This window comes from Archocentrus centrarchus, chromosome 10, assembly GCF_007364275.1.
Source record: "Archocentrus centrarchus isolate MPI-CPG fArcCen1 chromosome 10, fArcCen1, whole genome shotgun sequence".
Lineage (NCBI taxonomy): Eukaryota > Metazoa > Chordata > Actinopteri > Cichliformes > Cichlidae > Archocentrus > Archocentrus centrarchus.
In genome coordinates this window covers 13164256-13308434 of record NC_044355.1, presented here as the reverse complement: position 1 = coordinate 13308434, position 144179 = coordinate 13164256, and the positions used below count along the sequence as shown (strand labels likewise).

The window sequence follows — 144179 nt, the reverse complement described above, 5'->3', positions numbered from 1 at the left end:
TATATTTGAGCCTGTATGTAAAGCAGCTATGTGATTCCTTAACACGAAAACACACGCTCATGTTTTCATGTATAGATGATTTTTGTCATATCAGAAAATATTCAGACGTTTTGTCTCAGGATTCTTGAGCCTGTCTTTCATCTTTAACAGTCCTGCCAGTCAGCTTAATAGGCACATGACGCCTTTTTCTTAACGAAAACCAAAATACTACTATGCTTTTATTTTGAAGGGCACGGAGCAACAATCAGCTGATCGCTCACGGCTGAGCTTTTGGTGAGGTGACGTCTCTTATTTAAAAAACTAAACGAGTTGAGGACGCTGTCGTTTAAGGTAAGCCTTCGACTCGACCAAACACTTGTCGTAGCTGAGCCGAAACAGTGAATAAAAGGTGAAGGTCGTTTTAGTTATGCTGGACTTTAACGGCTAGTGTTCGCTGAAGGCATCTGGATGATGTAAACACGGACCAATTTTAGCTAACCTTCGTGCGTGATGTTTGAGCGCTCCTTATTTTTGGTTTCCAAATCTTTAAAATTCTGAACTCGTCTCGAACAGGCACTTCCTTGGCGTTTATTTCCCGGACTGCGCGGACATGTGTCCAGATAGTAAGATGCCAGTTTATTAGGAACATCAATAGTCCTGCAGTGAATCCTACCGGATTTTTGTTTGTTTGTTTGTTTGTTTTTAGGAGGGGCGTTTTTTTAGCTCTGTCTCCACCTCGAACTGCAATGCACTGCACTCAGCGACGTTTCTGTTATTTTGTCTAGCTTGGTTATATCCCCCAGTGCTGACAGACGAATAGATAGGCAAGAAATGCAGGCATATCGAGGAAATATGCAAAAACACAAATAATTTAAGTAGTACATTTCTCTGTCCGTCGCCTTTGTTTATATATCGTGTGACGTGCTTAAATTCGGTGTGTAATTTTATTTATTTTTTAATACTTGCAGCTCTGAAGGTCATCAGAAAGTCCAACAAATCTGAGGTTCACAGACCAAAGCTACGCTGACATGGCTCCAACACTGGTTAGTACAGTAACTATGTGCTGTTGCATTTAACTGATATCTTTTTAAAGTGTCTCAGGGTATCTGCTCAGATTGAACATGCTGCATTTTTGCCAAACTCTGTCTGTTGCAAATTCAAACACTTGTTTTTTTTTTTTTTTTTCTGTTTTGTAATCCAAGTATGACGAGAAGCCAGAGCTTGGGGATTTAATTGAGGTTTTCCGTGGCAATTATCAGCACTGGGCTGTGTACATTGGTGATGGCTTTGTTGTTCACTTGGCACCCCCCTGTGAGTACACACACACACACACACACACAACACACACACACCACACACACAAACACACACACACAAACACACACACACACACACAAAACACTGTGTGGACTTCTATTTCCAAATCCCAGCCTGTCTTACTGAAAACAAAAAGCAGCTTGTCTGAAAGGCCACATTTAGATTCTGTAATGTGGGTTTTCAGAACAGAGCATAATGTGAATTATTTTTTTTTTTTTTTTTTTTTTTTTTTTGTGTGTGTTGGTTACAGATCACTCAGAACAAAGCAGCTCAGAGCTGTTGCAATATTTATCACATAAACTGAGTTCATTCTGTCCTCAGCTGAGGTCCCGGGTGCTGGCTCCAGCAGCATGATGTCTGTCCTAACTGAGAAGGCCTTAGTGAAGAAAGAGGAGCTGTGGGACATGGTGGGAACTGATGAGTGGAAAATCAGCAACAGTCTGGATGGGAAGTACCAGCCGCGCGAGCCTCACATCATTGTGAGGGAGGCCTGTAAGATGGTGGGCCAGGAGCTTCCATACTGTGTCTTCAGGGGCAACTGTGAGCACTTTGTCAATGAGCTGCGCTACGGCAAGGCGGAGTCCCGTCAGGTAGGTCCAACCACGTCAGTCCCTTTGTGACTTTTTTCAGTGGCACACAGAGTGACATAAGGAGTCAAAAAGGGTGCAGCTAGTGGAGGCTGGGTGGTAATAGTGTCAGGAATGTGAATTTTTCAGTGAAGAAAGAATCGAATAGCAAAACAAGCTGGAACGACTTCAAATGCTAATCTCTTAAGCGTTTTGAGGGTGCTTTAGATTAATTAACAATTAATACAGGTGCTTATAACTGTGTAAATCCCACCCGTGTCTACACCATTGAACCCTGTCACTCCACTGTGATACCAGTTGGCAATTATCTCCAGTATCAGACATTGTGTCAACAGTTCTGTTTACACACACTTTTAAGAGCTGTAAAGTAATCAGCTGGCACCACCCTTTCTCTCTAGAGGGTCGCCATCGTCTGTTAGCTGTGTGTAGCTGGAAGATATGTTGGGGAAACTGATGTAATCTATGGTGGTACTTAATCCACCGCCTGGAGATTCTGTGTCTTATAGAGAATCAATCTAAGAACAGGTGAATGAAGTTTCAGGAGTGAAGTACCAATAATTCTGAAACATCCAATTGTCTAAAGAAAAGCACCTTCAATGCATTTAATTTGTAAATATCAGTGAATGTGTGTTAAAAAGGTGGATTTTTTTTTTTTTTTTTTTTTTTTTTGGGTCAGTGATTTAAAGCAGAGACATTAACAATGAAAAATATGGATCCCCTGGTTTTTCATCATGGTTGTTATTATACGACCTTTAGTTAAGAGTTAAATGCAAGCGTCAAGTAGCAGTGAGTAAACATAAAATCATGGCTTGTGTCTGCAGGCTGGAACATTTGGTTAATTTGCTTCAAGTGCACTGAACTCCACCCATAGGCTTTTCTGAAAGAGACTCTGACTCAAAATGAAAGGCAATTAAAGTGAAACTTAAAACACTCCCAGGCTAACAGTGTCCAAGTTTAAACTCAGTAGGAATTGTTAGTTCCACATCATTGGATTTCTCCTGATCCAGGCTTTGTCCTTTTTAAGCATAAACATGTGTTTTATGTTTTTTTGTTTTTTTTTAACTCTCCAACTTTATAAATGCAGATTTGACAGCTGTGGAGGTTCACCTTTATTCTTATTTACTGAAAAACCTTTAATTCATAATGTAAATTTAACTTCAGGGATACCTAAGTTGTGTTCACACACACCAAATACACTCATCAGTATTAACAGTTGTCAGGCTGCTGGTGGTGGTTGTGTAATAATGGTGTGGAGGATATATTCTTGGCTCAATCTGGGTCAGTACCAACTGAGCATCGTTTAAACACCACAGCCTGCCTGAGTATTGCTGCTGACTATGTCATCCCTTATATAACCACAGTGTACCCATCTTCTGATGGCTGCTTCCAGCAAGATAACACCATGTCAAAAAGCTCACATCCTCTCAAACTGGTTTTATGAACATGACAGTGTACTCAAATGGTTTCCACAGTCACCAGATCTCAATCCAATAGAGCACCTTTAAGACATGGACCAAAATCTGAGAAATGTTTCCACCACTTCTTTGAATCTATGCCACAAAAAGTTAAAGACAGCCCTGAAGGCCAACGCAGGTCTAACCAGTACTAGTGCCATGTACCTAATAAAGTGTCCAATGAGCTTATTTAATAAAATTGAGACATGGATTCTGTTTAAGATATTACCAAAAAAAAATAAAATTCAAATCTAAAATTAAAAAAAATAAATAAATCATACAAATAAACATTTTTCTTATGGAGACAAGCAAAGAGTAACCTCTTTGGTTTGCTGATTTTTAATATATATTATTATAAACAAAACAACAATGCTAGTTGTAGACAAAGATAAGAGAATTTGTTAATGCATGCATTTGAATTCAGTCAGGAATGTCACCGTTCTCCCTGCTCATGAACTGAAAGATGTACATTTTCCCTGCAGGTGCGTAAGGCAGGAGAGGCTGTCATGGTTGCAGGTGTGGCTGCAGCTGTGGGTCTGGGTATTGTGGCTCTGGCAGGAGCTCTGTTTGGAGGCAGCAAAAAGGAAAACAAGAACACACAGTGATGGATCTTTGTTCTCTTTTGTTCAGGGTCTGGATTAGCAGAGCCTAACCAGCAAAGTTAACTGGTGGCTAATCAGTCACAGATAACACTGCCTAACTTACATGCAGTTACCTGTGATTTAGCAGGAAATTGGGTTGATTTCACCTTCATGTCCTTCATGCTTTTTGACAACAGTGTAAGGCTGGTTGGTTTGTATTTTCCAGGCTGTTAAGAGATTTTGTACAGACAGCACATTTAGCAGTTTTTCCTCAAAGATGAAGTACATTTTAAATATTTTCATGTGAAATTCAGAAGATGACTATGGATCGCTTGTGAAGGAGGGTGGTGGGAGGATGTATAGTTATATTTAAAAAACACACAAAAAAACCAAAAAGAAAAACTTTATATCAGTCATAATTTAAAATGACTCCTGATAGTCAAACATCTGAAGTGAAAATATGAAGTTCTATTTATGAATAACTGATAAGCTAAAAATGATCTGTCATAATATGAAGAATTTAAAAAACTTACAAAAAAAAAGCTTGATTTGATTATGTTTCTACATTTCACAGATGTTATTACTGTTCCTGTGATGTTTAACTGTTTGAAAAATTTTTAAATAAATTGACTCTTGATGGTAGTCTGGTTTTTCTCAAGAAGTACAGATATAACATTAAAAATACTTGTCATTGCACCCAGGAATGTACCCTATTGCCTTAAAGCCTTTGCAGGGACATCCTGCACCCTTCTTGCATTACTGTTACCTTAAATGACCTAATGTAGTTTAATGTTTTTGCATCTGATGGGAAATGAAGCAGTGGCATTTTCTGAGAAAGGATTTTTTGATTTTGATACTCATTTTTCAGTTTTGCACAAGAGGAAAATATGGTGTGAAATGACAGTGTTTCATAATTGGATAAAAAAATAGCTGAAATTGTGAAATATGGATCAAAAAGCATGTAATTTAGATGCATTCCCACCAAAACTGGAAGACTGTTACCAGACAGAGCAGCTGAAGTAACAGTGAAAAAAGTACTCAAGTATATTAAGACTTAAGAATAAACTCAAGCTTCTTTTTATCCTTCTTGTATTTACTTAGCAAGACACGTACATTTTGCCTGTACATGCTAAACAACAATTGATACCATATATAATTTATTGGATTTTTAAGTTGAACATGAAAATTTCAGACTGTGTTCGCCCCACATTTAGCTTGGTAGGGTGACCAGAACAAACCTGACCTAACAAATGGTCAGATTTGAGTCAAATGTTGTAAATGATCTGTTATTTAGTTCTTGCTCTGAATTCTGGTTTAAAGATTGACTAGGTACAATAAGGTCACTCCATATGAAGTCGGTCAAATCTGGGAAAAAGCTCCTACCTGACCCCACTAATCTTCAAACAGAGGAAGACAAGCATACAAGAAGAAACTTTATTTTTTTTTAATTAATACATCAGAATAGCTCACATGCTACATGATTTGGATTCTTTGTAAAACATCCGGGCTTCTCCAGACTAATGCAGTGTCGTTCCCTTCATAACTGGACCCGGCCAACCCAAACCTGGACTTCAGATCCAGTGGGGATCCAGTCGATTGTGTCAGCAGGCTCATCCATTAAACATTTTGTCTGGCTTGTAACACCAAATCTGGCAATACCATATCCAACTCAGACCGGCCACACAGGGTCACACTAAGTTTTGGTCAAATCACAAAGTCTGAAGCTTTGACACACATCAGGTACACTTTTCAAAGTGTGTAAATGTGGCATTCTTGGATGTGATTCAATCAATTAAATAAAGGCACAAATTAAAAAAAAAAAAAAGTATAAAAGGGTTCTCCTTCACCCATACGGACTAAAATTATTTGTTAGTAAGCTTCCACTTCCTTGTATGATTTCAAAAGGTGCCCATGAGCTCTACAGGGTTAATTTTGATTTCACACATCCACCACAAGACTACACCTCAACTGATTTTTGCCCTGAAACCACCAGATTCCCATATTTTCATGTTGCAGCTGCTCCATTGTGTGTCCAAAGTGCATGTTTGTCATTTAAAGATCTCTCAGCAGTCACCAGTGTTACCCTGTCGGGCCAGTTCTGTAAAATACAGTGCTGCATGTGCAAAGTCAGCACGTTTGTAATGTCTTGCCATGAAGCCTTTTGTTAGGAGGCCACACAATACACAGTGCATGCATGGACTTATTTTTAGTCTGTAACTTAACTAAAACATTCGTAACCACAGAGAGTGTGTGTGTGAGTGTGTATTCACATGTACTGAAAAACATTCAGCGTAATAATAAATGTGTGATTCAGAAATTCTATTATATATTTTGTTTTTTCCTTCTAAAAAGTAATTTCTTGTAATGAGATGCACCAGTTATATACATATACTTTACAACAGCAACTGTATGAGTTATGAATAAAAAATAAAAAGGGAGTCATTTTGTGAAACCTGGTCAGGCCTCTGCTGCAGGGGGTGCTGCTTTGTGGTGCTTCATGCCTCTCCAGATTTTCTTTCTGTCTTCCTCTATCATCTGTAAACTTTTTGTTTTTCCAGGAAAAAAGACAGAAAATCCCAAACCTAAGAGTCAACCGGCAGAAACATTTTCCTTTGCTTCCTCCACTATAGCAACTGTTCAGTTTTCTTTTTTTTTAATGCTGCCACTTCTTTCTGGTCCTTAAATTGTGGAATGTGGAACCTCCATCCACTGCTTTGGGCCAGTCAGTGAGGTCCATGTACCCCAGCTCCACCCTCATCAGTCCAGCTTGCGTGCGCCCAGTTTGAGAGGACCTTTAGCAGCTTTTCGTTCCGCCCGTTTTGCCTCCAGTTCCTTCCTCCTCTCCTCACGTTTCTTTTTGGACAGCTCTGCCTTGCTGAGGCCTGAGTGACAATGAAACCAGGATGTCAGTGACATAGTAGCTCATCCAACACACGATCTATCACAATTCACGTTATTGCCCATAAAATGACAAATGTGACCTTCACCTTGAGAACAGTTTGAGTGAAGCCCCATTAGGTGATCACTGTGAGCAATTTTTTTTTAAAACTAAAAATCTGACCAATACTCTAGGAGGAGTGGTTTTTGTGAATGCCTCACCTTTCCTCTAGATGGATGAGCTAAAAATAAAGAAGCAATGCAGTGATTTATTACTGAAGCGCTGCATTTTTAGGAGCCTCACAGGAGACATTAAAATGTCCAACTGAAAGGACATGCAAAGGAGAACATAAGTGACTTGGTGGCTACAGAAGACTTGCAAAAGGACTGAAATTTTTAAATGGGCAGAGATGCAAAATGTCCCGAAAGTGCTGGATTTGTTAGCTTTTATTAGAAGCCCATACAATCAGGTCAATCCAGGGTCTAACTTCTGATAAGCCTAACCCTTTTGTGGGACTTACCCTGGCTTCCATCTACCGACTCCCAGCTCTCCTCAGCTCCCCAGTCTCCTGTAGTCTCTGCACCCCAGCCATCTCCAGACTATCATTGAGAAAACAGAACATAAACATCAGTTTCCCTTCTTCAAACCTGAAAATCGATTGATTTGTTAATCCTTATCTTGAATTTGGATTTGTTAAAACTTATCTTGAAGCTATTTTATTCTGAAGGTTAAAAAAAAAGGCCAATCATGATTCCTATCCATGCTGAGGGTTGATCATGTGACTGCAGCTATACGGTGTTTCCAGCGTGCTTCATTAAACTGTCATTTATGTTGCCAATGAAAGTGGGTGAAGTATGAGAAATGTGGTGTTCTCTCAATGACTCACATAAGGCATTAGAGAAAAGGCAAACAGAGCTGCCAGTGATGTGCTACTAGTGAATTGTTTCCTGTGCTTCAGTTGCTAAATTTTTCAGCAGTTTTAGTGACTCCTCAGTTTCAGTGTGCTCTCACCGTGGCCGCAGACGTGCTGGCTGTGTTTCTTTGGGACACGCTGGCGAACAGATCGTTCTGACCGGCCCCCTTTGCTGTGGTGTCCCAGTTGTATTCGCTGGCTAACCGCACACCTTCAGGCAGGGCCACCGTCTTATTGGTCGAGCTTGTGTCAGTCTCCTCCTCCGCCCAGTCATTGCCCCAGCCTTCCTCGCCTGCAGAACTCTGACCCTGGCCTTCTTTCTCATTGGACCAGCTGTCATCAGCATCCCAGCCTGAGCTCCAGTCAGAGCTCTGCTTTTTCACCGCCACAGAGGTGGACGCGCGGCCCACCTACATCACCGAGAGGAAAACTGAAATGAGTCCAGCTGCATTAACTGCACTGTTAAGTTGGTACTGTTTTTTTTTTTGTTTTTTTTTTTTTTCTTCTATGTCTACATAAAAAAATTAGATCCCTTGTTTTAAAGTGCAGAAAATTACCACCTTGTTTTTTTCTTTGTTTTTTTGTTTTTTTTACATTTGCTGTCAATACCATACATAGGTTAAGATATAATGGGAACATTTCAAGCTACAGTACACACTAAGGAGTAATAGAAGAAGTAGACTGAACACAAAAGGAAGCACTGTCAAATAAATGCTATGCTTAGTATCCTCTGTCTGACCTTCTTTTTAGATGATCCCATTCCTGACCAGTCAGTGCTCCAGTCATCGGGCTCAGTCTGAGCTTTCTCTGGCTCCTTTGAGGGAAAGCACAGTCAATTTATGAGATCTCAGATTATAATTATGTAAGACCATAATCTTGCATTTATGTATAGTACATATCTGAGTAAATATTTCCCTACCTCCAAACTCCCCCAGTCTTCCTCATCATCCCAGCGGTCTCCTACAGGCTCATCATTGTCATCTCTTACTTCAAGGGTCTGTGATTGGTTGGCACGACTAGAGGCAGCATGGTGACTCAGGGAGGTTTGCTGAGTTTTCTCTTCAGAACCTGAGATCGAAAGAATGCAAATACATATAAACAGAAATGAAGCCAGGGCCTGGTTTCAATTTGAGACACTGATTTCAGGGACTGTGTGGGAAGACTTTAAAAATTAAAAAGATGTTGCAATAAAGATTTAATTTGGGATACAGAGACTGCTTTTCTGCTGCTACACAGAGGTGTTAAATAGCTAAGCAGGAATAAGATTCACTGAGTTGCCTGAAACAAAAAATTTTAACAGGCTTTCAAAACTCGGTTAACTATGGACACATCTTCCTGAGTGAGTTTAAATAGCTGAGGTGATAACTTCTGTATTTTGTATATATTCATTTTGTCTTCTTTGTTCATTTTAAACATGCGTTAAGATGTTTGTAGTGGAGTAAAAATCAGACGCTTACTTTGATTACACAAACATTATGTAGGAGTACGTAATGGATAACAGGTATTGATTTGTAAATAACTGGACATGAATAATTTGAGCTTATATATTACAGTATATTTCGAACAAACTAGGCAGCTCATTCTCTTTCTCTTGACAATACTTTACTTAAAGATATAACATTTTGGGGTCAAGTTGAAAGAAAGGCCGAAATGTTGACCTTTAAGACCTTGGTGGATGTAAGCTAAATTTGAATGGATTGTTAACAACTCCACTCTACATCCTTACCAAGTTTTAACTTTTTTAGCTATCATGTTTACAGACAGACCCCCCCCCCCCCCCCCCCAAAAAAATAAAAAAAATAAAATAAGGTAAATAAATATTCATTGAAAAAAATAAATAAATAAATAAAATGACGGGGTACCCTGGTTCCACCCTACCTGGTGCAGGTGCTCCATCATTCACACTAGTGGGGCTGGTGGCATTGGCGGCAGGTATGCTGCCCTCAGCGGCTGCACCCCCTTCTGTTCCTGGAGCATTGCGGATCAGCTTAGAAGTTAGCGAGGTCATGCCGGTCACAGCCCAGCCAGCCCAACTGGATGAGGCACCTGCAGGCTGAGCGCATGATCCTACATCCTTTTCTGCAGGACACACAGAAGAGAGTGCTGTAAGCGTTAGATTTTCATTCTTAAAAAGTGTGTTGTGTTATAAATATTTGAGGTAATTTGTTTCTATTTCTCAAAATCTAATCATGGTATAGAAACAAATACACAATGTGGAGTCATTAGTCTGAGGACAGACTTTGGAGCTCAGTGTAGTTTACAGTTACTTACCAATCTCAGCCAGCTTGCTGGGATCTTCTGACACAGTCTCTAGTTTGGAAAGGAAGCTCTTGATGGCTTTGAACGTCTGACAGGAATAAAAGGACAGGAAGGTACATTCTGATCAGAGATAAAATGGCAACTTCTGGTGAACACATAATGTGATTAAACTTTGCCAAGCAGCCAAAATCATAATTCAGTAATAACCCAGTTCCTTTTGCTTGAAAAGAAACGGTTTTCTTCTTAAATTAGTTTATTTACAGATTCACTAGTTCTTTTTTGGCCATTTTATTTGACAGTATTGGCAGTGGGAGAGAGACAGGAAGGCAGGGGAGGAAAACGGGGAGGACACGCAGCAAATGACGACAGGTCGGGACTCGAACCTGCGCCAGCCGCACTGCCATGCGGCATATATGGTCACCTGCGCAACACCCTGAGCCACCCTGGTGCCCCACTAGTTCTATTTTTAACTAATCCAGAAATAGGCACTAAGCAGTGCTAACATCTTATATTACTACAATATGGCACTAACGTCACCATTCCTGTATTTAGTGCCACCAGAGTTATTATAGTTATGCATTTTCATTATTTATTTTTAAATTTCCTTTAATTTTTAGTGTTTTAGTTTAGTTTGTATCATTAAAAAATGTTGTGTCTCAATTTATCCATCCATCCACATTCGGACATTTGTACGGGTTTCGGGTCACAGGGGCAGAAGCAGAAATACCCCAGACCCCTCCGATTTCTCTGGCACCTCCTTCACCTCTTCCGAGGGGACATGGACACGTTTCCACAGCATGTCCTACCTCTACCACATGGCCGGCCTCCCTGTTGAAACATTCCCAAAACACTTCACACATGACGTGTTCAAGAAGGAATTCTGCACAAACCACCTAAACTGGCTCCGTGACTCAACACCTTACTGTGGAGAGGGGTTTGTGTGCCCACATGATCCCAAAGTTATGTCAGTTTTGCCCCTTGTAGGGTCTCCCAAGGCAAAATGGTCCTGGTCATTGATGCACAAAACCCCTAGTCAGGGGCAGAGGCCCTGGTGGTCTGAAGCCACATTGCCAAAACTAGCTATATGGAGTAACGGTTTTAATTTTTTTTTTTTTTTCCATTTTTGGCCACAGCGGCTTTTATCGACAGCGGAGAGAGACAAGAAATGGGGGAAAGATACGGGGGAAGACACGCGGGTAATTGGCGACGGGCCGGGACGCGAACCCGCGCCACCAGCACCGCAGCGCGGCATATGTATGTGGTCACCAGCTTCACCACTAAGCCACCCAGGCAACCCACAGTTTTAATTTTTTAATAATACTTTATTTTATTATATTTTTTTGGGGGGGGGGTTTGTCAGTGGCAAGATATAAGAGGTTCAGAATGGGTACAAAAGACCTGACTTACTGTAATGTAGACATCTGAGTCACAAAAAACACTGCCTTCTGAATGTTTTTACACACTTTAGTTTTAGTTAAATATGAGATTGATAAGTCTGCTACCATTCCCAGTACATGTTCCTCAGTAGTTGTAATGTAAGGAAAATTGTTTTCTGATAACATAATATGACTGCAATGATTTTGGGTTAGCTGTGAAGTCACATATTTCCAGTAGTCGTATACCTGGTCCCTGACGCTTTTATCAGGGTCAACAGCAAGGACACAAAGGGTGGGCAGGATTCGGGCAGCGATCTCCGTCACGCTGTAGTAGTTGTGTGTAGCGGCAAAGCCTAGCACACCAGCAGAACGTGATGCAGGGAACGGGTCTTTTGTGGCTCGAGAGAAGGCAGAAAATCAGAACACGCTGTCGAGTCTGTGAAGAGAGGGGTAATCAAATTCTTTACTGAACACTGATTTCAGTGTTTTGTTTTTTTAAGTTCAAGTTTTATACAGTGGTGCAGGTTTGCTTTACCCCAGCGTTGAGGTAGGAGGCAATTTTTCCCAGACAGACAGTGGGGTTGGCAACCGGATAGGGCCTTGTTCGTCTCTAGCCTGCAGCCGGGCCAGAGTGGCGCATGAGTTCCTGGTTCAGGTTGGTCTCATTTAGCTTGGGGAGCCAGCAAGCAGCATAGACTGGAGGGGGGAAAGCATAATAATAAGGATCTTATGTCATCTGCTGTAATGCCCAAAGTAATATAGAAAAACACCCGTTAGATTGGTCTTGTGTTAAGTGTGAAACTACCTTCACAGTCTGTTCCCTGATGGCAGGGTTGTGTCTGTGAAGCCATGAACAACATGAGGGAAAATCTGGGAATTTACTGCTGCCTCATTCAGATACTGAATGAACTGCTCCATCTGAGAAAGGAGACACAAAGCCAGGTTGATTAAATGATAAAAGGGTTTATCCTTTAAGACAAAGATAAAAACAGGCAGGAGGGGAATGTGATTAAATAACTGTGTATTATATTTCATTGTATTTATAACCGATGTTTCTCTTAAAGGAAATTTAACTAAAATCCTGAATGTTATATAAAGATTACCTCAGCAACCAAAAGAATATGACACACCTGCTGCAGAAGTCGTATCCTCATAGCTCGGGTCTGTGGAGGAGAACATCTTCACGATGACAGGAATGATCTTCTGCTGGTATTCTTCCGCTGACAAAAATTTTCCCACCTAGCAAAAGAGGATGCAGAGAGAGTGGAGAAAAAAAAAATCATGTAGAGATGTGCACTTATAGTGGGGTAAATAATTATATAATGATCCTCTACAACTCACCCAGAATTCTGGCTCCCACAATTCTATGTGTCCATGTGGCACACAGATTACAATCAGATTACAATCAATCAATTACAGATACTCCTGATTTCAACTCATTGAAAGCACATCTGTCCAGAGAATCCATTTCTTCATTCAAACCTTTCCACCACCATGGGGAAGACCAAAGAGCTATCAAACGACATCAGGAACAAGATTGTAGACCTGCACGAGCCTGGAATGGGCTACAAGCTGTCAGCAAGAAGCTTTGTGAGAAGGTGACATACTGAAGAGAAATGCTGAGTATGACTCTCTGTATTATTGTAGGGTCTTTACCCACAATACAAAGCGCCTTGAGGCGACTGTTTGTTGTGATTTGGCGCTATATAAATAAAATTGAATTGAATTGAATTGAACAACATCCCCACAGAGGTGGAAACATTATGCTTTGGGGCTGTTGTACTAATAAGAATACAGGACAACTTCATCACACTGAGGGGCCAATGAACAGGGCCATGTACTGTAAAATCTTGGACGAGAACCTCCTTCCCTCAGCCAGAACCCTGAAGATGGGTCATGGATGGGTTTTCCAGCATGACAATGATCCACAACATACCACCAAGGCAACAAAGGAGTGGCTAAAGAACATTAAGGCACATTAAGGTCATGGAGTGACCTAGCCAGTCTCCAGACTTCAATCCTAAAGAAAATCTGTGAAGGGAGCTGAAGTTTTGACTTGCTAAGCAGCAGCCAAGAAACCTAAAGGATTTGGAGCGCTTCTGCAACGAGGAGTGGGCCAAAATCCCTCCTGGGACGTGTGCAACCCTGGTGACCAACCACAAGAAACATCTTACCGCTGTTTTGCTTGGGGATCAAATTCACTTGATGACATGCACATCAATTTATAACTTATGTAATATGTTTTTTTTCTGGATTTTTTGTTGATATTCTGTCTCTCTCCATTAAAATGAACTACCATTGAAAATTAGAGGTTGTTAATTTCTTTGTAAGTGAGCAAAGTTACAAATTCAGCAGGGGATCAAACAATTATTTCACCTGCTGTAAATATTAGCAGCAGTATAATCATGTCTTACTTTTACCTTATCTAGAGAATGTTTTTACTCTTGATTATTGCCTGTAGACTGTCTGTTCCATTATCTGTTATTTATTAAGGTGTAAAAACTGCCCTAGGAAGTGGGATTTACCTTGAAGAGCGGTGTGAGGACAACAGCGCCTGCATTGCCAAATTCAAAGGCGGTGAGTAGTTGAGGCAGGACTTTGTGTTTACAGAAATCTTCAGGGAAGGAATCGAGATTGTCACTCAGATCCTGGAAGAACTGCTGCTTCTCGGCTGGCTCCTTGATCTAGAAAGGACCATTTTAAGAAGATAGGTCTAATTTCTGTTTTTTGCTGTAAACACAGAAACACACTTTTCAAATAAAATGCATGGACTGAAGGAAGGCATAGAGTCCCGTACAGGCTTGTTTAGCTCAAGTCCATTCAGCTAAAACTAAACAAGAGTTGATAAGTTTTAAAAACCTTGGTTTTAATACTTAAGGTTGCTGACTTTACTAGAATGATTTAATTCTAGGTCTATCACAAACAACTCTTTATTGCAAGTATGCAGACCTGGAATCTCCTCCAGAAAAAAGGTTGCTCTCCACAAAGCTGTTACTTAGGAATCCCCCCGGGGCTCTACAGTTCTGGAGAAAGCGGGCTGGGTTTGGTCGAGCCCGGGGGTTAGCTCCAACCAGTTCACAGTAATGGGTGACCAGGGCCTTGGGGAGCTGTGAAAACAGAAAGGACAAGCGAATGAACTTGACTGTATCCATTTTTTCATATGACAAAGAAAGAATCTGTTCAGCTGTCAATTAACCCATGAAGCAACAGGACACTGAATTCCTTGCAGGAAGGCACTTAGAATAGAGGTTAGAAACAGAGATCATATTTCTCCCACTTCTACTTGCATACAGAGTCCTGAATAATCAGAAACCATCATATCTATAGGACCTCATAGTAACATACTATTCTGACAGAGCACTCAGAGTGCACATTTACTTGACTTTCCAAAAGTAGAATGGGAGGCAGAGCCTTCAGCTATCAGGCCCTTCTCCTGTAGAAGATCCTCTCTACTTCCAGACTGGACTTAAAACTTCTATTTTTCATAAAGCCTACAGTTAGAATTGGATCAGAAGACTCTGAACCATCACTTCATTATACTATACAGGTTCAGACTGCTGGGAGCTTTCCGTGATGCACTGAGCACTTCTCCTCAACATTTGCACACCATTAACTTTTGTTTCCTCTTTCTGTGGTTTGTGTTTTGTTCTGTTCCCACAGTTCTTCCTCCCTGCTGTCACTAAATGTTGGCTCATATTAGATCACCACATTGTTGGGGTTCGCTTCATGATACTATTGGGTCTTTATGATATAAAACTTCTTGTGATATTGTTAATTGGTGCTATATAAGTAGACTGAACTAAACAAAATAGATCTTTGGAATGATATATGTATCTACTCAAGGCCTCTGCTAACCTCCCTATGTTCAGTCTAATGTTGCTTGTTCTTTAAATAAACTGTATCATTTAATTTCCTTTAAACAAATTAATAATAGAATAATCTAGATATTTCTAATAAACAGTATTTTCTTGAATAATAGAATGTTCTCTAACTGGCACGGATAACATTTAATAATAAGGTTTTGGGATAACAAAGCAGCGATCGAGGTTACAAACCTTTCCCAGTGAACGAAGGGAAGAAGTTCGCGGCAGTGGCCCGTTGAACACCTCCCAAATCAGGCAACCTAGTCGCCACACCTCCCCTGCCCTGCATGAAAAATACACACAGTTCAATGCAAAAGGTTCCAGGCAGAGAACACCAGAGAGTTGTTCTCTAAATGCCCTTCTCTCACCATTTCTCTCCACTGTTGTTGGACATCTCCGGTGGGTCATATTTCTCCATGTCTGGGTAAACAGCCTTTGGAGCAGGGAGTGAGACCCCACTTGGGTCTCCCTGCTCAGGGGCCACATGGTCGAGGGCCCCTAGCTTCCACTCTCCAGCTCGATCCACAAAAAACAGCCCATATGCCCAGGTTGATATGGAGCAGGTGGCAGTCATTGATGAGAAAACTCAGAGCTTTCTGTAGGCAAACAGAGGTAGAGACAGTGAGAAAGAACTGATAGACATCTGCCAAAAACTGCTCACCTGTGCTGTCCTTACCACTATCTGGTGGAGTCCCCACGAGATCTCCAGTTCCCCAACACCCCCCTTTCTCTGCCTGTGCCTTCAGGTGGACCGCGAGGGGTGTAACCTTGCTCAGTAACCAGGTACAGGCTCTTGTCTGTCTGTAACAATGACAACCAAGATCAAAATCAACTAAGAAATTAAAAAAAACAAAACAAAAACAAAGCTATACTTCAAAACTACTGTATGTCACAGCATTATGGAGACAGTAAACAGTAACGTGACACAGTAAAACAGCTTTCCATGCTTATTTTTGCATTTACACATAATACACACACAACACAACACATTTTTACAACATAACAGTATTGTTCATCAGATTTCTATTAAAATACACTAAGTTTGAATTGAATTTACTGAACATTTAAAATTAAGATTAAGAATTTTTGTATCTGAAGAGCTGAATGACTTTCTACTTTTGCATTTCTAATTATTTTTGTCTCCCTTGGAGAGCTCAGAGCACAGATAATTTTTGAAGAAAGCAACTGCTATTCCTGTGCTGGATTTTAATTATGTACCAGTTCTTCCATGTTTCTTTAAATGTGCTCTATTTTTGTCTATTGTCTGGTTGATTATATATCTTTTCAACCTTATAATTGTGTGCTTTCATTGCCAGGTGTCCTTGTAAAAGATATTTTTTTCCATCACAAAGGATAACCTGGTTAAATAAATGAGGGGTAGCTAAACGCAATAGGATTTGCTGGTCATATTCCTTTGATAGCTTTCTTTTTTCAAACTCATTCTTTTGATGTACCATGTTACAAATGCTCCACATGAAAAGGTCAAATCATATCCTTAGTTGAGCTATTCACACAATGTAGCATGCAATCTAATTATACTCTTATTACAAACAAAAGAGAAAGCAGCATAATTATCTGCTACATTATTCACTATAGCTACTGTAAAACTATTACAACCCTAAAGGAACCTAATCACACTCACCTCTATCTTAATGTTTAACATGAAGAGAAGAACAAATGATGGAAATGAGACACAGCTAATTATAAAACAGTTACAGCAAAACATGCAAGTCTCAGCTCAAAATATAAAAAACAATGTCAGTGTGTGTAAAGCAAAGTGCTTTGTGAGAAATTTAAGTCACATTAAAACACATACCTCCAATCCATCAACATAGGCCAATATGTTAGGGGTGACGCAGAGTCTTCATACGCTTGAAAGCAGCCTTGGCAAGCTGGGTCTGTTGGTCTGTGCCCTGAGCCACCTCGTATACAAACACAGACACTGGCTCTCCAGTGGTCTGCCGGGAAAGATTGGAGTAACAGCAGCAAGTTATAATTACTCCATGACGCTTAATTAAGTCATTATTTGTGGGTGTAGTGGTACTTTTATAAGTGCTTTTTCCAAGCCTTAATTTTAAACTTAAGTATGAATTTTACTATATAAATGACTTCACTGCTTTAAAAAAAAAAAAAAAAAAAAAAGTTCAATCCTCATTTCAATGACATCCAGACCTTTCATTTTCATTTGTCTTCAACAACCTGGCTTACTTGTGGTTCCTAGAGTTTCTATAAGCAGAATAGGAGGCAGAGCCTCAGACTCCTCACCTGTAGAACCAGTTCATAGTCTGGATTCGGGAGACCCTCTCAACTTTTAAGATTAGGCTTGAAATTTTCCCTTTTGAAAAAGCTTACAGCAAGGGCTGGATCAGGTGACCCTGAACTGTCCCTTAGTTAAGGTGCTATAGCTCAGGATACTGGGAGACTGTAACACACTGAGCATTTCTGCTCCAGTCCCCTCTTTTTACTCCCCATGTTTTACTACTGCATGTCAATCCTTTTTGTGTGTCTCTCTCTCTCCAATAGTTTGTGTTTTGTCCTCATTTTTCTATGCTTTCCTTTTTCTCTTATCTTTCCCCTCACCCCCAAACAGTTGTGACAAATGGCTGCCCCACCCTGAGCCTGGTTCTGGTAGTTTTCTTCCTTTCCACCATCACCAAGTCCAGCTAATATGGGATCATTGTTGTGGTTTTCTCCTTGAGCCCACTGTTGTTGTCATTTGGTGCTATAGAAATAAAACTAACTGAACTGAAATGAAGCCATCCTCTGCAAACAGAATACTCCAATTTTCCTTTATTTTAAGATCTCATTGGTGTTATAAACCTTGAAGCAATATGTTTATAACTATACTTAAGCAGTTATAAATTAACTAAATTCTGCTTTCATTTTCAATCAAAATTCTTCAAGTCAAAGTAAATAATTTACTGGATTGATAATTTGAGACTAATATTCCCATTTTATCAGAATGTCAAACAATCTGGTGGCTCTACATCTTTGCTGTGTTTTTATATAAATAAACATCTAGCTAATGTGTATTAAACATCAACGACAAAAAGTAACTATTACTCTAAATACTGTTTACATCTTTCTGTGTGCAGAAATGACATTTAATGTGAATGAGGATGATGAAGTAGGAAGCTGGGGGGATCCTGCGGTGAAGACGATGACACTGAGATTATAGCTTTCCGCTTCTCAGGGATAATACTCAGACAGTGGGTTATATGCGGTGCCGTCAGCAGTTTAGCTGGAACATTTTATTATTGTATTAAAGCATTAGCATTAAAACGATTCAAATAAGAACCGTTTACTCGGCTAAAACGGGTGACGTGGCGAGAAATACGTGTCTGCCTCTGGGGGTAAACAAAGAGCCCGAGCGACGATCATTAGCGACAACTAACAGACACAGACGAGGCAGGAAATTTAAATTACTACTGAGACTGAATTAATGAAAAACATCCAAAAGACACTAACAGAGCTGACATTGTAACCTCAAGGCTAAATCAAGCTCTAACGCTGACCTGTCAGCTTCCTGGCAGGCCCCATAACCAAGCCAGCTAACGCTGACCGCTAGCGCAGCATCAGCAGCGGTCTACCTCTTTTACCTTTCGCTTTCCCCGATGTAGAGTCCATATTCCGGACTTTTCTTGGCTGTCTGGGAGAATTTCATACGCAAAGTCTTTCACGGGATCCCTGGCGAAAAAGGACCACATCTCCCCTTAGCTCTGCACTTCATCAAACACACAGCGACAGGTGAACTACACAGAGTGCTAGCTTGCAACTGGCACGGATGTAAAATGGTTCCGTGGAAACGTTGTTTCTGCCCATTGGTTCCACAAGAAGTTGAGCCTTCCCCGGCAGATGTAGCACACTATAAAATCCTTAATTTACTCGGGTTTCATTAAAATTGAACTTTGGCTAGTAACAAAACAATCTCTATGAGAATGCTTCACCTGCCCTAGCAACAGAGAATTTTAAAATAAATAAATAAATAATTAAAGATGTGTTCCTGTCCAGCCAACAGAAATGTTAACTAACTAGTCTCTGGAGCTTGAAAAAGGCGACTGGACTTCTTTTTGTTTCTTGAAGACGTTTCACCTCTCATCCGAAAGGCTTCTTCAGTTCTCAACCAAAAGGTGGAGAGACCCAGGTATTTAAACCCCTGTGGGCGTAGTCCCCTGGAGGTGGTTATGACCCTCTATTGATCTGGTACAGATATGTAGATGACACCTGGGTCAAAATCAAAACCCAAGAAGTAGAAGCCTTCACTCGTCACATTAACTCATGGATAAATACATACGTTTTACCAGGGAGGACACCAGAGATAACAAGTTACCATTCCTGGACTGTGCGGTGCTTATCGAGGAAGATGGAAGCCTCAACATTGAAGTTTACCGGAAGCCCACACACACAGACCAGTATCTCCTCTTTGACTCCCACCACCCTCTGGAACACAAACTTGGGGTGATCAGGACCCTACAACACAGTGCGGGAAAGTGTTCCCTCTAAGGCAGAAGGGAAGCATAAGGAACACACACACATTGAGAAAGCCTCAAAACATGCGGTTACCCCAACTGGGCCTTCATCAAATCAGCTAAGATGCACAGGAATGAAGGCCAAACACAAACTACAGAGAATAGGAAGGACAAGAGGAACAACATTGTCATCCCATATGTGTCAGGCTTGTCAGAGAAAATTTTCTCCAAGCATGACATCCCAGTATACTTCAAACCAAGTCACACCCTAAGACAAAAACTGGTTCATCCCAAGGACAAACCCGCCAAACACAAGATCAGCGATGTAGTGTATGCTGTTCAGTGCAGTGAAGAGTGCTCGGACCTCTACATTGGTGAAACCAAACAGCCTCTTCACAAACGAATGGCACAACATAGAAGAGCCACCTCGACAGGACAAGATTCAGCAGTACATCTGCATCTGAAGGAAAAAGGGCACTCTTTTGAGGATGCCAATGTTCACATTTTGGACAGGGAAAACAGATGGTTTGAAAGAGGAGTGAAAGAAGCCATCTATGTCCACTGTGAACAACCATCATTGAACAGAGGAGGTGGATTACGTCACCAACTTTCCCCGCTTACAGTGCTGTCCTGAGCTCCCTTCCCAGACGTCTCAACCCCCATTCACACCTTTGTTCCAGTGACCTCAATAGGCCACAGGAAACAATGGAGCGGAGTTCTAAATTGGTTTCAACTGAAACCACTGATTAAATATGACCCACGCCCCCTTCACACCTGGGCACATGTGTTCACGCACATGATCAATAGAGGGTCATAACCACCTCCAGGGGACTACGCCCACAGGGGTTTAAATACCTGGGTCTCTCCACCTTTTGGTTGAGAACTGAAGAAGCCTTTCAGATGAGAGGTGAAACGTCTTCAAGAAACAAAAAGAAGTCCAGTCGCCTTTTCAAGCTCCAGAGACTACTATGACCTGGATGACTGAGAACCTACACAGACGTTAACTAACTAGTTTATGTGATAAAATTGGGCTTCACGGGGGCAAGCAAATAAAACAACTATTTTATATGTCTTAAAGGAAGTGATTGACCATGCCAACCTGATTTCACTGGCCTCAATCAGAGCACCAACCTCCCTGTCCCTTATAGTTTCTGGTCACTAGTCTTTTGCCTCTTTCAGGTTCCTGGAAAGTATGTCTCTGCACACGTGGTTCTAAGAGGTGCTTGATGTAGCTAATAGTAAGCAATAAAGTCTTGAAATTGTATTTTTTAACCTAGTGGCTTTAAGTAGGTTCATCCAGCAGTACTTTGTATATCAACCACCCCTGTCTTCCCCACTGTATAAATGAGGAATAATTTTTATAGCCTTAATTTATTACTTTGAAGTATACATATTTTATCAGTTGGATTTTTAAGATACATGTTTTAAGCATGAAAAAAGAATCAGAAATCAAAGCAAGCATCCTTACTCACCATGGATCTCTGATATATTTTATAAAAATTTTATTAGATGTAATATGGATATGATGAGAGCAGGTAAATGAAGTACACATTAGTGAGACCAGACAGGACTCAAACCCAGAAACCTCAGGTGTTAAAAACAGAACAAATAGGTGGCTGTAGCTCAGTAGGTAGAGCAGGTCACCTACTGATCGGAAGGTCAGCGGTTCGATTCCTGGCTACTCCAGGCTACATGCCAATGTATCCTTGGGCAAGATACTTAACCCCAAGTTGCTCTCCGACCATTCTGTCGGAGTATGAATGTGTGTGAATGCTAGTTAATTAAAAGCACTTAGCTTAGTATAAACATGGAAGTGCTTGTATGAATGTGAGTGCATGGGTAAATGTAAACATGTTGTGTAAGCGCTTTGAGTGCTCTGACTGAGTAGAAAAGCGCTATGTAAGAGCTAGTCCATTTACCATAGGTCAGTAATTGCAGCACTGTGTATATACAGAAAAAAATACAGTGCAGTGCAAAAGTCTTGAGCTATCCCCCTTTTTGTTATATTTTACTTCAAAAATAGGAACATTTTATAAGATTAGCATATTACAAAATGGGAAATAGTTACAGCAATTTATTGAAAATTTATTGACGGACATTCAAAGCTCTTCTTTGGATGTTGGCTGTCTTTTGTTCTGTTCTCTGTCATGAGAGAGTGATCCCACACTGCTTCAATAATGTTGAGGTCTGGGCTCTGGGGAGGCCAATCCATTGTGTTGATTTATAAGAGGTATGCTTTTTACCACATTGGCAGTGTGTTTGTGATCACGGTCATGGTGAAAAATAAAGCTGTTGCCAATCAGATGTTTTCTAGATGGTGAATCAAACTCCAATGGCATTTTTCTGCATTCATAATTCCATCAATTTTGACAAGCTCTCCAACACCACTGGCTGAAATGCAGCCCCAAACCATGACAGAGCCTCCACCGTGTTTCACAGATGGATGTAGAAGAAGAACTTCTACAGACATAGAGGAAGTAGTACACATACATGCAGTGAATTTCAGTCTCTCCGTTTAACCCAACACACATACAATATGTAGCGCACACACACAACATGTGTCCACATGTTGTACTGTGTGTGTCCCAACTTGGGTGTGTGTGTATAAGGGCCTTGCTGCCTTGCTCAAGGGCCCACAGTGATGCCAGTCCAAGGATTCAAACCAGGGTCCGCTTGGTGATAAACCCTCTTCTTTTCTTCTAGGCAACCACTCCTCCATGGTAGACACTCATTGTTGTACCCGAGTATCTCTGTTTTTACTGAGACCATTTCTGATGAGGCTTCACTGAATAGTAGATGGGTCAGATAGTTTTTTTTCTGTTTTTATGACTGCCACTTCTTTGTCCACCACTTGTTTCCTCAAAGTTTTTAAGGGGACACTGCACACCATGCTGAGTTTTCTGCTAATAGTTCTTTAAAATTCAATTTATATAGTGCCAATTCACAATAACAATTGCCTAAAGTGAAGACCAAACAATCAGGTGATCCCATATGAGCGAGCACTTGGCATCTGTGGGAAGGAAAAACTCCCTTTTAACAAGACAAAACCTCTGGCAGAACCAGGGTCAGGGAGGGGCAGTCATCTGCCGTGACCAGTTGGGGGTGAGGAGAGGAAGACAGGACAAAAGGCAAATTATAGGAGAGAGAGCCAGAGTATAATAATTATTAATGATTGAATGCAGTAGTGGTGCATAAGCACACAGGGAGTGAAAAGAGATGAATGAATGAGAAACACTCAGTGCATCATGGGATGTCCCCCAGCAGCCTAGACCTATTGCTGCGTAACTAAGGGAGGGTTTAAGGTCACCTGCTCCAGCCCTAACTATAAACTTTATCAAAAAGGAAAGCTTTAAGCCTAATTTTAAAGGTAGAGTCACCTTTTTTCATGCAAAAATACTATTTTATGTATGTCAAACTAATTTTTGTCATTTTTTATGGATTAACTAAAGAATAATGTTTTTGTGAAAGGCTGTAACAAAGTGTGTCCAAATACAATATCAAATTGGTTCTTTATATTTGTGTGTAGTGTATTTCCATGTATCTAACTAAATAAACATACAATGTGTGCTTAAAGGTTTGACACTGATCATATGAAGGACAAATACACTGCTTTTTCCAGTGATATTTGTCTTGCTTCTGGTGAGCATAAATTGAAGCTTGAGCATGTTTTCGTGGTCATGGTATTCTTTGTAGACTCCCTTATTTCCCTTTTTTATTGCAGTAATTGTTGAAAAGGCTACTGATAATGTGCAAAAGTACATGCATGTGGGCAGGCCCTCTTGTGGAAAAACAGTAAAATAGTGGATTTAGTTTACAAGGGTGGGCTGAAAAGATCATAGGCTGACTAAGGAGCAGTTATCATACAGTTAAATTTGGCATGCCTTAAATTCAACCTTTACTGATGCCAACTGCATGTTTTCTTTCCAGATAAACCCACATTGGATACAGAATTGAGGACTTGAAAAGTACCAGAGACATTTTGTGAAAAGGGATAAAATCTGGCACTGTGATTTTTTTAAATGATCTGCAGAAAAAGGGGTTACCCCCTAAGGATATTCATACTGACATGGTTGCTACATTAAGCCATGATGCTCCAGCTTTATCAACTGTGCAAAAGTGGGCAGCTGAATTCAAGAGGGGTAGGGAGAGACTTGAAGATGACCCAAGGTCCAGACGTCCTGCCACAGTCACCACAGTCAAAATATTGACTGTGTTCACCACATGGTGATGGATGACAGGCGTTTAACTGTTAATCAGATAGCTAATGCTGTAGCCATCTGCTGTGAATGAGTTGAGAACATTCTGCATAACGAACTTGGCATGTCAAAGGTTTCTGCTCAGTGGGTGCCACGACTTTTGACGCCTGATCAAAAGTGCACCAGGCTGGTCATGCCACAGGTGAACTTGGCACTTTTTGAAGCAAATCCAGATGGTTTTATTGAACATTTCCTCACCCAAGTTGAATGTTGGGTTCACCACTTTGAGCCAGAGACCATACGGCAGACCATGCAGTGGAAACACACGTCTTCTCCCCCACCAAAGGAGGCCAAGGTGGTGTCATCGGTAGGGAAGGTGATGGGCTCCATCTTCTGGGATGCAATGGGCATCGTGTTCATTGACGACCTTCAATAAGGCCATAATATCAATGGAGAATACTATGCCAACTTGCTGAGGGCAGCTGCAAAAGGCAATCAAGTCAAAATGGCCTGGAAAACTGACGAAAGGGGTCCTGTTTCACCAGGACAACGCTCCTGCGCTTGCAATGGCTGCTGTGGGTTTGAGCTGGTTGATCACTCTCCATATTCTCCTGCTTTGGCACCATCTGACTATTTTCTGTTCCCCAACATGAAATAACACTTGGCTGGGAAGCAGTATTGGACCAATGATGAGGTCATCTCTGAACGCAAAGACATTTTTTGTGGGTCAGGATGAGAGCTTCAATAACACGGGAATCCAAGCGCTGCAACACTGATGGTAGAAGTGTGTGGACTACAGGGGAGACTATGTTGAATAATAAAACACATTTGGTCAAGTTTGACCATTGCACCGTGGTCAGCCTATGAACTTTTCAGCCCACTGTCGTATATAGGGAAAATAAGTTAACTGTTAATTGTGCTTTTTGTTACCATCTGAAACCCAGAAATCACAGTCAGTAAGCCACATTGAAGGACATCTCACTTCCTAAAACATCTGTACAGCAGAGGGGAGACTTTCCAGAGGAGGCATAATTAAGGATACACTTGTATGCTTGCAAAAGTGTTGATCATAGGTAATCAAGTGTAGCATACACCTGAAGTCTACACGTTTTCCTTTATATTTATTCAACACTAAATACTACACATGAACATTTCACTCAGGACAGCTAAAATTATAAATTCCAGAAGTAACTGGACTGTTTATGATGCTATGCTAACAGATCCAGAGCAGGAATGACTCATTTTGTTGAATGCTGCTTCAGCTCTTCCCTCATTGCTCATCTTTACATCTTCCATTCGGCCATCTTGTAGGAGGGCCCAAAGTGAGGCTCCAGGATGCAGACTTGAAAATAAGGCTAATGAAGCTGTAGTTCATAGTACATCTTAGACAAGGTACAGTATAATTAAAAACAAAACAACCCAGAAAACTAGAGCCATGGTATCAATTATTTTTATTGATCATTTATGCCACCCAAACATTTTGAGCTATTGTATACTTAGAAAATTCAATTCAATTTTATTTATATAGCGCCAAATCACAACAAACTGTCGCCTCAAGGCGCTTTGTATTGTGGGTAAAGACCCTAAATCCATATTCGAACAAGTGTTACTAATACACTTCCAGCCCCATAAAACGTATTTAAAACAAAAAATAGCAAGACACCGCAGGGAGTTGAACCCCATCCCGACAAAGTCAGGAGTGCCACCACCGGAGTCTTTTGCTTTTTTGTTTTTGCTATGGTTAGGGCAAAAGCAAAACCTGGAGGAACAAATCAATTTGTTCTTCCAGGAAAAGAAAAACCTGACACCTGGCTGCTATATTACGCTGTCACCACATGGGGATTCTCTTGGTCACGAAGCTGAAACTAGAACAGAGAGATATCCGTTTCCCCCAAAATTCCCCACGACACTTATTGGTTTATTACTCCACGAAATCCACTTATCCATAATAAAGCCATGATACCAGCATCCCTGGCCAAAGCCGCTTTCCCCTTTGCAATTCAGCAGGACTTGCGGGTCAACTGACAGTGAAGGCTTTCTTGCCAATTTTATGGCTGTAATGGGAAAAAGACAGACAATTTAAGGCCCACCCCCCCTCCCTCACAAACCCCACACTTGTACCAAGACTCATCCAGTATGATGGGAGAATTTATCAATATGGTTGCAGTTTACCGCAGCTGATGCAGCATTTACCACAGCTATTCTTCCGCTGATGCTCAGCTCTTCAACGCATTAAATGAACCCTAGAGGCTGCCAGTGCCAAGTCATCCAATGACTCCCTGCAGACCTTTAAAGTTGTCTGGCTCAGTAGCAAGTTAAGCTGAATGAGAAATCTGAAAAAAGGGAGAGAGAAAAGTGTTTGCCCCCCCCTCAAACCCCCCTAACCAAAACACTACTGCAATGTTTGACAACGACTTCATGAACATTGTTCAAGGATAAAATGTTATGCAGAGCTGATGTGCATGCAACATGTTGAGTTACACATTAAAGCCATGGTGTGTTAAAGAGGAAAACAAAAACCAAGGGAACCGAAATTACTTAACTTAGCACCCACGAGACTGAAGTGATGCAGTATTAGCGAAAACAAGCTTGCAGCTCTTGATCTTAATGTGACTGGATTCTCAGTGTTCCATCACAGGTTAGGCCATCCCAGATGACAAATAAAGAATTTTGGGCAATTTGACCTGAGAAACCAAAGGGAAAGAAAAAAGGCACACAAACACAGAGAGCGGGGCTTCTGCGAAGGACGTCAGGGGTTCAGATTTAAGCTCAAGCGCACAGGGGATTGGTACTTCATTCAGGGGCCACACTCATATCGCTGACAGCTTCCACAGATGGCTTTGCATTCAGAGGCAGGCGAGATCGAAGTGGACAGACGAGAATGATCTGAAACAAAGAGTGATCTACACAACACACCCACCACACAATACTCAAAGATTCGAGTTCTACTCATCTTATGGTTTTAAGATGCAAAGCAATAGGGCCCCAAGGCCAAAGAGGAATACGCTAGTAAAGCATTGTTACTGATGATTTGAGGTTAACATAAAGCCAGTTCCAAGATGTCATTTTGTCAACTACAACATTGCAGAAGTTTTGACAAGTAAAGCCAACATCTTACATCTACATGCTCCAGGTTAGGACTTGACTCGTGCTTGAACCAGTCTTGCACTGTGAGTTCTGTGAAGAGAAGTGTAGGGATACGCCCAACCACAACCAATGCACAATAGAAACTAAGGCAGCACATTTGCGCTGCATTTCAGACCAAATCAAGCTACACCATGCGCAGCTTTCCTCAGCCGCTTAAATTTAGAAACTCCGCACAGTTGCGCGGTCGCTAAGGTGACCAACCTGCCACTTGCACATTTGCGCAAGGGTAAGCAGCTGAGGGCTAAATGTTCCAATCTATGAAAACACATCAAAACCTGACTCCTTTTGTTCATACTGCATGTTGGTTGAGTTCAAAGGGCAGCGTGATTCCTGTGTTCTCCTAGGTACACTGCTTTCTTCCTTTGGTCTGTTCTGCAAGATCAAAGAGGCAGAAAAGAAACACCCCTATACCCCTCCCCACAGTATCGTAGAACTGACTATTGTTATCCTTACCCAAATGCTTTACTGCAGATAATGTTAGAATCAATGAAGGTCCATCAAATGTTCCCATTATCACAAGTGACTTTTTAAGAAAGCACAGCAGTGCTATTTCTACTCTCAAGTATAGCAAGTTGCTTTCATTTCAAGAATGAGGACACTCAGGTCCAGTCAAGATAAGTGACCCCTATAGGGCTGACAATTTTCTGTTTTGTAACATCAATATTTGATGGATTCAACTTATCTGCCTTCAATTTCCACTTTGAAATAGATGTCATTCGAGCTCAGGTCACATCCGTGCTCTACAAAGCTCCAAGCTTTAGTCATACCTGAAAAAGCACAAGAAAAGCTCCCCCACACAAGCCCCCCCAAAAAGAACAAATGCATACCAAAACTGTATTCAATCACAACAAGCTATGCATTTATTATGCAATAAGAAAATCCTTTACAGATAGTTCACTCATTGTATTGGCGATACAAAGCAAAGTAACTAATTGCAAAGGAATTGCAATGGAGGCAATTAGCCAAATGATGAATGTTAAAGTAAATGAACACATTTAGCCACCTTACGTGATGCTCGATGCGCAAGGAAACTTGTACATACAATGAGTTAGGAGAGTTCCTGATGGTCTTGGGTATTGAAAGCACACAGGACACAGCACACTGAAAAAATGCAAAGAAAAGCCTCTCCCCACAAAACCCCTACCCCTAATACAATATGGTAGAGAACTACAATATTGGCATTACAGCAATATAGTAGAGAACTACTAGACAATACTGGCATTACAAGTACAACTGCCTTAATATGGCCAACTGTAAGACTAGGAATACAATTCATAAAATGATTAAAGCCATTTTCCATAAGAAACTTTTAAATACCACAGGCCTGAGTATGAGGGATTCCTTCCTTAACTGTAGGCATGGACTTGGATGTAGCTTTTTGAAGGATGGGCCTTACAAGTTAATCTGCAAGAGTCAAAAATACACAGCCCCCTCCCAACCCCACAAAGCAACGTAAGCCCTGTACAGAATACAATGACTTCTAGTAAGGAGAAGTATTACCGCACTCTCCCTGGGGAAAAGGAGCTTCACTACTTCAGAAGACTAGTTTTGAGGTTGCTATCCTGCGTGGTAAAGTGTCCACTTGAATCTTGGTGCTTGCGCCTGGGATGTTTCCTATTCAAGCCATGTGCACTGGGCAATGTGGAGCTGTGAAGTCTAGGAAGAGACTGATTAACGCCCCACAACCCACCCTCCCACCCCAAAATTCATGGAAAAGTGAAATGAAAACTAATTGATTCACTGAATACAAAATACCTTTCTACATCTCGTTTTAAGCACAGTGGATGCACATGATCTCGATCCATAGCACTACTGTAAAAAAAAGGATGAGTTCAACTTGTACCAAGCAGCTAGAAAGGGGGATTCTGTCGATGATCAGCTTTAGGGGACCAGGCCTGTAAAAAGAAAAACTCCAAACAAATTTTAACACCCCCAGCCCCCCCTCCCCTTAAGCCAAAAATATTTACCCACTAGGATCAACCACCATTTCAAAACAAATTTCCTTTTGAGTGCAAATATTATTGTATACTTATCAAATGTAATTAGTTAATGTACAGGATAGTTACACCCACATGTACATTTCATGCATTAACTCACTGCTTGGATTTAAGAGGTAGATGTAGCTGATCTGTACCAATGAGGCGTAGCTGAAGTACCGAAGGGTTGCCGAATACACAAATGGCTGTACGGGAGATCATCCACTTTCACACTCCAATGCCGAAAACTTCTCTCGGGGGGAAGACCTATCGAACAACAAAAGGACTGCCTCTCCCTCCGCCTGTGGGAACTACTTGTGATCGCAGGGGGTAGAGAAGTCCAATAAGACGCTCCTCGACAGCACACTACCAAGGCATTCATCACAGCAGACACCACCACACATGTCAGCGCACAACAGGAGGGGTGACCACGGTACAAAACACTTTACACGGCTGGCCTGAAAAGAGGAAGAGAGAGCTGTGCGAGAAATTGTTCTACAACAGATGTTGCTGGAAAATACAAAAACTAAATACTGAGTGTTACAGAGATACCTCTACCCAGTATACAAACCAAAGCCCCTCTTTTAACTTGTGAAGCTAGAAGACTGCACCGCCCTTGTCCCACCCTCAGCACTGGATCTGCATCGGGAATGGCCACTGTGCTTCTACACTGCCCTGCGCCTCTGGCTCCCTCTGGTGTACACTGGCCGACAGCTCCTGATGCTTCCTGCTCTTTTGGCCCCCTCTGCTCCTCCCGCCATGCCCCTCTGGTCCTGTCCTGCCTGGCTCCACTCTGGTCCTCCCACGCCCTCTGGTCCTGTCCTGCCTGGCTCCACTCTGGTCCTCCCACGCCCTCTGGTCCTGTCCTGCCTGGCTCGCTGGCGCCACTCTGGTCCTCCCCGTGTCCTGTGACCTCGCTCCAAGTCGTCTTGTGATCTTCATCTAATAACTAAGTCCATTCCTCCCCTTGATAACTCAGTCCATTTCCCCCCACCCAAGGGAAAAAAAAAATAAAAAATCTTCTGTCTTCTCTAAGAGATTTTTAAAAATAAATCTCAAGTTGTCCATACATCTGAACGTGCAATTGCTTGAGCTACAACTAGAGCTCTAGGATAACCTTTGATTCTTCAGCACTGCTTTAAAAACTGATGGTTCTTGTTTCTTTGAAGGCAAAAGCTGTCAATCGGCACTATAACTTCAAGTCTACTGACTGATGCAAACAGTGAAACTCAAAGATTTAAAAAAAAAAAATAAAAAAAATACTGAATTGCAAAATGGTTGCCTGATCAATGGCAGAGTGTAGCAACAGATCAAGACCTCACCAAAAAACAACAGCTATTGAATTAAAAAAAAAAAAATCTTTTCAGTATCTCTTAAAATTGGGCTGATTTTTTTTTTTTTTTTTTAAAAACAGGCTTTCTTCTATCATACTGCAATCACATAGGTACAACACCGCCTCCTATGTTAGGTATGAGGCCTCCATTTTAAAATGGAGTGACTTGCATGTTTTAAAAAAATGAGCAATCTCACATCTTAGCCAAATCATTCCTCATTTTTCTGTAACTTTAGAAAAACCAAGCCTGCTTACGGTTAATGCCCTCAGCTGACTAGTCGCATTGTGCGGCATTCTGAAAGGCCTTATTACAAAGTCAGTACTCTTCAGAAACTGAATTAGGCACTTCACAGCCTTATCAATAAAAGAAAAAAATAGTTAACATTAAAATAGCGCAACTGCTATTTTTGTCGCTAAAAGCTTTTTTTTTTTTTTTTTTTTTTTAAATACCTTACGTTAAAGAACGAAGGCTGACGATGGCCGTTGGCCTGACCACACCTTTTCCAGTGCTGTCTAGTTACGTCATGACGTTTATTTGAACTAACCAATAGACAACATCTACAAGCTTTTACGTTACGGCTCCTATTTCGAGCCAACTGCCGTTAGTATCGCCAAAAATGGCCACTTGGAATCTATTTTTAAAAACCATTAGTACTGCCTGATAACTTAACCCAGCTAAACAGTAAAGACAACCGTTGAAGAATAACTGAATATGCTGGCACAAAGAAATCGATATTTGGCTAGATTAGCCTAGGGTTAGTTCAGTAACTGTCGACAAAAAATAAATAAATAAATAAATAGCACGATCTTTTGTTTTGTCTCAATGGAATTTTCCCTGCCCATCGACAATTTCAAAGGTAGTAATAAAAAAGCCGTTTAACGGAAGAAGAAAAAAAAAAAAAAATCACAGATAACGTAGAAGCTACGTATCTAAAAACTTAAGGTAATTGCGTTAAAAAACAAGGCCCAATTCGCACTGACGTCAAGAAAATAGACTAAACTTGTCACAAACATCAAGCTAGATAGAATGAAGCTACATATCTTTGTAAATAAATCTGAAAGCTCAAAGTACAAATAGAGAAGAAGGAAAAAGAAGAGGAGAGAAGAAGGAAAAAAAAAAAAAAAAAGATAAATTTAACCTGCACCGCCAAACAGCAAGACGAAAGCTACCCAGCGCAGTGTGAGTTGCGATAGCGTCACCAGCTCTATTTATATGGTTGCCGTGAGACAAAAATGCGGTATTCATCCGCCAAAATAGTCCCTCTTTTAGATGAAACAAAGCCATAGATTTGCTTATTTCAGCTTTAGAATCGCACTCAAAACATGAAAATAATAATAATAAAAAAAACACCGCGAGTGAATAAACGCAGTACTCTTGAATTCGGTAATAATGTACAAAGGATTCAGACTTCCAAAACCTCCTCTAACAGAGGTCGTAAATAACATGTAGTTTGGATGTTTTCGGTTAATTTCACCATATCATAATATATGAGGGACAACAGCGAGGTATAATGTAAAAGAAGAAACATTTTCAACCTATAATCACAGTATAGGATTTAAAGCTAACGGTCAAAACAGCTGACGTCACGGCTGCGCGGATTAATATTTGCTTGTCTGTAACAACGTGCTACAAACCGGATCAAACTAGAATGTAATGGAGTTGCCGGATCTACTTCCTTTTTACTGCAGCCTAATGCTGTTTTTTGATTGAATAACAAAGAAAACAGCAAGCTCATCTCCTTTAACTTAGATGGCCTGTGTTCAGTAACGTTTTCCTTTTACGGCAGATTTAGAAGTTACTGTAGTCTTTTTAAAATCAAATTCATATCAAATGTGTAGCATGGTTCCACGTTTTATGGTTCCATGTAGTAGTTTGGACCTCAATAAGATTTTTAACTTGATTTTAAGTGATATATTAATACAAAATTGATGTAGGCTGAAAGGTGTACGCGATAAATGCAGAAACTTCGAGAAACAACCAGAACCTGAACGGGTGCTGCTGGGAGAAAGGTGGAAAATTACCAGACGCAAACAAGAGTTCCCGGTGTTCACCAGTAGAGGGCGCGTGCAGTTTGTCACGTACCTCACACAACAATGAGATCTCCATATTCCTCCCTTGTGTTTACAACAGAACTGCTTTTTAGAATTGATTACATCAACCTGGACAAGTCTGGGCAACTTCCCTTAATCAGTTATGTTTATTATGACGGTAAACCATTGATCGTCAACAGTCCAATGTGGGGAGTTGTCCTCTGGCTGAGTTTCAGCCCCACTCCCCAATTCCAATAAATTGATCTCTTTCAGAGTTGGTAAAAAGGGTGCAGTCAATGCCATGCAGACTGAAAAAAAAATCCCATTATCATTCATGTGATAACCAAGGAAAAATAGAGCGTTTCTGTAGGGCAATCAAGACCTTGGTGTGATTAACTTGACTTTCTCTCCCAGAAGAATAAACAAGCTGTAAAAATAATCAGGAAGCTCATGAAAATAGAGGTGAAAGTGGCATCAGAAGACAAGCTGTGCAATTTCATGATTTAGTCCCAAATAACAGTGTCATTTTAAATCACAGTATTGATCTTGATGCAATATATTTTGTATAACATCAATTAACAAGCTTTTTTGCAAAGAAAAGGAACACAAAGAGAAAAGTGCTGACCAAATTGCCAACAGTAACCTGCCATATTAAAAAATAATGTAATACAATTTCTGATTTCTGTTATCCCATATATTGTAATATTACACATCCCTAGAGAATGTAATTACTTAGGCATCAGCTGAAAGGTTGCAGGAAACCTCTGAAAATCAATGAGGTAACACTGGGCAGTTCAATAGCTTTGATTTGTCCTTACATGTACTTTTTATATAGTTATAAAAATAGTTGTGAAAACAAAGCAACTGTGACAAAAAAAAAAAAATATCACATGATAGTATAGGGACAGAGGCCTGAAACTGGCCCACACGGCAGCGGACAAGCCTATGCTGTAAGATAAATCGGTGGGTTAAATGAGCCTAGTTATAGATCCCACTTCCGAGGGATTGACTCATTTGTCTCCTGAATGAGGACAAAGGTCTTGCTCTTCCAGTTGGTTCAATGAGCACCCAACTGTTAGTACATTAGAAGTGATCCAAAGTCAAACCATCATTCAGGAATTCATACAATCCTGCCCATGAGCTGTGGTTCCATTAGTCTGCAGCCAGACACAGAGGAATCGGTACTCCAGCAGGAGATGTGATTACTAAAGAGACTACTTTTAAGGGCTGAACTTCTTATTAGCTATATTAGATCTCTAATTACATGCTTTGGTTAATTTTTCATGTTCAGAATGGTTGTAAAAAGCAGTATGTTCTTTGCGACTAATATTGAGTGACAAGTTGTAGCTTTACACAGGAAAAAGCTCAAAACAGAGCAGAGTACCGACACGGATTACCTTCAGTGCCACCAGTGTATTCATCCCAACCAGGACCCCATCAACAGTCTACCACCAGGAAAGAGAGAGGTCATGGAGAAGTATTTTAAACCGGTTCAGTGCCCAGCTGAGTTGGATGAGATCAAGCCACGGAAAAACCGCCATCATCACAAACATCACCTTCAACATAACCAAGACACTCAGTCACACAGGTATGAGGGTTTTATCCACACATATTTAATGCAGTTTTAGTTAAAAGTTATTTATATTCTGAAATGTGTCAGTTTGGTGAGACTGAAATCAACCATCTGCAGCGTTCAACATACAAATATAGTGTGCACAGTCCCTTTTTTTCATGGTTAGTTTACATAATTTCCCTTTGTTGAAGGTACGCAAAGTTTGACGACACTGACAGAAACACAGATGACAGCCAAGGTCAGCCTCGCCGCCATCAACACAGCCACTATCTCCGTGAAAACCCTCACCACAATGCTCATTATCCTCGTCAGTATCGCCACAGTGAAGAGGACGAGATACTTTATGACCACCACACTCCTGTAACTCTCTCTAGGGCCTCCTCTTCTTCTCTCTCCTCCTCATCCTCTTCCTCTTGGTACACAGAGTCAAGCGCAAATGATCCCTTCACTCTTCGCCATGCTGAGCGCCCACAGCATTCTCTATCCTGCTCTAATCTCCAAGATGTGCGCATAGGTTTCCAGGAAGATGACAACAGCGAGCCCATTGTCTTTGCCACTATCAAACATAGCAAAAAAGGCAGTGCATTCCATGAAAGCTCACAGCAAAGGGGGAACAGTGGGTTTTCTGCTCTTGACAGAGGTCACAGTTGGAGTGATGAAGCTTTTCTCCAGAGTAATGCTGGTGGTGGAAGAGAACAATCCAAACACAATGACTATGGGCCTTTGTATAAGTCAGCTAGTTTGAACCGATGCTTGGCTTTCAGTGAGGAAAACATTCTTTTAGGGGTCTCCAGTGCCCCAAAGAGAGCAGTATCTTCAAACATGCTACCCAGCAAAGGGATCCTCAAGAACAAGGAGAATCATACTGACATTCGTAAGACTAAGTCGATGGAGGTACTGTCCCCAAGAGTTGATAAAGGACAAGGTCCTGGGCAGAAGGGTAAAGAGATCACTCAAGCTGACATAGAGCAAGCCAGGGCAAATGTTCTGCAGGAAAAATTGCAGTTCTCTGCCTTTCTAGATGAGATTACAAAGAGTGTTATAAGTCCAACGGATCTCACCATCTTGGGTATGAATAATAGTAAAACTCCTGGGAAAACATCTGCCTCAGCACCAACATCTAACCCAGTTAAGCCCCAGCTCCCACCAAAAAAGCACAGAAAGGGCCCAGTGGAGGAAACAGGCCATCATCCCAAACTGCCCAGCAGGCAGGAGAGAGGACCTTTCAGTAGTTCTCAAAAAAACTCTGACTGCTCCAATCCTGACAAACTGATTTCATATGCCACAAGGAACCACCACGGCAGCCCGCCACCTCGTTGCTACACACACTCTGCCAGCCAAAGCCCCCACCATGGAAGCAGCCATAAGGACAAGAGACCTATGTCCAGGGACAGATTTGGGAGAGGTGGCCGTCACTTAACCGATGAAACCAGCACCAGCCCTGAAACCAGTCAGTCCAAACAACACCACCACCACCACCACCACCACAAACAGCACCACAGCCAACATCCACATAACCAGCACTTCCACCAACAGGTTCATCCAAGCTCTGGTCACCAAGAACCAAGCAACTCTCCTTCCTCTCCAGGCCAGGGTGCAGGACCAGGTGTCGGATCTGAGTCTTCATCCACAAAATCTGATTCACCAAGGGCCAGGGACACAGCCTCCACAGCTACCAGCCACAGCTCTGACCAGAGTAGTCAACACCAGTCGCAGCATGTCGGACACGCTCAGCAGGACCGGGTAAGTTCACTTTAAGCCAGTACACTAAAATGACAATAAAAACAGGAGCAAAGAGAGATTTCACGCCAAGTCAGTCATTAGCTGTTATGCACCACCTTTAAAATATTATACCCTGCTAATATCATTGCTATATGTATCTGTTTTCATTTAAAGTCAAACTACTTCAAATCAGTGTGAACACTGTGTTGGAGACACCTATGGTCTTCAGTGGTGGGATTTGTGAATCAAATGAAAGATATGTGGGTGCTAATGAACCAAAGCTATGATTAAACAAATGTCAACACCTTTCTATGGAACATCATATAAATATATAATGACAATATTCTTTCTTTATTAATATCAATCATGTCTTTTTGTGATGGGCAGCTGAAAAACAAAGTGTGGTAGACAAGATGGATAGGGATGATAACTGTAAAAAAAATCATGAAGGCATTGCAGTGCAATGAATCAGTAATAACTCTATAAAAAGAACAAAGTGAGCCTAATAAATGTAAATGTTGCTCCTCTCTTGCAGAGGCACTGTAGCTGAGTCACAGGGTGTGTGGGATGGTGTCAAGCACTACGCAGTAGAATCTGAGTCATTCTTCAGCAATGCAGCCAGCTGATGACGTCCAGAGTGTTTAGGGGACAATTCATTTGAAACTACCTGATATATCAGTTTTGATTCTCTGTTTGCTCAGTGACCTGAAAATACGCAACTACATACAAATCTGCATAGTTCCCTCCTAGCACTATGGGAAAAGGTGTGAGTGCTGCGAGCCAGTCATTCTTACGTAATATTCTGCTCAGGCTCACACTCTTATGTACTAATAAAGACACACACACACACACACACACACAGAGCCTTACATAACCTTGCCTTTTTTTCCTGCTGTAGCAGCATAGATTCTGGTCTCACTTGGTTTGTTTGTTTTATTGAATTTACATATACCTATGTGTACAAAGGGGAATATCCTGACCATAGTTTAGCCTCACAGAACTAATCAATCATGTTTCTGGCACGGGTCTACCACAACTCAATAATTTATTCAATCTGCCATGTCCTTGGAAATGAAATGGCAACCCAGCCTGGGTATATAATGCCTGCTGTGCTGGGCTCCTGTGCCTGTGAAAGTAAATAGTAATAAATAATCATAGAAATTATGTTGTATTTAGTGATATGACCTCATTCAGCCAACTGGAATTCAGATGAAACAGTGACTGAGAGGGTGAAGTTCTGGCTTTCCGGCAGGGTGTTTAGGGAGTTTTCATATTTGCAAACTGAAGCTGAAAGTCGTTGCACACTGTGAAGTTTCATTTTAAATTCAATGTGTTGGAGTACAAAAACTTGGGTCACCTAATCCAACCCCGACTATAAGCTTTATCAAAAAGGAAAGTTTTAAGCCTAACCTTAGAAGTAGCAAGTGTTTGTCTCCTGAGTCCAAACTGGGAGCTGGTTTCATAGAATAGGGGCCCATAAGCTAAAGGCTCTGCCTCCCATTCTACTTTTAAACACCCCAGGAACCACAAGTAAGCCAGCAGTCTGAGAGCAAAGTGCTCTCTTAGGATAATCAGGCACTATGAGGTCTTTAAGATATGAGGGATGAAAGATTTGTATGTGAGGAGAAAGATTTTAAATTCAGTTCTGAATTTCACAGGGATTACAAGAATAACTAACACTGAAACTCTACCATACAAAACAATAATACCTCTGTCTACAATGAAACTATAGCCTAAATCAGCTCATATTTCCCACCTCCTCCTTAAACTTGTTCTATTCCTTTTTTAGGACATGCTGTGTGATGCTGACCATCTTCAGTAAGTGTCTATATTTATATAACCTCTCTCTGCCCACGTCACGTTTGACTGCAGATTTTCTCCCTGACTCATTCTGTACTTGCTCTTTTTATCCGGTTATGGATCAGTGCTTATTGATCACACTAATGAGCTTCCCTTTCTCCCACACTCCTGTTAAAACAGGATGAAGTGTCATTATGAAACTTTTTTATATAACCTTGACGTTTTGTTTAAAAATCATTTATGTTGATGTAGCCTACTGATTACCATACAAGCAGAGATGTCTGTGCTCATTGCTGACAAATAACTGACTTTGCTAATTCTGGCCTTAATTCCAGACATGCTTTTTTTTTTTTATATATATATACTATGTAAATAGCACATTTTTGAAACTCAAAATAACCTTTGTTATTAACATTCTTCCTCTGTGTTCAGGGCACTGCAGGAGGAGAATGCAGATCTCCATCAGAACTTGCTGCAGACGGTGGTTTGCATTGAGAGCCTGGAGGCGGAGCTGCAGAGGACCAGAGATGAGCTCAGCCATGTTAGGGAGAAATACAAAAGGTTAGGCTGAACAAAATGGGTGTATGTTGCTCATACTCTCTGACTCCTGCGCACAAATAAATACTGAGGGGAAAGAGGAGATTTTTTCCATATGTAGTATGCTGACACAATAGAGCATGAATAGCATGCCTCCATAAGAGGGCATGGGCACACATATTGATTCCAGAGCCATTGTTAAATCAACTCAATCTATGGCTTTACATAACACTTCCTATAGATGAATTGATCCATGGAACATTCTGGATGAACATTATAGGCCACACATTTCCCCCTATGAACTGCATCTTCACACTTACTTGGATTCTGTTAGGGGCATTTATAGTGAAACAACTGCTGCTGACCATCAGGCACATACCAAACATTCTTCAGCAGACTGCAGCAGCTGGAGTGAATGGTCACTTCATGCTGTACTCAAGTTGGGAGTCAGTTGTATATTTATTAGGAGAGTTCGTTGTTGCCACTTGCCCTGACAAACAGCTGCCACTGACCTTACTTAAGGATTTCAATGAGGCTATGTGTAGGAATAAGTTTAACAATGGGTCTTAATGTACTGAATTAAAAATAAATATAAAGATTTTAAATGAACCAAGACCCTGAAAAGTGCAGAAAATAGATGAATGGATTTTGAATGACAACTTTTCCTCCTTGCTTTGTAGCCTTCTGCAAACACATACTGGGACCAAGCAGGCCAATAACCTCCTGGGGGAGCACCTGCACATAGCAGTGAGAAAACCAGAGATTTATAAGCCATAAGCAAAATGAAAAAAAAAAGGAAAAACATCTTGTGACTTTCATGCATGTTATCCCATGTTTTTGTGTGTGTAGTCGGAGAGCTTGAGCAGCGAAAGGAAGTATCTGCTTAATCGTGTGTCCCTGCTGAGCTCAGAGCTGGAAGATGCTCACAGGACCATTACAGCCCTGGAGAACATTAATGTAATCACACCGCCATCTACTGGACATCAATGCACACTCCCCTCTCCAGAAGCCCCCCCCCCCCCCCCCCCCCCCCCCCACACACACACACACACACAGAGCAGACCTTAAAAATAGCAAACAAGTTGGACTGATTACTCAGTTAGGCAGGCCATTTCAGGATTTGAGATTCAACGTTATGAAAAAAGAGCATCTTTCTAGTTTCACAGAAAGGTATGGTTCAAATACATGTATGCTTGCAACTCTCACGATTTTCAGCCTGATCTCACCAAGTAGTCACCAAGAAATATATATATTTATATGGCCTAACTCACTGCTAATGTGGATACTATCATGGATAATTATAGAATGTGACTACTGGACCCAAGAGAACAGAGAGCCCCAAAGTCAGAACATACAAACCAGAAATAATACAAAATGTTAGAGATCTTGAGCTTTGGAATCTCAAAACTAATTTATGAACTCAGGCAAAAGTATGCCTGGCATTCTTAGATTTTATACGCTTAAGATTGTCATTAATTTGAAGAACTGCTGATACTGAGTCTGATCTATATATTGTATACACACAGTGCCATGTGTATACCACTGAATACTAATATGCCTATATTTACACAGAAAAATAATTTAAATGGTTTGTCAGCAGAAAGATCTTCTTCAAAGTAATAAAATCTGCACGTTTCCCCGTAGTGTTTTGTACAATATTAGGGGACATTACTGCCATTCCTTTTTTTTTTTTTTTTTTTTTAAAGGAGACTGAGTTACAGCTCTGATGATCTGCAGTGTGAACAAAATACTGAAGTGCACACACACTAAAAAATCCATCTCTTTGGACATGGATAATCAGCAAAATCTTGTTTAAAACATGCTAAATAACACAAAGCATCTAAGTGAAATATACAGTGTTGCAGCAGTGCTCAGTGCTGGCTTGTAACACCAACTCCCTGTGGTACAAGCAAACACTGAGCTGACATTATAGGTCAAATTATTCAAAACAGGTGAAAGCAAATGAATTAGATTTGAAAGCAAATGCATTTCAGCAAATTTTGAAATGTAAAAAGTAATGTTTTCTTCTGTATTTTTTAAAATACAGGTACCATGCTTGATAAAGGAACTACTGGAGAAGCACTTTGATTCAGCTGAGGCTATACAGAAGTTTCTCACAACCTCTGCTACAAACAGCCATTGTGCTGCCTCTCAACAAACAGATGGCCAGTCCCGCTCTCCTAAAGCAGATGAAGGGGCACGTGATTGGCTAACAAAATCAGAGGCAGGCCCACAGAGGGTCACAGCTTTCACACCCTTTAAACAGAGTGTACCACCAACAGGAAATGAAGGCAATCTCTCGGGTCAGCATGAGCTGAGCCACAGCCCGCCTTTCTCTGTGGCTGAAATCAGCTCTGCTATCTATAAGAAAATGGCTGCCAGTTATGCTGCCAGGCCATGGCCTATCTACCCCCAAAGCCAACAGCAGCCTTCCTTGCCCACTAATCATGCTGACACCCTTCCAGACCTCAGGCAGGGCCATGTAGATAGTGATAACTGGGGTGGGAAAGGAGAGCTTAAGGTAACTCTTTTGGAGCAGGACATTGAGGATGTGAACTCTATGTCAGCCCAGCAGATTCTGGATGATTTCATGCAGCACTTGCAGCTACACAAGGAGGTTGGTGGAAGGAAGGAGCAACAGAGTGGGCAGAAGTGTAGGGCAGAGGTAACGGAGTGAAAATGCCGTGGGCATAATGAATATTCATCTTAATGCCTTGAAATGTGCGTTTATTCATGTGTCTCATGAATATCTGTCAGATGGAAATACTGTATTTGCAAAATGCTGTGGTTAAGAAAACTTGTACATTATGTTCATTTAGAAATAAAACTGAAAACTCCAATCATTTGATACACATTAGAAGATTTACACACACACTGTTAAATAACTAACTCAATGATTTCATTAAAAACATGCTTTATGCATACATTTCTGTAGTAGTAATTTGCTGTTTGTTATTTATCTTTTAGTTTTCTTGCAAACTGACAGAGAGGGCAAAGTTGCAATGGGGATCTCAGACTATGTCTTCTGTATTTAACAGTACTGAGATGAGATGAAATGCACATTCGAAATTGTGCATGATAATAGATAATTGACACTGATGGGATAAAATGTGATTAAAATATTATTATTGAACAAATTAACATTAAGAAAAAGCATAACTTTGGATAAAAAGAGACCTTTTTTTCAGCTGTAAGGTCAGCTGTTATAGCTGATCTTTTAAACTTACAAGGAAAGAGAAGGATTTTAATAACAGAATACATCAAGGCCTGCTGTGAAAAGTGAAAAATGACACTGAATGCAGCGAATGCCTTTGAGTGATAGAGAAAATTACATGAGAAAGGAAGCTAACAACCTTTTGGAACCCACTTAATTCTTGAGTAAAGACATCTCTTTCATGCAACAGCAGCCTACCATCAGTGCTACTGGAGACTGTTTTAATCTACATTTATTCATAATAATTCAACCAGACTCAGTTGTTAGTTTTTCTATATTTGTGAATAGTAAATCTTCAGACACTGCACTGGTAACTGATATTTTATAACAGTCCAAATAGCCCACATGTGAAAACTTTTTAAAATGAATAACTGTGCAATGACTTTGAGTTTACTGTTCACTGATTGGTTTGTGTAAATATCCAGAAACTCTGTGTAAATGTCTGTGATGCATAAAAGGAACCGGTCCTTCCCATGTCAAATATTATGATGACAGGTTAGATGCTTTGTAGCTGATGTAACTGACAAAAGCATACAGTTAAAATACAATAGTGTAATTATGTGCAGGTATTGTGATGCTCTAGATAAGATAAAGTTCAGCAGTAATGTGTACACCTGGGATGTAGGTATTCCTTTAATTTAGGGGTTAGCCTGTTGTTTTAATCTTTAAAGCTCTCATCACTCTCTACATTTTGTCATTATGAATACTTCTAGTCTGTGTCATTGCATCTATTGTACTAATAAAGATAGTTATGTTGATGTATTATCTCAGATTATAGAAATTTGTTCATTACTGGTGATTTCTTCCTCATTTTCTTCTTATCAACTTTGAATAATATACAGTAAGTTTTTAGATAAGCAAAAAACTCAGGTTGTCTACTAATTGGAAAGTTGTGGTTTAATCCCCGGCTCCTCCAGCCTGCATGCTGAAGTATCCTTGGGCAAGATACTGAACCCTATGGTGAATTCACTGAAGTGTGAGTGTGCACATGAATGTTAGACTTAGGCATAGAATAAAGCACTATATGAATGTATGTGTGAATGATGCTTGTAATAAAAAGCTCTTTGAGAGTTCAATTAGAGTAGAAAAGCACTAGATGTGTGTAAGTACCAGTCCATTTACAAAAAACATAAAGAAAGTGTTGCCATTCTCAAAGTCAGGCTGGTAACTGTATCTTACAGTCTCTGTTGCTAGAGAGCTAAACAGGTTTGCTTATATGTGTTTGAATGATCAGATCTTTCAATAAGTCTCATGGTTCGAAAATGCCACAGCAAATGTTAATAATGGTGGTGTGGTAGAGCATTATTTGTGTTGAAAGAACTGATAACGTGAGACTGGCCTCAACCCAACTATAACTCTGATTCAGGCCATCATAAATACTTATAATAACAGTTTAATCCTATTGATCTGGCCCCACCTCCCTCCCTATCGCACTGTAGTCATAATCCCCTGCAAGTATAACTCTGGTCTCACTTTCACTGTACGTGAACCAGCTTCTTCCTAACGAACCTCAACAAAGAACATTGGCTCATTCTGGGAACTGTACTCACTTTATTTTAGTCGGTACATTATCAGTAGATACCATCTAGCCTGCCTTAGATCTAATCGTCACATGCAGTACATATAGTTCTTTTAAAAATAACACCATACAGTGGTTTTCTGGGACAGTGTAATATAACATCATACGTGACTGCAGGTTTCTTTTATTATAACACAAACCAGTTTGAAGGGAGTTGGTTTGCATGAAAAGTGTTAGCTGGAGTTAGGTTCAAATTAGTTATGGGAATACTGTTTTAGTGCATTTAAAGCCAAATAAAAAGTCAGATAAAGCATTTGCTAGAGTGGTTTTTCAAGTAAAAGCTGATGTGTGTGGGACTATTCCAAATATCTTAGACTTTTCTCCTCTAACTGCATGATATGCCTGGGCCCAGTGATACAGTGAAAACTCTGAGTGATGCTGATAAACTGGATTTTTTTCCATACTCCTGGACCCCACTGTATTCTTGCTATTAGCTAAACAGTAATATATGTTTCTTCTGTTTATGAGACTTCCAAGCCTTCAGGTAAATGGGCTTCAGGTAAATCCACCTGTCATAATAGTCCAATAGACCCTCCCATACTATGAGTCCATCAGAACAAGTTTGCTGATCAGACACTGGCCTGCTTTCCCATTGGTTCCTGGGCTCTAATAGGATCCCAGGGACTCTGCTGTCAGGATTACGGTTCCAAACTCTCGAATTTGGCCAGTTGTCTGTGTCCTCCAACCATGGGTACTGCGGTTTAAGGGGGCGCCGCATATGCACAGACCCGGAGGGCCGCCATCAAAAGACAGCATCACATCAAGAGGAACAAATCATTGATTTCAACTTGAAGGGGAGACTGTGGCGGTGTCATCAATTGCTTGAGGGAAACAACTGTAATATTTGTGAAAAGGATTATCTCTTTCTTTTCTACCATACTTTAATAATAATCACACTTCTCACTTGGACAGATCTGGATCATAAAAAAAAAAAAATCTTTTTGGGACATTTCAGCAACCAAGTGAACGTTTCTGGATTATCCTCTACGGTCGACTTTGTCCTTTACCATCTCAGGGATCTACCTGCTTATCCCCTCCACCTGGAACAACTTAGATGAGCTCAACTCACTAATAACTAATCAAACGACAAGGCCTGGACTGACCACTGACCAATCCAACAATACTGTAGCCACCGTCTTTTGAAGTCTCTTGGGTTTGTCTCCATAAATGTAGTTGGCCACCTCTGGAAAGACTCATTTTTTGACCACAATAGACTCGCTCAGCTCCATCCAGCTCCCACTCTCTTTCTTTTTTCTCTTTTCTCTGTGCTGATCGGTGCATAATAGTGAACCATGCTGTTGAAAATGAAGTTCACCCAGCAGAGGCGGGTGCGTCTGGCCCAGGGCCTGTGGCTGATGTCATGGCTGGCAGTGATGTGCGGGGCCTTCATCTTTTGTCTGGGTGTTTACCTTAAGACAGAGCTGCTTCGTAGGGCTGAGGTAGAGAGAGAGAGAGACACTCACATGGATGCAAGCACACGCATAAAGCAATGTCAGCCAGAAGGCCAGGTGGAGCTGAAATCTAATGCATGAATGTGTTAAAGGTTGAACAAATATGGGATTATATACTCAAACATCTGCCTTTGCTCAGGGGTGTTTACTCAGCCTGCTGTGTCGCTCTTTTTTTTAAACTTAGCTTGAGTTTAATCCACAAATACAAACACACAGCACCCAAGTGTAAACATGCACATTCATGTATGTTAAGTCACTTATGTGGAGTCTGCTGAAAGGCTTCATTGCAATGTCAGCGCTTTACCACAAAAATTATTAGTGTGCAGTGTATATTGTAGGTGCTTGACCAGCAGGTAACTGCCATGACTCCTACAACAGTGGTGCATTTGTTTAATCATTGTAGCCATTTGATTGAATTGATCAGCTATTAATTGGACAGGCTTAAAGAATTTATATCCATAGGAAAGCATCAGGCCATGCATGCATGCTTTCAAATATTTATTGATCTAAAGTGAGACGCTTAGTTGCATGGTAACCATTGTTTTTCAAGATGGTGAAGATGTTGTTACACTGAGTGAAAAAAAAAGAAGAAATGTTTACTCTGTGACCAAGGAAATGGAATCAGGAAACTAAGGATCTAAAAAAAGATTCTTAGAGTATAATCCTCATTTATAGTCTGTAGACAAATCCATCATTTGTACAGTTGTTTTGCTCTCTGTTGCACTTTGTCAGCAGCAAAACTGAGTATTCCATATGTAGCATAAAATATTTTTTTGAAATATCATCTAGAGAGCTTATTTGTCATAAAACCCTGGTGGCTGTACAGATTTTACAGGCTCATATTAGATGGGGGCTCCACTGAACTCTAATTGAACATTTTTTTAATGGTAATTTTAAAACAACAATTGTGCAAAGGTGCTTTGTGGCTGGTAGGCTTTTGCAAACTCAGCCAATGATAAACTCAGTCCATAATTGACTTCTGCAGTAACGTGGGCAATTGATTAAATTTATCATCATATTTCCATGTAGACTTTGCAGCTAATTGAATCTTTTGGCCACCAAGGTCATTTTAGACTAGATAAGGATAATTGAACGGAGGATTATTACCTTATAAAGTGAGTGAAGGAAATGACAAAGAGACCTGCAGCTGACTGCTGCTGCTGTGCCAACTATTATCTTTGACTGTGCTCTTCTTCTCTTGAGGTGATGGATAACACAGAGATCCATGTGGTGCCCAACATCCTGATGATGGTGGGCCTGGCATCCATTGGCACCAACTGGGTTGCCACTCGTGTGTGTCAGGACTCCCTGGATGCAAGCCGCTTCCCCCGTTGGAAGGTGCTTCTGCTGGTCTGGTTTGCTGTAGCTGCACTACTCTGTTGTCTGCTCATTTCTGTGGTGGTGCTCAGCTATGCCCTGCAGGGACGCCTGGAGGAGTCCCTGAAGGTGGGTTCACTAGGATGGGTAAGGATTTAAAGGAGGGTATAAGTAGGTGGCCTCTAAAGAGGATGTGCTTATCAAAGGGACAAGTGTCAAGCAAAACTCAAGAGCAAACCTGCTCCCCCCTAGGTTGCTGTGGCTGCAGTTAAAATGCTTCTCACTAGCCTCATTCAAAGATAATAAGAACTGTCAATTAATTCATATATGGCGGAAAGGAATTGGACCAACAATCCCAACATTATTTGTAAAACCAGCTCAAAGTGCACTGAAACTCAAACATCTTTTAAAGACAATCCAACAAAACACCTTCTTCTTCATTGTCTTCAATGTCAGGTGGGACTGAGGAATGGGATCCGGTTCTACAAGGACACGGACGTGCCCGGTCGCTGCTTTCAAAAGGAGACCATTGATCATTTGCAGATGGAGTTCCGCTGCTGTGGAAACAACAACTTCAAGGACTGGTTTGAGGTTCAATGGGTCAGCACTAGATATCTGGACTTCACCTCCAAGGATGTCAAGGAGTGAGTGAATGATGATGTACAGATAGAAAGAGAAGAAACTGGACTGATGAGGGGTATACAGCACAGAGAAGCGAAGAAAATAGAGGTCTATATGATAAGCAGACTTCACATCCAGAAAGGTCAAACAATATGTCAGAGAGAGCGAGAGAGTGAGATAGAGAAAAATGATATTAAGTGTAAAGGAAGAGTATATTAAAAATAGTTCTGGCCTTTACTTTCGAAGAGAATGATAGACATCGATGAAAAGGTTGGTCGTACAGCAAGCAGAGAAAGGTTGGTCAAAGATAGGAAAGTGAAAAGGAATGAACAAACAGAAAGGTTGTGACATGATGACACTTGTATAGAGGCACTGCTCAAGCGTGCATTGAGCTAGCAGTTGGCCTTTAACTGGTTTTAAGATGAATTTACCTCCTAACCTTTCTTCCACTTCCTCTTCTCTCAGTTCTCTCTGTTTTTAAATCTGTCTCCCTTCCTGGTTTTCATGCTTTATTTCTTTCATCCGCCTACAGTCGTATCCGGAGTAACGTGGATGGCCGTTACCTGTTGGATGGAGTTCCTTTCAGCTGCTGCAACCCTGCCTCCCCACGCCCCTGCCTGCAGTATCACCTGACAGATAACAATGCTCACTACAACTATGACTACCAATCAGAGGAGCTCAATCTGTACAGCCGCGGCTGTAGGCAGGCTCTGACCGACTACTACATGGAGCTGATGAACTCAACTGGCCCTGGTGTGTTGTCAGTCATCTTAATACAGGTGAAGAATCTAAAATAACATGTTATTATATAATATTGCTTTGAGTATCTTGTGTGCATAGAGAAGTGCTTAAATTATTCTGTCTTTTCCTTCTTCAAGCACTTGTCACAGTGTGGGAGTACACACGCACACACACACACACACACACACACACACACACACACACACACACACACACACACACACACACACACACACACACACACACACACACACACACACACACACACACACAAAAGAAGAAGCAAAAAACAGAATTTTAAATGATGGTTGTCTACTGACGCACAGACTGCCATGACAACCGACAGAAAGAAAAACCTCACTGGTTTACATTGATTTCCAGCTTTTAATCAAACATGCACTTTCATTCCTTTGCAAAATGCCAGCATTGACAGCACATTCTGTTTAAATAGCCTAACTAAGTCTGGAACAGGACGTGCTTTCAAATGTTGAATAAGCACTATCATTCCCCACAGCCAATCAGACAAGCTATACATCTAAGTTCAACAGATCAGTGTTGTGACTGATGAGCGAAATAATGTCTCTTTTTCAAGTACAGTTACAGTGCTTTACCAAAATCTGAATTTTGCTACCCAGCATCAGACAAAACAGGGAAGAGGAAGCATGAGATAATACTAAAAATATTTTGTACAGCGCTGACTGCACCACCACTGCTTTGTTGTCCTGAAGACTGCAGTAAAGTTTCAGTCAAAATTGTATCTCACAGTTGTGGGAAACTCATTGGAAGCACATTCTAAGAGACTGTATGGAAATGATCCGTTAGAGATTTAGTTTAGCTGAAAATATTAACTATTATAGTCACTTGATTTAGAAACTTCAGATTGCAAAAGGTGTACTCAAACCCAATATGACAATTTTCTTACTTTATACGTGAAGTAAGAAATTCTTAAAAGAATTTCACCAGTTTAAAAACAGAAAAACAAAAACAAAACAAAACACAGCACCCCTATATGATAATAACTGCCTTCTTAACATGTTTTATATTATACATCACCACTGCAAGATAAGTGTTAATATTTTAAATAAATTCATGTTCATGGTTGTTATCTTAAAGTCCATCCATCCATCCATCCATCCATCCATCCATCCATCCATCCATCCATCCATCTTCTTCCACTTATCCAATTCAAGGTTGCAGGGATGGAGCCAATCCCAGCTGCCATATTTGTAATAATCTTGATAATATTTGCACAATGAAAATTCAAAATCAGAAAAAAATGTCTCTCATATGGCTAAGACAGTACAAGCTAACAAAAAAAAGGTCTCACACACACACACACACACACACACACACACACACACACACACACACACACACACACACACACACACACACACACACAAACACACACACACACACACATATATATATATATATATATATATATATATATATATATATATATATATATATATATATATATATATATATATATATATGTAGAAGGCTAAGCTGTACAGAAAATGCTTCTGTGAAAGTTTGTGTATCTGTCTTTGAATAAAAAGTCCTTCATAGTGTGGTTATCATCAGCAGCTTTGAAACTACATGTTTTTATCAAAGTTGATGCTTCTCTTCTTTTATGTGAGCACACGAAACCTTTTGACCATCTCATTTTGTGATAAAATCTGTCTGCTAACACGGATCTTGCACCCAGATTTCACAGTATCTTTATTGCCTCTTTCTGTGCAGATGTCAGTGCTGGTGAGCCTGAGGTACTTGCAGACGGCTGTGGAGGCAGCCACGGCTCTAGAGAACCCCGAGGGTGAAAGTGAGGGTTATCTCTTGGAGAAGGGCGTGAAGGAAACCTTTCAGGATGTTAAAGCAAAGGTCCTCGACATTGTGAAGTTTGCGCAGGTTGACCCCTCGGCCACCGAAGAATCCCCTGGGGCTGCAGATGCAGTGAAGCCAGCTGATAACACCACGGAGAAGGCTGTCTCCCCTACTCCCTCCCCTGCCAGCTAGAGGGAGAAATGTTAAAAAAAAAAAAAAAAAGAGAGCTCAGGAGGAAGGGATGCAGGGGGATGGGGGAGATGAGTCTGTGTTTATTTTTTTGGTTGTGAGTTGGGTGGTGGCAAGTAGGGCACCTTTTTGGTTTTGACACATTAGGCTTGATTTATGTTCCACCAAAAGCAGCACCTGCAGCTCCCTCGCACATGGCCAAAACAGGGCAACACACAGGGAATCTTATCGAGTCCTGCACAGACACCAAAACAAACATCTCCTCTGTGCAGGACATCACGAATGTGTCACCATCAAAGAATCTGTTCAGGAGATGTGTAGTACATCTTGTTGTATCTAGAACAGTCAGTTTAAACAGGTTTAGCTTGAACACAAAAACATATTTGACCATTTTTTTTGACATTTTTGGCTCAAATTCAGTCACGATCACATGATGCTAAAGTTCATCCTGTGTGCGCTGTAATATTCAACTCACAGCTGTAGTTTGTACTAATCTGCAATGAAATGCTTAGAAACCTGTTAAACTGGCAATGCACAAAAATTATATATTAAAAGTAGAAGTTTTTAAACTGCTTTGTAGTGTCGGCTTCCTTTTGTATATGTCATATAACAGAGGCGCGTATGAAAATGACAATGGGTTATCTGAGTTCAGCAAGGAGAGTTGGATTAAGTGTGCATGTTTGCGTGTATATGTGTGTGTGGTGCCCTATATGAAGCTGTCATCGTGTCTTTCCTGGCAGCTCTGAAACAATCTGATAATCCTGGTGTAGTTAATCCCAGAACTGCTGCACAAGCAGTATCAACGCACCCTGACAGCACACAGGAACGCACTCTGTCATAAACAGCACACTGATACAACATGTTGGAAACTATTTTACAAAGAAGAACAGTCTATAAATAATTATTGTGGCAAAAAAAGAGAAAAAACAATTATTTTCATGGTAATCTGTCCAAGCTGCAGGTATATCCAATGTGTGCTCAATCTTCTTAAATAAAACTATATCACAGAATATTTTTCATGAATGTCTTATTTGATTTCAAACATATAAGCATCCAATCAATGTTGGAAGAAAACATGATTTAAAAAAAAAAAACCCAAACTCAAACATGAAGCAGAGATTGACAAAGGAGTGAAGGTAAAAGTTAGTGCACACACATGACTTTAGATCAGGGCCATTACTGATAACTAAGATTTTCGATGGTGGCAATTGGTATCTTTTTTTTGCAGCCTGTGAGCAAAAACAGGAAAGAATCTACTATTATGCACATACACTATCCATGTCATACTTTGATAAAGCATTGCAGAACATGACTAAGGAATCATTACTCTTCTTTGCAGCAGGTTAAACCTTCCATCATTGACAAATACAGCTTGAGTTAGAAAATGTAACAGCCACTTGAGGAATAATGAAAAACAAACAAAGAAACAAACAAAAAAACAGAAAAAATGTCAACAACCATCATTTTAACAGATACATTATAAAAAAGAACTGAAAGTGTGCTGGAGTACTATTAATCTTACAGTGCCCGACACATCAGATGAGAGGATGGATAGGATCAGTAAGAACGTACTTTACTGAAGTGCAGATTTAATGTGCTTGTAATTTATTTAAGTATTTCTATCTTATGGTACTTTCTGCTTCTACTCTATTTTGGATGCAGTTATTGTAATTTGTAGCTACTCCATGATATTTATTTTAAACTTTTAGCTACTTAATATTTTGCTAATGAATTGCATTTTTATTGATAAAGCTGCACAGCAATACACAAGCAATTAAAATTAATGCACACGGGTCTAAAAATTATGCCCAACGTTTTCTGCGCCATTGATTTTCATTTCTCATTAAATATTCAGATTTTCTGTGGCCCCGCCCTGCTTTGTGTTTGACCTGTGCCACCCCATCTAAAAAAAAAAAAACTGAGACGCGCCCCTGTCCGTTTACATGCACTCTGCCGTCAAAACGTTGACACATAAAAGTTTAAAATCACAGTTTTACCCAGCAATATAAGGAAAAACACTGCACTGCATTATGCACAGCACCTAGTTAAAAGCAAGGTACCTTGCTTCCCGCTTGGTTTTGTTTAGAAATTAATGATGTAATTTATCGTCTTTTGAAGCACCAGAGGTCGCTATTGCACAGTGCTTGAAACGCAGCTGAACACACGGTGAACATTGGAAACACGACACTTCTAACTTTAAAGTGGAAACCTTCACCTCATTTTCACACACATTAGATCAATATATCACATCCAGAGACCAAACGTGGCGATATTGAGGTAAATAGCGTAAAAAAAAAAAAATAAAAAATTTAAGGACAATTTTCATATCAAGATGCACAGAGGAAAGTGGACCGAATATTTCACCTGTGTAAAGTAACAGTGTCCTTCAAAACACTATGCACGTTTTTTCATTTTAAAGAGTGTTATGTAGTAGTTGGGAAGATATTTCTGTTTGTGTGTTGTGTGAAGTGCTGAGGGTGTGTTTAAAAAAAAAAAAGGCAACATGTGCTTTCTGAAAAATTCCGGTGTGGTTTTGCAACGAGACTAACTGACACACTGTCAGAGAGAGGAAGAGGCAGCAGCGAGGTGGCGGCAGGCAGGGGAAGGGCCGCACAAATGTCAAATTAGTTCACTTGACGCAAGATGGATTCACTCTCTTTGATTCATTATATACACCGAGTTAGTGATATTCTTTAATTAGCTGTCTTCTGTAGTGTTTCACAGCCCTCGTGCCACAACAATGGAGTCCAACATTAAGGAGATAATAGAGGAATTCATGGAAAGTGCGTTGGCGCAATGGGTACGTCATTTATCATTTATCACTTTGAGTTAGAGAAAAGGTCATCATTTATAGAGGCGCAGAGGGGAGAATAAAACAGGAGGAGGGTGTAAAACGGTGTAAAAAAATAATAAATCCGCCTCAGCCGCTGACTTAGCTCTGCAGTAAACTCTGTATTACTTCTAGTCAGAAAGCTTGGGACATCTTTTAGAGCAGCCTGCTTTCCAGTACTATTCACCAGAATAAATATAAAACTTGAATAAATCACACAAATTGCCTCGACCCTGCCTTTTTTTTTCTGTTGTGTACAGAAAAGCAAACACTTCTCCTTTTGGCAGCTTCCCTCGCCTCTTAATGACCAACATTTTCTCTCCCAGCCTTGACACTTCCGTGTCCTTGGGCTGCTTCTGATTTCAGAATAACACGAAATTGTCTGCGGTGTTTTCAAGAGATTATGCTCTCACTTAAACCAGCTACATTTGTAACACACTGAATTCCCAGCTGAGTTTTCCACATGGGAAGCCGGTCCCCCCCCCGGTTAATGAGCAGTGTTTGTGATACTGTGATGAACCTTGTAGGGATGTTCTCATTGGTTGTTGCTCCTTTCCAAGGAGGAGGTCGGTCAGATGTCAGGTTCAACAGGACCTGGCAGAGGTTTGGTATTTTCTTGAGGGCACTTCAGCAGCTCAGTTTTTCACCGAGATTGTTCGCCCTGTTTCTCATATGCTGAAGGTTTTTTATCCGCAGCATCTCAGCCTGCTCTGCTTCACCTTATCAGCTGAGACCAACTCTGGCTCATTACTCTGTTTACCTACAGTGCAGTTTTTAGAAGGTGCAGGTGGGAATAAACCTCATTATATTGCAGTTTGCATTGGCACAAGTCATCTTAGAAGAGAGAGACCTTGGCTGCAGTCCTGCTTGGCTGGCTGTCGCTGTGAAGTGCTTCCCAGTGTGAGCGCACAGATACCACCTGTTCGGACAGGTGCACTGACTCAAGTGACTTCCTGTGTGAAAAATTTCCCTTAGCCCATCTCTGTATCTATTTTCTGCTCCTGTGTCGGTCTTCTTTGTCTCTGGTCACCACACAACATAACATCTCTATCTGTCTCTCACAGGTTCTGCTGTTTGAGAATATGGTGGAGGGTGAGGATGGTGCCCCTCTCTACAGCCAATACATGGAAGTGAACTCAGTTTCGCAGAGCACCCGAGACCGCTACCTGAGGCTGACCAATGGGATTTTCCTCAATGAGGTCATGAGGGTCATGTAAGAGTCATCCACATTTTCTCATTTTCATTGCTTTCTAGCCATGTGCTCTCTGTGGTGAAGGTGACTGTTAGGATGGGAAAAGATAACTTGATGAGCTTTTGCAGACCCTACCTAGTCATTTGTTGTTAGAGGAACTTTTAAATGTAGTCATATAAATATAAAACAATAAGAACACAAATGCTCATTTTGAGACATTTTTAAACTGAAATTATAAACTGTTCAACCTTGCAATTAGTTGCAAAAAATGTGGCTTTTATTGGCAATCTGAAATGCTGAAATGCACACACAACCCATTCTTTACTGAAACTCCATGCCACTTTTCTTTTTGAGTAAAAGCCATTAAAAAGCACTGAGATGGGGCACCCTGGTGGCCTGGTGATTGAGGTGCTTATGTAATTTAAGTGAAGCGGGTTTAGGTGATGGACAGTGTGCGGGATAATAGAAAGAGTGCAAACTGACCTTCTGTGCAGCTGTGTCCTGTCAATCATTTTAACATGCCTCTTTTATAATGGAGGAAATGCTTTTTTTGGATACAGGGGATTTTTTTTTGTTGTTGTTGTTGCAGTACCATTACTGATAACTGAAAAAAAAAAAATAGCACCAGTTTTCTTAATACATTCATGGCTACATCTTCCTCTGTATACGTGCATGTCTTTCCTGTCTCTATACTGGCTGTAGTATGAAGAACTGGATGGTGAACCCAGTTTTGGGTTTATGCACCGGGCAAGAAATGCATTTTTTTTTGTTGCCTTAAACAAATAAACAAATCAACATATAAACAATTAAACAAATCATATTCATAATAGAACAATAGGAGTAATGTATATTACTATATAATAGGGTCATAGGAGAATAGTTTGAGAGCTGTAGATGAATTTGTAAAATTTGTGTATTAATTTTTGATGCAATGCTTTGAGTGACCACTGGGACAGATTGGCAGTTTGGCAGTCACGTCCAACCCTCTTAATACAGCCACACAGCTATTAAATAAAGGCAGATAATTCCCCCAGTATAATATTGTGCATTAAAGTACATTGGCTTAGTGTAACTGACAGCATGACCTAAGGGACAGTAACTCAAGTTCTACTCAGAGTGAGCTATAATTTTGTGATATTTAATGTAGCACCATCATTTTTTTGTGTCCACTTTTGAGATTTTCTTTGATTTATGCACAGATACCTCCTGAAATCCCAACCATCACTTTGTGTTTGATGTTAATTTAAGAACCCTGACATGCTAACTGGTAAACATTTTCCTGTATGTTTTTTTTACTGTGCCACAGCACAGCCTCAGAGAGGTGTTTACATGGTAACAAACACTGGGTATTGTTATTTTTCTTTTGCATGAAATGTGACGTAACATTTATCACACTCGGTTTCATAACCTCATGTTGTTTTCCAGTACGTGTGGGAAAGGACAATGTTATTAAGTTCCTAGTAAATTATAAAATTATGTTCTGCACACTTGCCATCCTATAAACCATCTCCACTCATTGCCTTATCTTTGTGTTCAAGTTTCGGCAGGAGAAAACCTTTTGTCTATTAACTGGCAGGACAAGATCTTAGGCAGGATTTGCTCAATAGCTGATTAATTTGGCCTGACCTAAGCCACATTATTTCAACAAATAATTGCATGTGGATTCTCACTGCCTGCTTCTCAGACCTCATTAAAGTTTTATTCACTCTGCTTAAATGCACTGTTGCATAAGAATTTCTCATCTGGAGAGAAATGGTGCTGGGCTGTTTGATTAAGCTGCAGTGTGTACACCACTGTGTTTTTTCTCCTGTGTCTACCCAGAGACCCAAACCCCAAGGTGGAGAGGCTGTACAACAGCGAGAGAGATGACCACATGCTGAGAGTCCAGAATTTTTCTATTTTAAATCGACACCTCCGAGCCTTCTACCAGGTAGGGGAGGGTGATTGCGGGGGGGGGGGGAATGGTGAGACTCTGTTAGATTATATCATCAAGAGGGAAATCAGGGTGATGTGCTGAGAGTCATCAGAGCCTGCACGGGTCTTCTTGTGAGCTTTGCATTCCCACTATAACAAAAATAAACCCATCAAAGGTGTAATGATATTCAATTCATTTAGGCATGGTTAAGGTAAACTGTACTACAATGGAAATGGCTACAGTTTCTCTTTTAGTTTATATTTCTATTTAACTGCATTTTGGGCACTTTGTATATTTTAGAACTTGGACAGATGGATAATTTTTTACGCATTTGCACAGTATTCAGAAAATCCCCACAGCTGCATCTTGTGGTCTTCTCACTGAAGCTTTGGACATAATTTTCTGGACACAGCATGTCAAATATTGACTCATTAGTACCTGTTGGCTTGCCACAGAAAATATCACTTGCAATGGTGAACCCCAAGAGGGTTGTCATCTACCAGTGCAGCTTCCCTGAGTCGTACAGTGTCGTTTTCACCTGCTGTTGCTACAGCTTTACTGTTCTGCTTCACAGTGCTTTTATCAGCCTGTTTTCAGAGGCAACAGAAACCTGATTTCAGCCAGAAAGCTTTAATAAAATGGCTTTGTATGGTACCTGCCCAACTTCAAACAGCAGCCAGAGTTAGAGACTAGATAGTGAACACAGTTGAGCATTTAACATCTGAAGTACCAGGTATTTCCCTCAGGTGCCTCAGGTCAGCAGAAGCCTGACTGCAGAATTCTGATGATGCAGCTGGATGTTACAGCTTCCTGTGAAAATATTATAGCGTCTGCAACTGTCTAGAAAATACATTTGGTGTTAAACAGTATGTATTTATTTTTATTTTTCAATCTTAAGTACTATCCGTCTTTATAAATGAACACTGAAACAGTTCCATCACATGTGCTGTGAAGTCAGAAACCTTTAAACAGTTTCACATTCAAATGAATACTTATGGCATGTATGATTGCTTTCTTCACAAGAGTTAAAAAAACAACAATTTGAAGCAAAAAGACACCTGTTAGTTAGCTCATCACAGTGGCTTGAAATCTGTCTTTGCTGGAATTTGATAAAATATGCCTACAAGCATATCTAAAGTTTACACATTATTATTATTATATTTTTTGTTATATTAAACTCCTTCCTGGAGGTCATGTTGCATCCAGTCAAGCAATAGTCCCTTCATAGGGATTAAAAAAAAAATCCGATATAATATGCTAATTAATGAGCTTTAACTTGCTGGTAGGTGTACAGCTTTATTCTGGTGTTTTTTTCCCCCCTTTTTTAAAGCTTTCTCTTCTTTTCTTTCATGCTATGCTGCTCTGCTGCTAACTTTACCCCAGCAGACATGAAAGCAGTATCGATCTCTTCATCTGACTCTCAGCAAGAAAATAAATACATGTTTTTCCAAAATGTCAAACTAATTCTTTGAGTTGTTTTTTTCTGGAAGCTTCATCTCTGTAGCTACAAGCTTCAACAAAGCTTAATTGGGTAGTTTGATACCTTGTCAGACTGTGGCATTAATATCTCAGCGGTAAGACAAGTCATTACACTGATACACTGAGGCACACGTGTGACACAGTGATACAGGCTGCGCAGGCATTTGTAAATGGTCTGGTTTGAGCTCCATCTCCTCTCTTGAATAGCCCTATTCACTCTCTAGCATTTCTACCTAAAAAAGTTTTCATAAACACTAGTGTAATGGCTTCTTTTGTGGATGGACTGAAATGACTCCCAGCTCATTATAAGAAGAAAAGTCTTATAAAAGAGCTGGAATATCTTCCTAAAACATGACTCACAGCCACACAAATGGCGAGGGAGGCGGGGTGATGGAGGAGGGCTGGAGAAGCAGTTGTCTAGCTGCGAGGTAGTAAAAGCAGAGGACAAGATGAGGCTCAGCTATCAGTCTAACACTAACAATATATTGCTCGGGGGTATTGTAGAAAGTTTGAAGTGCATGCACAGGGAGACATTGCATTAGCGCAAGAGAAAAGATGAAACAGAGAATTTTCCATCCTGCTTATTATCAGGCAAATGGGGTGAGAAAAAAGTGGAGGAGTGGCAAGCTGCATTTTTTTTAGCTGCTGCTGTGGTTAGAGGCTAAGGAAGGAAGAAGACTAAGAAACCATCGAATGGCCTTCAGTGTCATGCATTTCATAATGTGCATTCACATGCGCCTCTGGCATTTCAGGAAATGACACAATTCTTTCCCCCCCAAGGATGATTCAGAAAGCCACAGCTCTCAGCGAGGAAAGCATCCTGAAGCACAAGTCAGGTGGACTGAACATACGCTGCTTTGCTTGTCACACAACAAAAGAACACGGGTCTACAAGGTTTCACTTCCTAATTTTCAGTGAATCACTAATGTCCCTTGAAAGCTCCTAGCAGCACAACACACTGGCAAATAACTGACAAGCTCAAATTAGCTGACGTTACCCTAGAATTTCACCAGGTGTACTCAGAACAGGCTCCACTGTCTCTGCAGACATTTAGTTCCACATTGGTCACAGTTTTACTTCTCACTAATTTTTTTTTTTTTTACTGTTTAATGCTCTCAATGTATTTTTGTGAGAGAGTGCGTGCAATACAATGACAAGAGTGTGGAGAGCTTAAGCCACAGAAACAGTGTGCAGCTTGGCAGGGCTTGATATCTACTGTGACCTCAGCTTCTCTTCTACAGACACTGAGCTATTTGTGTAGATGACATAGGAGGGAAGTGAAGGCTGTGCACATCTATTGTACTGTAGATGCAGTAGGTTATACTGGACTCATATAACCTACTGTAAAATTTATGAGTGCTATGCTGCAAGTGTTCTATTCTATTGGTTTAATTTCATTATATGCTAATGTGCGGTACTCTAGCTGACTGTATTCTGTCCTCCTATGTCTTTCTTAATCTATTCTTTTTTTTTTTTTTGCTCCATTTACTGCCACTGAATGAGACACTTGCTCTCTGTTAATGGGATTTTAAATGTTAATTTCTCTTGACTACTAATTTATTGACCTTCCACATTTAAAGATCTCTGTCCTTGGTAAACTCTGAGATTTTTTAAGGCTGCTGAACATCCAGTAAATGTCTCTACTAATCTGTTTTAAATAAAGCCAAAAATTAAAACTAGGGGAAAATAGAGAAAAACAAGTCTGTGGCAAAAATTGAAACAACCACCAATCCAAACAAAATAATATAAAAAGGCGGGATTTGGAAAAGATCATAGAGATGGAACTTACTTCACCTCTTAACTGCAGGTAGCAGTGTGATGAATGAGTTTATCTCAATTTCAGGACTGCTCTATATAGCTAATTCCTTATTTTTTTGGCTTTTGCTTTTAGGAAAAATCTGCTTTCTTTAGAAATTACCCTTGATTGTAACTGCCCTGGAAATCACTGCACATTATTCACATTGTCGACCTCTTTCTTTTGTATTGTACCAAATGATAATGTACAAAATAAAGTGCAGGAGGCATTCAAGCAAATATAACCCAGTATGTGTTTTGGCTGTGCTGCCCGACAGGGAATTGCCCATGCAAAGACATTACCATGCCAATGACAACAAGCAGCTTCTATATAATTATCGGTCTGGCTAATCTCCTGCAGAAGTCTGTTTGGCAACATCAGCCATGAACTGCATGATGACCAACTCAAATCTACAGTGGCTAATATCCTGCACGCCCTGAAGGAGCAGAAACATAAGGTTTGCTGCACATGCCAGTTGCTAAAGGGAGTCCCTGCCTTTCTCCCTGTATAGTTCATAAATTACAGTAAGCAGCTGAGAGACCTGTAATTGTGACGTGCATGTGGACTCTTGTGATTTTGCACTGATTGATGTGAGGAGGTTGTGAACAGTCTTTCCGAGCAGTTGGGAAAGGAGCTAGCCAGCATCAGTGTGTGGCTGTCTGACAGAAATGTTTTTAATTAATGAGGAAGTTGTTCTGCTCTTTTCTGAGTTTAAGACCAACTAAATTAAGTGGTAAAGTAACGGGATGATCACCCTCTATACTAGCGATGCACTAGATGGCAATGTAGGAGGAGGAAGGCGCTGCAGGGTCACATGACAAATATTTCTTTCTGCTGCCAAAGAAGCCAGGTTTCTGGATGGGAAATGTCTGAGGCGTCTGTGGTCCAGCTTGATACAGCGTCATTTGAGTCTGCCAGGAGATTTGTCCAAGAGCTCAAAGCACAAATTACGACTCGCTGAAACAAGCTGAACACAGTGTTGGTGGGCCTTCTGGTTGTCCTGAATCTCCTGAATTTGAAACGCATTAAAAATACTTTGTAGCCCAGGACCATGCAAGAAATGTCCAAAATTAGAAGCCAGGGACTGAATGGATTTAGTTCATTTAAAATTTGAAATGTTTTTTCTGTAATATGCAGTCCCTCAGCTGAGATAATCAAGACAGTAGTGAAAATGTGTGTTTTTTTTTTTTTTTTGGCAGGTTTGCTCTTTTTGGCAAGGACAGTGAAGATGTAATAAGTAAATAAATAAATAAATAAATAAATAGGTAAGGCAGAGGAAAGATTCAACAAAAGTTCAGCTTTAACCAATTGTTGCATTTAACTGGTTACCAATCCTGGACTGTGCTGGGTTCACTGGGGAAGATGGAAGCCTCAACATTGAAGTTTACCAGAAACACACACACACACACACACACACACACACACACACACACACACACACACACACACACACACACACACACACACACACACACACACACACACACACACACACACACAGACCAGTACCCACTCTTTGACTCTCACCACCCACTTGAACAAAAACTTGGGGTGCAACACCAGGCCGAAAATGTTCCAGGGAAAGAAAAGGGACACACATGTAAAGAAAGCTCTTAAAACATGAGGTTATCCCAACTGGGCCGTCATCAAATCAGCAAAGATGTACAAGAAAGAAAGTCAAGACACCAACTAGGGAGAGCAAGAATGACAAATGGAACAACATTGTTATCCCTTATGTCGCAGGTTTGTCAGAGAAGGCCATCTATGTTGACTGTAAACGACCATGACTGAACAGGGTGAAAGTGATGGTCGGTCAGAAAGTGGTCATAAAGAGATGGACATGGTCAGCAATAATACTCATAGGCTGTGGCATTTAAATGATGTTCAGTTGGTACTAATGGACCGAAAGCATGCCTAGAAAGTATTCCCCATTTCATTACACCTCCATCAGCAGCCTGAACCTTTTGTACAAGGCAGGATGGATCCATGCTTCCATGTTGTTTACTTCAAATTCTGACCCTACCGTCTGAATGTTGCAACAGAAATTGTTACTCATCAGACCAGGCAACAGTTTTCTAATGTATTGCTCAATACATTGGTGAGCCAGTGTGAATTGTAGCCTCAGTTTCCTGTTCTTAGGCAACAGGAGTGACACCTGGTTTGGTCTTCTGCCGACGAAATCGTCTGCTTCAAGGTTCAGTGTATTTTTTGTTCAGAGATGCTCTTCTGCCTGATTTAGTTATTTGAGCAATTGGTTATTTGAGTTACTGCCGCTTTCCTATCAACTTGAAGCAGTGTGGCCATTCTCCACTGACCTCTGGCGTCAGTAAGGGATTTTTCACCCAGGAACTGCAGCTCTCTGGATATTTTCTCTTTGTTGGACCATTCTCTATAAACCCTAGAGATGGTTGTGTGAGAAAATCCCAGAGGATACTCAGATTCTCTGATTTGGCTCCAACAGCTCATTCTGCTGCAGGGTTTGAACTTCAGCAGGTCATCTTGACCATGTCTACATGCTTAAAATGTATTCAATTATTGAAGTGGCTGATTAGAAGCTGAACAGGTGCACCTAATAAAGTATTTTCTGAATGTAGAACAGTTCCTTCCAACAATATACAGTTTCTGGTGGTAATTTTATGGTTTTGTCCAGTCATGGCAGATACACTAAGGAGATGGTTCCTTATTGAACTAATACTATCTGTGACAAGCTGAAATGGATAAGTTATGGCTATGATAGTGATGCTAGTGGATGCTAGTGGCTATAATACCAGGCAGATTTGTTGGCAGTACTCATGATTGCTTTGATTTGCTCCTAGTAATGGGTTCTGGTTATATAGGATGTCACTTGTGATCTTTTAGATTATGTCAGTGCGTCTGCATTGTTGTCACATTACCCATGTGCTATTCCCACAAGGGCAACATGTAGAAGTGCTAAGTGGTTGAGCTGCAGGATTGTTATTCAGTGGTATCATCATATTGTTTTTCTTTGTTTCTGTTAGACATAGAGAATAAGATGAACTGAAATATATTAAACTGAAAGTGTACAAAATATCCCCAGCATCTAAGAGCAAAAAAATATATTCTTATCAGGTATCTCTTGATTGTTTACACAACAAATTGCAGCCGGCTGGTGGAAACTTCCTGTATTTTTGTTTATCTCAGCTAACTGTGGGCAGAAGAACAGGACCTGCCTGTTGATTACTGAACTCTTTACATTTCTTTTCTTTTTCAGGAAGATTTGCAGCAGTTGATACTCATGCCTCTCCCAAATGTTGCCATTCTGGGGCAGGACCCCCTAACAGGTATAAGATAACAACACGATCCTATCAATGCCACATCTCTCAGCAGGGAGAAAATAATTATACTTTGTGTTTAAGTCCATATCTCAGCTATCTGTGAAGCACATTAAGGTGATAATGATAAGGAGGATGGTGCTGGGGGGGTGAAGATGATGATGATAATGATGATGATGATGACAGTTATTTCTGTGTCCTCAGAGGCAGCCGTGGAAGAGCTCAGGCGACTGCTGCTGCTCTTACTAGGAAGTGCAGTTCAGGTGATCATACACTCACATGACCGTCATGCTATTTTGAAGGCTGATAATGACCACAGCAGGGTTGTGCATGTTACTTAAAAAAAGAGTAGGAGGACTTACACAAGAAATGTCATGTTATTTTACTTATTTCCCTCAACATCACTCCAAATCCCCACAGCTTGAACTTTATAAACCACTCTGCAGTTTTTCTCTTATTTTCTGCAGTTAGCAGAAATTTGAATTCACTGCTTTCTACCAGACAGACTTTCTAAGACAAGATTAATATTTTTGAAAGAGTGCCTTTTTACCCCAGGATGCAGTTTCCCTAAACCTAACTATATAAGTTTGTTGCTTAAATCTTATGAGAAAGCCCTGAAGGAGAAATTCTCCTGGTAATAAGATAAGGAGATTGTTGTGCGCTGTTATGTGTTAACTCGTTCCAGATGAATGTGATTCAATTCCTTTTCTAATTTCAGCTCAGGTTCATTGCACAGAAATACTGTTTGTCTTTGTCATGAAATGGCTGTGTGGCAGGCAGAGAAGGACCCAAATGCAGGACTCAGATGACTAGGACTTAAACTCAAAATAGCTTTATTGCTGGGGTCTTACTAAATGCAAACAAAACAGGTCAGGAGCTAGGATTTCACAACTTAGAATCTTCTAGGAAACAGCGCACTGCAAGGAAGGACAAAGGCATGTACATACACATAAAGAAATCAGGGAGACAAGACACACCAGAGAACACAGCTGAAACTCACTAGGGACACGAGACAGGGGAAAGCAAAACTGAACACCAAACATACGGGACAAAGACTTCCAAAATAAAACAGGAAATACATCTAACACTGAGATCAAGACTAAGACATATGAACTTGACATAGAGACAGATGAAAAAACAAACATGGACATTAAGAGAGAAGGAACAGAATTAGATTATCAAAAGGGGAAACCAGACAATCATGGAGACAGAACACAAAGAGATCAGAAAGACATGGGGACACAACTGGGGAAACAGAAAGGAGTCACAAAAGATCATAACTAAATATGACGTAACCTAGAAGATGAGCCAGAATACAAACAGAGACTATAAACAGAGGATATAGCGACAAAGGAAAATAGTACCCTAACTAATATTACAAAAGAGCCAAACTAAAAGTGATCCTTAAAACCAAAAGGAATCACTAAAACCACAGAGAAACACAACGCAGGACCATAATAGCTTTATTAGAATCTCCACTAGCATCAGTCTTAGTCTTGTATTGTGTTATCCTGGCAACCTATTACAAAGGCCAATTTCAGCTCTCACATTAAAGTGGTGTGATAAGCTTGCCTGACAACAGTTCAAGGTTCTGATCAATTTACAAAAAGTCTGAGTTGTAGGAGATTCATACAGCAGTCTTCCTCCCAAAGCCTCCCCTGCTATGTTCTCATAAGTATCCCTCCTCGCCAACCCCAAGAATACCTATGAAAACACTTTGGTATTTTGATCTAACACACACACCTGACTCCATTTCTTCCTCCGTCTACAGTGCGAGAAGAAGGAAACATTCATTCAGCAGATCCAGTCTCTGGACATTGAAACCCAGGCTGCCATTGCCAGTTGTATTCAGCAAGTAAGTAACGGTGCAATTGATCAAATCAAAGCCCTCACTCATTAAAAAGAAAAATAAATTCTAGGAGGATTTTTGTTCCCAAACATGATTAAGCAAAGAATCCCTTCACTGTCTGCCCTGTAGGCAGAGAGAATGAAACTGTTATACCTTTTCTTGGTGCTTCAACTGAGTTGTGAAAATGAGCTACTTGTCATTCTGCTGGCAGCCTTTTAAAGACCTCTGGGTGCCCCTTGCTGCCACTCTAAGCTGGATCCTCCACCTCTCATGTCCACCTCTCCACCTCCCCCTCTGTCACATCATTGTCTCTCCTTCATCTTTTTTCTGTCACTGTCCACCATTCTTTCCAATAAGGCAGAAAGGCTAAATTGCTTCTTTTAAAAATACCCCCCATGAATAATTGCTAGCATTACAAAAACAGTATTTTGCATGGCAGCGTGACAGAATTACAGTAACAGCATGTTGCCTCCCAGCCTTTTTCTCCCCAGGTTTTTCAGCCTAACAAATCACAGAGGTGAGGGGTGCTCTTTCTGTGTGAATGGATGCACCCCCTGCTTTCTTTGCTGCATGGCTTCCACCCGAGAACATTTTTAAACCTGTCAACATGATCACTAGCTTTGCATGCATTAGCCCAGCATTTTTCCACACATTTCACACATAGAAATGTGAGAATTCTTTTTCTTTTTGTTGTTCACAGATGCTTGGTATTCACACAGCACTTGCACTGCCTGGGCTATTTTGTGCCAGGTGTTCCAGATGTATATTGATCATGTCATAGAGACCGACCTAAAAAAAAACTGTACTCGTTGCAGGTAACTCAGGATCCTCGTGTGGTGCTGCCACTTCAGTGGGAGGAGCTTGTGGAGACTGAAGGTGCGGACTTACAGCTGGTGTTTAGTTCCATGGCTAAACAGATCCAAAGCCTGCTGGCACAGCGAGACACACACTTGGAGGTATGCATACACAAAAACTTAAAGGAATAGCTTGACACTTGCTTTTTTTTTCTTTTCTTCAACCAAAAGATAGATGACAGTGTTGATACCACTCTCATGAAGCAGCCAGTTAGCTGTTAGCTGTAAATAAAGACTCGTGGGGAAAGAATCAGCCTGCAATAATACAAATATAACTAATTCTTCCCACCAGCACCTGTGAAACAGTCTGTGACTTTCTGGAGTTGCAAAGCAGCACAGCGCATAATTATTCTTGCACACAACCTACTGTCATTTTTAATTTAAACCAGAAGTCTGATTGACAACCTTTTTTTTTCTTTCACAAAAAAGGGAACAAGAAAGTTTCACAAGAACATAATGAGTGGACAGAAGCAACTGAACAGTGCACTGAAGAAGGAATAGTTACAAAAATCATAAATCACATCAGATAATTAAGCTCTCTGATCTCTGAGGGGAAAATTGATTTCTAGTTTGAGGGCAGTTTTCGGTTTACATTGAAGTGTGCAACCAGCTCTACCAAGGTTATCTCAAGTTAAGCATTTATTAGGTCGTGTATTTTTTCTTGATAATAAGTGAGTTATTAGTAGGTGGATTTTTAACCCTTGGCTGAGTCAGACCACCGGATCTTCCTGTTTCTGTGGGTTATTCTAGATTAACTGGCAACTGGTGGTAGCCACATATACTAGACATGAAAGTGTAGAGCAGCTCATCTAAATCTTGGCATGAGAGCAAATGAGCAAATAAGACAGAAATTAATAATGGTTATAATAGTTGATTGGAAAGAACACCAAATTACTGCATCAACTGTTCAGACAGATGGAGGCAGACCCTTGTGTGGGTGCAACTGCATTGGTGTGGGAGTATGGATTTCATAGTGCTTTATTGTGCCCTAAAGTGATTGTCCCCGGTTTGATTCTTGCTGGAGAACTCTGATGAATAAAAATGTAAAAATTGGACATTTATGATGTCTTCTATCACGCCAATGTGATAAGAAGAAAATTAAAAATGTTTTTTTTTCTGAAGAAATTAAAAATTAATCACCTAAATTAAATTTCAGTAATTGAATCAGTTGTTTCATCAGAGCTTCATTGTTTCATGTTGGATTAACATTTCATACCAGATGCTGCCCAGACCTTTTAGGCATTTTGTAGCCACGGATTACCTCCTACAGCTGCAGTAATTCTGCTTTTTAACCAACAAAAGCTGGTATCGGTGAAATCTCTGCTGAACAGCCTGTAGAACAAATTAAAATTCAGGAAACATTAGTGCACTGTGGGATTGAAATGGCATTGTGGTCAAAAGGTATAATGTGATTTAAGTAACAATAAATTGGAAAATGAAATGCATGCTGGTGGACTGGAGATAACAAACTTCAGTGTAAGTATTTAAAAAAAATAGTGTATGGAACACTATAACTTTACGTCTTTGAAATAGCAAAGACCCCACAGTCATTTATAAATGCACCTCAGATTCCACTTCATGTTCCTGCCTTCTGATCTCAAACACATTCTGAATCCTTGAATCCACTGATATTTAACCGAGACTGTCTTAAGCTTCTATTGGATTAAAAGGCATTTGCTACGACCTTAAAATGAGATCAAAGCAACATAAGATCTTAAATTTTTATCAGATATATTCCACTGATTTAAATAAGCCCTAATAAAACCACATATCACCTTGCTCTTTGTTATATGAATACTGTAACCATGTGGAATCTGAATGTTACAAAATTTCAAGAAAAGAAGCCATTCTACATTAATTTTTATAAAACATACTCCCTATACCAAGCTACCTGCTACATTTAACCCTTGTGTGTGAAATTTCCATTGCTGTATTTTGAACACCACCTGAGTTAAATTATACATCACAAAACCTCAAACAGTCTAAACCATTTTAAGACATCACAGCATCCCAAGCTCAGTGCATGTGCATACGCTGCAAAACAGTAGTATCTTATCTTTACTGGCATCTATTGAAGCACATAGTGCTTACCATTTTTACCTTCAGAGATTTTCAGGAATATGTTTCTGAGCCTTTAGTCCTCATCCCACATTTTTCTTTTCAGCCATTTTTGTATCCTTTTCCACATCCATCACTGATCTTCCTCTCCCTCTTTCTCCCAGAGAATAACAGAGCTCTGTCGGGACCGAGAGGCCCAGTCAGACTCCACGACAGGGCCCTTTGGTGGCCACAACGAGGACTCACCCCAAGGTCTACTACTCCAGCTGGCAGACAGCAAGGCCAAACTCCGCCGGCTTAAACAACAACTGTGAGTCTGTGTTTGTGTGAACGTGTAGTATTTACTTGAGATGATAAAAGTCAGGAGAATGCTTAGAAAAGCTGTGACAAAGGTCAGCGACAAGAGTTTCACAAAACTGAGCAACGAGTTGGGACCAAACGAGATACTCACGGGTATAATCCAATTCACACAGCTTATTAAACGTCTTTATCTTAAATGCTGCAGTGTGCTAAGTACAGTTTCAGAATATTACAGCGTTTTCTACTCTAATTGTATTTCTATCAGCCTCTTTGTCACAGATACAAGTCAAAAGAAAAAAAAAGGTCTTTAGAAAAACTGTGTAATTGCATTTTTGTGCTGATATGTTTTCTAGGGAAGATAAAGGTGATCAGATACTGGATTACAAGCAGGAGATTCAGACCATGGAGGAACAGCTTCAGAAGCTTCAAAAAGAGGTACAGACATGCATTAGAGGTCAGCACAGAGACAGAAACCTGATGTGTGCTTCCTTTTTTTTGTTCCATGCTCCTTGCTGTGCAGACTCTCAAAGACTTTACCATGCATACACAACATATCTAATTTGACAACAGCTAGACTATTGCTCACTTGACCTAAACACAATAATGCAGAATCATGCAAAACAATTTGAATTAAAAAAATTCTCTTAGGCTCTTTCTAGTCAGATACACTTTGGCCTGAAGAAGGCTGCTGTTACTCTCACAGCTGAACTTGAAAGTTTAGACTCATAACGTAACTACAGGTATGATCATACATACAGTGTTCTCATACTAGTTGCATTTTCCATTTTCATACTTCTAGATTTGCTCTGTAGATCACTGTCATTCTTGTCACACTTGTCTTGCTTATGCAGATATGTCTGCCATATAGAAGTACACTGTAAGAACGTACCTTTAATAGGGATTTTTAACATAAACATTCATTTTAAAAATAGAATGGTAGCTAAAATTATTCTAATTATTGTAAATAGACTGGTGTATACAGTATATAGCGCTTTTCTTGTCTTACTGATGATATAATAATAATTACAACAGCCACATTTAACCACACATTCATTCATACATTCATTCAAGTACTTTATCTACCTCACATTGATGCCCAATTTAGAATCACCAGTTAACCTAACATGCATGTCTTTGGACTGTGGGAGGAAGCCGCACTACCCAGAGAGAACCCCCATAGGCATGAGGAGAACATGCAAACTTCACACAGAAAGACCCCCGGCCGGCTGTTGGATTAAAGCAGGAACCTTCGTGCTGTGAGGCAACAGCACTAAGCACTGCAGCACCTTGCCACCAGCATTGTTGATAATGCACAAAAATAATTACAATTTAAATGGGTGGTTGTCCTTATAAATGATTAATTTCTAATTCTAATGTCTATGTGGGAACAACATCTGTAAGGAAATGGTTCTACAAAAAGAAAACTGGCTACCCCTTGGCACTCCTCCTGCATAGAAACTTTCAGACTTGTTAAAACATTAAATAATGAAGGTGCATATTGGGGGTGTCTTAAATATCTAGTAATCTAAATGAAGATGTATGCTGAGCCTTTCTCTTAATCTAACACTTAATAGAATACAAAAAGCCAGTGAAAATACCCACATAGGAAAAATAAATATAAATCAGTTATTAGAGTTTGGCATTCTGTCCAGCAGCAAATAGTAAATATTTATGTGCATTTTATATATAAGTCTTATGAGACTTGGTATTTTTTTTTCACATATGACCTTTTCTGCGTTGTGTTCACATAACATATTGCTTACGGCGATTTGTACTTAATTTTTATCACTTTTGTTGTAAATCATAGCACCTCATATGTTATTAGAAATATAATACATGTAAGTTCATCTTGTTCTTTTCCATATGGGTCTTTTCAATTTCCTTCCATCCTCGTGAATACATTTCAGTACTGTATACATACACACACACACACACACACACACACACACACACACACACACACACACACACACACACACACACACACACACACTTCTTTATGTATCAGACTTTGTCAACATTTGCTTTACTGCATCCCAGATCTGTTCACAACCTTCTTTGACCTCATCCCAGCTGGTGTATGAATGTATCTGTGTGTGTGTGTGTGTGTGTGTGTGTGTGTGTGTGTGTGTGTGTGTGTGTGTGTGTGTGTGTGTGTGTGTGCGTGTGTTTGTGTGTGTGTGCATGTGTGACTGCAGAACCGTTCTCTGCAGGGTGATGTGAGGGGCATGCGTGCACTGCGGGATGAGCTGGACTGTGCCCGAGAGCGAGCTGCACGGTCCGAGCAGCTCCAGACTGAGCTTCAAAGCTGTAAACACAGATTGCGCAGCCTGGAGCTCACACGCACTCAGCTGAAGGTACACACACACACACACATACGCATGCACGCACGCATGCACACACACACACCCACATCAGAGAGAAATCAAGCAGCACAGCTACTTCTCCACCACAGAATAAATTTTTTTAGCTGCATGTTATGAACAGAGGACAAAATCATTCTCACATTGCACTGATACACATACACTCACAAGCACACAAGCTTGACAAAGACCCTCATATAAAAATTACCGGCGAAGGTCACATCAAAAAGATCCCTTTTTAAATCTTTCTCTGAGTAGCTATTATTTTTTAAAAGAAGTACCACTTAATCTCAAAAGCCATATATTCCCTCACACGGCCCTGAGGGTTTCAATCAAGAGTGAGTACGAACAACTCTAAAGCGCAAAGCCGAAGAATGGGATTATATTGTGTGATGTCATTGGGATTTACCGCCTGGAGCTGCTTCATTGACAAAGAGCAGCTGCAGTTATTGGAACTTTTACACCCAAATGAGATTTATTCTGAGGTACTATAACTGTTCAGGGCAGAAAATGTGTTCATATCCTTGTAAAACATTTTGCAGTGTCCTCACCATCACCTTCATCGTCTTTTTTGATTCATTCTGCTTAAATTCCACATTAGTGTGGCTGCTCATATTAGCCACAAAGGAGAATCTTTCTAATGCTGTGCTTCTACAATTCATTTCCACATATTCACAATGAAATCTTGTGTAGCTGTCAAAACTGGGGAATCACTGTTGAATGATTACACATAAAAAAAAATAAATAAATCAGTTTGGAAGGGTAATATAGTTCCATTACATTTTGGGTTTTATTTGCATTTCTTATCAGTAGTGACACCATTGTACTCACAAGGTATTTGCAGTGATCTGTGTAAGTGTGCATACTGTTGAAAACGAGACTGAGGAGGCCAAAAAAAGTTAGACAGTTAGAGAGGTTCACTGACAGTTTGGGTGTGATTACTCTTTTTTTAGCACATTGTGGCTTTTTATAGCCTTGTTAAACTGCTAGCTTGTTTCCAACTTGTGTGATTATTTAAGGGTTCTTGGTTGGTGTTCTGTCTTAATTTGTTGTAGTTATGTTGAGTTGGGGTAAAAAATTAGTGCAACTTCAAGCCTATGAAAACAAAGTCAAAGGTGTAAAACTGATTTATACTTTAGGACATAGTTATATTTTGCAAATATCGCAGCTGTTTTGTTGCAGATTGCTGTATTTATCTTTTTAGGTGAAAATGTAAAGTATTTGTGGTTGTTTGCCAGAATAATGGAGCAGAATACAAAGGAGCAAGAGGTCATTTTGGTTTTATGTTTTGCAGGTCAATAACAGGGCAGCTCGAAAATTTGAATAACTTTGAGGAATATAAGAATTTTTCACTGTTTCGTCATTTTGAGACATCTGGGTGGGTTTGGTAGCAATTTCTGTTACAGCTCGGTAATAATGTGGTAATAGAAAATCTATGAGAAAATTTTACTCAGAATTTTATCTTATGTTACTTCATTTTGGAAGATTTACTTTTTCACCATGTTGTCTACTTTTTGAAGTTTGCTTTAATAGGTGATTAATGTGGAATTAGAACAGTTAGTTTTGCATTTTGCAGCCCAGATTTTTGGTTATTACATGGAAACTACCGCACATGGTTCTAATTAATAAGCACCAATCAATATTAGCTTATTTAACCGCAAGTCAGTAAAAAATGGAGCAATCTCAATAAAAGTTGACACCAGCACTGGATTCAGAAAATATTTACACAGGATGCACGCTCCAAAATCACGGCCGCAGATCATACTTTGACACTTGTAACATCTGCGGCTCACTTCTTAGTTGTACATCAGTCTCTCCCTCTGTCTCTTTCCCTCAACAATATTTGTCTGTATCTTTAAGATTAAGATTAAGATTAAGATAGTGTTTATTTGTCACATGCACAGTTATACACAGTACAATGCACAGTGAAATGTATTTTGTACCTGCAACCATATATACACACACATATAAATAAGAAGAATAAAAATTAAAAAAAAGTAATTCACACTATACACTATACTCTATATACTATACACTATACACACTTTTATAAATTATAATATTTACATTGTGCAATAATGGTCCAGTTAGGGCTCAGAGTTGAGCAGACGGATGGCTTGTGGGTAAAAACTCTTCTTCAACCTTTCAGTCTTAGTCCTCAGGCAGCGGTAACGCCGGCCTGATGGGAGCAGGGAGAAGAGAGAGTGTCCGGGGTGGCTGGGCTGTTTTAGGATCTTCATGGCCCTCAGCCTGCACTGCTTGGTGTAAATGTCCTGCAGGTTGGGGAGGGTGGTTCTGATGGTCTGTTCAGCTGAACGAACCACCCTTTTTAGGGCCATGAAGTCCTGCTTGGTGCAGTTTCCCATCCAGGTGGTGATGCTCCCACGCATGATGCTCTCGATGGTGCAGGTGTAAAAGTTCCTGAGCACCTTGAGTGGGAGCTTGAAGTCTCTCAGCCGCCTGAGGAGGTAGACACGCTGTCTGGCCTTCTTCACAGTGATGTTTATGTGATGAGTCCAGGACAGGTCCTGTGAGATGGTCACTCCCAGGTATTTGAAAGTGTCCACTCTTTCCACCTCAGCACCACTGATGACAAGTGGATGGTAGTCCCTCTGCTGCTTCCTGCTGAAGTCCACAATCAGTTCCTTCGTTTTGCTGACGTTGAGCAGGAGGTGGTTCTCCTGGCACCAGTTCTCCAGGCGGGAGACCTCTCTCCTGTAGGCTGTCTAAAGTTTATCTGGCAGCAGTGGGATTCGAGCCCACGTTCCCGAAGAGACTGGAGCCTAAATCCAGCGCCTTAGACCGCTCGGCCACGCTACCGTACAACTTTACTGTGATCTGCATAATAACCTCACATCTTATTATATTGAAAATATATTGAAAATATATTCAGGCAACAGCTAAAACCAGTTAAAGTTCTTTGTGCATTTAAGTGATGATAGAGAACTGAATGGCACCACAGCAATAATAGATGTGACAGAATAGAGGAAGTGGCTACAGAACAAGGCAGACTGCACAGGATACGTGAAATTAGATGGTGTGCACGTCATCGTGTTGTTTCATTGTTTTTCTCTGTTTGGTGCCCCCTGCAGGAGCAGCAGCAGCTGTGTGCAGCGCTGCAGGAGACCAAAACGCTTCTAGAAGAGCAGCTGGCGGACGCTCGGGCGCGCTGCTCCTCGCTACGTGAACTGGAGAGGGACAATCTTCTGCTACGTCAGAGAATCATGGATGTGGAAGCGGTGGGTGGAGCGATGATGCAGAATTTGCATTTTTTGTGTTTCCCATACAAATGAGCACTTTTTTGAGCTGAACATTGTGAGTTTGTTATCATATTTTCTTACTAGAGTTAATATGACAGAAGAGTCGCATTTTATGAAAGATTACTGTGCGTGTTGTGTGGAGGCGCCTTGAAGTCTTTTGCTCATATGATGAATGAATGTGTTAGGGATTATTTTTTTTACTCAATGAATAAAAGGGCAAATGTTTAAAAGTAAACTCCAGTAAGTTAATTAATAAACAGTGGATCAACCAAATCAAATGTTTATATGTAGATAATGGCAGTATAAATTGTTATGATTAGTTTAGAGCAGTGCTCTTCTGGGGAGGGAGCACAGGCAGCTGCTGAGAAGGCCTGTCTCTCCCTGAACCAGATTTGCCCACATGTACATGTGATCTTTTCTGATTCTTCAATATATAAAATCTTTTGCATGAGAACTAAAGTGTTTATGACTCATTCCTTCACAAGCAAAAAACGTGCACTAACAAATGCATGGTGTGTATGTGTGTGTTCAGGAGCGGGACACCGAGAGGCAGCGAGTTGATGAACTGCTGGAGATGAACATGAGCCTCGAGGCGGACCTGAGGCACAGCAGCAGCGGGGGCAGCGTTCCTGCTCCTGTTGCTGCACTTCAGCAACGTTTCTTCCAATCAGAATTGGAGTCTGACGATGAGCTGAGTGAAGTGATTGGTCAGAGCACCCGCCTCTCTGCACCTTGTCATTTAAGACATTCTAATTAACTGATAAGAGAAAATATTTGGAGGAAATACTTGCCCACAGGTTATCAGTCAGCAGTAATTGAGTTCATATATCCATTTTTCTTTTTCTGTTTCTTTTCTCCACCTGTCTACCTCACTCTCTCCGTCTGTTCTTCCATTCCTTGCCTTATTCTTTATTTCCTCTTCTCCGTGTCTTAGATCAGAAGCCGTTGAGTGTGGAAGTGGGCGAAGCTTCGACGCTGAGGCTGCTGGGTGCGGAGCAGGAAAATGCAGAGCTGAAAAGACGACTGGAGGAGTTGCAGGCCCAGCAGGAGGTCAGAGTTCAGAGGTTGCAGATTGTGACTCGTAGTGAGGAATTTAAGCTTAAATTGGGTGATAAACAAAGTACTTTGGGTTGTTTATGCTCACTGGCCACTTCATTAGGTACACTTTGATATTATTGAGTTGGACCCCCTTTTGCCTTCAGAACTTTCATGCCATGAAGAATGGTTTCAACAAGCTGCTGGAAACATTCTTCAGAGACTAATCAGCATCACACAGTTGCTGCCAATTAGTCAGTGGCACATCTATGATGAGAATCTGCCGTTCCACCACATTCCAAAGGTGCTCTATTGAATTGAGATCTGGTGACTGGATGCCATTTGAGTGCAATAAACTCATTGTCATGCTCATGAATCCAGTTTGAGATGACCTGGACTTTGTGACATAGCACGTTATCCTGTTGGAAGCAGCCGTCAGAAGATGGGTATACTTTGGTCATAAAGGGATGAGCAATACTCAGGTAGGCTGTGCCATTTAAATGATGATCAGTTAATACGAAGAGGTCCAAAGTGTGCCAAAAAATATCTCCTACGCCATCACACCCTCCACCTCCACCAGCTTGATAAAAGGCAAGATAGATCCATGCTTTCTTGTTGCTTATGTCAAATTCTGACCCTAGAATCCAAATGTTACAGCAGAAATTGAGACTCATCATATCAGGCAACGTTTTTCCAGTCTGCTACTGTCCTAATTTTGGTGAGCCAGTGTGAATTGTGCCCTCAGTTTCCTGTTCTTAGGTGACAGGAGTGGCATCTGAGGTGCTCTTCTACTGTAGCCCATCTCCTTCAAGTTTCGGTGCATTGTGCATTCAGAGATGCTCTTCTGCATACTTCGGTTATAATGAGTGATATTCTGAGTTACTGTTGCCTCCCTAGCAGGTTGAAGCAGTCTGGCCATTCTCCTCTGACCTCTGGCATCAACAATGCATTTTTTCCCAGAGAACTACTGCACACTGGATATTTTATCTTTTTCAGACCATCCTCTGTGACTCCCAGAGATGGTTGTGCTGAAAAATCCCAGCAGATCAGCAGTTTCTGAAATACTCAGACCATCCTTCCTGGCACCAAGAACCATGGCACGAGTGATATTTTCAGACCAGATATTTCCCCTTCCCAGTTCTAATGAACTTCAGCAGGTCATCTTGATCAAATCAGCGTGCCTAAATGGACTGACATGCTGCCATATGATTGGCTGATTAGATATTTACATTAATGAGCAGTTGAACAGGTATACCTAATAAAGTGGCTGGTGAGTGTATAATGTAACTTTGCTTGAGTAATCACAGTAATGCACAGAGGCAGAAGAGAAATTACAGAGCTTTAGAATAACATGCTCAACTTGATAACATGCAAAGCAGGTTTTATAATGTCTTTTCCATTTTCCCTTGTGTATCTTATAATTGATAGGATCATTATGTTGGGAAAAAATATTTTCAATTAAGAATGTTTAATGACAATACTAGTAGACCTGCCATCTCTGAATCTATCTGAGCTGTTAAAGATGTAAATGAAGCAGGAAAAGCAGGATGCAACAAATGAAGGCATTAAACACACATCTCCCCTCACCGCAGGCTGATTCTCAAGATGCAAAGGATGAGTCGGCCTGCCTGGAGATGAAGCATCAGGAAACATTCAGGGAGGTGAGCACATAGGAAACTGAAGGCTGGGCCAAACAGTTACTGTTTTAACAATCACATTTTTTTACTATCACATTGTTGAGAGATAGTAAGCTGCTCTGACACTAATGCATTTATAAGTCATTTTGCTTTTTTTTTTTTTGCCAATGTAAAAAGCCCTTCTCTGCCACATGTATTATGTAGCCATATATAATAAATTCATGGCATGGATGGATAGCTCTGTGTTGTAGCCGAGCAGAATTCTGGTGCTGAATCAATTTGTTTTTATTTATTTATCATCAGCAGAAAATTAGCAGCAGTATTCAACATTTTTACAAAAAATAATGGCTTACTTGTGTTTGAAATGGATTGCTTGCAGAGTCTGCAACCCACCTTCAGTATTTTTTTTTTTAAATTTCCACTTCTTGTTTCCATTTTCCAGCCTGAGAATTGACTGTTTTGGTTGTTAGTCCCATTGCTTTCATCTGCCTCTGGCAGTAGCAGGAGGATTTTTAAAGATTTAAAAATACAGTGTATACTACTTGCCTAACACCAGATGACTGACAATGAACATAAAGCATTCAGCAGTTTAGGTGGAGGTGGTGGGCACCAAAAAAGAGCTGAAAGAAAATAAGTATTGCAGTATTTTATTTTATTTTAGGTGGCAAACAATCCTACTCTCATTAACTGTTACTTATTTAACTAGTTCACTAATATATTGTTATGGGGAACTTGCTAGTAAACTTGCTAACAAGTTCCACTTAATAACTTGGGCGGTAATATACTTGTGTTATTTTTGTTTGCTGCCCTAGTGAAGCAAACACAGGAATAAACAGTACCCTTAAAAGATAAAAAAAAAAAAAAAAGCTACAATAGCTGGTTACCTTTCCAGAATTCACCTCATAAACTGCTTCTCTGTTTCCTAATCAGAATAGCTTTGGCATTTTCTCAGGAAATGCAATCTAGGAATGGGTGATATATCCTTATACAGTAGTAATATCACAATATTTCAAGGTAATCTGCAACAATGATATTTATGACACTATAAAAAATACTGGAGCAACAGGTTAATAGTGATTAGAGCATGCTTCAGTGGTTTGAATCATATCCAATTAGCTCATGTAAATTGGGAGCCTTCTTCATACAATAAAGTTAATTATGAGGTTCCTCAGGGTTCCATGCTAGGACTATTTTATTTACATTACACAGGCAGTATTATTAGAAGGCATAGCATATATTTTCATTGCTATGTGGATTATACCCACCTCTATCTATCCATGAAGCCAGATGACAGTAGTTATAGTCATGGCCAAAAGTTTTAAGAATGACACAAGTATTGGTTTTCACAAAGTTTGCTGCTTCAGTTTTATGATGGCAATTTGCATATACTCTGGAATATAATGAAGAGTGATCAGAGGAATTGCAGTTAATTGCAAAGTGTCTCTTTGGTATGAAAATTAACTTAATCCCCCAAAATAATTTCCACTGCATTTCAGCCCTTCTGCAAAAAGGACCTGCTAATATCATTTCAGTGATCTTCAAGTTAACACAGATGAGAGTTTTTATGAGGACAAGACTAGAAATCATTCTGTCATTCTGATTGAGTTAGAATAGCAGACTGGATGCTTTAAAAGGAGGGGGCTTCTTGAAATCATTGTTCATCATTGCGTTGCATAAAAAGAGCTTCACAGGCTAGAATATTGCTGCTAATAAGACTGCACCTAAATCAACCATTTATCAGATCACCAAGAACTTCAAGCAGAGTGCTTCGGTTATTGTGAAGAAGGCCTCAGGGTGCCCAAGAAAGTACAGCAAGCACCAGGACCATCTTCTGAAGGTGATTCAGCTGTGGGATTGGGGCACCAGCAGTGCAGAGCTTGCTCAGGAATGGCAGCAGGCAGGTGTGAGTGCATCTGAACACACAGTGAGATGAAGACTTTTGAAGGATGACCTAGTGTCAAGAAGGGAAACAAAGAAGCCACTTCTGTCCAAGAGAAACATCAAGAACAGACGGATAATCTGCAAAAAGTACAGGGATTGAACTACCGGGGACTGGGGCAAAGTCATTTTCTCTGATGAAGCCCCTTTTCAGTTGTTTGGGGCATTGTCTGGAGAAGAAAAGGTGAGGGCTACAGTCAGTCCTGCATCACTACAAACAGTAAGGCACCCTGAGATCATTCATGTGTAAGATTTCTTCTCATCCAAGGGAGTGGGCCATGAATCAGCCATGAATAAAGAGTGGCACCAAAACACCCTCCTAGATCAACTTCTCCCAACTATCCAACTATGAACACCAATGACTTTTCCAGTTTGATGGGGTACTGTGCCAAAAGGCAAAATTGACAACTAAGTGGCTCAAGGAACAAAACATCGAAATTTTGCGTCCATGGCCAGAAAAAAAACACAGATCCTTAATCCCATTGAGAACTTGTGGTCAATCCTCAAGGGATGGGCGGACAAACAAAAGCCCACTATTTCTGACAAACTCCATGCAGTGATCATGAAGGAATGGGTTGTGATCAGTGAAGATTTGGCCCAGAAGTTGAATGATAGCATGCCAAGGTAAATTGCAGAGGTCTTGAAAAAGAAGGACCAACACTGCAAATATGTAATTGTCAATGAAAGCCTTTAAAACTTATGAAATGCTTCTAATTGTGCTTCAGTATATCATAGAAACATTTGACAAAAAGATCTAAAAGCACTGAAACAGCAAACCTTGTGAAAACCAATAATTGTGTTATTCTCAAAAATTTTGGCAATGTCTGTTGTTACATTGCAGGAATGTCTTAAAGACATAAAGAACTGAATGACCTCTAGTTTCCTGCTTATAAGTCAGATACTTCAGATAATTCTGAATGGCAGTAACTTGGCCTACAGTAACACCGTGATGAGTCTTGGAGTTATTTTTGACCAGGGTATGTCCTTCAGTGCACATATTAAACAAACACGTTGGACTGCTTACTTGCATTTGCTCAATATCTCTAAAATTAGAAACATCCTGCCTCAGAGCAATGTTGAAAAACTAGTTCATACATTTATTACTTCTAGGCTGGACTATTGTAATTCATTATCAAGTTGATCCAAAATGCTGCAGCGAGAGTACTGATATGGACTAGAAAGAGAGAACATATTTCTACTATATTGGCTTCTCTTCATCGGCTCTATGTTAAATCCACAATGGAATTTAAAATCCTTCTCATCCCATACAAAACCTAGAATAATCAGGCCCCATCTTATCTTAAAGACCTCATAGTGCCGTATCACCCCAAAAGTGCACTTTGCTCTCAGACTGCAGGCTTAATCGTGGTTCCTAATGTATTTATAAGGAGAATGGGAGGCAGAGCCTTATGGCAGATAGCTGCCCCTCCTTGAGCCTGGTTCTGCCGGATGTTTCTTCCTGTTAAAATGGAGTTTTTCCTTCCCACTGTTGCTTGCTCACAGGGGGTCATCTGATTGTTGGGATTTTCTCTGCATTATTGCAGGGTCTTTACCTTACAATATAGTATCTTCAGGTGACTGTTGTTGTGATTTGCTGCTATATAAATAAAATTGGATGGATGAATTGTAACTTGCAGGCTGCAACATTTATTAATGCAAAGAAAACAAAGGGTATATACCCTCCTGGGTATTTAGTGAGCTACTGTCACTGATGACAAACTACCTAATTCAAAATGTGAATTTGTTGTCACAAGGTGCCAGCAGCAGCTGCATAATAGTGCAATAGTAGTGACACAGCATAAGTCAAATGTAAGCACAAAGGTAGCCTAGGTAGTGTTTTGCCTGGAAAGTCAAAGTATAACATAAGCGGTTAGTACTTCAGTTTAACAATAACTAAAGTAACTTAACTTTGTAACTCTTCAGGAGCCCACGTAACAAAATTGAAAAATGTTTTCTACCTGGGATGTTACATCTTGGGTCAAGATTTTTAAACATTTGCTTAAAGACCTACTTTACCACCATGTAACATCAGTAATTTCCTCTGTTCTTCCTTTGATATGGAGTGCAGCTAGCGAGTGCTCCAGCTTGGTGGAGTCATTTGTTTACTTGATTACTGGATTATACTGATGCCTTCATCGCCTGGTTGTACTCGATAGTGTGTTTTGCCTCAAGTTTGTTTTTCACCTTTAGCAGCAACAGTCCCTTTTTACTAAATCATCATCAGAGGCTGACGCACCGCTCTTGCCTTCAGACATGTCTGTGGTTGTGTCATTGTGTGCACTAGCTAACTTAAAAGCATGGTGTCGATGTTATTGATGTCGCAATTTTATACTTTTATACCACATAAAAATGTACACCGGTATTATCACAGATAGTATGATATAGCACAGCTCTACTGTAAATCTGCAGTAAGAATTTGATAGTATTCTGACACTTTGAAAAACAAATATTTTCAATAATAAATACTAAATAGATTATGATTAAAATAACCAGTCTGAATGTGATACATTAATGCTGCGCTTTACATTTCCTAAGGAAGAAATATTGTAATTAGATGTAACTGATGTGTCTATAGTAGCCACATCAGTTGTATTAAATCAGTAGTAATCAGCTTTTTAAAGGATAATAGGATCATGTTTCATGTGACTTTTGGTGCCAGCTGTGCACCTGTTCAAACTGACAAACGGTGTATTTCATTTCATTTATTTTCTGTGTTGAACTGTAATTTGTGAACGCTGCTGCTTGACAGCGTTTTCAGACGAGTTTCAGTCCGTACTGAGTTTTCTGTAGTTATTTGTGTAGAGGAGTGCTCTTGTATGCTATTGTTATATCCAAAGATCATTTAAATTGATCAGTAATTTTCCTGCCTGTCCTTCTTTCATTTCTTCTTACTTCATTTTCTTCTCTTTTGTATTGAACCTGGATGCATTCTGAGGAACAGGAGGTGATTTCAGTTTTCTTACCCACCATGCATTCAAGTCCATTCACTTTCAGCACATGAAAGGAAACAAGGACAAAATAATAAAACCCAAGAAATTCAAAGCTTAGAAATGCCTCTAAATTTTTCTCCAATTATGCTTTTCAGTTTCAAAACTTGAAGAATGAAAATGCCACTTTGAAACAGCGTCTGGAACAGCTTGTGACCAAACTTGAACACCTAGAAGACAAGAGGAAGGAGGAGGGAGTGAAGATGCCAGACAGAAAGAAGATGGAGGAGGAAGAGAAGGTGGTGAGAGGAGTCCAGGGCTCTGAATCCTGCAGGGGAGAGGGGGAAGGAAGGGTTAGGATGATGGAGGCGAAGGTGAAAAGAGAAGAAGTCATCGGGACACACCGTGAAGCAGGAGTTGGTGAGGAGGTTCTCTATGTTCAAAGGGGAAAAGATGAAGGTGATGAGGTGCTCCAGACCAACAGGAGAGGAGAGGCAGAGGGAGGGCAGAAAGAAAGGGAGAAACAGGAAAAAGAAAGTGAGCCAAAGAAAGAAAAGACTGAATTATCAACAAGTTCAGAAATACAAAAGCATCCTGTTGAAGATAAAGTAGAGACTATAGCTACACACCTGGCTGTATGTTCCCTGTCTGCTCCTCATGTGGAGATTCTGACAAACCGACTTCAGGAGGCCCAGGAGGAGGCCGAGAGACAGATGAAGATGGCCCAGGACGCGCAATCTAAGCTGGGAGAGCAGACCAGGAAAACTTGGGAGGTTGAGCAGCGCCTCGTGCTCCTGGAGGCTGAGCTGCAGTGTCTGAAGAAAGCTGCAGCGAGTCTGGTGGAGGCCCGGAGTCAGATAGAGGTATGGTTGGATTGAGTTGTTAAGTTTGAGACTGTAGGAAATAGACATTGTTTGCTGGTTGGTGAAGTAATTGAAAAGGTGGTAAGTTATAATTTCATATAATTGTTTATAATGATAACAGACAGTGTGAGGTGCAGTCAAAGGTTTCTGGAACGACACCCATTAAAAGCAAAACCTGAACCTGTTTTAAATTTGACTGCCATCCAATTAAAGACCAGTTCCTCATGCAGCTATAAACTGCTTTCAGGGAACATTTGGATTGCTCCTTGGAAATGCCTTTCTGACCACTTGCAGGTATGTGTTTGTGACCCGTGCTGGATCTTGTCAGACCCTTCCGCATGAATTTAATCTTGAGAAAAAGGACAAAGTTGGACAGAAACAAAAATAAATAAAAAAAAAAAACTTCTGGATTTTCAATGTGCTGTGAAAGGTTATACTTTACAGTGCAGTACAGTTACAGTTTGACCCCAACATTGCTGTGAATGCTAAATAAAATGACAACCGTCCTCCTGGCCTGATGCACCTCCTTCAGGCTTGGATACTGTGAACTTTCTGAAGCAGAAGTCTGGAGACTGCTTTTGGGTCTCTGGATTGTAGCCAGACACGAGTCTGTTATTGCCAGTGATGATCCTCATAATGCAACGTTTGACAAAGAAGCTCATGTTTAGTCTCTCAACTTGTCTGATGTTCCTGGTGAAGTTGCGAATGCCTTCCTGCAAATGGTTAAAAACATAGCAAACCAAATGTAGCAGAAGTGCTGAAAGTGTTATATGGCTACACAAACTGAAGACTGTGAAAGCGATGGTGGCAAAATTAATGTATGTTTTTGGATTTTATATAGATTCTGTTGCGGATCTTTTTTGGTCATACCTTTTTACCTGTTCATGACTGGGATCCACATTAAAATATCTACTATAAAAACAACTGTTTTATTGATTGTGCAGTTGTAAAAATTTGTATTTCCTTTGTATATCTGCATTATGATGATAACACTACAAAAAATGTGATTGTATAACTGCAAAAATATTGTAATTCTGGTCAGCCTTATCTGTACTTTATATTAAGTGAATATATTTGCAAACATGGTGAAACTTGAACCTTAGCAAGTTGTCTTTGTGAGCATTTTTGCACTTCGCTCAGAGCAGCAATGTGTCAGCGTAAAGCCTCACAAAGCTGCTAGATATCTGTAGATCATTTGCCCTTTTGCACATTCATCAAATCTGCAGTGCACCAACAACAGACTCTTTGTGTTGCGTGCCGTTTAGCTGGCATCATTAGGAAATGTGTTAACTGAACACTTCCGCTAAAGCTGTAGGTCTGTAGATCTTTCCTAGAAATGATATTTATACAGTATACTAGCCAATTATGGGAAAATTATAGGAACCCTTGATAATGTTTTCTACTATCAGTGACTGTGCATGCTATACATACAGATTTCAGATGTTTCTAACTGCATTTCTCTCAGGTTCTTCAGTCTGAGGGTCTGGTCATGGAGGAGGAGTTGTGTCGCTTACGAAGCCAAGCGGAGCTCCACAGGATGCAGACCACAGTCATCGCCACCCTGGAAGGAGAGCGGGCTGCACTGGAGAGAGAAAGGGACATGCTGCGCAGCACAGTGGATGCCCTGCGCACTGCCCAGCGCAAGGTTGGAGAGTACACACCCACGGACTCGCACGCACAATATGATGATACCAAATATTTCCACAAACATGGCAGATGCGGCTGCACAAACAAAAATGCACAAAGGGTTTTCTTTCACAGTCAACCTCTGTGATCTGCTTAAATATATACATTCCTTCTGGGCTCCACTTACCCAATACATTTCAACCTTTCTGAAAAAGAATTCTGTTAGTACAAGAGGTGGGCTTGACAGCATGAAGTGGAACAGTTTTATTAAGCTGTCTGAGATGCATGTTAACATTTTTATACACCTTATATTGAGCGAGCAAATCAAATTTGAGCTGCAATATTCACATACTGACAAAAAAAAACCTCATGTACACTGAGAGGAGGGAAGCAGGTGAATGTTTTGGTTTGGCTCGTTCAGTGCATTTGTCTCGATGGAGATTCAAGGAAAACCCAAACAGCCACCTTCTTCAGACGCTCCACTTCAAGTCTTTGTGACTACTGTATTTAATGTGCTATTTGCAGTAAAATTTCAACACATAAGAAAAATTGCAAGCTAAGGAAAAGAGCACCACTAAGTCAGCATTAACGAAATACCATAAAAGGGATTCATGAATACCTCCCACTCAGAAAACGCTGTATATAATCCTCCTTCTGATGTTGTAATATTCTTTGGTGCCCCCCCCCCCCCCCCCCCATCTATTTGAAAGAGAAAAATCCAGTATTTATTGTGGATGTTTTGCCTAAATGTCTACTAATATTACTGTGGCTGATAAAGTAGTTTAGATTTTATTTACAGCAAATACTGGGAATTGTTTTAACTGTATACAGCATATAATTGAGAATTTCATGTATGCAACATGTTAAAATTAGTGTTTTCTGTTATGATGAATTCCAAGAACCTAGTTTACATTTGGCTGTTTTCATGGAAAAATTGTGCAACAGCAACTCTGGATCAGGTTTTAGTGATGTTGTGCAAGTCATTCCACCTATCTGCTGTTGTTCACAGCATCACATCAAACCAGACGTACGTCTTTGAAAAACAGTGGCGCATTCGTTTGATTTCTAAACGCTAAACCTAACACTGCACTCTCATAATGTTAGAGCTGAGAAAGTACTCTGCTGTCACTTTGCTTTATGAATAAAATAACTTAAGTTGTACGCCAGCACAGTCAGCACCAAATAAAAATTTGTTCATTTCAATATTTGATGGTTTAGTCCATGAAACAGAATCATTTCTAGCTATGTCTGAGGTAGACGTGATATTCTGACCACCAGAAGGAGAAGCAGAGAGCCAGAATTCATGAGATTAAAACAGTGCATGTTAAATGAATCATGAAGTGTACTTCTTTCAGCTGTAGGCGTGATTAAAACCAAAATAGGAACTCATGTCTCATCCTCTTTCTCCCCTTTGCTTCCCTGTTGTTATGTATATTTACTGTAATGTTTTGTATTGAAACATAACTCTGCAATTCGTGCAGATTTTATTTTTTGAATCCTTGGAAATCCTGGAAAAATTGATCAGATTTTCTGTTAAGTAATGAGATTTGATTCACAATTTGGAGGAAGCTGATTTGCATCTGGGAAATAAAAAATGTACTGAATATGTTTTTTTTTCCCTTATAAAACTTCTTTCTAAAGAGCTTTGAAAGTGTTTCTGAATTGCGTTGTTTGATGATGTAGACCAGCGCAGTACTGTGAAGTATGTGCATTCTCCTGTGGGTGGCATCAAAATGTACATTTACTCACGCGCTTTAAAGTACTTTTGGGGTCCCTGTAATTTCTATTTTGCCCCTCTTCATACATCTGCTTCACTACAGTACAGTAAGATAATTATAGACCAGATTATTACTTACACAGTATAAATACTTAACCACTGCTGTGTAAAAGATTAACAAAACAGGCCCTGCTCCACAGAGGTGCTTTAAGTAACATTGACAGAAACTCCAAGCTGCACTTTGGTTTGAAGGTCAATTCACAATTATTGTTTTTAGTAGGAGGACCTAATGTAACGACCTACAAGCAGAGCATACAGCGGGAGGCTAATATAATGAACAAAAAGTGAACTTTTTGCTACAGAAATCCAAAAAGCACAAAAGAATGAGCAGATGAGGCGTCTGAGATGCAAATAAAAGGCACAAAACTTAAACAAGATGCAGGCTGGGATGACTCGAGGACTTGTGAGGTATACGGGGCCTGAACCAAGACAATCAATACAGAAAATAAAACAGACATGATGACAAATAACTAGAGAAAGGACTATAAATGCACAGAAAACCGAGCACATGGGAAACTAAGTGGGGTAGGGAAGGCGATCATAAATTTTGGAAAAAAATTAGACATGCAGATAACAGCAGAGTTACGAGGAAATCAACTTCCAAAATGAAACAGGAAGTTACTATAAAATAACAAGATGCACAGTAAGACAAAAAGAGGCAACGAAGGGAGGAGGAAAACAGCAAAAAACATGAGGGAGGAGTTTTTTTGTACACTGAGTAGTAAATTTCAGTTTATTGCCTGTTTTATTGGCCACATGTTAGATTTTTGCATTGTGTCTTGTACTTGTATCTTTTTGATTACACTTGTACCTATTTGTTTACATGCCACAGTGACTATGGGTGAAAATATCTAATATGAGCATTAAGAACCAAAATCATCATTTCTGTTTCCTCTTTTGCCAGAGTGACCAGTTAGAGCTCACCACCCAGACTCTAAGAGCAGAGCTGGAACGTCAGGGCCGCAGTTTGGAGACTTCCCGCCGTCGGGAGGAGGAGCTGGAGGCAGAGCTTCGCGAGGCCACCCTGGAGGCTGAATCTTTGGCCAGGGCGCGAGATCAGGCACTGCTGGAGGCTTCTCGGTTGGAGCAAGAGAAAGAAGTGTGTCAGTCAGAGCTGGATGGCCATCGGAAGGAGGGCAGGCAGAGAGAGAGGGAGGCAGGGAGACTGAGGCAGCAGCTGGAGAGCACGACCCTGGCCCTGGAGCACAGCAACCAGAGAGCCCGTGCTCTGGATGCTGAACACAGGTACGCATACTCCTAAGGATACGCATTAACCTTGGTCTTGCAATTAACTTCATAATGCATTAGAGACAGCCAATGTGCTGAACCATACATTTATCTTTAATGTCAACTCTGTCTTATGTAACCTGTGTCTAAACTGTGCTTCTACCGCTGCTGGTGTGTATGTGTGTGTGTGTGTATAGACGTGTATGTCAGCAGCTGTCTGAGTCCAAGGAGCTCTGCGCTCAGCTGCAGGACCTGGAGAAAGAGTTCAGCATTCGATTAAGCAGCATGGAAGAGGGTAAACAGCAGCTGCAGGAGCAGTATGCAGAAGCGCAGGCCAAGATTAGCTCACTGTCCCAGGTGTGTATGTGTGACGTGGTACTTCAGTTTCTAACAGTAAGCACTGCTGCAGGGATGTGGTGGTGCAGAAACTCACAGACAGCTCAGCAGTTGAAATGACTGTTATTACCAAAATGAATTCAGTGTGTTTGCACAAAAAAAAGAATCTGTTGATGGACACTGTTGTCCTTCGGTGCAGCACGTACTCAAAATGGAGATGCTGCTCAAAACTTGAAAAATCAAAACAGGACCACTCCTTATTTACTACACCATAAATTGAAGTATGCATACTTGAAGTGTTTGTTTAGCTGAATTCAGAGGGTGAATTTTCTATATTGTGTGGTGGCCTCGATAATTCCCACAGCACAATGAGGAAAATAATGTCGACTACTTTCTGCTAACAAAAATACAGCATTCAGTGCTTCATAGAGGCAAAACCGACCATGAGGATGATTAGAAAGTTTAAAAATCTCAATACCTTACACGCTACTGTAAATGAATTTCTTTTTTTAAACTGACTGAATATACTCATTTCTAGCTCCATATTTTTTTATTCTGAACTCTAATAGAATAGCTAGTAAGGATTCAGAAGAATCAGAAGAATCATTATTTATCTTAACTTTAGGGCAGCTTTCTTCTGATTGTAAAAAGAAGATTTGGACACGAGGTGGGTGAGGCTTCTGTGCTCACTTTCAAAGCTGTGTGCCTCAAACAATTAAGAATCTGTCCTCCATAAATTAATGTCATAAAAACTGAGTAGAAAAAAAAACACCCTGAAGCTAAGCTAAAGGATAATAGAATCGTTTAACTGGCTGAAGCAAAGGTTACAGTTTCAGTATTTGTTAGGGCAGTGAGTAATTTTTAAGATGTACCCATTAGTTATTTGCTTGGTAATTGCTAACTAACTACTGACCTAGTATAATGTAACATCAGTAGATTGAACCAGCATAGGGCTGGAGCACAACTAGTATTAAACTGGTCATATAAGGAGTGGTCCTCACACAGACTTAGGTACTGTAGAACATACTGCAGAAAGGTGACAAATAAAAGGAAAAAAACAACATAAAGTTTCTTAGGAAGGTGTTGGATTACCACATGTCACCAGAACAGCTTTAATATTCCTTGGCATTAATTTCCCAAGAGTCCAGACTCTAATGGAAGTATGAAACATCATACATTCACAACATAATACCTTATTTGGTGTTTTAATAATATTGCTGGTTAGATGCCATCAAACAATAAAATGTCCTGTTATTGTTCAACTTGGTTGAGATGTGCAGGTTATGAAGGCCATCATTTTCATACATATCAAACCACTCTGACCTCTTATGTCCTATGCATGGTGACATCTTACTTCCATCAGGACCGAAAAGTTTTTCCACAGCACAGTCGTGATCATGTAGAACAACTTTGTATTGATTTGAAGTGTCCCTTCACTCTAAGGGGACTAGTGTAGCCAAACCAAGGCAGCAAAAAGTTACTAGATCCCACTTACTGTCATAAGGTGGTAAAGGGTTCAGGTTTTTTTCTTTAACTTGTCATCCACTGCATAAAGAACATTTAGGGGTGTACAAGGATCTCTGAGCAAACAAATGTTTGTGGGCAAAATTTATGTAGTTTACATTAGCTTTTTGTGCTGTTTATGGCCAGTTCCATAGATTTTAATCTTTATATACATTCTTGTTATCTCTCTCTTATCAGGATCTAACCCATGGGCAGGCTCATTCTGAGAAACTGGCCACTCAAGTGGAACACATGAGCCAGAAGCTACAGCGATCTGAAGCTGAACTGCATTTGGCGAAAGATTCTCTCCGCCAGTCACAGGAGAGAATGGAGTTTCTCTCCCAGTGCCTAAAGAAAAGTGAACCTCTGCAGTTAGAGAAGAGGAGGGGAAGTGCAGAAGTGAACAATACATCTAATTCAAATTCAGAATCGATAGACACGCGAGATGTGTCACCTTCGGATCAAAGCCCTGAGGCTGCCAAAGGTCGTGACCTTTCCATGACCCATGATCATTCCACGGGGGAGGCAGAGAGGCAGCTGAGTGAGAGGGTGATAGAGCTGGAAAAAGAGGTCTGTATTTTCCTCATATTTGCAGGATGTCTGTGCAGTTCAGTGTGACTTCCCTGTAAGGGAGATGATCTATATTATGTTGAAATTCTTGCTCTAGGGATGCTCGACGACTATCAGCTCACAGTGGGCCACTTCCCCGAGTGCAGCACTTTATTTCCAAAACTAGTGCTTTATCTCTGCTCATCAGTTTTAAAATGTCACCCCGGCTACTCTTAATCTTCCTTATCTCCTCTGCTGTTTCCTGCTTAAGCTCTCACTGTCTCTCTCTCACTCTCACACATGCACTCTAACATCAAACTGCGAGGGGCGCGTCCATCATTGCCAAGGTCACAAATTTCACCTAGTGTGGTTCCCACTCTGTATGTTATTGCGTCAGTGCTTTCAGGTTTTGTGTAGTAGATTAGTGTAGATGAATTAAAGAACAAATAGATCTGGGCTAGCTCCTGGTCCCACTTAAACTAATTAATTTACAAAAATCAGACACCTTCACATCTATAATGTAAAAATAGTCTGCCAAAGTAAACTTAATAGCTGAATTTCCCAAAAATATTAAAAGTGAAAATTCTGCAGGAAAATGGCCCCTGTGTGTCATACACTGTGTAGGACTGGTAATACTGAAAATAAAGTAGCATTTTATTGTTCACTGTTTACTAGCTGTAGCTGCTGGAGGTGGGAGCTAATTTTCACTTCTTCATACACTCTTGTTCATAACTGAGTGGGCACCCTCTTGAGTGTCAAACAATAAAACTGAGGAGGCCTGTGATGGTTATTAGAAGAAGAAACAGGAAAGTATACCTCCTTCTAACCTTCTCCCCCCCCCCCCCCCCCTTTTGCTTTTCTTGGCCCACCTTTCTGAGCCTCAGTCAGTTTCTTTTAAATAAAACCATTTGAGAAGCTTAGAGAAGAAATCTCTCTTTGGTGAAACATGACACCAAGTTTTATTCTTAAAGCATCACAAGCCAAAATGATTCTGAATCACTGTCTTTTGTATTTCATAAGCTCATGTAATGGCCATGTTAACACCAATTGCATTCTTTCTGAGCCAAAGAGGCAAGACACACTGATATAATAACTCATCAAATCTGTATTGGGATACTGAAGTTGTAAGAGTGAGGAGGATGAGGTGAAACAAAATCAGGGAAGAGCTGTGCTGGCAGAGGTTTGTTGGCAGAGGGTGAGTGAATATGGTGAGAATGGGAGAGTTAGAGCAGATGGGCAGGTGAGGGTGGCTGTAGTTGTTGAATGAAAACTGGGCTAAGCTGAATGGTGATATGCTGATAAACAGACATTGGGAGCTAAGCTGAAGATAATTACCACAATAGCTCTATGGTGGACTTGGACTGAAGTGCATGGTGATGAGTAAACGAACCACCGATCTTCACACTGATTGTTAGAACAGGAGATAACGAGCCATGTCTGGCACACACAAACAAACAAGACAAACAGACAAGGAAAACAAACAGGCAACAAAAGGCGAGAGTGCAGCTGTTCTCTGGGTGAAAATGCCTGGTTGATGTCAGAGGTCAGAGGAGAAGGGCCAGACTGCTTCAAGTGGATAGGAAGGCAACAGTAACTCAAATAACCACTTATTACAAGCAAGGTACACAGAAGAGCATCTCTGAATGCACAACCTTAAAGGAGATGGGCCAAAGCAGCAGAAGACCACACCAGGTGCCAGTCCTGTCAGCTGTGAATGGGAAACTGAGGCAACAGTTCACTCGGGCTCACCAAAATTTGATGGTAGAAATTGGAAAAAGGTTCCCTGATCTGATGAGTGCTGGATTTCTACTGTGTCATTTAGATAGTAGAGTCAGAATTTCACTTAAATGAAAGTATGGATCCATCCTGTGTCAACGGTTCAGGCTGCTGATAGTGGCATTGTGTGGGGGATATTTTTTGGCAAACTTTGGGGCCTCATAGTGCCAAGTGAAGAGCCTACCTGAGTATTGTTGCTGGCCATGTCCATCCCCTTATGATCACAGTGTACCCATCTCCTGATTGCTGCTTCCAGGAGGATGGCATCCCATGTCACAAATCTCCAGTCATTTCAAACTGGTTTCTTGATCATGAGTTCACTGTACTCAAATGACCTTCACAGTCACCAGATCACAATCTAATAGAGATCTTTGGGATACAGTGGAACAGGAGATTCACATTGTGGATGTTCAGCTGACATATCTGCAGCAGCTGTCTGATGCCATCATGTCAATATGGACCAAAATCTCTGAGGAATGCTTCCAGCACCTTGTTGAATTCATGCCATGATAAAATGAATGCAGTTCTGAAGGCAAGAGGTTCCAACCTGGTACTAGTAAGGTGTACCTAATGAAGTGACCAATGAGTGTAGTTATATTGTGCTACTGAAATCAGAAGGGTGAATGGAAGGGTAATGAAGTAGAAAAATCGAGAAGTGACAGTAATAAAAAGGAGGAATCCCTTGTGTAGCACTATGAGTCAGTCAGCAATATATGAAGAATCCACAGTGGGGAAAAAAGAACAGCCCCCACACCAAAACTGAGCTGCAGACTCTCCAGACGATGCACACATGAAACGTGTTGTCGCTCTTCCAGTACTTGCAAATAAATGTTCAAATAAAATCACAGCGTACTGGGAGTACAGCTGACTTGTTGTTTGCAGCAAGTTAATTTTAATTTTGGAAAATACACCAGATTTTATACCCTCAGCAATTCATAAGCTGGTTTTCTTTTCATTTCTAAACTACCTGTCACCATTCCAAATCAACACATTCCTTTATTTATCAGAGCAGATTGCACCAAATCATGTGTCATCAGTAAATATGCAGATTTGCTGATTGGACCATAAAAGGCTGCAGAAAGATTGCACTGACAGAAATGTTGCATAAACAACAGATGTGAGCTAATTAAATATAATTTTAGCATTTATGTGAGACACAGGAGGAATTTCATCTCTGTATTTATAGAGTAACACAAATGTCACATAAAGATGCTACCTGACTGAGAACGCTTTTAAAGGTCAGAGGCAGATTCTGCCCGTGCTCAAATATTATGGATGTTCCCAGAGCCAAATGTAGCACAGTCTGTGACGCATTATAAAAATGAAAGAAGAGATTTTTCTCCCCCTCAGAAAGTGGTGGCGGCTGCAGAACATGAGGCTTTGCTGACGAGATTGTCTCAGTCCCAGGAGGCATGTGAGCACCTTAAGGAGCAGCTGGAGGCTCTGCGTCGGCACTCCCTCAGCCTACAGGACTCCTGCACCAGACTACAGACGCTCAACACACAACTACAGGTGAACTAACACACAGACATAGAGGGTGATTATGGCTGAAGTGATTTGTTCAAAAGAAGGGACCTGTTACATTATTGGATACTATTTCATATTTGTATTTGCTCTAATGCAGGGAGTAAGATGAGAGGATCAGTAGCAGTGTCAGGGCTGTTTGGTAAATATGTTTTTGGCACCAGCAGCCAAGTAGATTAGCATTACCTAAAGACCAGAAAACTAAAAGAAATAGCCCACCTGAACGCCTACAGGGTTTTTAAAGCTCATTAAATATGCTGCTGTAACCCATTTGTTTAACTTGGACTCCTTAGTTCGGGATTAATTTTTGTCTGAGCATGGATATTATGAGGCAGATTTACTATTATTTCATCACTTAAACAGGCTTTAGAATTATTTCAAAAGGGTTATTGTGATCTTTTGTGTCAGACTGTCCAATTTTGGGGATTGTCGTGTCTCAGTGTCTGACGCAGAGTCATTGTAAACTGTTCTTATCGGAATTTGTTATTCAGAGAGAAAGGACAGCTGTGATGGATGCCTTCATGAGAGGAAAATAAAAAATTCCAGTGAAGAAATCAGTAGTTAAACAGATTATGTGATGTTTTTCATCAGAGTTTGATGTTTTTCACTGAGGATCTGATCTGATGGAGGATCCAGGAAATGATACCCTGTTTTTTCAACAACAGAGGCTGATCAGAGTGTTTTTAATTCACTCTGCTGACTGCCTTCTGATTGCTCTGGCTCTATAACTTCGATTGGTATCAGTCTATTTATAAAACTCAGCAAGAAAGTGGAAACTACCAAAATGTCAAACAATTTCTTTAAGCTCCCTGTGCTACACACATAATATCTTGTTTAGATCTATGGCAAAAGGTTAATAAAGTAACTTTCAAGCTTGTTGGCTTTCAGCTCAACCTTTAGAAATTGCTAAAATTACAGACATGGCCTCTCTGTTCTCTGTCACACACACCCACACACACACACACATGCGCGCGTAGGTGGAGCAAGCATCACTGAACTCCCAGCATGCAGCGGTGTTGGCGCGCTGCAGTGAGAGCAAGGCCCGGTGTGCCACCCTAGAGGCTGAGTCAAAGGTGTGGGCACGGGAGCGTGAGGAGTCAGTGGCCAGGATGGACACTATGAGGCGGGACCACGAACGGATGACCGTGTTGCAGCAGCGTCAGGAGGTGGAGCTGGAGGAACTGCTGGAAAAACACTCTCAACTGCGGAGCAACAACCGTAGCCTGGAGGCCCAGCATCGAGAGCTGGAGGGCAGGTACAAACAATCACTGACTCAAAAACATGAAGTTCTCACTTTGAGGATTTGTGACACATTTTTCATGTTTGAGAGGACTTCTAGATCTCCCAGAAATGAAATATGCACAAAAGCAACTTGATCTGTGAAAGATACACAATGTCTTTTGTTTGGGTAAATCCAGTGTTTTCAATGTTAAGGTACAAGGAGCTCTTGGATGGTAAAACTCAGCTGGAGGAAAGAGAGCGGGAGATGAAGTTGGAGAGAGAGAAGATGGAGATGGAGACCCAGAGGAGGCTGGAGAGAGAACGAGAGCTGGAGAGGCTGAAAGAAGACAATGACAGGTAACAAATCCAGTCAGAGATCTGATCATCCCTTCACAGCTCTCGTGTTCATTTGAATACGAGGAGCAGCAGCAGCGGTAATGTCTCTATATGAAGCACAGCGAGCAATACAGGAATCAATTTGAATGCAAATGTGCTCTATAACGCGCAGAATACATTTTTGTTCCAGATTTAAGTCCTCTGGGCTGAGCACAGAAAAACAAGGCTATAGTGCAAAAAAAAAAAAAAGAAAAAGAAAAAATGGATTGAGGAGTGAAAGATTTTTTTTCAAGGTTTCTTTCTAAAAACAAGCATGCAACAGATAAATTTATAAAAAGCAGCATGGAGTTACATCATTTTTGACCATTTTTTTTGACAGTTTGTGTCTTTTACTGAACTTCTAGACCATTTAAGATGCTTCTCATTATATTTTCTTTCAATGACTGATTGATATGCAGTATGATAATAATGGCCATAATCATAAGATACTTGTGTAACATAATTAGTTAATCAACTGTCATCATCATTTTGATGCAATTGATTACTGACTGTCTATTACAAATACAAGGCTGCCAAACCAGAGAAACAAAACCTTCCATTGCTGGTTTTTAGACAGCATTTAAAGAAATATGCTGTACTAAATACTAAAAATACAATATTAAATAGATTAAAGGTAGGCTGAGGTGTAATTTAGCAGTTTATATCAATTGTTTGAGTAACTTTTCGAGAGCGTCGATGACCTAGTTTTCAAGGAATATATTAAATGATGGGATCAATCAGAACCTGCGGATTCTGTGGCTTCAAAGTGAGTTTCAGCTCATTGTTTATCTGTCTGGCTGTCTTTGCTGTTTTAGCTCAGCCTTAGCTCCCTCTCATTGCCTCACAGCAATGAGCAGGTAGCTGTATCAGAAAACACCTCTCTGAAAACCACTGTACACTACCTGCTCAGTAGGATACCGAAACTGCAGACAGACAAAGTTAGTGACTAGCTGGCAAACATATTAGAGCTAAAGAATCACACATTTCAACCAGGAGTTGGTATAAAAACTCTAAAGGTTCCTCAGGTGGACGTACATTCAACTTTAAATGAAGAGTAATGTTGCTCCATAGCTGTAGTTAACTAACAACTGGCATTGATATGCTAGTGTTGTATTTACAGCTTGTTTCCTCTGCCCTCAAAACCCATTTCCAGATTCTCAAAACACCCACTTGGAATTAACAAGCGGCCAGCAGTGCAAAACCAAGACATCCCCTATGTGGAGTGCAGCCATGCTTTTCCTTTACTAACAATGTCTGATTTGAGCATTTTTTTTAATGATTTTTGACATTTTCTGTTTTCTGTATTTGTGGTTTAATTATTTTGGGCTTCTGAATTATACTCTCTGCCCACTTTATTAGATACAGTTGTTCAGCCGCTCGTTAAAAAAATATCTAAGCAGCCAATCATATGGAAGCAAAAGGATAAGTGGAAGTGAATGGATAGATGCATGGATGGATGGACATGGTCAAGATGACCTTCTGAAGTTCAAACTGGCATCAGAATGGGGACGAAAGATGACTTAAGTGATTTTGAATGTGGCATGATTGTGGGTGCCAATACTTGTCTGAGTAGTTCAGAAACTGCTGATCTGCTGGGATTTTCCCTCACGACCATTTCTGGGATAAAGAAAGGTCAGAAAAAAATAGAACAGAGGATGGTCTGAAAAAGAAAAGAAATATTCAGTGAGTGGCAGTCCTCTGGGTGAAAATGCCTTGTTGAACCAGAGGTCAGAGGAGAATGTCCAGACTGCTTCAAGCTGACAGGAAGGCAACAGTAACTTGTTACAATCAAGGTATGCTGAAGAGCATCTCTGAATGTGTAACATGTGAAACCTCAAAGCTACAGCAGCAGAAGACCACACTGGGTGCCACTTCTGTCACCCAAGAACAGGAAACTGAGACTACAATTCACACTGGCTCATTAAAGTGTGATGATAGAAGATTGGAAAAAACATTGCCTGGTCTGATGAGTCTCAATTTCTGCTGTGACATTGGGATGGTACAGCCAGAATTTGCAGTAAATAACATCTCTGAGGAATTTTTCCGGCACCTTGTTGAATCTATGCCACAAAGAATTAAGACAGTTAAGACAGGCAAAAGGGGGGTCCAGTTTGGTACTAGGAAGATGTTTCTGATAAAATAGCCAGTAAATTTATGTGTCATAGAAAAACATTTTAAACTATGTCTTGACATTATGGAAAAAATATTCAACACTTATTTGCTGTGACCGATGTACATAAAATACGTAGCTCCAAATAATTTAAAATCCATATTGGGGAAGGAAAATGCTGATTATGAATAATGTGTAATTTCCCCCTCAGTGATCTTTTCATCTTATTCCACTGTTTCCATTCTCATTACAAAATGATACAAAGATGATTGCTCCTTTTTCAAACAACAGTGAGTGAATTTGCTCTTTAAACATTTTGTCCAAGATAATATCTGTTTGTTGTTGTCTGGCTTTGTGTGGACTCCTTGTGTTGGATAATAATACAATGATCTTCAATCAGAGAGTAAACAATGACACAAAGCACTTTATGAGAGCACACAACAGTGGCCGTGCGTGTCAATGTTGCAGGCTGCAGGCCCAGCAGAAGGAGTGGTTGGCATCACAGGCGGAGCTGCTGGCTCAGGGCTCGGTGCTGAGGTCAGAGCTGAACACTTCCCAGCTGGAGAGGACTCGGCTGGAGGGGGAGCTCAGCGCCCTGAAGGAATCAAACCAAAGCCTGGATCTCAGCAACGCTCGGCTCACCAGCCAGTACCAGGTATGAGCTGATACACAGTAACCGTCACAGAGATGTAGCCACACACTGGCAGACGCTAGAGTTCTGTATGCAAAATGGGATTAAGTGCTTCACACTGGAGACACTCATATCCATTACCCTCTTGAAATAAAAGAAAATTTATCTAAAGCATCATTGGGCAATTAAACCACATTTATTAGGCATTCACTGCAGGTTTTAGAGAGTATTTTACATAGTTCAGGTCTGGGAGGAACAATTCTCATAGCATCAGTGGGGAACAATAGCTGACTGATTTCTAATACATGATACAAAGGCAATTTCAGCTTGACATATCAGACAAAAATGATACATTGGTCCAAACAGTAAATGAATACCAAGTAGCTAATAAAACATAGAGGCATCTTTTGCCTTCTAAACAGCTTCAGCCTTCTGTGCACTCCCTTCAAACCATCACTGAGTACTGAAAGCATAGTTAAAGTTGTTTGAGGGATAAATCCGGTGCAAACTGTTTCCCTATAAAAGGTTTAAAAAGCCAACCAGCAGATGTTTTGTCCTGCTGCTTCATCCAGCTGCTTGTGAAACCGCTCCTGAATCACCTGCTGCCATAAACACTGATAGAGGACATTTGGTATACCAGTATGTAGATGTGTATAAAGACAAAAAATAGTTTGAGGAGTCCAGACACCTGCAGACTACTTCTTTCTTGACAAAACTTTGGGTGATGAAAATACCAAGTTTTAATTGAATAGTTTTAATTAAAAACTACTGGTTACCTCTTAATCTAAATATGAAGCTGGGTGTTAAAGTTACTGCTCAGAAAGGGCTGACTCTAAAGCAGACAACTCCAGGATCAGCTTAAATGACTTACTGACAAGTTCAAGAAACTGCAACAAGAACCTCAATTGAGGGGCCAAGAGGGGGATGCAGAGACAGCAGGTAGGGTATTCCAGACAGAGGTACATGGGTGCAGGGTCGCTGGTGCCACACAGGAGAGGGAGAAACCCACAGGTCATTCCAAAGGGAAAAACACACTTGAAATCTTCACGAGATTACAGCAAATAAACACTAGACAGCCTGAAGGATAATACCACTTAGCCAGAACATGCTGGCGAATACTGGATAGATGGAGTGGAGTTTAAATGTAGAAGGAAAGTGATTGATGATTGAGCCAGGTGGGACCAGTCACAGCCACACCTTTAGGGAGGTAACACAGGCAATACAACATAGAGAGGAAGGGAGAAAGGGAGAGGAGACATGGAGCCACATGATGAGGAAAAGACAGAAGGCAGGTTGGCACTGGAGGTTAAGGGGACCGCAATGCTGAATTCAGATAAGCTTAGCTTAGCATGAAGGTTGCATACAAGTCAACAGCTACAAAAGCTGCCTACCAGAAAATCAACGGTTCAGTTGGTTATATTGCTATTGATGTGAGTTTATGGGGAGCAATGGGCCAGTAGTGAAGTAACTGGACCCAGCCAAAAAAAGATTAAAGATTAGAACATACAATAAATAAAAAGCAATAATTTGTTAATGAGTTTCAGACTTTGAGACGGGAGGCTTTTGTTCTTTCAACCGAAGCATCATTTGGGTGAACGACCTTTCAAACAGGTCCAGGAGCTAAGGTGCTGGTGGTTAAGTCCCTTGATACAATAGGCTACTCCATATAAATACGTAATAACAATCAGACCAAATCTGCTGCCTGTTGTGGATAAAAAAAAAACCAAACAAACTGGAAATACTATCAGTGTGTAATGATAACTTGTCTAGCTGCAGCCACTTACAGTATTGTACAATAAAATGTACAAATTTCATTGTTACAAGCCTGCAGGTTGCTATATTTTTTATACTTCATTGATAACAGAGTACATGCCGTATGTGTAGTTATGCTCATGATCATGATCTGTGTGGGACAGCTCAGGAAAGAAAAGCCTAGACATTTGACTTCATGTCAGGGCTCATTATTTTAAGTAATTAATGAAGTTAACGCTGTTGTACCTCTTGCATAAATGCCCACAACTCTCCACCTTTTTAATGCACCACTACAGATCCTGCTGCTGTGAAGCTGCAGGTATCTAATAAAGTAGAAAAAAAGCTTTATGTTTGAGCAAATCCTGTCAATGTTTTTGCTCTCGAACTGCATTATTAGCCTACTGATGAGGCTCATTATTCTGACACGTTGCAGACTTTGTCTTCCAGGTGGTAAAATCTTTATAAAAATTTTAGTTTGTAACAGAAGTAAAAGTGTAAAAAAAAAAAAGAAAAAAAAAGTAAAAAAAGGCAAAACTCACCATACATGAAAGGCATTTTGTTTTTTAAGTTTTGAGGAGTTCAGGATTCTGTGTGCACCTTCGTGAACTAAAGGCACATTTATTGACTACTGTTGGAGCTGATTTTGTCCTGTATAAAGAAATGAAGCCTGTTTACCATACAGCGCTGTGCAAAAGTCCCCCCCCCCGTTTCTTTTTAATGTACTTTGCTTGGGAAGTAAGTGCAGCAATTTTTTAAAAACGTGTATAAGCATGAATAGAAATACAGTATATAAGACAAAAAAACAGCATTTACACAATTCTTGTGAGCTTGAAAGTCAATATTTGTTATGGCCATCTTTATTCTTCAACACAACCTGAACTCTTGCAGCGTTCTTGTTATTTCTTTAAATAGTCTTTAGGAATAGTTCTCCAGGCTTCTTGAACGACATTGTGTGTTTTTCTATAAGGGTATGTTTTTACTGCATTGGGATACTTTCCAGGTGGTAATGCATGTGAATTCAAATTTAATGGTACTTTTTAGTGTCCATAATTTCATCAATTTTGATGAAATTGACAGAGAAACCATAACAGAGCCTCTGCCATGTTTTACATATAGCTGTACACTCTTACTGTTGAACCTTGCTCCTGACCTTCTGTGTACTGTACATACTGATGATGATTTAAACCAGAACTTACAAACCTAGATTCATCACTCCAGAAGACCTGTTGCTAATGATTTTTCAGCTCAGTCTTTGTGTAGTTTGGCATACCTCAGCCTTTTCTCCCTGTTTCCCTTCCTTAATAATGGCTTCTTGACAGCCACCCTTCTACTGAGACCATTTCTGTTGACGCTTCAGTGAACAGTAGATGGATCAACTGATGGGCCAGATGCAGCTTTCAGGTGCTGTGTCAGGTCTTGAGCTAATAGCTTTTTGGGAATTACCTTGTTGGTGCAAAAATACTATTTTATAGCTGTCATATTGTGTTAAGTTGTCTGTTATGTGTAGACATAACACTGGTTCATTCCTTGAGTTAGGTGCATTTTTTTATGCTTATGCGATTCATAGGTCAGAGTTAAGTGGTTCTACAAACAAAAAAAAAAAACCCTGAAAATGCTCAGGCACAAGGACTGGACTGAAAATGAGTGAAAAATCAGCCAATGGACAAAGAAAATCTTTGAAAGACCTTCTGAAAGCCTGAAGAACTACTGCTCAAGACCACTTTAAAAAAAATGACAAGAAGGTTGGGCTCCTGGGAAGCAAAATATGAAGAAAAGAGGGGTAGCTCAATACTTTTTCACAGTACTCTACATAATATAACATCTCTTTCAGAAAGAAGGTTTGAGGCTCCCTCATGTTGAAGATTTGGTTGGTTGGGTGAGAGTGAAAGCAAGCGTCTCACGCAGGATATCCCATCTTAAATAACAGATTAATATAAAACAAAGCTAAACACACAGACACAGATGACATTCTTTATATATTCATTTTGAGGATTATATCTTCCTAAATGATGTTATCTACTCAAGTGCCCTATTCTGCCTCCAGCACAGTGCCACACAGTAGGTAGATAGCTTTGTATGCTGGGAAGCACAAGTCCAGGCTTCTCATTATGCTATAAAAACAGAGGGAAAGTTTAACAAAGTTCATCCTGGAGTCTGTGGACCCACAATTAACTTGTTGCAGCAGCTGTGCTAACTAATGGGCCTTGACTGAACAGGACTGGGATTATGAGAACAAAATAATTGGAAACAGATTCACAAATAGGGAATTATGAGAGATGCCCAGTAAATGTGTGGCCGTATCATCTTATAAAATTGTTATTATCTTAGTAATTATAAGTGTTTGAAAGTGTAAAATTTAAGATTGTGGTTTAAAAGCATTCTTTTTTAAGCTTAATATCTTTACTGAACAAGACCTCGGGGCTCTTAATGCTCAGTTTTTATGTAGACAGCCTCACAGAGCAGCTGATTGAATTATCTTTCTTCTTCTGGTCATTCTTGAGGTTTGTGGTTATTTGCCATTCAGTCAGTCAGTGACAAAGAGCTCTGACCTCTTGATTCATTTTATGAGGTTTTATTAAGCAATTTAACATTTTTGTGACCTGGCAATTCAGTCACTATGGTACCATCCAATTTCTTTGAGTGCCATTCAGTGTTGGTAACTACTATTCAGCTTAATCCTTGGAGTGTATAGAGTTCCCTACAGATATGTTTTGTGTTTTCTATGTGCTTTTATATCCAACAGCATGTTTTATATAAGTTCAATGGGGGGAGCTGACCCACACCCACACACTTACCAAAGGTGTTTCATCACCTTTTTTTACTGATTCAGAGTACTCAGCACTGAAAATACTTGTCTGTTGCTTTTCTCTACCTCTTTATTCTGGTGGTATTGTAGTGTTACTACACCGATGTTTTAAAAACAATGTAAATATTTTTCAAAAATGGTTAATTTCATAATTTATTCTCGCTTACACAGAGTCATATAATACATGTGATAGAATATATCAGACATGGTAAAAAGAAAGTACACCTTCATTCAAGATTTTACATTCAAGGACATAATGAAAAAATTATCTCCTTCTTTGCAGGGTGTAAAATTATTTAAATTTAATCTCAGGTGTAAGGCAACACACAACAGATTTCATTGTTTCAATATTTATTTAATAAAAACTAAGCCAAAATGGAAAAGCATTGTGTGAAACCCCATGATCCAATAGGTTGTAGAACCACCTTTAGCAGCAGTAACTTGAAGTAATTGTTTTATGTAAGATTTTATCAGTTTAATACATTGTTGTGGAGGAATTTTGGCAGACTCTACTTCATAGGGTTGCCTCAGTTCATTCTTCAGCTTTAGCTCTCTTAAGGTCTGGACTTTGACTTTTTCATTGCAACACCTTGATTCTTTTCTTTTCAGTCACTCTGTTGTAGACCTGCTGCTGTGCTTGGGATCATTGTCCTGCTGCTTGACCAAATTTGGGCCAAGCATTAGCCATTGGACAGATGGCCTAATATTTGACTTTAGAGGAGTTTGGTATCAATAACTGCAAGGTGCACAGGTCCTGTGTTTGCAGAACAAGCCCAAATCATTGTCCCTCCACCATCGTCCTTGACAGTTGGAATGAACCTTTTGTGCTTATATGCTGTTTGGTTTCCTTCAAATATGGCTCTGTGCATTATGGCCAAACATCTACATTTTGGTCTCATCTGGTTCCAGAATTCTTGTGATTTGTTCAGATGCAACTTTGCAACCTAAACTGTGCTGCCATGTTCTTTGTAGAAAGAAGAGTCTTTCTCCTGGCAACCCTTCCAAACAAGCCATTCATATTGAGTCTTTTCTGTACTCTTATGAAAGCTAACATTTAGCATGCTAACCTGTGTAGCTCTTAGATTTTTATGCAGTTTTTCTGACCATTGCACAGTCTGACCTTGAGGTGAATTTGCTGGGATGTCCACTCCTGGGAAGACTGGCAGCTGTCTTGAACGTTTTCCATCTGTGAATAATCTTTCTGACTATAGAACGATGGATTTAAAGTTGTGTGGAAATGGCCTTATAATCCTTCCCAGATTGATGGGCAGCAACAGTTGCTTCTCTAAGATCATGTCTTTCCTCCTTGGCATTGTGTTAAGACACACCTGAATACTCCAGAACAGCAAAATGATGCAGCTTCTGCTTTTGATCAATCAGTTTTGATGGTCAATTAATCAAGTACATTAGATTAGCAGTACGTGGCTACCTCTTAATTCCTATGGAAGCAATAAGGGTGTACTTAGTTTTTCACACACAGCTTCTGCATGTTGGCTTAGTTTTTGTTAAATAGTGACATGGTGTAATAGTCGTGTTAGAATTGAAAGAGAGTGTATTTTCTTTTTATCATGACTGGAGATATGCATCCTATTTTGAATGCTGACCTTGAGTAATATCCTTATTAGAAATTGTAATACAATCCAAGTAAACTAAAATGAAAAAAAAAAACTGAAATCATGTGCACAGTTGCAGTAAAGCAAATTATCATCATTGGTTTTAATTTGATTGCCTTATCGACTATTTTTTCTCACACTGGTAAATCAGCCATTCTGCTAATCTTAATAAAGAATAAGCTTCAAATTAACAAGACTGACAGTCTTGACATTATTATTATGTTTTTGTTCCTACCAAGTAAAATCTTGTTAATTGATAAAATCAGGCCCACGGTGTGCACTCACCTTGGCACCAAAGGGAGTGGGATCATGTTTTGTGATTATTCTGCCGGCTCTGTTCAGATTTGGCGGCTGCAACAACAACTACAACTGGAAGACTTATGTGGAAAGAATCTGGCATGATAGCAAGGTTATTAATTATGAATTACAAAGCTGAGAGTTGCATTTGTATGATAGACCTTTGTTTTGGTTAATGAGCAGTTTGTAGGAGTACTTTCATTCATTGTGAGCTATCAGACCTTACCACAGAAGTCCTGGCAGAGACATTATAGGAATATTACACATGCATTAAAATGATAAACTATGAAAATGTGTTTTGTTTTTTATGATCTAGTTACGTACATTTTGGTAGTTTCACTGTATTTATGAACTGTATGACAAAACACTATCCATACCTTTTTCTCTGCAGGTCTTTTTTTCTCTGATTCATGCCTCTGCTTGGAAAAATCTCCCACAGTTTATATCATTAAGCAAGCTCACTTTTGCAGAACAAATAGGATATTCTGATGTTGTTAAGCTGTTTATTCTTGATCACATTTATGGTTTTGTGCGCAGTTGTTGACCCAGCTGAAGGGGAACATGGAAGAAGAGAATCGACACTTAGCAGAGCAGAACCAGAGTCTTCTGAGGGAGAACCGTGCCTTACTGGAACAGAGCCTGGAGCGCCGTGACCAGCATTATTCACAGCAGAGGGAATACCAGTAAGTACTCACGCATATATATATATATATATATGTTATTTATAATATATAACAGCTATATATAACAGCTAACAGAAATGCAGGTGAATTGAAAAAAAAAATATTGGGTTTAACGCAGCCTGTAAACTATGAGGGAAAACCACTGACACACTTGAGCTTTGTACCTGAACTTCTGTTGTCACAAAATCTCTACATTCACATATGGTTATAGAATTTGACTGTATTTAAAAGCAAATTTCCTGCTCGGAGAGAAAGTTAGAAACCACAGAGGATTTCATTCATGTCAGGTATACAGCCGTGGTACCACAGAAGTGATCTGTGCGGTATTTTAGGCTGAACCTTGAAGTAAACATTCTGGGGACAAATGAGAGTAACATCAATATGTCTTCAACTGGGCTCTTTAATTTGATTTAAAAAAAAAAAAAAAAAAAAAAAGCTTATATACTGCTTGCAAAAATAAAGAGAGCACTCGATAAAATCAGTTTAGATGAAAAGACTCATAGAAGTGGATTTTTAGGATATAAGACTTTTAAAGTTGTGATGAACTGTATATAAAACATTCCCAGACAAACCAGACTTTTTTTGTGCTTTATGTTCTAACCATACAAACAGTAGTGGACTGAAGAAGTTTTAAACTTTATACCAATCTGTGAATTGCAGTGAATACATTTTGTTTACTGCTATTGTTTAAGTTTGTAGGCTGTAACAGAGTCTGCATTCAAATCAAGTATATAAAAGCACTTCTGTAAAGGTTTGAGACTGCAAGACAACAATTTCACAGTCCAGTAGCACTCTGTAGTCTTCCTTTTGAATGACTAATAGACTAGTTTGAGAATAATCCTGAACTAATAGTGAGCATGCAGAGTTGGCTTCACTCTTTAAGTCTAATGAACCAAAGTTCTTACAAATGACATCTTTTTGTGCCTTTCATTTCAGACTTTGTGTATGTGAAAAGATCATTTTTTTTTCTAGTTTTTAAGCTAATTACAGGCACGGATTTCATTGTTACCATTTCACAGCATATTTGAGTTCAGCACCCTGGCACGCAAGGTCTGTAGCATCTAAGAACATCTGTGACAAGTGAATGTTAAAAAGCCACGCATTGTTCAGACTCACAGAAATTAATTAACATTTTTTTTTTCATCCAAAATCAGCACAGTTTTCATGAAGCAGAAATAACTCACACTAAATTAATGATAACAAATTACAACCTAATAACAGGATAAACCAGATTTCAGTGTATACAAGATTGAAGAAGGGCTTTGGGTTTAGGAAGTGTGGGAGTTTATGCATGTATATCACTCCAGTCAGTCTTCGGAAGAAACAGAAATTGTTGTAACCACCTTTCAAAGCAATTGAAATTAACAGTAAGAGCACTGAGGCGCTGGGGAAGCTCACCAGGTTGAGGAGGCAACCCTGTGCTCTAAGGCTGTCTCAGAGGCCTGGGTTTGAATCCTCCCTGAGGCCATTTGCTGTGTGACTTCCCCCTGTTCTCTTTCTCAGCTTTTCTATTTCAATAAAGCCTAAAAATCCCCAAACAGTGAGCTCACTAACGTCTAAAAGGCACAGGGCAGAGTCTGTAAGTAGTTTTTTGCTGAGAATGTTTTGTTTTATGTGTGTGTTTTTTTAAAAATAAAGTATCACTTTCACAACCATAGCAGCACATAAAAATATGGTATGCAATGCATTTTTGGTGATAGTTCCATGCTTTTTTACTGACCCAAAGTTTGTGGCAGTAATGCTTTAAATTGTCTGCAACGTTTCAGTATATGGCAATAAAAGCAGTGGCTGTCGTATATCCCCCCCCCCCCCCCCCCCCCCCCCCCCCCCCAAAAAAAATCTCATATTTTAGCGTAGCATTAGTTTACTCAGGCCACAAAGCCCACGGTCCCAGGAGACCAGCTGATAATTGCTGATCTCCAGCCCACATCAGGTGATGGATCAGGCAGTACCCATATATGCTTCTAATTGGCAAATTTCTTTAAGCTGCTTTAGCCTTCCTACAGTTGCAGATGTGCAAACCACCTTTACGTAGCTGTTGTCAGTGATGCCTCCTCTGTTGTGTGCTGAGGTCTTGTTGCTGTTTTTATGTATGCATATGCAGTTAAGTCCCCAACTTTTTGGACCTTGTTACATTTTTTGTAATTTTACCTCTGCACACCATTGCAGTTTATTTTAAATCAAGAAATCAATATGACATTGACCTTTCAGCATTCATTCAGAGGGTTTAACAAAAAAAGAAGGCATTAGCTGTTTAGGAATTACAGCTATTTTTATACACAGCCCACAAACTGTCATGGTTCTGGGCTGTGTGCCCAGCGTTTTGTGTTTAGATTTTGTTTTCACTGAGTTATAGTCCTAGTTTGTTTTTCATCTTAGTTCCTGTCTTGTTAGTCGCTATTGTTTACATTTTGATTCTCAGAGTTCCCCTTTTTCCAGTCTCCCCTGCATCTGTGTTCCTGTATCTGTTTTGTCCTTTTGTCATGTCCCCAGCCTCCTGTGTTTTTGTATTGAGTTTTATTCCCAGCGTTGTGGCTAGTTTGCGTCTTGGTCTCCGTGTCTGTGTGTTTCCTGTTTTACTTTGATAGTTCCTTGAGCTTTGTGTTTAGTTTTGCTTCCACTTGTCCCATTTGTTGATTACGTTCAGCTGTGCCCCTCGCTTGTTGCCTGTTCCCCAATTACCTTATGTGTGTATTTAAGTCCTCAGTCTGTGTCTGTTCCTTGTTGCATTGTCTTCTATGATTCCCTGCTGTGTGTCACCCTGCCTGAGGGTTTTTGTATTTAGTTCTGGCACCTGTCCAGCCCTGTTATCTGTGTTCAGTATTTCTTGTCATCTCCTTAATCAACCACCTTTAAGTTCAGTTCTATGTTGCGGAGTCTGCATCCTGTGGTCTAATCCTGCTACCCACACAGCCAGCCATGATACAAACTAACATTTTAAATATAAGTACTGTTTTCAATACTTGGATGAAATCCTTTGCAATCAATGACTGAACCCATGGACATCACCAAATACTGCGTTTCCTCCCTTGAGATGCTCTCTTAGGCCTTCACTGCAGCCACCGTCAGTTGCTGCTTTCCATTTTATATTTAATAACTGAAAAGCATGCTCTGCTGGGCTGAGATCAGGTGACTGACTTGGCCATTGAAGCATTTCCCATTTCTGTGCCTTGAGAAACTCTTGGGTTGCTTTTATATTAATGTATTCTTTGGGTCATTTGCACTGTCATTTGCATTGTTTGATCAACTTTGCAGTATTTGGTTGACTCTGAGCAGAGAGCCTAGGCCTGCACACTTCAGAATTCATCCTGCTGCTTCGATCAGCTGTCACATCAGTAAACAGTAGTGACCTGGTTCCATTGGCAGCCATACGCATGCCAGTGCCTTAAAGCTGTCTCCACCATGTTTGACAGACAATGTGGCTTCAGATCATGAGCTGTTTCTCTCCTTCTCCTTACTTTTTTTCTTCCCATCATTCTGCTACAGGTTAATCTGTCCAAAGATATTTTTTAGAGCTGTGCAGGCTCTTTTAGATGTTTTCTGTCACCATCTACTTTAGTTCTTCTTCTTCTTCTTCTTCTGTGGTCGTTCAGGCCTTTTGGGGTTGCTGAGCTGGTGAGTGCAGTCCTTCATTTTAAGAATACAACAGATTGTTGATCTGGCAACTTTTAAAGGTTTTGTGATCTCTCTGATTGGTTTATTTTGTTTTTTGATCTCTGATGAATGATGGCCTTCCCCACTTGCTTAGCCATCCCTTTGACCCTCATATTGAGAGTTCCAGTGAAAAGAGACCAAATGCAAGCTCACTTGAAATCATCTTTAGATCTTTTGTCATGTAATAACAATGGAGACTGTCTGGACTTCAATGACATGTTGTTTGATTTAAAATCCACTGTTGTGTACAGTATAAAAAAAAAAGTGTCACTGTACAAAAAGGTGTGAACCTAACTGTGTAAGGCCAGGAGCATCCCAGAATGGAGAAATATTGCCAGATATTAGATAAATGTTTTATATGTGGATAACAACAAGTAGTAATGGAACAATACATAACATAATATGTACCAACAGTACCAACAAAGCATATATACAAATAAAAGTAACAAAGCAAACTGCAAACTTCTAAAAAACAAATTGAGTGGCTGACTCAGTAAATGATGGAATTAGGAAGAGTACAATGAAAGAATAAGCAGTGATATGGCTGTAAGGCTTTTAGAAAAAGTGAAAAGATGACAAGGAGCAGATATTTAAAGATGGCTTATTCCATTCAGAGGGAGATTGAAACATAAAAGCTTTTTTACCAACTTCCTGTGATACAAAAGAGACTTTAAAAAAGAAATATATAAATTTACTGCAGATTGAAATGGCAATCTTATTCTATTATCACTAAAATGTTTTGTCAGACATTTATTTACTCATAAAATGTGTTTTGGTAAGAAACAATAAATAGTTTGTAGTGACAAACAGAGTTGCCAGACATCCTCTTGGCTCTATACACTGTTTTAGCATCTTTTTCCTTTATTGTTTTGGTTTTTGGCAAAATCACCAGGAGGCAGGTGTTTTCTAAAAAACAAAAACAAAAAACCCAGCTGTGTGGTATGTAACCAGGATTTTACTGAAATTGGTTGTTTCTTACAATTTAGCAGCAGGAAAACAGACCAGACAAGTAAACAAAGGCAATGCAAAAAGTCAAGTTATCACCTGGCAGCAGATCTGAAAATGTGCAGCTGAGAAAAGATCGTGAGGGGCATGGGAACAGGATCCATTTCAGGTGGTTATGATGCAAAAAACAAACAAACAGAAAACCAGTGGACAGGGCATGAAAAATGTGGAAATGGATTGGTATACTATAGATATCCTAGTAGTGACCCAGGAGCAGGTGGATGTAGGAGTCAGGTGAATTTGACCAGTGGGAAAGTTTGTGGGTATCTGGTAGATGGAGAATGGCAGGTCTGGAAAGTTCTTCCGAAATGCATGGGCCTGGGGGAAATGAGAAAAGGCTTGGGACTGAGGCAGAGTGCACAAGATAAAAACAACTGAGATAGCTGTCTTGACAGGCGTGTTTAGCTGCTGAAAAGCTGCTGAAGGATATTCCCCTCAGAAGTTAGAGAGCAAAACAGAGATAAAAGAGAGAAGAGAGAAGAAATATGGGATTTATATTCATCAAGTTGCCAGAAATATGAGTCTGAATGGATGTTTGTGTTGTTAAAAGCAGCTGTTTGCTAGTGAATGTTCACCCTGTCAGTTTAAAAAAACATCACTCACCAGGTATGACCTGAGTGGTGACCGCAGCAATTTCGTTATTTTGTTATAGACTTAAGTGGCATTACTCTGGAAAAGCAGAGGTGGCCTTCAGACCTTGCCGAGGTTTTTTTTTATTACAAACGTTTGACTTTAGCCTTGATCAAATCTGACTTTAACCGTTATGACAACATTGCAAATGGAATTTTAATAGAAAATATGTTCTTTTTTAAATATTTTTTTTTGGATTTAATTTTTTTCAGAGTAATGGTTCTAAATGAAGAAAAAGAACTAAAAGTTGCAAGGTTCTTTGGTTCGGATGTTCTGTAAAATGTAAATAAAAACAGAATGCAGTGGTTTGCAAATCTCATAAGCCCATATTTGATTCACAGTAGAACACAGAAAAAATGTCAAATGTCTAAACTGAGAAAATGTGCTATTTTAAGAAAAAAAATAAGGTCATTTTGAATTTGATGACAGCAACACGTCTCAAAAAAAGTTGGGACGGGGCCATGTTTACCACTGTGGCACATCCACTCTTTTAACAGCAGTCCATAAACATCTGGTAACTGAGGAGAGCAGCTGCTGGACCTTTGGGAGAGAAATGTCGTCCCATTCATGTCTGATGGAGGATTCTAGCTGTTCAACAGTCCTGAGTCTTCTTTGTTGTGTTTTTCATTCCATGATGCTTTCAGTTGATGAGAGTTCAGGCCTGCAGGCAGACCAGTTCATCGCCCAGATTCTTCTACTTCAGTTTTTTTTTTAATAATTTCAAATTTTGATTCATCTCACTACAGAACAGCTTTGTACTTTGCCTCAGTCCATTTTAAATGTGCTTTGGCCCAGAGAATTGTTCACATATGGCTTCTTCTTTGCATGATGGAGTTTAACCTCCATTTGTAGATGGCATGATGTGTTCACAGGCAGTGATTTCTGGAAGTGCTGCTGAGCCCATGCAGTGATTTCTACAACAGAAACACAATTTTATGTTGAGGAACATTATTCTGAAAGTGTTCCACAATTTGTAGATGCAGTTTTTTGCAGATTGGTGAACCTCTGCCCATCTTTACTTCTGAGGAGCTCTGCCTCTTTTTTGATCCAATCATGTTACTGACTAGTTGCCAATTAACCTAATTAGTTGCAAAATGCCGTTTTTTTTAGTACAACTTACACGTCCAGCCTTTTATCACCCTTGTTCCAATCTTTTTGAGACATATTACTGCCATCAAATTTATAATGAGCCAGTATTTTCCATGAAATAGTAAAATGAAATAGTGAAATGTCTTAATTTAAACATATGATTTCTGTGTTCTATTGTGAATAAAATATGGGTGGATCTTCAAATGATTCTATGGGTCCCATATTTTTAAAAACTCTGATTGTATATTAGTCCATGCGGAAATCAACGTGGCTGAAACGAAAGGTGCACCAAATATAAAAAGTCCAGACTTGTTCAGATGAAAAAAAATGTTGATGCATACTACTGAGCAGTGGATTTTAACACTCAGTACACTTCACTGATTTATTTGTTTTCTGCTCACCAGTCTGGTTGGACTCTTCTGTTTAATTTGGGCTTTGAAAGGTTGTGCAAAATATGTGCTGTAGTGAGATGATGTACTCTTCTCCCTTCAAAACTAATGCAGGGGGAAATGTTATGAATCGAGTGAGCAAACACGGGAAGAGGCCTCAAAAGCTTTCATAAAATTAATTGAGTCCTCCTTCAAGAGTCTCGATCTTAACAGTAATACAAATATTGGGGAATGTGTGTGTGTGTGTGTGTGTGTGGGGGGGGGGGGGGGGGGGGGGGGTTGGAAGAAGGAAAGAATAGATAGAGCCATACTGGCACAACTATTAATTAGGTAAACAAATGAAGTGTATACTCATAAAGCTTTCCATGATTTGCCTTAAATCAATGTAGCTTTCTTACAGCTCACAGCAGTCAATTCTTTTGTAACTGAATGACAATCTGTGTAATAGCTGTTGAAATATTTCTGTCTGGAAAAAAAGTGTTGGGCTAAAGGAATGATTGAATAGCCATCAACAGATTGGGAGGCTAAAAATGTCCTGATGCCTTGATGCTGGACTAAATGTTTCCATCTATTACTCCTGCTTTAGAGACTCTTTTGAGAATACAAGCTGCTTTTCAGCAATGCCCAGATTCATATTTGTGCACAGTAACATCCACAGTCTCTTATCTAATCTGCTTGTTAAAAGATAAACCAGCTCCAGAAGTCTCCATTATTCACTAGAGGATTTTAGGTGTTGGTTAAAACACACACCGTCAGCCACGTTACATACACACTACCAGAATAATCCTATTATTTCCACTGATAATGCATGCATGAAGATGTGTAAATTTTCCTCTCTCCTCCTCTGTGCTGCTTTGTCTTGATGCTTCACGTGTTTTCCTTCAGGGAGAAGCTGAGCGAGCTCCGACGGGAGAAGCAGAAGTTGGTGGAGAAGATTATGGATCAGTACAGAGTCCTCGAGCCCAGCATGCCATCCCCTTCCAGCAAGGCCAAGTATATAACTATGTTTACCTATACAATACACCAAGCTGCTAATGTATTTGTTAATTACACCTTACACCTGTGTCTTTTTAAGACACATTTCATATAGAAAAGCAGTTAAACGTGTTGCACGTGTATCAAAACTTTTCAAATAATGATACTTGATGTGGTAGGGCTCCAATTCAGACAACAAAAAAGCTCCTAAGTCCCATCAGACACTACAAGACAGGTACAGTTAGTGATTAGCCAGTGAACATAGCAGAGAAAGTTGTAGCTAAAGAGCCTGAGATATCCCTCAGGAGTTAGTGGAGACAAAAAACAGAGTTAAAGGAGAGTAAACACTGACTTTAAATTTTCTTCTATTCCCTGAAAAAGGGACTAAACTTAAGTCACATTTTGATTTTTTTATGACTCCTTTTTTGCCTTGATATCTACACAGAGACACGGAGTACAAAGTTAAAATGACCGTAGCTCAGATAATGCAATTCATAAAATATTTTATCAGCCAATCACATGGCAGAAACCCAATGCATTTAATCATGTAGACATGGTCTAAACAGCCTGCTGAAGTTCAAACCGAGCATCAGAATGGGGAAAAAAATTGATTTAAGTGACTTTAAATGTGGCATGGTTGTTGGTGCCAGACAGGCTGGTCTGAGTATTTCAGAAACTGCTGATCTCCTGGGATTTTCACCACACAACCATCTCTAGGGTTTACAGAGGATGGTCTGAAAATAGAAACTATCCAGTGAGCGGCAGTTCTCTGGCTGAAAATGCCTTGTTGACGTCAGAGGTCAGAGGAGAATGGCCAGACTATTTCAAGCTGATGGGAAGGCAACAATAACTCACTATGCACAACACGCTGAACCTTGAAGTAGCATCAAAAGACCACACTGGGTGCCACTCCTGTCAACTGAGGACAGGAAACTGAGGCTGCGAATCACACCGGCTCACGAATGGTGGACAGCAGAAGACTGGAAAAACATTGCCTGGTCTGATGAGTCTCCATTTCTGCTATGACATTTGGATGATAGGGTCAGAATTTGGTGTAAACAACATGAAGGCATTGCTCCATCCTGCCTTGTATCAACAGTTCAGGCTGGTAGTGGTGGCGTAATGGTGTGAGAGATATTTTCTTGGCACACTTTGGGCACTTTAATGCCACCTGAGGACCGTCTAAGCACCACAGTCTACATAAATATTGTTGCTGACTATGTAAATCCCTTTATGACCACAGTGTACCCATCTTCTGATGGCTGATAACACACCATGCCACAAAGCTCAAATCATCTCAGACTGGTTTCATGAAATTCAAATGGCCTCCACAGTCACCAGATCTCAGTCTAATAGAGCACCTTTGGGATGTGGTGGAACAGGAGAGTCACACCATGGATGTGCAGCTGACAAATCTGCAACCGCTGTGTGATCCTAACATGTCAATATGGACCAAAATCTGTGAAGAATGTTTCCAACACCTTGTTGAATCTGTGATGAAGTCAAGTCAGCTCTGAAGGCAAAAAGGGGGTCCAACCTGATACTAGCAAGGTGTACCTAATGAAGTGGCTGGTGAGCCACTGTTGTAGATGCACTGTTGTTACCATATTATGTTGAATGATTTTGAACCCTGAAAATATAAAATTCTGCTGGTGTGCATTATTAGCAGGAGGAGGAGTCCAGATATTTTGACAGCTGACCATTTTCTTACTGTAACTTTATTGATACACCTTTCATGTTCATGACATTTTAATTGTAGCATTTCCAAATGTCCCTTCTACAAATGAAATCCTGGCATATAAATGCTGCGTGGCACAAAAAGCATTTTGCGGACAAGATGAAACCAGTGACACTTGGCTTCCTCCCATTGTTTCTGGAAAATCAGGGTGTGCACTGCATGCAGACACACACACTCCCATAGCTCATCTGTCTTTGTAAATGGTCCCTGTCCGCTGTGTCCTCATAGGAAATCTAACTGGATTGCAGACAGGATGAAGAAGCTAATCAAACCCCGGGGAGGAGGAAGAGAGGGACGCGCCGTCTTCACTGCCGCGGGCAGCGTGGAAAACCTGGCCGACAGCACTGAATTTACATCAGACACACACACACCTCAGCCTGGTGAGATTGCACACACACCCACAGAACCCAGCTCACTGCCCCCCACCTCCCACCTCCCGCCCCACAACGACAAACACACAAACAGCAGCTGACTGGTTTTGACAAAGATATGCTCACATGCTCAGCCCATCAAGCGAGCCTGCAGGCATGCATACAAATCATCTCATGACTACCAAGTGTGGTCGGCATTGATACCACTCTCTTCTCCTTAGATCTCTCCCCATAGAGTGCCAAGACTCACAGAGGCTGGCTTTCTCTGCTAACCACATGTTGAAAGGAAAGAGATTCGTGAGGCTTCATTCGCTTTTTACGCATTTACTGACTGAGAGTCAGAAAGACAACTCTCTGCAGACATTTTCAAAGCCAGGATTTAATCCTCAACCTGCATTCTTGATGTGTTTTCTCTCTTTTTGACATACCAACATTGTCTCTCATTTAATTTTATTTCCCTTGCAGCGTGTTTTCTGTAAACCCCTGGATTTCTTAAACTCGAGTCTCTCTTTATCCCAGAGAAAGACTTGATCTCTCATCTTCACAACAAGCAGAGAAAGCAGAAAAACTTCCCTGAAGTGAAGAGCCAGCTAAGACATTTCCCACAAAACTGCTTTCTGTTTGATATGTTTGGGGTGACATTTACCATTAAAAATTTAACTGATTCATGGCTGGTTAACATGACAGGTTGGCATAGTGTTTTTGTTCAGTAAATTGCATGACATTATCTAGAAAAACATTTTATTAATTTGTTTATGCCTTCAAACAGGGATTAAAGTGGAATTTGGCAGGTGGGGGATCCCTAGGTTCCGGTATACCAGAGCAGCAGAAATAAGTCAAATAATAATTCTTACTGTGTGCTCTAGTAAATTTATTTTTTGGTGTACAGGCTCAGCTGACGTGTGCTGCTGCTTCTCTGGAGTTTACTGCTCTTTTTGGATTTAGCCAACTACATTATACAGTGTATAAGCAGATTAGATTTTTTTTTTTTTTTTTTTTTTTTTAAAGCCTGTCATGTCTGGTAGATCTTGCAAGCAGAACTGTGATCTGAATGCGTTGTTGTGCCAAACATATTTGCTATTTCAAGATGAGCTCTATAGGTTCTCAATAGGCTCTTCTTGTTGATGTTTTAACCCTTTATTTTATTTATCTGAGTTATTTTTTCCCATACAATGTAACAGCCAGAGCTGACAGGCTGAAGAAGAGGAAAATAAAGAAAAGAAAAAGGGAGAGAGAAAGGGAGCAAAAAAAAGGAGAGAAGAAAAAAAAAAAAAAAAAAAAAAAAAAAAAGGGGAAAGAGCACAAGTCTATTAATCAGATAGATCATCACTTTAACATAAAAAAAATACTATCAATACTTGCAAAAATAAATTTGTGTGTGAAAAACAAAACTAACAAAGTATGTTACGCACACCAACAATTTTGTTGAGTTGTGATTGAGTGGGCGTTTGTGTCTGTGTCATGTTTGTGTCTGTGTCATGGAACGTACTTACCAATGAGGGCAAAACGCTGCAGCTCCACCCATCAGAAGCTAGAGGCAGGTATGGAAAGCCCCTGGAAACCCAGGCCACCAGCAGCCCACCAAGAGCCAGGAAGACCCCCGGCCACTCAGTCCAAAGACAACCGCACACCCACCCCAGCAGACGGGAGAGGGTGGTCTCAGACGGAGCCCCCCAGTCGAGGAGCAAGGGCTCCAGGGAACCCAAGGTGATGAGAAGCCAGTCCCCCCCCAGCGGCCAGCCCCCTGCACTGGCCGGCGGCAGGGCCCCCGGGCCCACGGCACCCAAGGACCGCCCGACCCTCCACAGAGCCCCCCCCCCACGCCGAAGAAGCCAACGCAGCCCCGCACCGCACCCCCAAGGGGGGCAGGCCAGCACCCACGCCAGAACATCCAGCCCCACCCAGGAACCCTGAGGCACCCCCATCCCAGGGGGGTAGGGGGGAGGAGGCAACCAGCAAGGAGCGGCCAGGAGGCAAGGCACAAGGCCCAGACCCAGGTCCAGCCATACATACAAACACACCCACACACCCGTGTATACATTTATGCACAGATACTCATACATGCCCATACATACTTACCCACACACAGATATGCCATACATACACATTCACTCACCCACCCATACTCACGGAGACGGTGACAAATACACAAAGACACACATTCATCCATAGCTACCCACCCTCTGAAGACGGGGCAAGTGGAAACCACCCCAGGGCCAACAGCGACCCCAGGACGCCACCAGCCCGGTCCCCAAGGAACCACCCGACCCCTACCCTGGGCGAGACGTAAGAAATCGGGGTGTGAGATGACCCATCCACCCCTCCTCCTCCCCAACTTGTAGGTCTATGTGTTAATGTTTGTGAGTGAATGAGGTGTATAGGGTGCAGTTAAAATTGAGGGGACAGTTATGCCACAAGCGCCAACTGTTGGTCGTCAGTGCTTGCCCACACTGCCCCCCCAAAACCCTCCATGTCTAAAGTGCAAATAAAATTTGGGGACAGACAGTGACGAGGATCCGAGTGGGGCCACCTCAGCGGCCCCACCTCATCAACCTCTGAGTAACATGCCTGCCCCAAAGGTCCTATGTGTATCAGGTTGTAAGTGTGTATGTGTTGTGAGTTATAATGACTAAAGTGCAATTAAAACGGAGAGGCAAGTGGTGGTGCAGCTCTCCACGTGGCCTCTCCATCCTACATCTGTGAGTGATGTGTATTCTGTGTGTGTGTGTGTGTGTGTTTGTGTATGGGGAGGGGGAGGGGGGGGGGGGGGGCATATGACCAGGAAGAATCCTGGAAGAAGAGAGCCAGCAGTCCGCTGGCTCAATAGGCACCCCGACCTCCCACACCCCAGCACAGGGCAGGGGGAGGTGAGCCCGGGGCCGCGGTGACAGCATCCCGGAGCACTGCAGCACCCGAGGTTGGCGCCCTCGCCCCCACCGCAGAGGGCGGCCCGCTCCCCCTAGATGCCCATTCACTCAACAATAGACACAAACAGGCGACAGGACATACTCGCCTGGGCATGGAAATACAGTGCCCAGTCCCCCCCAACCACCCCACCGTGGCCCCATCCCCCACCCCACCCCCCTGCAATGCAGGCACCCCAGGGCCCCAAAAGCGTAGACCGGACATCCCGACGCCAGGCCAACCCACCCCACCCGGTGGCGCGGCCGGGACAGCAGAGGCCCCCCCCGCGCCAGGGGGGACCCACCGGGAGCCGGCGCGGCCCCAGTGTCGGGGCCCCAGACCCCAGCCCCCAAGCCATACAGGGAAGACCAGCCAACCGACCGAGGGCCGGCACCACCCCCCCAAGCACCCCGCCCACACCCCAGGACCGAAGGCAGCACCATCCAAGCCCCCACCACCATCAACCAGGACAGGCACACAGACATCACCAGAAGGTCGCCCCAGGACTCCAGTCTCAGGAGGCTACCAGCTACCTAGGCACCCGGAGTCCTCACCCACCCCCCTACAAAGCACATCAAGCAGATTAGATTTTAAAGCAGCCATTATGACTGCTTTCCAACCCCAAAACAGCATAAAAGTCAAATTTGACCAATATTATTAAAGAAGATCAGCTTAAATTCATAATTATTCCAGTGCCATGTCTCTCTCAGGTAATCTGTCTGCTTGTAGCAGTGACCATGGGCATCACAGTCTTCCCTGCACCAATCCAATAAAGTGAATCACTGTAAACTGCACCACAGTACTGCAAACTACCTGGTTTAGCCTGAATTTACTGTCCAGTTTGAACTTGGAATTGTTTTCATTAAATTTGTTTAAAAACAAATTGTGTAACTTGTGCAACACATCATGCACAGAGTGTCTGATTAAATAAATACAACACAAATTTAAGCTTTAAATTTCCAGTGCAAATGTCACTTGAGCTGCATGTTGAGTACAGAGCTGCCAGGTAGGAGAAAAAGAGGAAGACCTCAGAGGAGGTTCATGGATGTAGTGAAGGAGGACATGCAGAGAGGGTTGGTGTGAGATGACGGGGTGAGATGGAGGCAGATGATCTGCTGTAGTGACCCCTAAAGGAAGCAGCCAAAATGAGAAGAGGACTCGCAAGAACAGTCCTTACCTTTAAGAAAAATCTCTCATCGTCCTCTCCTCTCCTCTCCTCTCCTCTCCTCTCCTCTCCTCTCCTCTCCTCTCCTCTCCTCTCCTTCTTACATCTTTCTCTGTCTCAGAGAAGAAGCTAATGCTTCTTTTTCCTGGAAAATACATTGATTCTAGCTAGCAGGCTCATTGTGTGCCAAACTGCATGGATCAGTTTGTGTTTTGGATTATACTAGTTGAGCTCTTTGAAATGTTGAATACCTGCCACTTCAAGAAAAGAGGTAGTCTATTTATGCTTGCTTCTCTCTTAGAAGTGCTAGGTAGTACTGGGACGAACACTTTTATTGCCATCTGCAGCGGGACGCGAGATGGGTAGAAAAATGAAAAAAAAAAAAAATGTGCACAGGCGGGACCTGGTGGTATTTAACTGCCTCTGTGGCATCAGCTAGATGAAGCATGAAAAATGAACTTGCTTTATAGTATTTTGTATTAAACTGTCTATCAGATTTAATTACTAATTTACCGAACGTGCCAGAATGCACTCCAGCCCACTTCAACCTCTGCTTTTAAATAAACTTAAAGTTCTAGGAAATATTTGAATGTGCTCATTATAATTTTTTAATATAGTTCTCATCATGCCTAACATTTCAAATCCCAAGACCCATATGAAAAGAGAGATATGTCATTTCAGACACACGACCATTTTAACTGGGAAAATAACGAAAAAGGAATTGAACTCATCCACCGTGTGGGCTCTAAAATCGATTGAAAATAACTATCACTCAGCATGCAGTTTGAACAAAACCAGATGCGGCATTTTGTCAGTGTAATGTCTTAAATGATGCTTTTCCATTGTTATTGTTAGTGCTGAAAATGTGCAGTTTTCTGCAGCATGTCTAAGTCTTTATTAGCAGTACACAAAGAAACAGATAACAAATGATTTCGAATAGACAATAATGTAGCTGGAAGCAGGTATAAGGACACATTTGAGTGTTTGATGTATAATATTTCTCAATAATTCCCAACTTTGTTATGAATCTATATGTTATTATAATGAAAATAATACATAATTAATAATATTATTATTATTGTTAATGCTATAAACCAGTGGTTACAGGTTTGTGTACAGAGGATCCCTTGAATTTCTGATATGCATTTATTGGCTGGTTTACATTACAAAATATTCGTTAAAAATAAAAACACAATATTAAAAGGTTCAATCATTTAGAATTTATAGAATATTTTACATATATGCCACAAAAAGTGGCTACAAAATTAATGCTTGTTACAGCGCTTGTAGATTTAATTGTTTACATATTTTATATAGTGGCTTAATAATTGCTAAATGAGGATTTAAAATGAAGGGTTAAACGATTTTTCTCTGCTTTTCTGCTGTATCAAAACAAAGAGCTTCACATCACTTGTCAGTCACACACTCGTGGATTGATGGCTGGCAGTGCCGCAGATTTTAGAGGCTTAATGTGTTGCTCAAGGACACTTAGACATGAGGAGGGAAGGAATCAAACGAATAAAACCGCCATTAATGGTTGTCCAGGTCTACCACCTGAGCCACAGTTATCGTTCCCTGATTTTTTTTCCCCGCACCCATCTTTGTGCTGAGTCCCTGAAACTGCTTTTGCACTGGAAAAAATTGTACCTTCTTTCTTTGTGCTGTAAATTGTCTCATCGGACTAAATACAAGGGAAAACAAATGCAGAGGTTCCTGTATATTAATTAAACTCATATCTTTGAATGAAGGATTAATAATAAATTTACACCTGTAAAAATGTGCAGTTTGAGATTTGCATAGTAACCATTTCTCAATTCATCTCAAACTATTTCAGACCCTCGCAGCGCTCCAGTCTCTCCTTCTCCCTTGAGAAAAGCTCCACCCCAGGCAGAAATGGAGGTCTCTCTTCCCGGGGCACCGGCTACGCGCGCTGGCTCCGGGGGCCGTCGTAAGCTGGGATCCCGTCACGGCTGGGGGTTGGGATTGGCCAGAGGAGGCTCTGGAGTTTCACAATCTTTTAGTCCCGGCGACCACAAGACAAGGCAGCAGCGGTCCAGCCAGAGCAGCAATTCCATCCTATGGGAGGGAGAGAGACGTGTATCTCAGGAAGCAGACGCCTTGGTGACCAGTCATGAGAGTGCTGAGGAGGATGAAGTAAAAGGTGAGGGGGAGACAATGCAATGAGGAAGATGTGTATTCATGGTTTAAAAATATCCACACTGACAAGTTTGCCAGCTTTTCCCTTAAGAAGGAAAAGTGTAAATAAGTAACAGAGGGATTATTTGTTCAGACGGATGTTTTCAAAGTTTTTCTGTGTTAACAAGTGAGCTGCAAGCACAACTGTAGAAACATCTTTGGGGTAAAAAGGTAAATGTCAAGCTGAATTAATGTGAACTTCACAGAGTCATCATACCATCTAAAATCCCTCAAAGGTAGACCTAATGTTTTTTTTCTTTCCTTTGTCTTCCAGATAATCAGCACTCAAGTGATGACAGCACAACACCACAAGACAGAGCTGTCGAGTCCCCGTAGCTGAATTAATAACAAATTTTTTTGTTATGTGCTCCATGGAAACCATTTTGATGACTTTTCTTCAATGTCTGAATATTTTAAATACAAGATCCTCCTAGTATTTTTGAATACATGAATAAATACTTCAATCAGTAAGTTGCAGTCCTACTCATTTGTAAAGCAATTAACACCCCCTTTCATACATACTTACTCTACAAATAAAACTGATTGTACCCTGACTATATATCTAGTGCACAAAAAAAAAAAAAAAAAAAAATAAGAATATGGTGAAAATTTTTTTTCTTCACTGAATTCAAAAAGGTAAACTCTCAGAGATTCTATGTTTAAAGCATATGAAGAAAAATATTTCAAGGCTTTTTTTTTTTTTTTTTAAATTTTGGTGATTGCGGCTTATAGCACATGAAAATTAGAAATCCAGACTCCTGAAATATCTTAGAAACTTAAGTATAAATATAATTTTGTCTAATTCAGTACATGCAACCGCAATCATGGGGAAAACTGTTGACTTGACAGTTGTCTAGATGATGATCATTAACACCCTCCACGAGGAGGGTGAGCCACAAGGTCAGTGCTGAAAAGGCTCATTGTTTGCAGAGTGCTGTGTTGAAGCTGACTGGAAAGGAAAAGTGTGGTAGGAAAAGAGCCATAAGCAATAGGGATGACCGCATAGTTGAGAGGACTGTCAAGAAAAGTTGATTCAAGAACTTCGGAAAGCTTCTCAAGGAGCGGAGTGAGGCTGGTGTCAGTGCATCAGAGCCACCACTAACAGACATCTTCAGGAAAGCAGCTGCACCTGTTGCATTCCTGGTATTAATCCAGTCCTGAAACAGAGACAACATCAGAAGTGTCTTACCTGGGCTAAGGAGAAAAGGAACCGGACTGTTGCTCAGTGGTCCAAAGTTGAAAGTAAGTTTTGCATCATCAAGGTCCTAGAGTCTGGAGGAAAAGTGTACAAAATCCAAGGTATGTTCTGCTATGTTTTATCAAGTCCAAAGTCAATGCAGCTATCTGCCAGGAGATTTTAAAGCACTTCATGCTTCCATCTGCTTACAGTCTTTATGGAGATCTCGATTTCCTTTTCCAGCAGGACGTAGCTTCTGCTCACTGTGCCAAAACTGATACCAAATGGTTTTGCTGACCATGTTAATATTGTGCTTGATTGGCCAGCCAACTGGCTGGCAACACCAGTCATTACATACTTATCAACAGCCAACATTAGTTTCTCGTGAATGCCACCGCAATATCTGCTAACATTAAATGAACAAATATAAATTAAGAATAATTTTTCCAGATCAAGTCATTTTTGATGTGTTATTTCGAATTGACTATGGCTGACTCCTCTCCACTGTCTGTTCAGCTGTGATGCTACTCTGCTACATATGCTGCAGTCAAGTAAGCAATGGAGTCTGAGCCGCTCTGCTGGACTCACTGTGTGATAACATCTCTAATCTCTTCTTCTGCACTCTTTCATCCATACAAATGTTTTTATATTGGTGAATGCTGAGACCATATGAGCTAATAACAGCCAACAATCTCTGCTTGTTTCTGTCCTGGCCTGACAGATGAGGTAAATCTACCAGTGAGTTCCACAGAGGCTGCAAACAGCAACTGTTCGAAAGTTATGTGAAGTTACATGAAGCGTAAGGCTAGAAATTCTCAACGCCCGAGCCTTGTCGAAATAAAACATTTATGCATTATTTTTCTCCTTGTATAACCCTCACTGCATTATCAAGAAATTATTTAAGAGGAGGATGAATGCAAAAAAGGTGACTCACTTATTATGTAACCCGTGACCCATGCTCATTCATCACAAACTCAAGTCAATTCAAACAAGTTAAAGAGATGATGACTGACGAATATAAGAATGAAACCAAGTTATGTAATAAGTACCCATGCTCCTGCATTTACAGTCTTCTTTCAGTGGAGGGGAATGGCCCACTGCTGCAAGCTGAAAGGCACCAGTAACGCGTTACATATAATGACCACTCATTACAACCATGGTATGTAGAAGAGCATCTCTGAATAGAGAACAGGTCGGCTACAGCAGCAGAAGACCACACCACGATGTCACTCCTGTCAGCTAAGAACGGGAAACTGAGGCTGATTTCTACTGCAAAATTCAGATGTTAGGGTCAGAATTTGGCGTGAATAACATGAAAGCATGGATCCATCCACTTTGTATCAACAGTTCAGGCTGGTGGTGAGGGTGTAATGGTGTGGTGCACAGTCACCAGTTCTCAATCTCGTAGAGCACCTTTGGGGTGTGATTTTCATCATGGATGTGCAACTGACACATTTGCAGGAACTGTGTGATGCTATTGTGTAAACATGAATTAAAATCTGTGAGGCATGTTTCCAACACCTTGTTGAATCACAAAGAATTAAGATGGCTGTGAGGGCAAAAGGGGGTCCAACCTGGTACAAGCAAGATGTAACTTAAGAAGGGACTGGTGACAAAAATTAAAGATCGCACTGAGTAAGTGGAGGCTTCAGTCTTCTGTGAAAGCATTACTTGTGTAAGAGCAGTAAAACATTTCATCCTAACAAACTAACACTAAAATATTGCCTCTGTAACAGCTAAGAAGCTCAGTGTTTCTGCTGTCAAAACATTGTCTTCATTTTAATTGTTAACATTATTTATTGATGTATTCAGTTGTATTTTGACATGACCTTTTACTACACTTGCCAGTTTCAAGGCTGCATATTCACGGTGCAAATCCCTCTGCAGATTCTCACACAGCAGCTCTGCAGTGTGTGTGGAGGCGGTTAATTACTGATGCCTGCAGAAGACATCAGGAACATTAGAGTAGATTTCATGGGGTATATCATATGTGACATATATGTGGCTCAGCTGTGGCAGAAAGTAGAGCAGAGCCCTCATATGCAAATTTCACTTGAGCATTAAAGTTCAGTGCTTGAAGTGCTTCATCTCGTTTTCCATAAACCTTTACAGGATTAACTAAAAAATGTTCAGTGTTCCTGCTGCTCCTTCTGATCGCCTCTCCTTTAAGTTGGCTCACTCAAAGTCAAAAAAGTGTGACTTTTTAAAGCTGCTGGTATTTTTTTTTTTTTTTTTTGTGAGAGGAGCTTCAAGGTAAAAAGGAAAAGCACTGGAGCAAGGTGAACCAAAAGCATAAAAATCCCTGCAAGAAAAAGATTTAAGTACAGAACTGAGACAAAAATAATGAAGTCATCTGCAATGCAGTTTCTTTCTCAGGGTCAGATTCATGCAGAAAGCAAAATAATACATAAATCTGATGGAAAACCTCTGCGTAACCCCCGGACCTTATTTGCGTACAGCCACATAAACATGAGAAACCCTGCCATCTGGCTCACATATGGTTGAAAATCCCATTTAGTTTAGGGTTCCTGTGTAAATCTAGCCATTGATCAAATGGCAAATGAGCTGCATTAGTGCTTTAATGAGAGTCCTCTTTATCTCCTTTCACTGTTGCACCAAATGGTGTCAGTGTAGAGCCGGCCAGGCCTCTGTCAACAGACAGACAGACGGACAGATGAAGAAGGGCGGGAATTAGCATGCAGCTTTCCAAATGTGCAGAGCTGAGAGTTCATCATGAAGCTAAAAGGGCCCTCTCATAAGACAAGCAGCATCCAGCCTCCCAGATTAGGACAGGGGTACGTCAGCATTTCCGTTAGGAGTGTTCTTTTGGGTGCGCATGTGTGCAGGAGACAAGGATAATAGCAGTGCATAGCTCCCAGTTTTTCTGCCGCTTCTTAAACACACATCCTAAATTCTGATTTGCAAATGACAAATGGATTGCTAATACAATTCATGAATTATGTAGTTGTCATGGCGACATTAATCAAAAAGCAGGCCCCTTCTCTGGGTGCCGAACATTGTGTTTGTGGAATTGAGATGCATGACGGGGGCTGCACACCGAGCCGCCTGAGTGAGCTCAGGGCAAAGCGATAGCAAGATATTGGTTCTGCCAGTCACTCAGAGGCTTATTATGAGTGCGATGCAACAATCACATGCCTTCAGGCACACAGACAGACAGCGCCCACAGACTAAAAGTGAAGGGTAAGGCTTTAAATTCTCAACGCTGCAGCCTTGTGAAAACGTTTACAGGTTATTTTTCTTCTGCTTATGACCCTCTGTGGGTTATCAAGAAAATTTGTAAAGAGGGGAATTAATAAAGAGACAGGAATGTGGCTCATTTGTAATTTGAACCATGTTTATTCAGGGCAATCTACGGCTGAAATAAAGCGATATTTTTGAAAGAAAGCTTAGCCCAGGGAGCATCAACAGAAAATCCGTCAAGAAAAATAAATAAATAAATAAATAAAAGGCCTGGAAAAAAAAGAGAAGTCTTTGCCACAAAATGAGTGATTAAGTGCCATCTCCACCCCTGATTCCTAAAGCGATGAATGATGGATGGCTGTCTTGGCTGACATCACAGTTGGATCTCAAGAGTGTGCTCAGCTGCTTAATTATTGAGCACCTGAGGGGTGTAACACTATCAGTAAAAATCACTTTTTCAAGCCTCCTTTTCGACATTTTTGGCCTTACTCCAATGCTCTATTTTTTCTTTTTCTGTGAAGCTGTTTTTTTTTTTTTCTTCCAACCTCCATGGCCTGCATATGTTTTTCCTCACCACTTCCTCTGCCCGTTCACCTCCAGTCCCGGCCTGAGATATCAATTTTTCATGGTTGTGTCTTACTAAAGAGTCTCCCTGGACTAAAAACCTCACTTAAACCACTTAGTCCACTTACTGAACAAGTAAGGCATCCTAAATACTTAGGTGCATTAGGTTTTTGTTCAGTCTTTGTGTTTGTGAATCTTTGTAACTATCAACTGAATTCAAATCAAGCTTTTCTTTAGTCTTCCCAGACTTCTTTTGTGCCGCCTGCCTGATTTAGAAGCAGCTCACACCACTGAAACTATGCTTTGGGTTAATAAAAAGTTATAATTCATAGATTGTTGTTAGGCATTTTCTCCTAGCAGAGGCCCCCCAGTTGGGCAGGCACCGAGACAAGAGCGCGGCGAGGTGATCTTTGATCGAGAAGTGGTGGAGTAATTCAATTAATTATATTTTGCTCCAGGCAACAAAAGTCGGGGAGGGGATCCTTGAGAGGCAACACAATGCAAGTAGGTGGAGAAATAACAAGTAAGTGGAGTGTGCGCGCACACACACCGACTGACCCTGCAACCTCGCCTCCTCACAAAACTGTCAGAATCTCTGCTTTCACCGGGCTTTTACTCAATGAGGTTAGCCCAAAGGTGATTCTGTTCATCTATAACTTCCCTCCGTCTGCCTCCAGCCATCTCTTTACCTCTAACTTCTCCCTCTCTTACCCCCCCCCCTTCATCTGGGATCCTTCCTCCTCTCCTAACAATTTGTCCCTGCTTGCTCCCTCCTCCTACTCCTCCTCCTCCCCATGCACTCCCTTTCTCTCCCCTAGTGTATTAAGGGGCTTTGACGCTCTCAGTAAAAGCTGATTTATTCTCTGGGTGGTATCGATCGGTTTCTGCATTAAAGATTATAATTCATTACCCCAGCCCCTTTTAATACATTAAACACTCAAAATAAAATAAAACGCTCCCAGCCCCCCCACCTCCACCCCCACCAGACTTCTGGCGTCCCGAGGGTGCGGGAAAACACTTGTCGAGACGTCCGTTCTGTCGTCCTGAGTCCCAGAGCTCCACCTGTGTGTGTGTGTGTGTGTGTGTGTTTGTGTGTGTGTGTGTGTGAGAGAGAGAGAGAGAGAGAGAGAGAGAGAAACAGAGAGATCCTCACAGGAATACAATCCTCCCTTTACACAGATACAAAACACACAGCAAATCACTGACATTAGTGGTCAAAACCCTGAACAGCAGACATGACAGAGCTGCATCAATTAATCCATTCACTGATCTGCAGAAAATTAATCAAGTATTTAAAAACTGATTAATTAGCTGTTAAATAAAGTCAAAAATACCAAACGTTTTCAGGTTGCTAGAACTTCTTCTGTGTTTTATATCCAGTTGATTAGACAAGTTACAATAGATGTTTAAGAGGATCAGTACCAACTTGTCTCCACCTGTTTTCATTTATTTACTAAAATATCTCAACATCTACTAGGTAGACCAGATGCAAATGTGTGCAGACATATGTATTTGTTTGGAGATCCAAATGATTTTAATGACTGCAGCAGTGATTGGTTTAGGCTACTTTTTGGTTTTGATCCAAATAATTTAATAAGTGTTGGGTGGACTGGTATAAACTTTGGCAAATGTCCCCCTCAGGATTTTCTGGAACAACTTTGATGATCTGTTAACTTTGAAGATGGGCATGTTCTGAAGAAGAAGGTACTTTCGGCTGCTCCCTTATTCACAAGAGGTTGTCACAGCGGGTAGGTTCGCATGTTTGATTTGGCACAGCTCTTACATCGGATGCCTTTCCTGACGCAACCCCAGAGGGATTTTTCTCTTACCCGGGATCTTTCACTTGTTAGGTGAGTGTGTAAACTACTACACTGTGGGTGCATGTTCTGAAGAACAAGTCATAATTACAGACAACTTAGCACAACTCTGCATGCCTGCTACCATTCCAAATGACAATATAAATTGATCAAAACCAAGCACAATGTGACTGGAGTTCACTGGTTAACTCTTGACCCAACTCCAAACGGTCTGTCAATCACTTTGACCGCTCATGTCAGTGAAGGCAATCAGTCACACAGACCATAACTTTATTTGAATTAGGTAATTCATTTAAAAATAGCCACCAGCATACCATGATCAGAAGGAGTGAAGTTGTCCGTCCTCATAATGAAAATATATACTGGCATGAGAAATGATCTCACGATGCTTCTGGAGTGGGAGTTTATTGGAGCCAGAGATATTTTTATATATATATTTTTTTATCTCCTTTGGAGAGAGCTTCAGGTCTGGTCTCAGTAGTGCTGACCTTTCAAGCACTTATGCATTGGCTTCAATTTCAACTCACCCAACTGGGAAATACCTGTGTTTCAGCAAACGAACAAATATTAGCACACTAAAATGCTAAACTCTGATGGTTAACATAATAAAAAAATGATAGATAGATAGATAGATAGATAGATAGATAGATAGATAGATAGATAGATAGATAGATAGATAGATAGATAGATAGATAGATAGATAGATAGATAGATAGATAGATAGATAGATAGATAGATAGATAGATAGATAGATAGATTTTATTTTATCTCAAAGTCGCCTTTCTGTCATTTACATGACTCCTCAGTTTACAGCAGAAAGCACTTCTTTTATGCACCAATAGATTATAGATTCCTTGCACACGGGTCAACTTAAGGATTTGTGTACTGCCTACGTACTCTCCACTGTTTGTCAATAATCTGGCCTCTGTGGGATAGTAAGGATTTAAGAAGCACCATGTGTCCCCTATTGATTTTACCCCAAATGGCTGCACCAATTCCCCGCACAAAACAAGATTGCCCTTCCCCATCGTCTTGACAGATTGATTTTGTATCTTGGCCGTGAGGACTTGAGGAGCAATCCCTCTGATTCTGCCTCCTCGCACTGTCACTCTGACGGACAATTTCCCTCTCCATCCTTTACCTCTCCCCATCTCTCCTCTGTCTCCTTCCATTAAAGGGCTCTTCTACCTTTAAGCTTCTAACTTCTCTACGTCCAGCCCCCCCCCACCCCCCACCCCTCCCCTGGCCTCCCCCACACCCCACCCTGCTCGCTCTCTTTCTCCCTGACAGGCTTTCAGACAGTAAATCAGAGACATTGATCCAGTGCAGCGCCCAAGTGTCCTGGATTCTGCTAAAGAGCCATTTTCATTTCACAAGCAGTTTACTGGCCTCCCTACCCCCCACCCGTAAACATCGCTCTCCTCCCTCTTCTCTCGCTCTCTCCATCATGGCCTCATCCATACACATCACCCATATCACCTAACTGCCGGATCCTCATTCCCTCGGAGCGCCGGTTGCTGTTTTTCTCCCACTTTTGTCTGCCTTCTCGCAATTGTTCTTTGCAGAGAAATACCTTTGAAGGCTTGGAACATTTCACTAATATGTACCGACTGCACACACAAACATTTGTGTACTGTAAATTCTTCCACAATTAGGATCCGAAGCCTTACAGGAGGATTCCTTGAATTAGCTCAAAGAGGTCTCTTGTCAGCAACATCAGGAGAGGACTAGTTTAATCTCCCTATAATTTGTGTGAGCACTGTAAGGAAATGTGTAGGGCTTCTTCGTTAACAGTTTTCCTCTCCTCAAAGAGGATGTCTGTACTGTTGTGAAAGGTAGTTTTTTTTAAAAATTCAAATTAAGAAACACTGTAGAGAAAGAAGGAGCCCACAGCTGCTCTTCTGCTCAAAGATGGATCATACAAACAACAGAAATCTGACACTTATCTCTCGACCCTGGAGGAATACGTATACATTATGTTTGCATTTTAATGGTCTGCACTGGTGGGACATTTCCACATCTGTTTTTTATACGAGCTAACTTTCTGTCTGCACTCAAGTACCTGCTGTTGTTTTCTTAAGTGCAGTCTGTAAGCGTCTGGACAGAAACCCATTTTCCTTTGTGTCTGTGTGGGAGCGTTTGGTGTGAAACAGTAACAAGAGTGTTCAGCTTGCTTCAGCAGTACATAAGTTTGTTTGTAGTATGCATGAAGCCCCCACTTGTAACCCCATCAGTGAAGACAGATGGGGTTACAATTTTCATAAAATTCTGATGGAAGTCAAACACTTAATGGAACTTAGTTGAACATAAATGTCACTACAGTGAACTTAAGTATGAGGAAAATTATGTTAATAATCTCTTATTGTCTAGTTAAGTTAAAAAAAGAAAAGAAAGGACAATCAATGTCATAGTGTAAACTATTGGCTGTAGTTTGACTCTGCCAGTTTCCTTTGAGCAGAAAGGTACACCCACACTGACACACATGGTGGAATAGAAATAAGTAAAGAAATAGCTTTTAAAAATGTGCTTATAATAGGTTTGCTGCAGTAGAAAACAAACGTAGCTTTTTCAAATGCACACTGGTATCTGTTACAAAAACATCATAGAGAAATCAGTGTAACAGATAATATGCAGATGAATCTAACACAGTTATTCTTTAATGTTTAATGTGAGGTTGACAAATTATTAATTCTTTTAATTAAACTAATGTAATGAGTTATGTGGGTTATAATTTGATGTGGCTGTTCTCCTCTTTTATCTTTTACTTTATTACAGAGTGGGAAAAAAAAGCTCTTTTACCACAGTTTCTGTTTTGTCTTCCAGGTACTACTCCTATTACTAATAAAAGACTATTTCCTAAAGTCTGTCTGCAGACATACCAGTAAGAAAAAATAAATATTCATACAATAAAATTATGTTATAAAGTCCAAATTTTTTCTGAAGAGTGATGTTCAATAGAGCACCTTTGGGATGTGGTGGAACAGGAGTCATACCATGGATGTGCAGCTGACAAATCTGTGAAGCTATCATGTCAATATGGATCAAAACCTGTGAGGAATGTTTGGAGCACCTTGTTGAACCATGAAGAATTAAGACAGTTCTGAAGTGTGTGTGTGTGTGTGTGTGTGTATGTATTAATATACCTGACACAAAGTCTCCCACAATGCCTTGAAGTAGTGTACAACCCATGGTCACTACACACACAATGTGCACGATGTGCTGTAATGGTTTACGGGGACTCTAAATGGATCTGTGTCATCATTAATTTCACAGGTACTTTCACTCCTGTGACCACTCACAGTGTCTCCTGTAATATAGGTCTATTGTTCCATTTCGTACCGAGCCAATGTAACAGGAGATGAAGATGTTCAAGTACTTACAGGTGGCTGTAGAACTGATGGCTCTATTTATATTCAATTATATTCATGCCTTGTTTGTAATGGTGTAAAGGCAAAATCTTTTAGGACAAGAAAACTCTGGTTGAAGATGGTTGTGCTTTCACAGGCACTTTGTGGCGAGATGGTTTTCTCAAATACTATTTCCAAGGTCAACAAACGCAGAACATCTGTAATTAAATCACAAATTGGGCAAACTCAAGTGTATAATCACAGGGCCACTGATGCACCCTGGGTGAGTATACTATCCAGGCAACAGAAGTCCATTTTCCTTGGCAAGCAGACAAACAAACCCACAAACTGATCAAAACATGCCCTCCCCAGTGCATGCTGGTCCTATACCTGCCTACCTACCTATTATCTATATAACTGATGTGCCCTTAACCTTCTAGATTCTTGCAAAATTGGGAAATAAAGCAAATAATGAACTAGTCAAAAGTAATTAAGCAAACAAAAGAAGAATAAACTAAATACATTAAACAACAATTGAAATAAAAGTAACCTAATCAAAATAAACATCCAAAGTCAAAATTTTAACACTTTCTAATTATTAAACAACAAACTAACAAACAGCTCCTGTATCCACCACTTATATGGCTGAAAGCTTCAAATCAGTTATTACAAAGATGAGGGTCACATTAATTTGAATACAACCAGCCGCACAAGGTGCACAAGGCTCTGACTGATTCCACTTTAACTGTCTGTAGCTTGTTTTGGCCACTGCTTACATAACAATTTTAAATTCTAGAGTTCTGTTAGTGTTCTCATATTGCCTGAAAAACTCAGATCCCACAGTGGTGATTGTCACTGCTAATTGGCATTTAGTCTAATATTAGCCACCTGTAGCTTATGACTGATTAAGTGTGATTAAATAATTGTGTTTAAAATGCACTAAACCACCATTTATTGTGTGGTTTAGGGCACTTTTACCTAACAGGACCCAGCTCGTCTTGGCACTTTTATAAAGCTGATTCAAAGCTCAGCTCTTGAGTGTGTGACGACTTGAATCTTAACATCAGGGGCCGTAACCCCCCTCTGCCTGCCAACAGCCAGCAGGTTTGTGAGACCCTTCAGGGACATTATATCCCACAGCTGCAAACTCAGAGGCTTGTAGGGCAGAGGTGTCAAGAAGAGAGGTGTCTGTAGCAATGAATAAAATGCTGCTGGGACCGTCTCATTTCCCAAGTAAAGAGGAAGTTCTTCAGTTTATGTTCCTTTGAAATGTGACACTACAAAGAAAATGTGTTTTACTTCTAAGATGCTGATAACTGTTTTCATTATATAATAAAAATTAATAACAATTAATAGTGGCTTTATCTGACTTGTTAAACTGTTAAATGCTTCTCTAACCAATCCATTACCCATGTTAATTTGCACTATTAACAAAAAAACCATTCCTATCAGGCATTAACTTTTGTCCACCACTTTCCTGCTTAGCAAGCATGTACTCAGATCCACTACCTGCCTTGGACAGGGTGTTAATACAACTAACCACAGAGCAAGTGTGTCATGGTTGGCTGTGTGGCTGGAGCGGGTAGACCCCAAAACGCAGGACTCAGGAGAGGGTGAACTTAAAGTGGTTTATTAGGATATAAACAGAAGACAAAAACAAACCTACACTGGGAAGGACGCTAAATCAGGGAGGAGCAGGGAGACACACAGCGAGGGACCACTGAAGGCAGTAACATCAACAACGGGACAACAGGCAGAGAAAACGCAGGACTTAAATACACAGAAGGGCTGATGAGGGAAGAGGAAACAGGTAGGAACACAGGTGACACTGATAACCAAGACGAGACCAGGGGGAAGCAAAACTGAATACCACAGACAGGGGCTGGACGACTATCAAAATAAAACAGGAAGTATGGTGAGGGAACAGAAATGCAAACCTGACAGGATACTGGGAGACACAAGGAACTAGAAATGACTGAGGGCAAATACAAAAGATAACAAAACACAACCCGAGAAAACAGAAACAATACCAAGAAAACATAAAACACTGGGCCACCGGCCCAGGACATGACAAAGTGTTTATAATATTTGTTAGACAATTGCCCTAAAGTGCTCTAAAAAGGCACCATCTGAGTCAGCACACCTGTCCCAAATTCACCTCCATTCCCACAGTTGTCATAAAGGGAAAAATTAGCAAAAAAGACAAAAAACATTTTTGAACAAGGCTGCAAACATGTTTTTATTTTATTTTATTTTGGGTTTTTTTCTTCTGTAAAGTTGAACATTTCACATGGTAATCTCTGGAGATTCACTCATTTATGGAGTAAGCCTAAGTGGCCAAAAGAAGAACAGCAATTTTTGGCTTCGGATTTCACCAGTTTACACTTTATTAGGTACACATTGCTAGTATCAGGTTGGACCCCCTTTTACTTTCAGAGCTGACTTCATTCTTCATAGCACAGCTTCAACAAGTTGCTGGACACATTCCCCACAGATTTTGGTCCATATCGATATGATAGCATCACACAGTTGCTGTGGATTTGATGGTTGTACTGTACATCCATGATGAGAATCTCCTGTTTCACCACATCCATCAGGTGGTGTACTATTGGATTAAGATTTACTGACTGTGGAGGCCATTTGAGTACAGTGAACTCATTGTCACGTTCAAGAAATCAGTTTGAGATGATCTGAGCTTTGTGCGTTATCCTGCTGGAAGCAGCCATCAGAAGATGGATACACTGTGCTCATAAAGTCATGGACATGGTCAGCAAAAAAACTTATGCAGGGTGTGGTGTTTAAATAATGCTCAGTTGATATTAATTGGCCCATAAAATATCCCCCACCAGCAGCCTGAATTGTTGACACAAGGCAGGATGAATCCATAGTTTTCATCAGATCAGGAAACTTTTTTTTTCCCATGTGCCCATGGTGAGCACAGTTTCTTGCTCTTAGCTGACAGGAGTGGCACCCAGTGTGGTCTTCTGCTGCTATAGCACATCTGCTTCAAAGTTTGATGTGTTGTGTGTTCAGAGATGCTCTTCTGCAAACCTTGGTTGCAATGAGTGATTATTTGTGTTACTCTCTGGCCATTCTCTGACCTCTGACATCAACAGGAGATTTTTCACCCAGAGAACTGATGCTCACTACATAGTTTCTCTTTTTCAGATGATTCTCTGTAAACCCTTGAGATGATTGTGTAGCATGTCTACGTGGCTGTAGAGTTTTTGAGTTGATTAGATGTTTGCTTTAACAAGCAGTGGAACAGGTGTACCTAATAAAGTGTCCAGTGAGTGCAAAGGTTGGAAAGCCCATGTACCGCATATTTTCAACAACTGTCTGACACCTGAGCAGCTCACTGCATGTATTAATAATATTATTTTTGTATCAGTATCAGTGATGCAACAGCTGAAATCAGTGAAATGTGAGTGAAAAACCAACACAGCTCTCATTAGTTTACTACATTTAGTTATTTTCCCTTTGCTATCAGAATATGTTTTTGCACGTAGGTGTAAAGTATTTCACGTAAATAAAATACTTAAAAAAAAAACAGCAGCAAAAAAAGAGAAAAGCATGTATTACATCACATAACACGAAGTTATCAGTGTTTAATCTGTGCAGGTAAACTGAGGCCAAACCAAACTCTTATTTAATGGTCTGACAGGAACAAACAGAGCTCCACAGTGTGCTCAGTGTGGCCTTTGGGACTGACTGTTGTGTTGGATGGTTAAAGCTGATATTCTTCAACTAAATGTGAGAGGTTTCTGATGTAATAGAACCAGCCAGGGACAACATTTTTCATTTATTTATTTATTTTAGTCCATGCAGTTTGAAAACTTGACTTGAGCGCTTGACCCACATTCTCCGAGCAGCCGTGTGAACGTCGAGATTTACTCTGAACGCAGCACAACAACTTCATCACACGGACTCCACACAGACTGCAAAAACAACATATTTTTCTTTAAATGTATGTACTGCAACAGTTTATATTGTGGATGTGAGGACAAGGAAATGAGCATGTCATGATTAAAAAAAAAAAAGTTTTTATTTTTTTCCTGTCAGAAGAAGGACAGGTGACTTAAATGGTGTACAACAAGTATAGAAAGAGACAATTTCAACCACAAGTAATGTCTATTAATCAGTAATACTAATAACTGTTTGGGATCAGCATGGGAATGGCACCCAGACAGGCAAACTATGCAAACACCTGTAGCATCCATTCCTTTATTTTAGCCCAAATTGTAGTTATGTGAGACCTTTTATGCACATTTCCAGCTCTATGTTTTTATTCTTGGACTTTATCATACCCTGGACCTTGGTTTGGTCTTCTGATCGGCTGTTCCTCACAAACAGAAGGTATGAACAGCTGATGCGTGGGGCTGCTGTGCCTGAGGTGACCAAAACAAGGATATCCCCTCGTTTTGACATACAGATCCAAAAGCAGAATACAGTTGTTTCATTTCCAATACAGGGTTTAAATTCTATTGCATGCTGATTGTCTTTTGTAAAGCTCTATGAGACTCTTATCTGTGGAAACTGAACGTGAGCAGTTCTGCTCTTATCAGGTCTTAAAATTAGGCAAATACATCCTGAGATGCACAACAATACATGGCATATTGCACAGTGTCATTATTTATTTAACAAAAATTAAACCCAAATGCAGAGGCGGTGTGTGAGAAAAACTAAACATAGCACATGATTCAGTTGCTTGCAGAGCCACCTTTAACAGCAAAAAGTTGAATTGTTTTCTGTATGACTTTATGAGTGTCTCACATCATTATGGAGAAATTTTGGCCCACTCTTCTTTACGTCTCTTCAGTTCATTGAGGTTTGCTTCATTCGTCACAGCTCTCTTAAGGTCCTGCCACAGCATCTCAATCAGGTTGAGGTCTGGACTTTAACTGGTCCATTGCAAGACCTTAATTATTTTCTTTTTCAGCCATTCTGTTGAAGATTTGCTGCTGTGCTCTGGATCTTTGTCTCATTGCCCAGATGCCCAGGTCCTGATTCTGCATAACAAGCCAATATCATCAGCCCTCCACTACTGTGCATGACAGCTGGTATGAGGCGTTTGTGGTGATGTGCTGTGTTTGATTTTCTCCAAACATCTCCATTTTGGTTTTGTCTGTCCAAAGGACACTCTTTCAGAGGTCTTGTGGTTTGTTCAGATGTAAATTTGCTAAGCTAAGCTGTGCTGCCATGTTCCTTTTGGAGAGAAGAGGCTTTCTCCTGGCAACTCTTCCAAAACAAGCCACATTTGTTCAGTCTTTTTCTAAATATAGCTTTTGGGTTTTTTTCAGTGTGCACAAGCCTTGCACAGTCTGACCTTGGGGTGAATTTGCTGGGACACTCCTGGGAAGACTGGCAGCTGCCTTCAATGTTTTCCACCTGTGAATAATATTTCTCACTGTGGTATGATGGATTTCATATTGTTTGGAAATGGCCTTTTTACATTTCCAGATTGATGGGCAGAAACAATTGTTTCTCTTAGATCATTGCTGATCCCTTTCCTCCTTGGCATTGTTAACACACACCTGAACTTTCCAGATCAGCAAAATGGCACAACTTTTGCTTTTAAAGGTACGCTCACACTTCCTGATGATCAATTAATCAAGTACATTTGATTAGCAGCACCTGGCTGCTACTTACTCTCTTAATTTTTTTGACAGCAGTAAAGGTGTGCCTAGTTTCTCACACACTGCTGCTGCAGTTTGGCTTAATTTTTGTTAAATAAACAATGGTACAGTGTTGTTCATCTGAGGTTGTGTTTTTACCTAATTCTAAAACCTGCTAAGGATCAGGTGATTTTTATATTATGTTTTGATACATAAAATGCAATTATTGACACAGGGTGTACTTTTTTTTTTTTAACCATGAATATAAATACGATGGGAATTGAGGAAACACACAATAGGCTCTTTTTATTTAAAGTAGGAGGTGTTAATGACAATCTTCACAGCTTGAATGATTAATTAGGCAGGACGGGTTTTTATAAAGACAATAACTTTGTCGTGAGGCAGCGTGTAACTTATTTTCAATAGCGCTATACAAATAAACTTCTGGCACACACACACGGGGAGAGTTTTGTGTCACCTTATGTGACAACTGACATTTTTGTGCCTTTATCACAAAAATCTGCATATGAATGAATTATCTCCTCACACTGCGATTTACTGCACTGCCAAGGCGCGCAAAAACACAAAGAGCAGCCAAGACGCAGCACGATGAAAACCACATCAAGAGAGCTCGCTGCAATAAAAACCATTCAGCAAACTTTGCCTTGTTTTACATACAAAAAGCTTTTCAGCATAAATCAGAAACAAGCAGAGAAATACAGGTTCTGAGTGAGAGCCACTTCGATTAAAGTGATACAACGTGAAAGCAATAAACGAAAAGACAGATTAGCAATTTGAAGTTTATTCTGTGTGTGTGTGTGTCCCCCACCCCACCCCACGCTGGAAGAAACCCAGGCAGATCAGCAACAAATACGTTCAGGTGCCAAAAAAATGTTGACAGAGCAGTAACCTATTAGTGTGCATCAAACAAAGTCAGCAACAGCAGTCGTCAGCCGGAAATAATTCTTTATTAAACGCCTGAGAGTGGAGTTTTTTTCAACGCACTTACACGTCCACAGCCCTTTAAACACAAAGTGTTTGCCACAAAAGGTATCACATTTACACATACACACACACAGACGCACAGGTATGTTTGGTGGCTGTGAGCAGTGAGTAATTTCCAGGGCCAACAGGATTATCAGTGTATGTTCTGGAAGATGGCAGGGAATCAGCCTTCAAGTTAACGAAACAGTTAGCGTAATTGGTCTTCATCTGTCATCTCACACAGAGCTGAGTACGGTTTGAGTCCGTGAGAGAGATTACTGACGGGACAGTGATGAAAATTGGTCGCAAGATAATGAGTCTGGTTGTCTTTTCATCCTCTCATCCTGTGTGTGTGTGTCTCTCTCTCTCTCTCATTATTCAGAGTGACTGGTTGGAGAGTAGCTTCACAGTCTGCTGCTTATTAAAAAACCCAGAGCGCCTTCAGATGAGTTCATCAGGCTCTCCGTCCCCTCCTCTCCCTCCATCGCTCCATCCCCCTGCCGGTTCTGCATCCTCTCATCCCTTCATCCCCACCTTTTTCCTCCCCCTCTCTCAGTTTGAACTCTTACATCCTTCCTCTTTCTGTCTCTTTATCCCTCACTCTTCCATCTGTTTATTTTTTCCACCATCCTGTAGAGTGAAACAGCGAGGAAGAGACATGAGGAGGAGGATGAAGAAGGAGGAAGAAATCGAGGCCCATACAGGGAGGGAATCAAAGAGCACAGGAGAAGGGGAAAAAAAACAAAACAATTCCCTTTGTGACAGATGAAGCTTTTATAGGAAAAAAAAAGGGGGGGGGGTGTCTTCTCCCAATTTCCTGTTGATATTCTTTGTAGTTTATTTCCTTCCTTGCATTCCCTCCTCTCCTCCCTGTGCGTCTGCGCCATCGCGGCAGACTGAAATCAATAGAGATGGTTGTTGGCAGATGAAAGTTGTAAGGCGGGACGGCGGCTCGCTAAATACTCTTTTCACTTCACACAAATTACCACCTGTGCTTTGCCAACACGTGACGACCGCATCCCGCAACAATTCATACAGATGCGTTTTAGGGAGAAGCATGATGGTGTTTGCAGAAATACACATATGGTGGGTTCTGACAGGCAGGCAGCGTAGAGGGGGTTTGGATATCATACAGAGAGAAAAGGAAAAAAAAAAATCTGGGATGATTATTGGTAAAAATGAACATGTGCTGTAGTCATACAGAAAAGGGGAAGATATAAAGTGGAAAATTTCAGTTATAGTAATAATAATAATAATAACTAAACACAAGAGTTGCATTCAAAACTTTACTGAAGTCAAACTACCAAAAATATTTTTAGCAAAATGAACTTAAAGTACCTGCAGGGATCTTCCTCCAAGCAGCAATTATTAAATTATTGTGTAAAAACTATGTGAGAATGTGAAATTGGTCACCTCTGATGAACGTGCGGATACTTATCACATACTTTTGCAGCGCCTCTCTATTTTACAGAGTTTTATTAGCTTCCGCTCTTTGTTTAGCTGTCCAGTTTGTCTTCACTGCTCACAGAACCTCATTTTGAGGTTTAGCAGCTCACTGTCTACAGAGGAAAAAGAAAAACCAACAGCAGACTACATGCTCAGTACCAAACAGATGGAGCTGAACATGGATGACTCTGTACAGCTTTAGAGCCCGGACTGTATATAAGAGATGGCCATTGTGACATCATCCTGAGCATTTTAACTGTTACCATATTGGTGTTTTGAAGCAGGACGTAACAAACAGGTGAGTCTGAGAAACTGAGGGACATGCCACACTCATATAGTAGTGACTTGTCAATAACAAGGTGGGGCTGCCCTATTGTGTTTTTAATGCAAAAATTGGCAGTAACTTGCAAGATAAATATTCTGTATTAAATAGGACTTCAAGAATCAAGAATTAAGAATGCCTTTATTAGTCCCACAAATGGGGAAATTGCAGTTAACAGAACATCCATCCAAAACAAGCATAAACATAACACAGACAGGGGGGACAGATGTCTGAGGTCATGCAGCCGTTTCTCAACGGCGCTACCTTTAGCAGAAAGACAGAAAGAGATACATTGGGATAGTTAGGTTCAAAAAAATCATCTCATACTGTGTTCATAAAGAACACCTTGCGAGGTTCCAAAAAACACCTCAGCAAAAGCATATTGCACATATAAAGCCGGGATAGCAGTATGGTGGGTAGGGTCAGGGTCAGGAGGGGATGCAGACGGAGACGAGAGGGTGGGGTGGGGGGGGCATTGTGGAGCCCAGATGCCAGCTCCTAGCCAAACAGTTTGCTGATATTGATGGAAGTTCATCAGCGGCCTTGGTACACCAGATCCAGCTTCACAATCACAGAGAGGGTTGAGGGGAGGGCGGCCGTCACGCATAGCTCTGGAGAGATATGATTGCCAGCCAAGGCCGGTTAGGGAGCCGAATTCTGATAATGCAGATTTTGTTTTGGAACAGGCTGCTTGTTTTTTTTCAACAGCCTTCAGTCTCACTGGGAAACTATTCAATAAATCCAATAATCCAAATTCATTAGTTACCATCCTCACTGTGCAGAACCGTACCTTATCTCCAGACTTGAAGGAACTTCCAACTAAAAGCACTCATTAGGAACACTTCTACAGGGGTCATACATCAGGTAAAAATGAGAGTAACTGTTTCAGCTTTCAACATAATCAGACTTCTGTTCCAATCAGGAGAGTCATACCCTGCTGGTCCTGTTTAGTAAGAATACAGGTTTAAAGCATTTCAGCACTGGCTTCACTGATATGTGGTCAATGCCATCTTTTACACTAACGCCACGGCTTACAGATTTTTTTCTATAAACACAATTTAAAATGAAAGATAATATGCCTCTGGATGCTGGATTCAGGTGATCCATCTACTGTTCACCAAAAGGCTCATCAGAAATGGTGTGAGTGGAAGGATGGCTGTGAAGAAGCCATTCTTATAGAAGGGAAACTGGGAGAAGAGGCTGAGGGACGTCAAATTACACAAGAGCTGGACTGAAAATCAGTGGCAACAGGTCTGATGGAGTGATGAATCCAAATATGACATTTTTGGTTAAAACATCATCAGTATGAATGGAGGAGGTCAGGAGAGAGGTGCAACAGTGAGTGTCGACAGCCATCACAGTGGAGGCTGTGTCACGGTTTGGGGCTGCATTTCAGCCAATGGTGTTGAGGATCTTGTCAAAATTGGTGGAATACGAACACAGGAAAGTACTGTCAGATTTTGATCCACCATGCAATACCCTCTGGAAAGTTTTCTGATTGGTAACAGATTAATTTTTCAACATGGCAGTGAATCCAAACACACTGCCAATGCAGGGCTCCCTGGAGCCCGGACCTCAACATTATTGAAGCAGTATGGGATCGTCTTGACAGAGAACAGAACAAAAGGAAGCCAACAGCCAAAGAAGAGCTTTCACTGTCCTTCAAGAAGCCTGGAGAACTATTCCTGAAGACTACTTAAAGAAATTAGAAGAAATCTGCCTCAGAGAGTTCAAGCTGTGTTGAAGAATAAACGTGGTCATCCCAAATATTGACTTTCAAGCTTTTCCATGCATGTTTGCATGTTTCAATAACTTGTTGCACCTAAACGAAGGGTGACTCAAGACTTTCACACAGCACTGTATGATTACCAAGTGAAATATTTTTGTCAAATTGGTTCTGGTTAGTCATTCATGAGAAAAAGGGCTCAATGCTAATTAAATATTAGCTCTGACATTTTGCAAGATTAATTCATGGAAGCTATTTCAATTGTACACAACTCACTGACGTTCAGGATTTTTCCTACATGTACTACATTCTATATTATTATCTGAAAAAGATTACCCTTGCTTTACATATATCAACAATATATCCTTATATAACCGCTTTTGTGTAGTTAAAACAAAGAAATACTGTTTTATATGTAGATATGTTTTGTGTATAAAACTGAATATTCTATCTAATAAATATACTGGAGTAAAAAGATATTTTTCACTGAGAAGAAGTGAAGATGCCATATAGTCATTCAAAGACACAGTAGAAGCACACAATTCACTATCCCTCCTATATTAATGTAGATTTTTACATTACAGTCTTCAACCCATAACTCGTCCTACAGGTTGAAAGTAACTCGTGCAACAGATGCATCGACTCACTTATTGATGGACTTTTTATCTTTTGGTGTCAGCTTTTAAATAAGAGTCTATACCAATTAACAAGAACCCAGTAAATGGCTCAAAAAAGTCTCAAACAGGGACTCACAAGAACTTGCTGTGTGTTGAATATTCAAAATAAAAGCTCCCAGTTAGAGAGAAACTACTAATTTAGACGGTTTTAAGTACAGTATGCTAGACCATAATAATATCAGTTTCCAAAGGAGCTTACCAGGGTGTCTGAACTGAAATGCACTTATGTACGATATAGAGTGTATTTATAATTTCTGCCATTATGTGTTCCTCAGCAGGTCATATCGAATGGCTGTAGTAGCACTGGCACTCTTTCTTCAAAAAGCTTTGAGTTCACCTTCCAGTTCATTCCATCGCTTTCACAAAAGAGATGCAAGAGAATGAAGAAAGTGAAGTGCTCTCTAGCGGCACCCCTAACTCATCGACTCTTTCATAACCAGAGACATAATCACTGCACACACACAAAGCTGAGAGATTCATTTTAATAAGCTTTTGTCATGTGTGTCATAATCATGCGCACACACTAAAATAATATTCAAATGCTGTAGTACAGGGGTCAGACAAATCAGGGTGAAGGAGGGTGGGGTGTGTGTACTTGGGGTGGGGGGTAAGCCTGGTGCAAAGCTACCACTGATCACAGGAAGAGTGAAGCTTAGGAGTACTCACAATCCATGTTTCATAAGAATTATCAGCCTCATTTCACACAGTCATCATAACACCTCTTCTAACCTCAACCATTAGTGGGAAAAACCGGGGAAAAAAAAAAGTGACAACATCTGCAGGAGAGCCAGTGTGGCCTTCAAAAAGGCAATCAGCCATTTGCAACTTATCTTCCTGCTGAAGAAGGTCTTGATCTGCATCAATGGCAAACAGGAGGAGGAGGAGGAGGAGGAGGAGGAAGAATCTGGATGTGAGTGTAGCGGTGTGTATCCACGGCAACCAAATCTGACAAATCCACTCTCTTAGAGTTTGCTCTTGACTGTGGCCTCTGTGGGAGCAGACAGAAAAAAAAATGGAAACATGTAAAACACGAGGAGAGAGCATTTTACCTTGGTCATGCAGCGGTTAAAAGCATTTTGGCTTCTGGAGCGTCTGGTTGCTTCAGAGGGATCTGTTAGCGAGGATTAGTCACTCTCAGTCCAACATGGCTAAGGACACACTCAAAACATGCAAACACACAAACATACACATCATACAGACAGCCACTGTAGGTAGTGCCAGGTGTTGGAGACACATAAGGTTTATAGTGGAGACTTGGAGGCCTGCCTGCAGCAGCTCTGTCACACAGACAGACAGTTCCGGTCCATCTACCAGCCAAGCACCACTACTGCTCGCTCACTGCTGCTACAAAATCTGCTGCACATCCATTAGAGGAGAAAGATGCCAGCAGCTCGCTCAGACTTTTTAAAGGGGCACACCTGGATTTTTGGAAAAAAAATAACCTCTTCGGGTGAAGATCTGACCCAGGGTGAAGATGTGAAAGCGCTGATTTCATGCTTCAAGTGTTTGAGCTGCTGTGCTACACTTTGAAACTTCAGCATGTTGAGTGGAAGGTACGAGTTCTCCTCACAGAAATTCGGAGAAGAATAAAAAGAGAGAGCCTCTAATGCTCAAGCTGCATGTACTGATCCTTCTTTGCTCTTAATATAAAACATGTTTTCCTTGAAATAAACACTTACATTACCCACAAGCCTGTAAAGAAATAATTACAGATTTGTTGGCCAGTTGTGGGTTGAGAGACAAGCTGTGAACAGCAGTGATGTATTATGACCTCGCAAGGTCATTAAAGCAAATATGCAGGCATACATTTGCCAATTTGCACATAAAAACAGTGAAATGCTCGGAAAACATAAATCCCATATTCACTCATTTTATCCGTTTTTTTTTTTTTTCTCTGCTCACTCATGAGAAAAACATATCTGGTACTTTCTTAACTGTCTCTGTCTTCTTTTTAGTGCAGAGTACACAGGATACTGTGTACTCTGCACTAAACAAATTTTCAACTACTCAGGGAGAAAATATGTGGTTCATAGGCTGCAAATAAAACAACTAGACTTTTCTTTAAGCTCTGAGTTTGTGCTGCCGTTTTGTTTTAGATTTTTTTGTTTGTTTGTTTGTTTGTTTTGGTGCTAGTAGTATTTGGACAAACGCCGTCCATAGACACAGATACATGCTACAAAGTGCTAGCTTTGAAATAAAGCTATAAACATTTTATTACAAGAGTCGATGAGTCGAATTTTGGATTCAGCCTAAAGTGAACTGGAGTTTGTTCCTTGATTTGTTAGTTGTGGTGACTAAACATCTCTCTAAATATATCCAGAAACTGATGACAAAACAGATTCAGACATTTAGATATTAAAATACCTTTTCCTTGCAGGCAAACAGAAGTAATCTGCTGCTATGCTTTTACCTTTCAGCTTATTGTTCTTTGCAGTACAGGTAGCTGAGATTTGGAAAACGTTTGGTGCTTTTTGAGTTCCTGACTTCTGTGCTCCATCTGTTACACTCATATTCATACACAGTGGCTCCTATAAAAGACATAACTCTTTAAACACCAGCAACAAGTCTATGACTTTATTTTTCAAGGCTAAGTATAACAGCTGTGCAGTTTTTAGCAAATGTTACTCAAACACGAATAAATGGTGTGTTTATTAGGTACTATTTTCAGCAGTGGATAAATACACTGTTGATGATCTATTGAGTATTAATCAGCATAAGGGTGCATGTGGAACTTTCTCAAAATAAACTCATACCTGCACATTACAGTGCATTTTGGTGGAAGTTGCCATTTCTGCTTCTACCTTTATATGCAAAATATATATTTTATATTTTGTATATAATTCACTGGACACTTTTTTAGGTGCACCTGTTCAATTGATTGTTGACACAAATATCTAACCAGCCAATTACATGGTAGCAACTCAGTGCATTCAGGCATGTAGACATGGTCACGACAAACTGCCGAAGTTCAAACTGAGCATCAGAATAAGTAAGAAAGAGGATTTAAGTGTCTTTGAATGTGGCATGGTATGGTTGTTGGTGCCAGAGGGGCTGGGATTTTTCCCACACAACCATCTTATGGATTTACTGAGAATGATCAGCAAAAGATAAATCAAGTGAGTGGCAGAAAATGTGCTGCTGATGTCAAAGGAGAATGGCCAGACTGCTTCAAGCTGATAAGACAGGCTACCTGAGTATTGTTGATGATCACGTTCATTCCTCTATGACCGCAGTGTACCCATCTTCTGATGGCTGCTTCCAGCAGGATAACACTATGTTCCAAAGTTCAAATCATCTCAAACTTGTTTCTTAAACAGGACAATGAATGACCTCCACAGTCACCAGATCTCAATCCAAAAGAGAACCTTTGGAATGTGGTGGAACAGGAGATTCCCATCATGGATGTGCAACCAACAAATCTGCAGGGACTGTGTGATGGCATCATGTCAATATGGACCAAAATCTGCGAGGAATATTTTCAGCACCTTGTTCAAGCCACACTACAAAGAACGAACGCAGCTCTGAAGGCAAAATGGGGTCCAATCCAGTAGTAGCAAGTGGCCAGTGCATGTTTATAAAAAGCAGAGGACAAGATCATCATAGTTTGAGATCTCATTATTTTTAGCAATTGATCTTCCTCGAGGCCAGAACTGTCATAAAAGGCAAATCCTGCCAGATTTGGGTGCTATTGGTCAAATTTGTTCACAAAAAGATTTAAAAAAAAAAGATTAAGACTCTTGACCCACTGTGTGAGCTCATGTAAGAGATAAGGCTGCAGTGTTGATTGGATTCTGCTCTTAGGTTAAACAGGCTGCTTCTCTCCTCTCTCCTACTCCTCTTTAACGCCTTGTCTGTCAGGGCATGTTTGAATAATGCAAATCCTCAGTATGTATTCACATTTGTTTCTTTATGTAAAACTGTGCTGCTGCCACCAACATGTCTTAAACCATACTCCAAATAAAGGTGAGAAAATGACGTTAAATGACACGCATACTGTGTGTTTCCTTGAACTGTTGAACTGCAGAACGCATATTAATTTTGTACCGGGTGATATATTCCAGTGCCAGCAGCATTTCTCTGCTTTGACTTTCCTGCACTGAGACAATTTCATGGTCTCATTCTTATTTAAAATTAAACACTGCAATCCTGCTTTGGTTCACTTCTGTCTGTGGTGATTCATTCTAGTTCTTAAGTTTGTCTGATCTCAGTTAATTTCACTAATATTTCTGCTACGCATCTCAAATATGAGCGTTAGAGTGACCCGACTCTATCTCAATCTCTCATTTCAATTTAAATTCTGTTAAATTTAAAAGCAGGGTTGCAGCTTTACAAAAGATCTGTGGCTGACAGTTTGTTGGATTTCTTTTCTGCAACTTCGGTAACACCCATGTCCCAAGTCACATAAAACTATTTAAAAATCAGAAAAACAGAAGGCATACGACTGTTAAGACATCTCTCTCAAAATGTTCCGAAGGCAAGAGGTGAGTTTGATTTATAGCAGTGGTAAAGCAAGACATTAGGGGTTAAAGCTGCAGTTGTAATACCGATGCTTAATTTGAATAATTGAGTGAATGACTGATCATGCTTAGGAGCCAGACTGCTTGGCAATATAGCACCATAAATCACAAGTGTAATCAAAACAAATGGGTAAAGTCATCATGCCACAGCTAAAGCCAACATAACATTAAATACATTGTACTTATTTACAAAACTTCGTTTAACGAAATAGCTCAATCTGCACTGTGCCATCGGTGCAGATTGCAGATTTATACTTTCCTTTTAGTCAGAAAGCAGGTGAGGTATAACTCAAAAAGGAACCTTGGAGACTTAAGTGGTTTTTATTTTTCATTTAAATCAGAC

General features: G+C 40.6%; 6 protein-coding genes across 9 annotated transcripts in view; 4 read left to right on the top strand and 2 right to left on the bottom strand.

Moving 5' to 3' along the window:
• The first annotated feature begins 227 nt into the window (after positions 1-227).
• LOC115786617 (phospholipase A and acyltransferase 3-like) lies at positions 228-4451 on the top strand. 3 transcript variants are annotated; one of them, XM_030738859.1, is made up of 5 exons: positions 228-330; positions 948-1022; positions 1182-1290; positions 1618-1886; positions 3820-4451. In XM_030738859.1, exons 2-5 carry the CDS (start codon positions 1008-1010, stop codon positions 3940-3942), a joined length of 516 nt encoding a protein of 171 aa, XP_030594719.1. In that variant the 5' UTR covers positions 228-330; positions 948-1007; the 3' UTR covers positions 3943-4451. The 3 variants fall into 3 exon arrangements, with proteins under 3 accessions (XP_030594719.1, XP_030594720.1, XP_030594722.1); XM_030738860.1 differs by having other exon boundaries at positions 330-388; XM_030738862.1 differs by lacking the exon at positions 228-330 and adding an exon at positions 469-602.
• An 887-nt stretch (positions 4452-5338) lies between these two features.
• Positions 5339-19137, bottom strand: scyl1 (SCY1-like, kinase-like 1). The gene is given in 28 exon segments (XM_030738863.1): positions 5339-6800; positions 7317-7395; positions 7808-8119; positions 8449-8523; positions 8629-8777; positions 9588-9788; positions 9981-10056; positions 11591-11758; positions 11760-11780; positions 11880-11930; positions 11933-11974; positions 11976-12020; positions 12023-12040; positions 12150-12181; positions 12184-12262; positions 12475-12504; positions 12506-12583; positions 13870-14028; positions 14290-14451; positions 15400-15490; positions 15576-15736; positions 15738-15803; positions 15884-15934; positions 15936-15974; positions 15976-16008; positions 17024-17056; positions 17058-17165; positions 18807-19137. Coding segments are annotated over 28 exon segments (2592 nt in total). The 5' UTR covers positions 18915-19137; the 3' UTR covers positions 5339-6675.
• A 14355-nt stretch (positions 19138-33492) lies between these two features.
• On the top strand, positions 33493-41970 carry LOC115786400 (uncharacterized). The gene is made up of 7 exons (XM_030738519.1): positions 33493-33947; positions 34124-35675; positions 37444-37472; positions 37887-38015; positions 38672-38738; positions 38841-38948; positions 40039-41970. The coding sequence occupies exons 1-7, from the start codon at positions 33829-33831 to the stop codon at positions 40666-40668; spliced, it is 2634 nt and encodes an 877-aa protein (XP_030594379.1). The 5' UTR covers positions 33493-33828; the 3' UTR covers positions 40669-41970.
• Positions 41971-43424: 1454 nt separating this feature from the next.
• Positions 43425-49943, top strand: rom1b (retinal outer segment membrane protein 1b). Its single transcript, XM_030740230.1, has 5 exons — positions 43425-44223; positions 45439-45681; positions 46009-46196; positions 46706-46952; positions 48664-49943. The coding sequence occupies exons 1-5, from the start codon at positions 44077-44079 to the stop codon at positions 48934-48936; spliced, it is 1098 nt and encodes a 365-aa protein (XP_030596090.1). The 5' UTR covers positions 43425-44076; the 3' UTR covers positions 48937-49943.
• A 1559-nt stretch (positions 49944-51502) lies between these two features.
• Positions 51503-118896, top strand: ccdc88b (coiled-coil domain containing 88B). Its single transcript, XM_030739597.1, has 28 exons — positions 51503-51733; positions 52828-52976; positions 54777-54885; positions 61377-61446; positions 61642-61700; positions 63209-63292; positions 64102-64242; positions 66363-66508; positions 66852-66933; positions 68697-68855; positions 71954-72100; positions 72654-72828; positions 73056-73171; positions 74749-74817; positions 79817-80521; positions 81987-82166; positions 84829-85169; positions 85349-85508; positions 87189-87560; positions 90666-90827; positions 91817-92094; positions 92274-92417; positions 95014-95200; positions 102182-102327; positions 109980-110087; positions 112036-112187; positions 118082-118408; positions 118718-118896. Exons 1-28 carry the CDS (start codon positions 51674-51676, stop codon positions 118777-118779), a joined length of 4890 nt encoding a protein of 1629 aa, XP_030595457.1. The 5' UTR covers positions 51503-51673; the 3' UTR covers positions 118780-118896.
• Positions 118897-139787: 20891 nt separating this feature from the next.
• Positions 139788-144179, bottom strand: part of macrod1 (mono-ADP ribosylhydrolase 1) — a 164612-nt gene continuing 160220 nt past the window's right edge. For both annotated transcript variants that reach the window (XM_030738974.1, XM_030738973.1), the window contains one exon: positions 139788-140307. Coding sequence is in view for 1 of the 2 variants with exons in the window: in XM_030738973.1 (XP_030594833.1) it covers positions 140282-140307 (26 nt within the window). In the remaining variant the exon portion in view is untranslated. The remainder of the gene's footprint in view (positions 140308-144179) is intronic.

Excerpts from the sequence above, each read along its gene's own strand:
- LOC115786617 (XM_030738859.1), top strand. Across the intron at positions 1,291-1,617 it reads TGTTCACTTGGCACCCCCCT|CTGAGGTCCCGGGTGCTGGC; the intron begins GTGAGTACACAC and ends TTCTGTCCTCAG. Across the intron at positions 1,887-3,819 it reads GCAAGGCGGAGTCCCGTCAG|GTGCGTAAGGCAGGAGAGGC; the intron begins GTAGGTCCAACC and ends TTTTCCCTGCAG.
- ccdc88b (XM_030739597.1), top strand. The coding sequence starts at position 51,674 with ATGGAGTCCAACATTAAGGAGATAATAGAGGAATTCATGGAAAGTGCG. Across the intron at positions 61,701-63,208 it reads TACTAGGAAGTGCAGTTCAG|TGCGAGAAGAAGGAAACATT; the intron begins GTGATCATACAC and ends CTCCGTCTACAG. Across the intron at positions 92,418-95,013 it reads CTGAAAGAAGACAATGACAG|GCTGCAGGCCCAGCAGAAGG; the intron begins GTAACAAATCCA and ends TCAATGTTGCAG.
- LOC115786400 (XM_030738519.1), top strand. The coding sequence starts at position 33,829 with ATGGAGAAGTATTTTAAACCGGTTCAGTGCCCAGCTGAGTTGGATGAG. Across the intron at positions 35,676-37,443 it reads GACACGCTCAGCAGGACCGG|GACATGCTGTGTGATGCTGA; the intron begins GTAAGTTCACTT and ends TTCCTTTTTTAG. Across the intron at positions 37,473-37,886 it reads TGTGATGCTGACCATCTTCA|GGCACTGCAGGAGGAGAATG; the intron begins GTAAGTGTCTAT and ends CTCTGTGTTCAG.
- rom1b (XM_030740230.1), top strand. The coding sequence starts at position 44,077 with ATGCTGTTGAAAATGAAGTTCACCCAGCAGAGGCGGGTGCGTCTGGCC. Across the intron at positions 45,682-46,008 it reads GCCTGGAGGAGTCCCTGAAG|GTGGGACTGAGGAATGGGAT; the intron begins GTGGGTTCACTA and ends CTTCAATGTCAG. Across the intron at positions 46,197-46,705 it reads ACCTCCAAGGATGTCAAGGA|TCGTATCCGGAGTAACGTGG; the intron begins GTGAGTGAATGA and ends ATCCGCCTACAG.